General features: G+C 41.1%; 1 protein-coding gene across 2 annotated transcripts; it reads left to right on the top strand.

Annotated features, from left to right (window-relative positions):
- Positions 1-45,234: 45,234 nt before the first annotated feature.
- On the top strand, positions 45,235-116,685 carry LPIN2 (lipin 2). 2 transcript variants are annotated; one of them, XM_075213369.1, is made up of 20 exons: positions 45,235-45,424; positions 74,061-74,261; positions 75,303-75,398; positions 76,017-76,303; positions 83,131-83,238; positions 83,967-84,090; positions 84,840-85,152; positions 88,745-88,844; positions 90,802-90,992; positions 91,501-91,594; positions 95,490-95,559; positions 95,659-95,748; positions 95,969-96,045; positions 98,734-98,878; positions 107,576-107,724; positions 108,688-108,774; positions 109,846-109,998; positions 111,254-111,368; positions 112,885-112,988; positions 114,801-116,685. In XM_075213369.1, the coding sequence occupies exons 2-20, from the start codon at positions 74,070-74,072 to the stop codon at positions 114,943-114,945; spliced, it is 2,640 nt and encodes an 879-aa protein (XP_075069470.1). In that variant the 5' UTR covers positions 45,235-45,424; positions 74,061-74,069; the 3' UTR covers positions 114,946-116,685. The 2 variants fall into 2 exon arrangements, with proteins under 2 accessions (XP_075069470.1, XP_075069469.1); XM_075213368.1 differs by lacking the exon at positions 45,235-45,424 and adding an exon at positions 65,073-65,445.
- The last annotated feature ends 27,494 nt before the right edge of the window (positions 116,686-144,179 follow it).

A 144,179-nucleotide genomic window follows, 5' to 3' on the forward strand; every position in this document is an offset into this window, starting at 1 on the left:
GTACCGTCCTTTTTCTTTACAAAGAAGAACCCTGCACCAGCCAGGTAGGAGGATTTCCAAATAAAACCTCGTTTGAGGTTCTCCTTCACGTACTCAGACATTGCTTGAGACTCGGGTAAGGATAGGGAGTATACCTTGCCTCTGGGAATATTTTTACCCAGAATCAGATCTATAGGACAATTCCAAGGCCAGTGAAGGGGCAGGACCTCAGACGCAGCTTTACTGAAGACATCAAGGAATTTGGAATATGGCTCAGACAGGACCTTGTGAGAGGTTGTGGTAAGGTATGGAATAGCGGACCCAGGAGATCATATAGACTTCAGGCAGCATTCCTTGCAAGGTGGACCCCAGGAAATAACTTGTGTGTGAGCCCAATCAAATTGTTGTGAATGTGTGTGCATTCTCAACCAAGGGAGACCCAAAATGATTAGATTGATAGACTGCAGGAGCACTAGGAAACAAATCTATTCAGAGTGCAGAGCTCCTACCAACAGCCGAATGGGATAGGTAATACTGGCTATTGAGCCATTGGAGAATCGATATCCATCAACAGCAGTTAATTTCAAGGGCTTCGGCAAAGACTGAGTGGGCAAATGGAGCTCAGAGACCAAATTGGCGGATATGAAGTTCCTGGCGGATCCCAAGTCCACTAAGGCTTGTAATAATTGGGGTCCTTTATGGGAAAGAAGGATGATGGGCATCATCCAAGTTTGACCTCCCAAATATCACCTAGGAGGTGGCGTTTCCTGGCCTCTTAGAGTGGAGAGAAGATGCCCGGAATCCCCACAATATAACCACAGTCGATTCTTGATAAATCTATCCCCCTCTTCATCAATGGCTGCGATAGCAATCGGGGGATCCAGGGGAAGGGTAGGTAAGGAAAACTTCTCCACTATGTCAGCTCTTATGAAATTCCCCGCTGCTCCGGAATCAATGAGTGCTGGAAGAGAAAGCTGTTTGTCAAAGGATTGTAACAGAACCTGAATAGAAAAACTAGAATCAACAGGAGAGGAAATACATACACCTAACTTGGCCTCTCCACCGTCAGTTAGGTTCGGTTGTTTCCCGGACGCTTAAGACAATTGTTTAGCAAATGACCAGGTTCTCCGCAGTAAAGACATAAACGATTTTTGAATCGCCTTTCCCTCTCTTCTTGAGAGAGCCGAGCTCTTCCCAACTGCATGGGCTCTTCCTCAGGCATCACCGGACTCTGAAAACGTGGGACCAGACGAAAAGGAGAACAACGGGAACTTTCTTTCTCCTGAGAGCGCTCACGGAATCTAATGTCAATCTGGTTACATAAAGAGACCAAAGCATCCAGAGAAGTTGGAAGTTCACGACCTGCCAATTCGTCTTTAATGCGGTCGGTCAAACCCTGCCAGAAGGTTGCTACCAGGGCCTCATTATTCCAACGTAACTCAGCCTCTATAGTACGAAATTGGAGAGCATACTGGCCTATGGTCATAGAGCCTTGGCGCAGACGAAGGATGCCAGAAGCAGCGCTGGAAACTCTTCCTGGTTCAACAAAGAAATGTCTGAAAGCCTCCAGGAAGGTGGAGCAGTTATGTAGCGAAGGATCATTGTGTTCCCATAGGGGAGATGCCCAGGCAAGAGCTTGACCGGTAAGTAAAGAAATAATATATGCTACTTTAGCTTTTTCTGTAGAGAAGTTACCTGGCTGGAGTTCGAACTGGATATCACACTGATTTAAAAATCCACGGCAGGCCTTGGGATCCCCATCGAATTTCGGAGGATTAGGGATGCGAAGTTGGGAATTCACCGGGAGAGGAGCGGCACCACCCTCCTGGGCAGGAGCAGGTTGAGGGGGAATCGGTAGCGGATCAGGTACCGCTGCCTGGATTGCCTGAGCTGACACCGCACCCTGAAGTGTGTCCAGGCGAGCAGACATGCTCTGAAGAAACTGAAGTAACTGTGCCTGGTTCTTGTCCTGTTCCTCTACCCGGGTAGCTAAGTGTTCCAATAACTCCCTGGTTGAGGGGTTCCTGGATCCATCCATCAGATAGATATATGTGGTCAGAGCAAACTGTTAGGTTTCAAGGTTACCTTAGTCAGTATTTACGCCGGCCTTCCTAGGGCGCGGAATCTAACGGCCCTCCCGGTCTTCTCCAAGAACCGCCGCAAGGCAGGGTGGGTTTTGCTGCCGGAGAACCGCAGGTCGCGGCCCCCAGGTTAGCCTACTGACGTAAGGAAAGAATTCTATGAGATGGACATGTAAAGGCACGGACAGATCCATAGAAGGATAGATAACTGAAATCACTAACCGTATATTCAGAAGGTAGTAGTCTGGAGTAGAGACTGGTGGAATGCAGGAGTCAATCCGCTGTACAGCCCCAGGAGCAGAAGAGTAGTCCGGAATAGCCAGTTCGGTACACAGAGATCCGTCCGTTTATGCAGTACCAGGGATAAGGCAGAAGAGTAGTCTAGAGGATAGCTGGTTAGGTACACGGAGATCAGAAGTCACAAGGGAGAATACCAGGGAAGCCAAAGCACAGGAAGTGCAGCCAGATACAGGTAACACGTTGCTCTGACACCTACAGTGTGTCAGAGCAGGCCTGAAGTAGGAGTTTGAATTCCCCGCCCAGATCAGCTGACCTGCCGCCGGGAGCTACCCGGAAGTGCGGCAGTACGGAGCAAAGGAGCGGCGCTGACACAGGTAACCGCCGTGACATACTGTTCTGTATGTATTGTATGATATAGGGTGACAGTCTGAGGGATGCTAAAAAACCCATAAAATCCAGGAAAGGGTGGTGCATAGTAAAGGCTCCCATAGAATACATAGAACGAGGGGTTCAATAAAAATGTAATTTCCAGGAAAAGATTAAACCAGGATCTGATTTTACTATGTCATTGACATTATTATTTTTGATGTTAACAGATTTGGTAAAACCTCATGTGGAAGAGATTGTGGCAGTAGAAGAGACGCCTGGCCCCGATGAAATTCCTATTGTGGAAGAACCAGATGAAGACGGAGAACAACGTCTCGACCCGGCAAAGAGCGGATAACAGTTGTAGTGTTTCACTTGTGGATGTGACATTGCCGAGCACACATTTCCGTATACCGCTTATAAACATAGTATTAAGGGGCATATTCAATTTTAGGCGGAAACGCCGAAAATTTTGCGGTTCGCGCACGATTAACATTATTACGGTAATCGTGCGCGGAAAAATCATTAATACGGTAATTTACTCGCTGGATTTCAGCTCGCAGCTCCCAGCTATCTATTACCGTATTAACGGTAATAGTTTTTTCACGGCGCAAAAAAAAAAGAATTGAATATGCCCCTAAATGTGTAGTAAATGCAGAGTCATTATATAAATGGGGATTTAAGCACTTATTATTCCAAATAAACATTACATGCTTAAGATATGGGCCCTATTTTTCCGAGTACTCTGGCCAGGGTATAAATGAATTATTCAAAATGTTTTCTGTTCCTTTCACCAGTTTAGGGTCTCAGGGTTTAGAGTGTGTTTGGGGATCATAAAAGTCAGAAATCAAGATCTTGATCAAGTGCTAAAATCACATAGTTACTAGTGTTCTGAGTACTCAGTACCAATGTATAAAGTGACTCCCCAAAATAACATTTATATTTGGCATCTGTGCATGATCACTCCATGCAGTCTTGAAAAGAGAAGAGGGGAGCTCATTGTGGTTATCAAAAATACAGGATTACTTAGGTAACCTGAAACAGTGAACACATAAATGGTGACCTACTGAATATGAATTTTACCCTAGTAATATCACATGATCACCCTTTTATATTGTGCAGTGGAGAGTGGTGGATACTCTATGGTCACCATATGGGATTATCACATAACTTGTGTTCTCTGTGAGATATATTAATAGCTTGAAAACTCCCCATTACAAATTATTCAGAATTTAGGGCATCACTTTATACCATGGGACAGGGTACTTGGGACATGTTTGCCAAACTGTGGTTTGTCTGTAGGATATATTATAAGCTTCAATTCTCACTTCCACGAATGACTCCCAAAAACATAATATTCATATTCTAAATACTGAACAAAAAAGTTTTGGGGCAGAATCCTTGGAACAATAGTGTCCATATGTTCTCTGTAATATATGATCAGAGCTTGAATTCTCACTTGCACTACCATGAATGATTCCCCACAACAAATGACACATCTAAATTATGAGACAATAAACTAGTGAAAGGAATAGATTTGGGACATCACCAGGGCCGCCGAGAGGGGGGGGGAGCGGGTACTAATTACCTGGGCCCGGCATGTCAGGGGGCCCGGCCCGGGCCCTTGCGCTGCTGATTTTTTTTAATTTTCAAATATTTTTTTTCAAAACGTTTTTTTTTCCTTTTCTTTTTTTTTTTTTTTTTGGCAGGGGGGGGGGGGGGGGGGCTCGGTCGTTGGTGGGGGGAGCAGGCTAGTTTAAAAAAAAAACAAAACATACTCACCTGATCGCGGAGCCGTCATCCCTCCTCTCTGCTGCTCTGTGCTCTATTCAGACTGTCTGAATGCTGGGTGTGATGTCATCATGTCATGCCCAGCATTCAGTCAGTCTGGAGCAATGGAGCACAGAGCAGCAGAGAAGACCAAGAGAGGAGAAAAGGTAAGTGAAGGGAGGAAAACGAGGGGGGCACAAAGGGGTTAAAAAACGGGGGGGCAGCATGACAGAGGGGTTAAAAAATAAGGGGGAGCACAGAGGGGTTAAAAAACGGGAAAGCAGCATGTCAAAGGGGTTAAAAACGGGAAAGCAGCATGTCAAAGGGGTTAAAAACGGGGAAGCAGCATGTCAGAGGGGTTAAAAACGGGGAAGCAGCATGTCAGAGGGGTTAAAAAATTAGGGGGAGCACAGAGGGGTTAAAAAACGGGAAAGCAGCATGTCAAAGGGGTTAAAAACGGGGAAGCAGCATGTCAGAGGGGTTAAAAACGGGGAAGCAGCATGTCAGAGGGGTTAAAAAATTAGGGGGAGCACAGAGGGGTTAAAAAACGGGAAAGCAGCATGTCAAAGGGGTTAAAAACGGGGAAGCAGCATGTCAGAGGGGTTAAAAAATGAGGGGGAGCACAGAGGGGTTAAAAAACGGGGAAGCAGCATGTCAGAGGGGTTAAAAAATGAGGGGGAGCACAGAGGGGTTAAAAAACGGGGAAGCAGCATGTCAGAGGGGTTAAAAAATGAGTGGGGGCACAGAGGGGTTAAAAAATGGGAAAGCAGCATGTCAGAGGGGTTAAAAATTGAAGGGGAGCACAGAGGGGTTAAAAAATGGGAAAGCAGCATGTCAGAGGGGTTAAAAACGGGGGGGGGCAGCATGACAGAGGGGGTGAAAAAATGAGAGGGGCACAGATGGGTTAAAAAACGGGGCAGTATGGCACAGTGGGGTTAATAAACAGGGGTCAGCATGGCACAGTGGGGTTAAAAAATGGTGGGCAGCATGGCACAGTGGGGTTACAAAGGGGGGGGAGGCATGGCACAGTGGGATTGAAAAAGGGGGGGAGCAGCATAGTATAGTCTGATGAAGGGGAGCCAGATGAAGGGGGCAAAAACAGCATGGAGGGCACAGTGTGATCATAAGGCATGGCGATGATGAAGGGGCACATTATTGTAATATTGGAGCTGGAGGAAGGCCTAATTATTAATCGTGGATGGTATTGATTTAACGCCAGGGTTGTTTGGAATTATCTAAATGTAGCTATTTTTTTCCAAATAGGGCCCCCAGCATTCCAGGATCCAGACAAGCCGCAACTAAAGAAACATGCAGCCACAGGTGGAGAAAGTGAGAAGAACAGGTAGGAGAGAGCAGGACAGTATGTGAAATGTTGTGATTCTAGTAGGGACAATACCAATTTTTGGTGAATGTTGTGCCCAATGTAAGGTGTAGGCCAAGACTGAACTGTTTGTGTACACACTGCATTGTTTGTATACTACACTGTGGTGGTAGATGTCCTGAAAGTCAGGAGTGCTTGAACATATGTGACGCTCCGGCGAATTGAGAGCCTAGTGGTTTTTATGTTAGCCACGCCCCAATGGCACGTTTGCCACGCCCCAAAATGCATGACCACACCTCCCAAAATTTTTGCACCGCCGTTTGGCTAGCTACGCCCCTGAATGCATGACCATACACCTAAATTTTTTTGCGCCGCCGTAAGGCGGCGCAAAAAAATTTTGGGGCTTATTTGACTATGAGGGGGGGCCCCATGAATTTGTTGTACCCGGGCCCTGAATTCTTCTTGGCAGCCCTGGACATCACCCTATTCCTTGTGGAAGAGTATTCAAAAACCTAGTGGCTATGTGTTATTAGTAGAGTAATAAATGAACTTGAATATACACTTGCAGGAACTCCACACTACAAATTATTTGTTTTTCAAATGGTGAAATAGAAGCAAAAAAGCCCTATAGAAAAAATATATTTAGCTGAAAATTAAATTACATTTTGCTCTGACATTATGCTTTTCCACCATTCTGCGTTTTACCCAGTCCCCTGCCAGGCTTCTGTAGTGCTGCCTGAAGGCTTATCTTTAGGCCCTTAGTGTGCTATAATATTATATTCATTATGAGTAGCTATAAGTAGAACACAAATAAGGAAGGACGTTCCTCGAACAGATGTTTGCTTGAATGATCATAATCTATTTAATTTCATCAGTTTTTTTTGCCATCAGTTCTGTTATCCATAGATTAGAGCAAAACTGAAATAAAATAAGTGCCATATTATCATCATTTCTAAATGTTTATATATGAATGTTTATAGTGCCAATTATTTTTGTTTGCTTAGTAGTTCTACTGCATCGCTCCAAAAATTTAGTATGCAGGCAAAAAAACTAAAGGCAGTTAGATGAGACAAATTAGATAAGTAATGCTTACTTAAAATAAATTAACAATATCATTGTTTTGACAATGTGATGAGTGGATAATTTATTAATGTACACTGTTTATGTGCTTTTTTTTAACTTCCCTCCCTACCCATAGGTAAGGCAACGGCATCAGAAAACATAATTATATTGCAGTAAAACGCAGGGGGTTTTCAAAGGTGGGTGGCACCACAAACACTGCCTCAACTGCATAAGCTGAAGGAACACATATATTTATTCACAATAGAAATACCCAATAACAGGAAACTGCAGGCTTCCATATGAAGAAAGATGCTACAAAACAGTATTAGATAGATATGTAACACAAGGAAGAGATAATGAGGATGTTCAAAGGTCCGAGTGAAGTCTACTTGACCATGTAGGTCACCAAATTTTTCCTCAGGTGTCTAAAGTGATCAAAAGCAAATTCCCAAAAATACTTTTCACTGTTTTCAGGGTAAGAATAATCTGCTTTTATTATGTTTTGTCTTTTTAAACACTATTCAATAAACAACATTTTAAAGTGGTCTGATGTTTTGTTGTAATGCTCTGGAATTAGAAAGGGGATTTGCTAACTAAATTGTTCCTGTAATACCATTGTATCTACTTTCCATTTTGACTCAAAAATGCCACAAAATATAGCTCAGGTTAAAGTTATTTTCAAATAATGGGCATTATAGCTGTGGAGTATAAACACATACAAATAGATATTGAAAATATGAAGCTGTTCAGTCATTTTGTTTCTTCATTCCAAGTAAGGAAGCCTAATGGAGAAGATCTACCATCTGACTAAATGTAATCTAAAGTAAATATAGTCTTTGCCACAATACTAAAATAATACTTGTATACAGAGTCAAGTTAGGTACACGCTACAGAAAATTTCTCCCGATGTCACATCTTTAAAGATTTTACCAATGACTGAAAGTCCTGATCAGCAAGCCAATTCATGTGTACACACTTATACGATATTACACTATTTACCTTCGGATCTGTGCTCTTCATCTGTCATAACCGTCTGCTGAAAAGATTGTGACTCTGTAAACTCTACTCTGTTCTTCAGTGTGCTGCTCCTCTCTGCTCCGTTCCTTACTGGCAGTGTCGGGACGTGATGACGTCATGCCCGATTGTGATTGAGAAGGGAGCGGTAAGGAGGGTATCAGGCGCAGCCGCCAGCACCGAAGGAGTATTTACAGGGCTGGTGGACAAGTGTTCTGCCGGCCCTAGCTGCTTTCAAGGAAGTGGGGCAAAGAAGTGCTGGTATGTCAAACCAGCACATACCGCCCTGCTTCCAGCACTGGTAAAATATTGAATGATTATGTGCTTCATAGCATAGTATGACTAATCAGTAATTACTGTGTTCTGTGGCTATTTTGCTTCTGAGAACTGTAATGCCAAAGAAGAAAATAAGACTCATTTATGCTTAATGCATAGCTCATTTGTGCATAGCTGCCAACATTCACAACTGGAAAATATGGACACATGCCACGCCCGAGCTGCCCAAACTACTTTGGGTGAAGTCACACACATATTGTGTATGCTGAAAATCAGGGAACAAATATGGACTGTTGGTTGTCACCTAAACACAGTGTAGGCAGCCATGTTATAGAATGAACCAATAGTCAGTCTTTCAATCCACTAGGAGCTAATGACATCACTGAGGTACGAGGCACAAACTGCTTCATATCTCTATATGATCTCATTGATTGCTAGTGAAATGACAGACTGCATTCTACTGGTTCAGTCCACAAAATATCTGTGTGCTCTGGATGCGACAAGTGCACTTTATATCACTTGCCCATTATTATTTATAAGAGTGTTTTTCATTACATTAAAGGTCATTTACGAACTGCAGAATATGTGGTAGCGCAAAACATTTCATTTTGCGCAAGTGCTCCAGTTATCTGCCTAACACATAACAAAGAGCCAGCCCATATTCTGTTCTTTGTATCTGCCCTGATTGAGAAGTCAGTACTATGTCCATCCTACTACACTTCAGAACTTCAGCTTTATTATCTACATACTGGTTGGTTTTTCCTCATTTATGTTTTAAATAAATCATTAGAGTGAAGGGACACCAGGACTGTATTTAATACATGTGTTACAATCATATATTTGAATGTTCGTATTACATTGGTAGAAATGTACCTAGCAAAGTACTTTCCAGGATAAAGTGCCATTTTCCTCTTAAGAAAAAGCAAGTATTTTTAATGGGAACATTCCTAAAATGCTCTGCAAAGTCATCTGCAAACCAGGGAACACTCCGGTAGTTACGCCCTCACCACGTCCTGAATATCAAATATACCATTCCCCTTCTGCAGGTGTGTATAAAACTAGTTGCAGAGGTATACCTCGCCCACATTTTGTTATGAACCGCTCTTTAAACATAACTTTCCCATCTGAACATCATCATCATCATCATCAGTTATTTATATAGCGCCAACATATTCCGTAGCGCTTTACAATTGGGGACAAACGTAATAAACTAATAAACAAACTGGGTAAAACAGACAAAGAGGTGAGAAGGCCCTGCTCGCAAGCTTACAATCTATGGGACAATGGGAGATTGACACATGAGGTTAAGTATACATTTTGCATCTTGGCCCAGCCAGACTGCAAAGGTAGGGTGACTCATAAGCTAAATGATCCTGTCACACAATAATGTTGGTCCGGGGGTAGTTGTCTTGTGTGAAATTGTGTAACAGGCTAAAGGTAGTGAGGTTAAGATGGTGGTTGAGGAATATTATACGCTTGTCTGAATAGGTAGGTTTTCAGAGAACGCTTGAAAGTTTGTAGAACAGAGGAGAGTCTTATTGTGCGAGGGAGAGAGTTCCATAGAGTGGGTGCAGCCCGAAAAAAGTCCTGTAACCGGGAATGGGAGGATGTAATGAGGGTGGATGAGAGACGCAGATATTTTGCAGAACGGAGTTGCCGAGTTGGGAGATATTTTGAGACAAGAGAGGAGATGTATGTTGGTGCAGCTTTGTTGATGGCCTTGTAGGTTAGTAAAAGTATTTTATATTGGATTCGGTAGAAGACAGGCAGCCAGTGTAGAGACATACAGAGTGATTCAACAGAGGAATAGCTATTTGCAAGGAAAATCAGTCTTGCCGAAGCATGCAAAATAGATTTTAGGGGTTTGAGTCTGTTTTTGGGAAGACCAGTAAGGAGGGAATTGCAATAGTCAATGCGGGAGATGATTAGTGCATGAATTAAGGTTTTAGCAGTGTCTTGTGTGAGATATGTGCGGATTCTGGAAATGTTCTTTAGATGTATGTAACATGATTTAGATATAGAGTCAATGTGGGGAACAAAGGATAGGCGTGAATCAAGGATTACACCTAGGCAGCGAGCTTGTGGGGTGGGATTTATGGTCATGTTATCAACAGAGATAGAAATGTTAGGTATGCTCTTGTTGGCGGGTGGGAATATTATTAACTCTGTTTTAGAAAGATTAAGTTTGAGTTGACGAGAGGACATCCAAGATGAAATGGCAGAAAGACAGTCAGTTACACGGGACAACACAGATGTCGAGATATCAGGAGAGGATAGATAGATTTGGGTATCATCCGCATAGAGATGATACTGAAAGCCAAAGGAACTTATTAGATTTCCAAGAGAAGCGGTATAGATAGAGAACAGCAGAGGACCTAGCACCGAGCCTTGTGGTACTCCAACTGATAGGGGAAGCGGAGCAGATGTGGCTCCAGAGAAATTAACAGTGAAAGAGCGATTAGAGAGGTAAGATGAGAACCAGGATAGAACTGTGTCTTGAAGACCTAGGGATTGCAGCGTTTGTATGAGAAGAGAGTGGTCAACTGTGTCAAATGCAGCCGAGAGATCAAGGAGAATTAGGAGAGAGTAATGGCGTTCAGTCTTAGCAGTGATCAGATCATTAACAACCTTGGTCAGCGCAGTCTCTGTGGAGTGTTGAGAACGAAAGCCTGACTGAAGAGGATCCAACAGGTTGTTTGCGGAAAGAAAGCGTGTGAGGCGAGTGTAGGCAAGTCTCTCTAGAAGCTTGGAGGGGCAAGGGAGCTGAGAGATGGGACGGTAATTTGAGAGAGAGTTTGGGTCGGAGTTTTGTTTTTTTAGAATAGGAGTAATCACTGCATGCTTGTATAGTGATGGAAAGATGCCAGTAGAGAGTGAGAGATTACAGATTTGAGTTAGAGGTGAAATGAGCACAGAAGACAGGGATCTACCAATTTGCGAGGGAATAGGATCAAGAGGACAGGAGGTAGAGTAGGAAGATAAGAAGAGCGTAGAAATTTCCTCTTCATTTGTGGGGTCAAATGAAGAGAGGGTGTCAGAGGGTAGTGGGAAGGAAATGAGCTGATGGCTTGTTGAGGAAGAGGATACCATTTCTAGTCTGATCTTATCAATCTTGTCCTTGAAGTAGGTAGCAAGATCCTGAGCACTGATAGTAGATGGAGGGTTCGGGGTGGGAGGATTGAGAAGATGATTAAATGTATTGAAAAGGCGTTTGGGGTTAGAAGCCTGAGCATAGATAAGAGATTGAAAGTATGTTTGTTTTGCAGTGTCCAGAGCATTTCGATAGGAGTGGTAGACAGAAGTATATGTGAAGAAGTCATTAGAGCTTCGAGATTTACGCCAGTGATGTTCTGCTTTACGGGACAGTTTTTGAAGATTTCGTGTTGCTTTGGTGTGCCACGGTTGACATCGAAGTCGACGTGTAGTATGAAGTGTCGCTGGAGCCACTTGATCAAGGGCCGTTGCTAAGGTTAGGTGAAAATGAGGTACTGCCATCTCAGGGGATGAGAATGTAGAGATAGGGGAGAGAAGGTGTTGGAGAGAGGTGGAAAATTGTTGAAGATTAATAGAATTCAGATTTCTACGAGTATGAGGAGGCTTGGTTGAGTTAGACAGTAGAGAGGTTAGAGCAGTGGGGGTGAGAGTGTAGCTGATAAGGTGATGATCCGAGAGGGGGAAGGGTGTATTAATAAAGTTAGAAACTGAGCATAGTCTAGAGAAAACAAGATCAAGGCAGTGGCCATCCTTATGAGTAGATGATTCAATCCACTGGGAGAGGTCAAGTGAGGATGTTAGAGAGAGTAGTTTGGAAGCAGCTTTGGAAGGTGGGTTATCAATGGGGATGTTGAAGTCACCCATGATGATGGTGGGGATGTCTGAAGATAAGAAGTGAGGGAGCCATGCAGAGAAATCCTCAATAAATTGTTGGTGTGCTCCAGGGGGACGATAGATCACCGCAACACGTAGGGAGAATGGATTAAAAATGCGAATAGCATGTACTTCAAAAGATGTGAACGTGAGTGATGGGACATTTGGTAGAACTGTGTATGTGCACTGTGGGGAGAGAAGTAGTCCAACCCCACCTCCTTGTCTGCCTTCAGGTCTGGAGGTGTGGGTGAGATGGAGGCCACCATGTGAAAGTGCTGCAGGTGAGGCAGTGTCTGATTGCATGAGCCATGTTTCTGTTATTGCCAGAAGGTTGAGGTTTTTTGAGAGGAAGAGATCATGAACGGAGGTAAGTTTGTTACAAACAGATCGTGCATTCCAAAGGGCACATTTAAAGGACTTGGGAAGAGAGGGTAGACAGGTGATGTGTTTGAGGTTTGCTATAGAACGGTAGTGTTCTGATGTATGTGTGACAGTTGTACCCCTATATATGCTGCCATTCGTGAGAGGATAGTTACCTGATGTCATAAAACATCACTTGTGATGAAGGGTCAAAGTTTTGCTCTTTTGTAAAAGACCCTTATTGTGTATGTGAAATGTGAGTATAGTAATGTCATGTATGCAGCCTAGCTTATACAAGAAGAGGAACAAAGAGGTGTAAAGTTGCTTGAATATTTTGAAACAAAAAATAAAGGCTTCTAGGCTGGAAATTGTATTTTTTTAAGATGCCTTGTCCAGTTTTCAGAATAGTGGTTACGACTCATTTGATATTTAATAGTGCATCGAATATGAATATTTTTTACACGAGATTAATCAAAGACATTTAAACATAACCCTACCTCATGTTTTATCGTACCAAAGCACATCATAATATTTCATTTGATTTTATAAACTGACTAAAAATCACTATGAACGATGTAATGATGTCGGGCATATTCTGAAGTGTGTCTGCACTCACGAGCAGCAGTGTAGGCAGATCTCCATAGAGTTTACAGAGTATTGCAGGTAAGAGTAGACAGACACAGAGTTCTCCTAAAACCTATCTGAGGAATACAATGGATCTCTAAATGTGGAGAATCACTGAGGTCACCTTGCCACCTAAGTACCCTATTGCGTTTCAAGATTTTGTTTTTGGTACCCTTGATTGTCAATACATTCTATTGGGAACAACCACTTTGGTGCTACGAAGTTTGAGCGGGCCCCGATGCTGCAGCGCTCAATGGAGAAAGAGTGCACTTCATGAATATGCTGCCCAGTAAAGAGGTAGGTCTTGAAGTCAGCTGTCAGATTGATTGCAGCACCCTTTTTTGTGACATTTTGCAAACGACTGAGCGCATCTATTGTATAGTAGTGTAATTGCTAACACCGAGCTGACTCTATCCATAGATTGTAAGCTTGCGAGCAGGGCCCTTTTATCTCTCTGTCAGGATTACCCAGTATTGTTTCATTAATGTGTTTGTTACCAGTTGTAAAGTGCTACAGAATTTGCAGGCGCTATATAAATAAATGTTGATAATGATATATGTTATCTGGCATACAGTGAACTTTCCTGCAATGTTATACCCAGGCTGCTATTTAATGTGGAACCACATGTATGAGCATGTCATTGCAGACTTACAAAATATGCTGCCACAGTTGTCAATTTACAGGTTTCCTTATTCATGGCATGGTACTGTACAATAAAGATTTATGAATGAAATAGTGGGTCTCCCCTAATTTCTAGTTACACTGCTGGTGGAACTACAGGTCCAAGCATGCCAGGTCTGAGGCTGTTTTGGCATGCTGGGACATGTGAATCAAAGGTTATTGTGACATGAGTTTCTTCATGAGACCGTCTAGCTTTTCATATGCAGTGACAGTTAGCAAGTGTCTTCATGTTAACTGTTAACGAGACCCATAGCTGCCATCAGTAACAGAACCACTCACAGCACAAGTGTGCCCAAAGGGTTAAAGGGGACACATTTTTCCCCTGGCTCTCACTACAATTCTTTCCTACCCCAACTTTCTTGAAACCCACCTATGTCCTGAGAAATAACCAGCTATTCAGCAACTAAGGTAAGCACATTAAACACGACAAATGTATCTACTCAAAGAAGTCACAAATGACATAATTAGCAATAACTGGATACTGCTCACTGATTGGGCATTGTTGGGTATTTAATGTATCTGTAAAGTACTATTCTGGGCCATGGCTTGTATATAATGGACCTGAGTTACTAAAGCAAGGCAAAAAATTAGTACGTTTTCTCCTGGACAAAACCATGTTACAATGCAAGGGGTGCAAATTAGTTTATTCATTTGCACATAAGATTCAATACTGGCTGTGTTTTCATGTAGCTCACAAATACTTGATAGCTTTATTTTTACATCAAAATTTAAAGTTGATCTATGACATGCCCTACCCCAAATAAAAATCTGTCTTCACATTTCAAAATGTAGCTCCCCCCTCCAAGGTGCCAAGTTACTCATTTTTTTGCTTTACTTTCCTTAATAAATCAATGTGTTAGGAATTGCTCAGCATTTAATGTGCTTAGTATATAATATTCTGGGCATTGGTATATATTGTTTTGGTTCACTGTTTGTTATGTAATCTCTGGGCATTGATGGAAGCATGGTTTGTGTTATTAGTGGGCAACATACATTTTTCTATGGGGAACTATGTATAATTCATGCACTGAGGCAATATTTCTCCTATTTGTTTTACTACTTGCCCACTTGCTGGCTCCTGACACTTAGCCCTTGCTCCAAGCTTTTTGAAGAATTTAGACAACCAGACCTATTGTAAAGTTTTTGAAAAAAACCCACTCCCTAAGCACAGTTGTTAAGCAAATCACCATCGCTTACCCACACTTTCCAACATTTAGGAAAAGGAAAACGGGACACAATATGACACCCATTTTTTTAAGCTCCTCCCCTTTTGCAGCCCACTAATCGGGATGTCCTGACAAAATCTGGACAGTTGGAAGGTATGCTTACCAGTACATGCCTTTACATGGGCCCTAGCATTGGTTTCCCCAGTGACATGCTCCAGTTTGACACTGAAGTTAAGCACCACTAATATAGTATTTCCAATAAACAGTACTGACAATTTTACACACTACACCACTAATATATCTGTTCAGTTCCATGAATTCCTTTAGAAAGAATGTATGACGCTATAATAGATGTATTCCTATAATTAGATTGTAAAAGAGATCACATGTTCCAGACAGGTTTAACAGAGCTGAGTAAATGTCACATAGTGCCTATAACAGAACTGAGTCAAAGGACCAATAAAATAATATTTCAGATTGTTTATGAATAACATAGATTAGGTTTGGTTCACCACATAGACATCTGCTCTTTATTGATCTCTTTACACATGAAGCTGTATATGTACTAGAAGTAGTGGTGCTCTTAATATTGTATTGAATTTTATTATCTATTTCTACCTGTCATTTATTGCAGAATGAGGTGACAATTAGGAATTATTACTAGATAGAATAAATAAATCTGTTCAATGCACTGAAAGTGACAGGATTAAGGAAATGCTGATCAATGTAAGGTACAAATGATACTGTGCGCAGATCTTTGTTCTGGTGTGTACACACCCAAAACAGGCAACACCTGGTTTGGACCACTGCAACATTATAGGACTGCGGCCGATTTGGGACCAAGTGGGACGAGTGTCTCTCTAGTGCACAGTCACAAAGTTCTCTCTCTGTTTGTCATTTGTCTATCCACATATATTTGCTATTTTGTACAGTATTAATGTTGTTTTTACGTAATGTGCTCAATATGGTGATTATATTGTAACTGTTGGTCTTTTAATAATTAAGTGTTGTAGATATTTTAGGCAATCCATGTCAGAGCACATGTAAGAGCAGTTTTAGCTGCAGTAAGTAGTTATGATAGGGGCAATACTGTGAACAATTAATGATAAAGTATTATTGTATTTCACTGCAGTTATGGTGAGACTGGAGATATTAATAAACTTGTAAATTCTGACAGCATGGATGGGCTGCTACACTAGAGGATTTAATAACAGATGAGAAAGCTTAACTATAGCAAGCTGTAGTGAGACAGGTAACAACTGGGGACAGGGGAGAAAATTTCTATACTAATTTACATTACTTTGTTAAGAAAAAGCAGCATCTATTAAAGTGGCTGTCACCTATAACAATGAAAGCAGCAATTCTGAGGATTGTCTATTATTATTACTATTATTATTATTATTATTATTATTATTATTATTATTAATAAATTATAAGGCCCCAAAGATTCTGCAGCCCCGGATACAGATGCAAGTAACAAATATATGAAGTAATACCAGGGCTGTAACTAGGGCTGTGCGGCAGGGGCGACCGCCCAGGGCGCAACGCTGAAGGGGGGCGCAATTTAGGAATATTTTAGGTTAATTTGGTTAAAAATTGAGGGCTAAGGGGGCGGCATTTGTCTTTCTCGCCCAGGGCGCTAGAATTCTAAGTTACGGCTCTGAGTAATACAAATAAGTAGCGCAGATGTGTGTGAGTAATGCTATGGGCTCTCACACAAGGTGCAGCAAAAGACGTGACAGGACTAACAGGGGAGTCAGACAGTAGACAGGCATGGGACAATAGGTAGAGAGGATCCTGTCTGCCAGAGCTTATATTCTAGAGAGAGGGGTGGTGAGAGATAGTAGGACCAACTGAGAGAAAATGGAGATGGGGGACGAAGGAAGAGGAGGTGATATATAAGACGGTCCGAAGGTGATAGGATAGGTAAGCTTGAAAAGGTGAGTTTCGAGTAAGCATTTGAAGGACAGAAGGTTGGGGGAGAGTCGAGTGGGACGGGGTAGGGAGTTCCAAAGATTAGGGGCAGTACGGCAGAAGTCTTGGAGGCAAGCATGGGAGGAGGTAATAAGAGGTGAAGTGAGGCGAAGGTCAGAGATAGAGCAGAGGGGCCAGGTAGGTATGTACCTCGAGACAAGGTCAGAGATATAAGGGGAAGAGGCACTGGTAAGGACTTTGTAACTGAAAGTAAGCAGCTTAACTGAATTCTGATGCGGATAGGGAGCCAATGAAGGGATTTACACAGAGGAGAAGTGGAAGAGGTGTGGTGGGAGAGGAAGATGAGGCTAGCCGCAGCATTCTGTATGGATTTAAAGTAAAAAATGTGAGAGTCAGGAAGGCCAGTGAGAAGGAGGTTGTAATAGTCGAGACAAGAAATGATGAGTGAATGGACCAGGATTTTGGTTGCTTCCTGGGAGAGGAAGGGACACATTTTTGTGATGTTACAGAGGAGAAAGTGGCAGGATTTAGTGAGGGACTGGATATGAGGGGTAAAGCTGAGGGCTGAGTCAAGGGTGACACCAAGGCAGCGGGCTTGGGTGACAGGTGAAAGAGTGATGTTGTCAACCAATAAGGAGATATTGGGAGGGATAGCAACATTAGCAACAGGAAAGATGATGATCTTGGATTTGGAGATGTTGAGTTTCAGGAAGCGCTGTGATATCTAGATAGTTACAGCAGAAAGATAGCTAGACACTTGTGTTAGGAATGTGGGAGAGAGGTCAGGGGAGGAAAAGATAGAATTGCATGTAATCAGCAGAGAGGTGGTATTGGAGGCCAAGTGATTGAATGAGTTCACCAAGGAAGGTGGTGTAGAGAGAGAAGAGAAGAGGGCTAAGGACAGAGCCTTGTGGGACTCCAATAGAAAGGTGAAGAGGGGGGGAGGAAGAGTCAGAAGCAAACACGCTAAAAGAGAGCCAGAAAGGTAGGATGCAAACCAGGAGAGAGCTGTTTTGTGACGATCTAGGGAGTGAATAGTGGTGAGAAGAGAATGAGCAACGTTGTCAAAAGCAGCAGACAGGTTGAGGAGCACGAGAAGGGAGAAGTGACCTTTGGACTTAGATGAGAGTAAGTAATATGTTACGTTAGTGAGGGCAGGTTCAGTTGAGTGAAGGGGAAGGAAGTCAGACTAGAGACGGTCAAAAAGAGAATGGGAAGAGAGAAAGTGAGTCAGACGATTAAAGACAAGTCGTTCGAGAATTTTAGAAGCAAAGGGAAGTAGAGATATGGGGCGATAGTTGGAGAGAGGATGGGTCAAGGGAAGGTTTCTTAAGAATAGGGGAGATGAGAGCATGCTTGAAGGCCAAGGGGAAGATACCAGTGGAGAGAGAGAGAGGTTAAAGAGGTGAGCAAGGTGAAAACAGGCAATGGAAGAGAGGGAACGGAGGAACTTGGAGGGGACAAGTTCGATAGGACAGGTTGTAGAAGAGGAGGAGAGAAGAGGATCTCAGGCACAGTTACAGGAGGGTAGGTGCCAAGGGTGGTAGAGTGAGTGATAGAGAGGACAGGTGGGGGAGGCAAGTCTGACGAGAACAGGTATCATTGTGGAGAGAGTCAATTTTGTTTTTGAAGTAGGCGGCAAAATTCAAGAGCAGTGATGAATGAGGGAGTAGGAGGTGGAGGAGGACACAGTAGAGAATTAATGGTAGCAAAGAGGCGTTGAGTTTTATTGGACAGGGATGAGATGAGGAATGTGAAATAGGTTTGTTTGGCAAGAAAGAGCAGAATAGCAGGAAGAAAGGGTGAATTTAAAATGGATGAAGTCAGCAATGGCGTAGGATGGAGGAGAGGGGTAAGAGGGGAGTGCCACAGTTGGGGATTGGATTGGGGGTGACAAAGGGGGGTGGTTGGGGCTGAAATATCATGGGCAACAGAAAGTGTGATGTTGTAAAGAGAGACAGAAGCGTTGGAATATGATAGGGAAGAAATGGGAGCAAGTAAGTGTTCGAGGGAGGATGCAAAGATTATGGGGTCAATGCTATCGATGGGACGCAGTGTGCGAGCAATTTTGAGTGGGAGAGGGGGCAGGTGATAAAGAGAGGGGGAAGACCTAATTGGAGAAGTTGGAGATGTTACAGATATGGGAGAACACTAGGTCCTGGGAGTGACCATCACGGTGGGTGACAGAAGTTGTCCATTGGGAGAGGCCATAGGAGGAAAAGAGAGTTAGGAATTTAGAGGCAGCATTAGTAATTGGAGAGTCGATAGGGATGTTAAATTCTGGATTTACACAGCTAGTCTATATACATTGAAATTGATGGACTTTGGTCTTTTCAATTAACCTCGCTAACTATGTAAAGGCTGAGAAGCAAAACATACAAGTTTAAATGTTTATAAGATATACCCCTTATGTAGTCATACGTACCAACTTTTGATGTCTCTCCTTTTGGAGATCCCAGAGGGGAGGTCAGCTGGCAAAAGTGGGAGAGGGCATGGTGACCCTATAGTGTCACTGTAGCCCTGCCTGCACGGCGAGGATGAGGCTTACTGATGTAAATGAGATAATTATTTCCTAATACACGGTATATATTATAACAGAAAAGGGACACATATTTATAAGAACTCTAGTGTTTCATTTATTTTTTGCTGAACCGTCAAGTATACTATATATTTTTAATGTACAAACCTTGAAAGTACATTATAAAAGAAATTTAAAAAAAACCTTAAACAACATTTTGTAGAGTAGTCTGAAGGCACATGTGCCCAGAACAATCCACATTCAGATCACAGATGCTTGTCCTCAAAAGTAAACACACATGTATAAATAAGCATTGTCAAGTGAACTTTTGTCCTCCCAGTGTTTCAAACAAACAGCCATCAATCAGCTCATTCTGAAAAACGTATAGCAGTATAAATGTCTGATACTGCACAGAAAGACACACAGAGGCACTGAAATGAATAATAGGTGAACTACCATTAAAATATACATGCCATATACCAGTGGTTCCCAAACTTTTGCAGTTTGCGGCACCCTTAGAGTCTCCAAATTTTTTCAAGGCACCCCTCCAAAATAGTTATTGAGCAGTCCTGTTTTAGAAGTAGTTGGGTCAAAAAATTATAATAAGTATTTAGGTCAGGACAGAAATACTTATTTAGTTGTATGCAAAAATGCCCCCTCTGCATCCAGACACTCTACCCTCAGGCACTCTGCCCCCTCTGCATCCAGACACACTGACCCCTCTGCATCCAGAGACACTGCCCTCTCTCACACTGCCCCCCTCTGCCACGCTGTCCCCCCTCCTCTGCTCTGTCACGCTGTCTCCCCTCCTCTGCCCTCTCTCACAATGTCCCCCTCCTCTGCCCTCTCACACGCTGTCCCCTCCTCTGCCCTCTCACGCTGTGTCCCCCTCCACTGCCCCTCTCACGCTGTGTCCCCCTCCTCTGCCCCACTGTGCCCCTCCTCTGCTCTCTGTCCCCCTTCTCTGCCCCGCTGTCCCCATCCTCTGCTCTCTGTCCCCCTCCTCTGCCCTGCTGTCACCATCCTCTGCTCTCTGTCCCCCTGCTCTGTCCCGCTGTCACCATCCTCTGCTCTCCTCCTCTGTCCCGCTGTCCCCCTCCTCTGTCCCGCTGTCACCATCCTCTGTCGCCCTCCTCTGTCCCACTGTCACCATCCTCTGCTCTCCTCCTCTGTCCTGCTGTCACCATCCTCTGTCACCAACCTCTGTCCCGCTGTCACCATCCTCTGCTCTCCTCCTCTGCCCCGCTGTCACCATCCTCTGTCACCAACCTCTGTCCCGCTGTCACCATCCTCTGCCCCGTTGTCACCATCCTCTGTCACCAACCTCTGTCCTACTGTCACCATCCTCTGTCACCAACCTCTGTCCTACTGTCACCATCCTCTGTCCCGCTGTCACCATCCTCTGCTCTCCTCCTCTGTCCCACTGTCACCATCCTCTTTCACCAACCTCTGGTTCGCTGTCACCATCCTCTGTCCCGCTGTCACCATCATCTGCTCTCCTCCTCTGTCCCGCTGACACCATCCTCTTTTACCAACCTCTATTCCGCTGTCACCATCCTGTCACCAACCTCTGTTCTGCTGTCACCAAACTCTGTCACCAACCTCTGTCCCGCTGTCACCATCCTCTGCTCTTCTCCTCTGTCCCGCTGTCACCATCCTCTGTCCCGCTGTCACCAACCTCTGTCCCACTGTCACCAACCTCTGCTCTCCTCCTCTGTCCCGCTGTCACCAACCTCTGTCCCGCTGTCACCATCCTCTGCTCTCCTCCTCTGTCCCGCTGTCACCAACCTCTGTCCCGCTGTCACCATCCTTTGCTCTCCTCCTCTGTCGCGCTGTCACCAACCTCTGTCCCGCTGTCACCAACCTCTGCTCTCCTCCTCTGTCCCGCTGTCACCAACCTCTGTCCCGCTGTCACCATCCTCTGCTCTCCTCCTCTGTCCCGCTGTCACCAACCTCTGTCCCGCTGTCACCATCCTTTTCTCTCCTCCTCTGTCCCGCTGTCACCAACCTCTGTCCCGCTGTCACCAACCTCTGTCCCGCTGTCACCATCCTCTGCTCTCCTCCTCTGTCCCGCTGTCACCAACCTCTGTCCCGCTGTCACCAACCTCTGCTCTCCTCCTCTGTCCCGCTGTCACCAACCTCTGTCCCGCTGTCACCATTCTCTGCTCTCCTCCTCTGTCCCGCTGTCACCAACCTCTGTCCCGCTGTCACCAACCTCTGTCCCGCTGTCACCATCCTCTGTCCCCCTCCTCTGCCACGATCCCTCTCACTCTGCCCCGCACCAGGCGCCAGCCATAAAAAACAAACAAACACAGAAACTTACCAATCCGTAGGGCGCCGGGACCCAGCAGCCTCCTCTCTCCTGCAGCTTGTTACTGACCTCGATATTCAGTGACAGCTGCAGGAGAGAGGAGGCTGCTGGGTCCCGGCGCCCGACGGATTGGTAAGTTTCTGTGTTTTGTTTTTTTTATGTCTAGCCCGCGGAACCCCAGTGACAGCGCCGCGGTACCCCTGGGAGCCGCGGCGCACAGTTTGGGAACCGCCGCCATATACTATTAAAGATGCAAAATTCTTTAAAAACGAGGTGTATCTCTTTAACATAAATCACTCTGGTTACCAAGGCATATGGAGATGTTAATTTTTCCTTATAATTTTGATTCAGGCTGCTATTAGTGATTTATAGTTTGATCATGGCCATACTAATACCATGGTAACCACAGCCACATAACACATGATGTAGTGAGCAAAGAGGCTCTGCAACATTCATGTATAAAATCCTGCCTCCACCCCCCAGATACTTTTGAAACATTGGAGTATAAATTCTCTACCACATAAATGCATACACACACACTAGGGTTAATCTTGCCAGAAGCCAAATAACTTATCAGAATATTTTTGGGATGAAATTAACTCAGGTCCTTATAGTGAGGTATGTACCCCAAATTCTAGATGTCATCTAAATGATTTATGCAATGGTAATATGATGTTTCTTTACTGTCTGTTTCTGGAGTTGTCTGCTGATATTCAGCTTTCTGTCAACTACTATTCTAATGTCCTTTTCCATTTCAGTTTTCCACTGTATTCCATCTAATGCATAATTAGCATTGTTATTACCACGGCCTAGGTACACAACCATACATTGAGCTACATTAAATTTTATCTGTCATGTCACAGCACTTTTTGCCAATCTGTCTATATCATTTTGTATCAACACTACATAGCACCCCCATATCACTTATATGCCCCTCACTTGTTCCAAAATAGCCCCACATGCCATCAGACTTCCACTTGCCATAAAATGCCCCTCAGATCACACATTTACTCTGAAACACCACAATATGCCACTCAGACCTCCTCACACGCTTCGCATATCTCCCCACATGCCACTAAGACATCCCCAGGCCCGGGCATGCCAGGGGGCCCGGCCCGGGCCCTCAATCTCTAATGTTTTTTTTTCTTTTTATCTTTTTTTTTTGCACAGGCGAGGGGCTCCGGCGCCATGATTATTTAAGTATACAAATACTCACATGATCGCAGCGCCGGCGTCCCTCTTCCCTCCTCCGTTTGCACTGAATGTCGGCCGTGACGTCATCACGTAAGGACCGACAATCAGTGAGGAGTGGCGCACAGAAGACAGAAGAAAGAAAACAGAAGAGAGAAAATAAAATAAAATAAAGATGAAACAAGGCAATACAGAGGTAAGTAAAAGAGTGGAGGAACACAGAGAGGCAGAGGGTGATGAAGCAGTGGGGGGAGATACAAAGCACAGGGGAATGAAGAAAGGGGGGGAGAGATACAAGGCACAGGGGGATGAAGAAAGGGGGTGGGAGATACCAGGCACATGGGGATGAAGAAAGGGGGTGGGAGATAAAAGGCACAAGGGAATGAAGAAAGGGGAGGGGGATAAAAGGCACAGGCGGATGAAGAAAGGGCGGTAGAGATAAAAGGCAAATGGGGAATGAAGAAGGGTGGAGCAGCATGGCACAGGGTGATGAAGGGAGGAGCAGTATGGCAGAGTGTGAAGGGGCAAAAGCATCATGGACAGTGTGATGAAGGGAGGAAAAGCAGCATGGAGGGTGCAGTGCGATCATAAGGGGGCATAGCGTGGTTGTGATGGGCACAGTGTGATCATAAGGAGGCACAGCGTGGTGATGATGAAGGGGGACAGTAATGTGTGTGTGATGGCACAGGGAGCTTTTGGCAATGTAGTGTGTGAGGTAGATGGTGGCTGATTAATGGGTGCTATTTTGTTTGTGATGTAATGGTGGGGCAATGTAAAAGTGGGGACTATTAATTTAAGATGTGGTGGTTTGGGGGCTATTGAATGTGGGGGTGAGTTTGGGGAGAATGAGGTCTCTTTATTAAATGTGACTATGAATTATTTAATGGCAGTGATGGTTTCGAGAAATAGGTATATTTATGAAGTGTAAATACTATTAATTTATTGTTGGGGCTGTTTTGAGGGACGGAAATAGGTTTATTTATTAAATGGGAATACTATTATTTTAATGTTGTGGCTGGAGAAAAACCTAATTATTAATCGTGGGTGTTATTGATGTAACGCCGAGGCTGGTTGTAATTTTCTAAATGTCCCCTTTTTTTTTTTTTAAATGGGGCCCCCCAACATTCCAGGACCCAGGCAAGCCGGAACTAAAGAAACCTGCATTCACATGTGGTGAATGTGAGAAGAACAGGTAGGAGAGAGCAGGAGAGTCTGTGAAATGTTGTGATTCTAGTGGGACAATCCCAATTTTTGGTGAGTGTTTTGCCCAATGTAAGTTGCAGGCCAAGACTGTGAATTCTTTCTGTACACACTGCATTCTTTATAAACTACACTGTGGTGTTAGATGTCCTGAAAGTCAGGAGTGCTTGGACATATGTCACGCTCCGGCGAATTCAGGGCCTATCTCTTTTCCCGACCAACTACGCTCCAATGATGCATAGCCACGCCCCCAATTGTATGACCACAGAAACTCTTAATTTTGCACCGCTACTGCGCGGCGGCACAAATTTCTTTTGCTTGCTCACCTGTGAGTGGGGCCACATGAAGTTGTTGTACCAGGGCCCTGAATTCCTCTTGGCAGCCCTGCATAGAGCTGAAGGCTGCAGGTGAAGGCTTGCTGATCTGCTGGCGGAGCACCTGTTACCACAGCTGCTCTAGGCTTTCTACAAGGTTATTAGTAAAAATATTAGAAAGAGAACACTCATCTTATGTACCAGGCTGTTAGCTGGAACAGTATTAAATGCTTCCTCAAAATACAAACATGTAAGATCTATTTCACTACCAGGATTCAATTTTAAACTTCTTCAAAAAATGTACTCAAACTGTATTGTTACTGCCATCTTTTATCAAATTGATTATTTTCAACAATAAATTTAGAATCAAGATAAATGCAAAACCAGGTGCGCCAAGGAAACCATCTGTAGTAAATAAAGTAAAATAAAATAAAAGATGGAGGGCTTCGTCTAAATTGCAAATAGTATTTTATTATAACCAAATATAAATAAATAAATAATACATAAAACTTGAATAAACCACCAACAGTGGAATAGTATAAAAACTGCCTCTAAAAGAGGATATCTTAATGTATAGTATTATGCATGTCTGCCAATACAGAAATAACAATAAATTTAGATGATAAACATTTATAATAGAGTTTTCAATCTTGAGACTAACACACAGATGTAATAAACAAAGTGTGTGGCCAGTACACTTTGTAAACAAATAATCAAAAATCCTGAATATGCATGGATAGACCAAGGATAACAATAGCAGTGAAAATCAGTCAACAGATAACCGTAAATAGAGCAGTGTTACCCAGAAACAGCAGCACCTGTAATTAGTGCTAATAGCACCTTCAGATCCAGTTCTTCTATATAATGAATAGGGTGGCGTGTATAATCAATGCGCCCCTTATGTTCATGACCTTTCTGGTGCAGGTTGAGGGCGTCTAGGCTGTTAGGGAGAATCCTTCCCATAGACTTCCAGCAGCCGAGGGAGATGTTAATAGCCCCAATCTGTTGTGCTTCTGTTTGTACAGGTGAAGGAGGACTAATAAGCTTGTTTGAAAAAAGAATTGTTATCCGATAGTATAACTTATCCAGTTTGTGGCTTTAAAGAGATCTGCTATTTCAGGCATACAATAATCGTTGTCCAAACATTTGATACGTTTCGTCTGCTCAAAGGTTGACTATTTCAAAGATTATGTATTCAAACTGTATTGTTACTGACATCTGTTATCGAATTGATTACTTTCAACAATATATTTAGAATCCAATCCATCCAAATCCCTTCAAATAATTTACCTATAACAGAAGTTAGGCTCACAGGTGTAACATTTCCTGCTTCCAATTTTGTTCCCTTTTTAAAGACTGGCACAACATCTGCATTTCATCAATCTTGAGACACTGACCCGTTTATGAGTGAGTCCAAAACATAAGAAATAGTGGTCTATCAATTTCCGAGCATACTTACTATAACATTGGTGGGTTGATGCCATTCGGTCATGTGCTTTATTCATCTTAACTCTTGTTTATGCATAACTGTACCTATTAGGGTGTTACAAGTAACATTTAATGTTGTCTGTAGGCAAACCCATTGCCTGGAACAATAAGAAAGGTGGGCCAAAAGCTGGAAAGAATGTTCAGAAATATTACGGAAATCATCATATTTGTTCCTTGTTTGTGAATACAAATAAAAACTTAATTAAAAAATCATCTTTTGCTTTATGTTCTACAACTATTATTCCCACTGGTGTCATGGTGTCGATACATAGATGACATCTTTTTTGTGTGTGACGGAACTCAAATGGATTTATTGAAGTTTTTTGAATATTTGAACTCCAATGAGTCTCATATTGAATTGTTGTTCACTTGTAGCATTGATTCCATTATTTTTTTAAATATCACTGTTTATATCAAAGATCCCATTTTACATACTATGACATGTTTAAAACCTACAGATACAGCGAGTTATGTACATTTTAAGAGTAACCACCATGTTAGCTGGCTGAAAAATATTCCATTGTGTCAAATGAAACGATTAAAACGTAATTGTACAGAAAGTGAAGTCCTTAAAGATCAAATTAAAGACATGAGGGAGTCTTTTGAAATTAGAGAATATGATAAAGCCATATTGGATAAAGCTGGGGATACCCTTAGTCATTTAGTTAGATCAGATCTTATAGTAGCAAAGATACAATGTGATATGAGTCAGACAAATAACCATCAATGGGCCTTTTTGTCACAATACAATGTGGATCACAAACAAGTGGAAAAGATTTTTCATCATCATTGGAATATCTTGAAAAAGATACAATTCTTGGTAGTCTATTACCACATAAACCCACTTTTGTCTATAAAAAACCCCCTTGCATTAGGGACAAATTGGTTAGAAGTGTAACCTTTGATGTCCCTAGGCAATATGTAAATAGTGTTGGCTTTTATAGATGTGAATTGTGTACGATGTGTTGAAACACTACTTCTGAATCTAATAAATTAGACAGTTTCAATATTAATGGTACAACTTATCGCATCAATCAATTTATTACTTTCCACATGATTAATGTTATATATTTAATTGAATGCACTTGTAATAAATTTTATGTAGGAAGAACCACTCGACCCCTGAAAATTACAATGCGTGAGTAAATTTATAATATATATAATGGGTTCGAGAACCACACTCTTACTGATCATTCAATTAAAAACGCTAACCTCTCTAGGTTTAAATGCTGATTTGTGCATCAACTGCATGGGCCCGTCCTTAGTTTTACTTATATGAAGCTGTTAAGGTCAATAGTTACCCAGGCTGCTGTGAGTTCTGCATGTGCTTGGGCTGTCGTATGATCATCATTTATATAGCGCCAGCAAATTTCATAGCGCTTTACAATTGGGAGGAAACGCAGTAATAAAACATACTGGGTAATACAGACAGACAGAGATGTAAAAGGGCCATTCTCGCAAGCTTACAATCTATAGGACAATGGGAATCTGATATATGAGGTCAGGTTCCAAATATTGCATATTGGTCCAGCCAGAATACAAAGTTAAAGAGTGCCTAGTGGGCCATATCATCCAATCGCACAGCAATGTTGGCCAGGTGGTGAGGGAGTTGTAGTCTTGTGTGAACTGTGTAAAGGGTGGTAATAGGGTAACTAGGGAGGTTAAGAGGGTGCTTGGGGAATATTATAAGCTTGTCTGAAGAGGGTTTTCAGAGAAAGCTTGAAGGTTTGAAGACAATATGAAAGTCTTATTGTGTGAGAGAAGTTCCACACAGTGGGTGCAGCCCGAACAAGTCCTGTAATCAGGAATGGGAGCATGCAATGAGAGTGGATGAGAGACGTAGGTCATGTGCAGAATACAGGTGTCAAGTTGGCAGATATTTTGAGACAAGTGAGGAGATGTATATAGATGCAGTTCTGTTGATGGCTTTGTATGTTAGTAGAAATATTTTATATTGGATTCAAGAGAGACTGACAGAGTTGCTCAGCAGAGGAGGACTGATTTGCAAGGAAATCAATCTACCTGCTCTGTGCAAAATAGATTATAGCGATGAGAGTCTGATTCGGGACAGACCAGTAAGGGGGTAATTGCAATAGTCAATGTGGGAGATGATGAGTACATGACTTAACATTTTTGCAGTGTCTTGTGTGAGATATTCTGGATATGTGTTTTAGATGTATACAACATGATTTAAATATAGAGTCGATGTGGGGAACAAAAGATAGTTCTGAGTCTAGGATCACACCATGGCAGCAAGCTTGCGGGGTGGGATTTATGGTCATGTTGTCAACAGAAATAGAAATGTCAGGTAGGTAACTTCTGTTGGCTGGTGGGAATATTATTAACTCTGTGTTTGAATGACTGAGTTTGAGTTGGCGAGAGGACATCAAAGATGAAACAGCAGAAAGTCAGTCAGTGACACGGGATAACACAGCTGGCGAGAGATCCTGAAAGAATAGATAAGTCTGTGTATCATCCGCATGAGATTATATTGAAATCCAAAAGAGCTTACTATTTTTCCAAGAGAAGTGGAATTGACCAAGAACATCAGAGGGCCTAGTACTGAGCATTGTGGTACGCCTACTGATAAGGGAAGTGGAGCAGAGTTGGATTCAGAGATATCAACACTGAAAGAGCGATTAGATAAGTAGGATGAGAACCAGGATAATACAGTGTCTTGAAAACAAAGGGATTGTTGCATCCTGCCATGTCACGGACTATCCACCTTGTTCTTCCATGAGGCAGCAGCAGGCATTATTTATGACTCTGTCACAGCAACAACTAACCAGCTTCCCCCTACACGACTCAGAGCAGCAGTGAACAACACATACCTCCCAAATTTCCCATCCACAGGACAAAGCTGTTCCAATCAGAATGGTGGGAGAGTCCTCTGAATTTATACTGTCCCATTTAAACTGGAACGGTTGGGAGGTATGGTTTGTTACTGCTTGTCTTGTCTCCATTGTGGTTTTCCTGCCTAAACGTTTTACTTTTCTTTTACATTGATTTCTGGCTTGTCTGTTTTGTAACTCTTTATCTTTAGTTAATGGGTTTGAATAACAGAACTATGTCTGGGTTGTGGATTGTCTGCTGAGAATTTGCGTCACTGGGAATCTTTTTACTCACACTACTACTTTTCCATCTATTTATGCCTTGTTCGTGTTGGGCTTTAAATCTGTTTTGCAGCTTTAATCTTATAGTCTGTATTTTTACTGTATTTTTCTTTTGTTTCCATCTTCTTCATTTTATGCAGTTTTTCTTTACTGTGCCTTTATCATTGTGTTGTGGAATATTTTCTGCTTCTCTATTTGAAAAATAGAGAAGATTGCATCTAAGGGGAATTTTGACTTTCTTTTTTCACTGAATTTTTGCCTCATGGCATTTTTATCCAGCCAACAGTTTTGCTTCTTGTTTCCATGGTTTGTTGCTTTTACCTATTTTCATTCAATTGTACAAATGTGCTTTCTTGTTGTATAGGATTATTTGTTCCACGGTTTTCCTATTTGTCTATGCTTTTCACGTTTGTGCTTTCCACATGCTGGTTTTTGCCGGCCCCTTGTGACATTTTGCATTTCAAGCGTTAGCGTTTTTATACATATCTGGCTATCATGCACATGGTGTTAACTTGTTTTGCTGGGAGAGGTGTTATTTGTCCTTTGTGTTCCTTGTTTAATTTAATTGCATTTCATTTTGTTTAAAAAAAGTAAGTTACACTTCAATATGAAACAATATTGCCAAGAATAATTGATGAATAGCATAGGCTACTCATTATTAATATCTGCTTGGGTCAATGTGCTTGTTGCGGGACTTTCACCTATGCTATGATTCTTAAGCCATTTTATGCTTTGTTCAAAGTCTCTCCCCACTTCCCTAATCTCACAGCACCATTATCCAGCTTGCCTTCATTGTAACTCACAACTAGGGATGTGCACCGGCGACTTTTGAGGTCTCGTGTTTTGTGTTTTGGATCCGGATTTTCGTTATTTTTGAGGTTCGGATTTGTCTCGCAAAACACTTGACGAAAGGTCTCGGTTCGGATTTAAGGTATTGGATTCGGATTTTTTTTGAAAAAAACATAAAAAGTTTAAAAATCAAGTTTTTGGGCTTATTTTCACTCCTAGGCTATTATTAACCTCAATAACATTCAATAACAAGCATTTCCACTAATTTACAGTGTATTCTGAACACCTCACAATATAGTTATTAGTCCAAAACGTTGCAACAAGGTATCTTTCTGGACTGCGTAGAGGAGTGGGTCACCACAATATATATTAAAAACCCTGAACTTTTATGATTCGCACCAATAATTGTACCTGGACTGCGTAGAGGAGTGGGTCACCACAATATATTAAAAACCCTGAACTTTTATGAATCGCACCAATAAATGTACCTGGACTGCGTAGAGGAGTGGGTCACCACAATATATATAATAAGAAAACCATCAACTTGTTTGATTCGCACCAATAAATGTACCTGGACTGCGTAGAGGAGTGGGTCACCACAATATATTAAAAACCCTGAACTTTTATGAATCGCACCAATAAATGTACCTGGACTGCGTAGAGGAGTGGGTCACCACAATATATATAATAAGAAAACCATCAACTGGTTTGATTCGCACCAATAAATGTACCTGGACTGCGTAGAGGAGTGGGTCACCACAATATATTAAAAACCCTGAACTTTTATGAATCGCACCAATAAATGTACCTGGACTGCGTAGAGGAGTGGGTCACCACAATATATATAATAAGAAAACCATCAACTTGTTTGATTCGCACCAATAAATGTACCTGGACTGCGTAGAGGAGTGGGTCACCACAATATCTTAAAAACCCTGAACTTTTATGAATCGCACCAATAAATGTACCTGGACTGCGTAGAGGAGTGGGTCACCACAATATATATAATAAGAAAACCATCAACTTGTTTGATTCGCACCAATAAATGTACCTGGACTGCGTAGAGGAGTGGGTCACCACAATATATTAAAAACCCTGAACTTTTATGAATCGCACCAATAAATGTACCTGGACTGCGTAGAGGAGTGGGTCACCACAATATCTTAAAAACCCTGAACTTTTATGAATCGCACCAATAAATGTACCTGGACTGCGTAGAGGAGTGGGTCACCACAATATATATAATAAGAAAACCATCAACTTGTTTGATTCGCACCAATAAATGTACCTGGACTGCGTAGAGGAGTGGGTCACCACAATATATTAAAAACCCTGAACTTTTATGAATCGCACCAATAAATGTACCTGGACTGCGTAGAGGAGTGGGTCACCACAATATATATAATAAGAAAACCATCAACTGGTTTGATTCGCACCAATAAATGTACCTGGACTGCGTAGAGGAGTGGGTCACCACAATATATTAAAAACCCTGAACTTTTATGAATCGCACCAATAAATGTACCTGGACTGCGTAGAGGAGTGGGTCACCACAATATATATAATAAGAAAACCATCAACTTGTTTGATTCGCACCAATAAATGTACCTGGACTGCGTAGAGGAGTGGGTCACCACAATATCTTAAAAACCCTGAACTTTTATGAATCGCACCAATAAATGTACCTGGACTGCGTAGAGGAGTGGGTCACCACAATATATATAATAAGAAAACCATCAACTTGTTTGATTCGCACCAATAAATGTACCTGGACTGCGTAGAGGAGTGGGTCACCACAATATATTAAAAACCCTGAACTTTTATGAATCGCACCAATAAATGTACCTGGACTGCGTAGAGGAGTGGGTCACCACAATATCTTAAAAACCCTGAACTTTTATGAATCGCACCAATAAATGTACCTGGACTGCGTAGAGGAGTGGGTCACCACAATATATATAATAAGAAAACCATCAACTTGTTTGATTCGCACCAATAAATGTACCTGGACTGCGTAGAGGAGTGGGTCACCACAATATATATAATAAGAAAACCATCAACTTGTTTGATTCGCACCAATAAATGTACCTGGACTGCGTAGAGGAGTGGGCACTGGGCACCACAATAAAATATATAAAAAACCTTCAACAGGTCTGCATTACACTACACATACGGCTGCTCCTCCATCCTCTCCATCATATACATGTTGGAGTTTTAGCATGTGACAACCTCTTGTTTTTGATAATGTCAGTGCATTTTGAATATTTTTCAATTTGCCCCACACCACTGAATGTACTTTATCTATGATACGCATCTATCTATCTTGACTGCGTAGTGTGGTGGCCCCGGTACACAATTTGGTACCGGGGCCACAATAAAATAAATACACCCTCCACGTGTCAGAATTCCACCAAACAAGTATCTGGACTGCGTAGTGGGGTGGCCCCGGTACCCAACTTGATACCGGGGCCACAATAAAATAAATACACCCTCCACGTGTCAGAATTCCACCAAACAAGTATCTGGACTGCGTAGTGGGGTGGCCCCGGTACCCAACTTGATACCGGGGCCACAATAAAATAAATACACCCTCCACGTGTCAGAATTCCACCAAACAAGTATCTGGACTGCGTAGTGGGGTGGCCCCGGTACCCAACTTGATACCGGGGCCACAATAAAATAAATACACCCTCCACGTGTCAGAATTCCACCAAACAAGTATCTGGACTGCGTAGTGGGGTGGCCCCGGTACCCAACTTGATACCGGGGCCACAATAAAATAAATACACCCTCCACGTGTCAGAATTCCACCAAACAAGTATCTGGACTGCGTAGTGGGGTGGCCCCGGTACCCAACTTGATACCGGGGCCACAATAAAATAAATACACCCTCCACGTGTCAGAATTCCACCAAACAAGTATCTGGACTGCGTAGTGGGGTGGCCCCGGTACCCAACTTGATACCGGGGCCACAATACCTCCTCCAAACATGCTACAGACAATTCGTCATTGAGATCCCATTAAGTATGTTAAAGACAGACAGGGTCCAAGTGTTATTAGTTGACTTTGTAAAGAAAAAAACTGTCCCTGTTGCACATAGTCGTGCAATGAAGACTTACTTTTTCATTTAAAGGCACGATCTTTCAAGTGTAGTGTTTGTAAGTCTAAGTCATATTATACTTTTGGTAAAATTGGTTTTTTTGGTTCCTCTTTATGTTAATTAATTAGTAATAGAATTAAAGTAGGAAATAGAATTAAATAGAATTAAAGTAGGAAATAGAGTGGTATAGAGTTGTAGTGTGGTATAGATAGAGTGGTCCACACAATATAATAATAAAACCCTCAACTGGTCTGAATTCCACCAAACAAGTATCTTGACTGCGTAGTGTGGTGGCCCCGGTACACAATTTGGTACCGAGGCCACAATATAATTAAAAAACCCTCCACGTGTCGGAATTCCACCAAACAAGTATCTGGACTGCATAGTGGGGTGGCCCCGGTACCCAATTTGATACCGGGGCCACAATACCTCCTCAAAACATGCTCCAGACAATTCGTCATTGACAGACCCCAGACAGACAGGGTCGTAGTGTTACTGTTTGACTTTGTAAACCCAAAAAAATGTCCCTGTTGCACTTGCACATAGTCGTGCAATCAAGACTGACTTTTTCATTTAAAGGCACGATCTTTCAAGTGTCAGAAAGAGAGAGAAGACACAGGAGAGGAGAGTTGTAGCTGGGGACCTGGGGTGGAAGCTCCCAGGCTCCCCCAGCATTGCCTGGAAGTCTGAGCGTGGTGACTGAGCCAGGGCAAGGAATGTGTGCCCTGGATGAGGGGGAGAACTCCATGCCACTATAGTGAACCCAAGAGAGAGGGGGACACTGCACATGGAAGAGGCCCTGGAGTGAGGGCTGCTACAAGAGGCATGGTAGCTGTAGTGTCAGATCCTGAGGCTGAGAGTACACAGAGTGACGTGTCAGAGCACAGGAGACATTATCCCCGCAGAGGAGGGATGAGCTGCAGTTGAGAGGTCTGCTGTTGAAATAGGACATGCACACTTTAACAAACCAATCATTTCAGCGACAGGGCCTACCAAACAACTTTGACTGAAATGATTGGTTTGTTTGGGCCCCCACACCAAAAAAGCTATTCATCTCTCCCTGTACAGACTAAACAGGCTCTACTGAGGCAAGATGTCGTCCTCATCCTCAACCTCTGATTCCTCTCCCCCTACAGTGTCTACTTCCTCCTCATCACACATTATCAATTCGTCCCCGCTGGACTCCACAACCACAGGTCCCTCTGTAGTATCTGGAGGGCAGTGCTGTACTTCATTGAGGAATTGATTATTCATTTTTATAAACATCATTTTTTCAACGTTGTGAGGAAGCAACCTCCTTCGCCGCTCACTGACCAGGTTCCCCGCTGCACTAAAAACTCTTTCCGAGTACACACTGGAGGGGGGACAACTCAGGTAAAATAGAGCCAGTTTGTACAGGGGCTTCCAAACTGCCTTTTTTTCCTGCCAGTAACAATATGGACTGTCTGACATGTCTACTTGGATGGTGTCAGCAAAGTAATCATCCACAATTTTTTCTATTGTGACAGCATCCAATGCAGCGAGAGTAGACATGTCTGCAATGGTTGGCAGGTCCTTCAGTCCGGACCAGATGTTATCAGCATCCCCGCCAGTGCCTCTTTTGGGAAAACTGAGCTTTTTCCTCGCAGCCATAGATGTGGAAGAAAATGAGGGTGGAGCTGTTGGCATGTCACGGTCCTCTTCAGAGGACAATCTCCTGACCAGCAGGTCTTTGCACCGCTGTAGATTTGTGTCCGCCGGAAACAGAGACACAACATACGCTTTAAACCGAGGATCGAGCACGGTGGCCAGAATGTATTCCTCTGACTTTAAAAGAGTGACCACCCTCGGATCCTGGCAAAGCGTACGAAGGGCTACATCCACAAGAGCTACATGCTTGCTGTAATCGCAATGGCTTACCAGCTCCTCCCTCACTTTCTCCAGCTGCTTCTGCAACAGCCTGATCAGGGGAATGACCTGACTCAAGCTGGCAGTGTCGGAACTGACTTCTCGTGTGGCAAGTTCAAATGGCTGCAGAACCTTGCACAACACGGAAATCAGTCTCCACTGCGCTTGACTCAGGCGCATCCCCACTCCTTTGCCTATGTCGTAGGTGGCTGTGTAGGCCTGAATGGCCTTTTGCTGCTCCTCCATCCTCTGCAGCATATAGAGGGTGGAGTTCCAGCGCGTCACAACCTCTTGTTTGAGGTGATGGCAGGGCAGGTTCAAGCTTTTCTGATGTGCCTCTAGTCTGCGGTAGGCACTGGCTGAATGCCGAAAGTGTCCAGCAATTTTGCGGGCCACCGCAAGCATCTCCTGCACACCCCTGTCACTCTTGAGGTAATGCTGCACCACCAAATTAATGGTGTGGGCAAAACATGGGACGTGCTGGAAATTGCCCATATTTAATGCCCGCACAATGTTACTGGCATTGTCTGACACCACAAATCCCCATGAGAGTCTAAGTGGGGTAAGCCACTGGGAGATAATTTCCCTCATTTTCTCTAATATGTTGGCAGCGTTGTGCCTCTTATTAAAGCCTGTAATGCACAATGTTGCCTGCCTTTGCATGAGCAGCCATTTTGTAGATGCTGCTACTGATGCAGCTGTTGCTGTTGCTGCGGAAGGGGATGCATCTACCCAGTGGGCTGTCACAGTCATATAGTCCTTCGTTTGCCCAGAACCACTTGTCCACATGTCCGTGGTTAAGTGGACAGTGGGTACAACCGCATTTTTAAGAGCACTGAGGACACTTGATCGTACTTCTCTGTACATTTTTGGTATCGCCTGCCTAGTGAAGTGGAATCTCGAGGGGATTTGGTACCGGGGACACAATACCTCCATCAACCCTCTAAATCCCACTCCACTGATGGCGGACACCGGGCGCACGTCTAACACCAACATTGCAGTTACAGCCGCAGTTATACGCTTTGCAATAGGGTGACTACTATCGTATTTGGTGGTCATGGCAAACGACTGTTGGACGGTCAATTGTTTGGTGAAAGACTTAGCGGTCTTACGACTTCCCCTCTGGGAAGATGACCGACTAACAGCAGCAACAGCAGCAGTGGCAGTAGTAGGCGTACCGCTGCAGGATTCCTCGGATGAATCCCGTATTGAGGAGGACTCAGTCTGGCTGGTGACTTGGGCTGCAGGACTGAATCTGATGGAGATTGTGGAGGAAGTTGACGAGGAGGGTGTTGCTGGTGTGTATCCAACTGGACCACGGGATTTAGGTGTCCCTGTACCGATGAGGGTCCTAGCCCCAGTTCCTGAACTAACCACTGAACTATGAAGGTTATTCAGGTGACGTATAAGGGAGGATGTTCCTAGGTGGGCAAGATCCTTACCCCTGCTTATTTGAGCTTTACATAAGCTACATATTGCCATACATTGGTTGTCTGGATTTGGATAAAAATAACTCCAGACCGAAGAGGTGCATTTTTTGGTCTTCTGACCAGGCATGACGATGGGCTTTTTCATCCCATGGACATCAGCTGTTTCCCCCCCTGGTGCCTCATTTACAATAACCACATCACCATCCTCATCATCAAGTTCCTCCACAGCGCCAGCTACATCATCAATAGCCTCCTCCCGAGCCACCTCTTCCCGTACAGTGATGGGAAGGTCAGGCTTGACAACCACCAACACGCTTGGACTCGCCTTGGGGATTTGTGATAATTTCTCTTTAGAAGGCAGAGTTGTTTGCTGTTTTGTTGCTGACAGCATAACTCTCTTCAATTTTTTGTAGGGGGGGGGAGGAGGAGGAGGGCTAAGATCCGTGGGTGAAGCTGAACCACTAGTCATGAACACGGGCCAGGGCCTAAGCCGTTCCTTGCCACTCCGTGTCGTAAATGGCATATTGGCAACTTTACGTTTCTCCTCAGATGATTTTAAGTTTCTCTTTTTGCTACTTTTTCTTAACTTGGGCTTTTTGGATTTTACATGCCCGGTACTACGAGATTGGGCATCGGGCTTGGAAGACGACGTTGATGGCATTTCATCGTCTATGTCATGACTAGTGGCAGCAGCTTCAGCATTAGGAGGAAGTGGGTCTTGATCTTTCCCTACTTTATCCTCCAAATTTTTGGTCTCCATTATATGTAGCACAAGATACTGCAGAATGTGTGAACTTGGTAATATTGCAGTACCAATGGACTTATAATGCTGGATTGGTTTTGCAAATTTGGTTATAATTATTATATATATTTTTTTTTTTTTAAATTTTTTATTTTTTTTTACTTTTTTTTTATTTTTTACAAACTTGGGAATAATGGGGAAATAACTATGCCCTTAGAAGCACAGAGCACAGGACACAGCACCACTGGACTGAACAGGACACGGCACAGGACCCAGCAGCACTACGGAACTCAGCAGGACAGAGCACAGGACACAGCACCACTGGACTGATACTGCAGAATGTGTAAACTTTGTAATATTGCAGTACCACTGGACTTTTACTGCTGAATGTGTGAACTTGGTAATATTGCAGTACCAATGGACTTATAATGCTGGATTGGTTTTGCAAATTTGGTTATAATTATTATATATATTTTTTTTTTTTTTAATTTTTTATTTTTTTTTACTTTTTTTTTATTTTTTACAAACTTGGGAATAATGGGGAAATAACTATGCCCTTAGAAGCACAGAGCACAGGACACAGCACCACTGGACTGAACAGGACACGGCACAGGACCCAGCAGCACTACGGAACTCAGCAGGACAGAGCACAGGACACAGCACCACTGGACTGATACTGCAGAATGTGTAAACTTTGTAATATTGCAGTACCACTGGACTTTTACTGCTGAATGTGTGAACTTGGTAATATTGCAGTACCAATGGACTTATAATGCTGGATTGGTTTTGCAAATTTGGTTATAATTATTATATATTTTTTTTTTTTTTTAATTTTTTTATTTTTTTTTACTTTTTTTTTATTTTTTACAAACTTGGGAATAATGGGGAAATAACTATGCCCTTAGAAGCACAGAGCACAGGACACAGCACCACTGGACTGAACAGGACACGGCACAGGACCCAGCAGCACTACGGAACTCAGCAGGACAGAGCACAGGACACAGCACCACTGGACTGATACTGCAGAATGTGTAAACTTTGTAATATTGCAGTACCACTGGACTTTTACTGCTGAATGTGTGAACTTGGTAATATTGCAGTACCAATGGGCTTATACTGCAGGATTGGTTGTGAAAATTTTGTGGTAATTAAAAAATATTAAAGTAGTTTTTGGTATTTTATAAAAAAAACTTTTTTTTATTTTTTTAAACACAGGGGAATATTGGGGAAATAACTATGCCCTTAGAAGCACAGAGCACAGGACACAGCACCACTGGACTGAACAGGACACAGCACAGGACCCAGCAGCACCACTGACCTCAGAAGGACAGAGCACAGCACACAGCACCACTGGACTGATACTGCAGAACACAGCACAGCACAGCACAGCACAGCACTAAACAGCACAGCACTAAACAGCACAGAACTAAACAGCACAGAACTAAACAGCACAGAGGACCACCTAACACACCCTCCCTCTACCCTGATCAATGCCCGAGTGAAGATGGCGGCGACTAGCGGGGAATTTATAGGATCCGAGTATCGCGAGATCCGACAACGGGATTATGAGTCAGAGCCTCAGTTTCACTTTTGAATTTGGCGCCAATACCCGGATCTGTCTCGGATCCGACTCGGATCCGCAACGTTCGGGTGGGCTCGGATTTCAGAAATCCGAGCGCGCTCATCCCTACTCACAACCATATCAAAGCTGTTATTTGAAAATCAACTCACGTGTATTTTATTATTTTTTGTATGTGTCAATGCTGAACACGCAGAAAAGCTCTGTATTCTGCAATACAAACATATTTCCAATCTCTCATCTCTGCTCAGGCTTCTAACCCCAAATGCATCTTTAATGCATTTAAATTTCTCTTCAACTCTTCTAACCAAAACCCCCTGACAGCAATCACTGTAAATTTAAGGATAAGATTGACAAGATTCGACATGAGAGGGGATCTCCTTCCCTGGGCAAAAGTCTACTCAATTCCACTCTTGCACCCTGTGGCACCTTCTCATCATTTGATCCCACAAATGAAGATGAAGTATCTACTCTTTTCTTCACCTCCCACTCTGTCCACTTGGCCTTACCTCTTCATAAATTAGCTTTTTCTCCTGTGTTCATCCCAAACTTAACTAACATCTGTATATCTTTCTACTAGTATCTTTCCTTCATTATTCAAGCATAATTACTCCTATTCTGAAAAAAAAACAACTCTCATGGATGATCGTCCCACCTCTCAACTCCCATGACCCTCCATAACCTATTGGACCCTCTCCAGTAAGACTTTTGTTCCCAAAACTCCAAAGACTGTACAGACTAAGGTGGTCAATCATTTCAACACTGCTTAATCTGAAGGCCATTACTCGTTTTTAATTAATTAGGATCTCTAGGCTGCATTTGACTCTGTTGACCACTCTCCTCTAATATAAACACTACATTCTGTTAGTTGCCTAAGTTGGAATGGGTTTTGTTGCCAGGAACTTGCAGGTCACGGTCCTCGGAACTTCATTTTGGTGTGATGGAGAGAGGTAATCGTATAGAAGAACAAGATCCAGTCAACAATCTGGTGTCTTTTACACGAGTGGACTAGTGAAGTGCCAAATCAGAATCCAAGAGCATAGTGAAATAACAAGCCAAGATCAAATCAGGTGTTACAGTGAGAGAAGGCAGGTAAGGATTATCACAGGGAAAGACAGAAGCTGTGGTAGGGAAACTTGTTGTTCTGACACTGAATCAGTGTTCAGAGCCTATTTAATAGTTACCCTCTAGGACTTGTGATCAAAGTATTATATATATCGGAAGTGCTGTGCGCACACTGTTTACAGTGAGAGCTGTCACTGAGAGAGAAGCCGTCATAGAACCTAAAAAGCAATGGAGAAGCCACGGAGCTGGCACCCGAACGAGGCTGACCAGCGGGACCCACAGGTAAGTCCAGTGGCCGCATGACAAGCACTCTGCGGGGGTTGTATGTTACACTATATAATGTGTTGAAATACCAACGTAGGCGGGATTTGTATAAGGAAAGGTGTGCAAAATTGTGAGTATATAATGATACTATCTAACAGTTTACAGCAGTGAAAGGGAACCTGAAACATTTTGAGGGCCTCATAGTGCAGCCCTCTAACCTTCTAAAGGGCCGCATATTACTTTAATCTCAGTAACAAATTAAAACAATATATTTAATCAAAGAAACAGACTCCTATCTGTAATAATACATTTTAAACAAGTGTTACAAACTATGACAAAAATATCTGACAATAAAGCAGGAAGGAGCTGTAGGCCACAGGTGACGGCTCTGAGGGCCACCTGTTGCCCATCACTGGTGCACGGTGATAGCACACGCATAATAACACATTTAATACATGCTATTCTCCTTAAACATGATATCTGCTGTGATTTTACTAAAAATTAGATCAGACCCTTCCAATGTGGCCAGGCATCTGTACATATCGTGAATATTGGATAACATGCATCTCCATAGTTTTACATGTGTTGGTGTTCAAAGACTTAATAGGGGGTTTGTTGTATCACATTTATAATCATTACAAAAAAAGCTAAATTTATCTGTGCTAAAAATGTCTTGGGATTAACCTGGGTGCTCTATGGTCATGCAAGAACACAACGCAAGAAGGCATAATACTTCAGTTTTACGGGACTTATTATAGTCGTATCAATTCAAGTTCTATTATTCCTGAAAATACACAATGACTTCTTGTGGATGAGTAAAGGATTATATCATTTGTATTATTTACAGGACTGTATACACAGGTAAACAAAGAATATTATTAGACAGCACTGCTGTTCAGTGTTACTGGTTTCCCCAACCACGTAACCTTATTTGTAGATACAAGGTGATGTAGAACGTATTTAGGGTGCATAGGTGATTTTATGATAGGAGTAAACTCTGGTAAATTTCTATCATCAATTAAGTCATCAATTTCACATAAACAACAATAATAAGGAAGTTGCACCTACTAAGAGTTTTGCACACTGGTGCTCTAGTGTAGTCAGTGGGCTCCTTGGTGATTTCAAATATACCTATTTACACCATAGGGACATGTACCATTATGTAAATCCTGAAACAGTGATGTAGCCATTATCAGATTATATGACTGAATTATAGGATGCGCATTACAAAACTAGCTTGAAGGGTAGTTTATTAAATGGTCATCAAATTAAATGTTTTTTAATCTTGTTCACACATCCGTATAACACCTTGACAGAAAGGGCTGAATGGCTGGTTATACATTACAGTGGTCTTGTGAGGGGGCACTTGTCATAATTGCAAAACACTTGGAGGGGCCGAGTCTACTGTAAAGCACTTGGGTAAAGGGGAACCTTATTGTGGAAATATATGTAATATATCTGCCACCTTTTTGACACACTGTGCCTCCAAAGGGAGTTCCGCTCATTATTACACCTCGGCATATTGTAACCATTTTGGCTTCAGGTTATTAGACAATGGCTGCTCTGAGAAAAGTATAAAACATTTGGGGAGTTGGAAATCTTACAGTTATAAGCCTTATATTAGAAATTGTAAATGTGATAAAAATGTGGCGCTTCCTGTGTGAGCTGATCCAGGGTGAAAGCTGCTCGCCAATGTTGCTTGTGTTTTTTTTTTTAGGGTTTTTAACTTCTGGATCACATATTTCCTTCCTTCACTAACCCATGCTTTGCTTACTTTCATGGCATGTGGTTTGTGTGTGATATTAGCAGTATCTCAAATGGTTTATTATTATGGTAAGTGGTAGCAAGGGGGCTATCACGGAACACACAGAAATGGAAGGATTCTCACAATCTGTCTGGTTTAGCTCCACTCACCACAGAGTCTAATGTGGTGAAGGTTTTATCCAGGGACACCCGCTAGGAGGTTTGGTCTTCGCTTCTAACATTATGCAAGTTGCGGTTCCCAAGACGGCTACCAGGCGAGACTGACAGGAGAAAAGGATGTTCACTGGCAAAAAGAGACCAGGATATGGAAAACCAGGATACAAGCAAATGGTGTTGGAAACTAGGATCTGCAGGGGAGTAATGAATGCAGGATTAGCTGAGAAGCATATAGCACTTGGTACCAGTATCTGCAGAGTAGCAACGGATACAAGATGCCACAAGGAACACACAAGGAAACTAAGTACCAGATCCACAAGAAATACACAGGGAAACAGGGGCAATACAAGAATACAGCAGGACAACAAGATCTGGCACCATATTGGCAGAACAGGTGCTTTAAATAGTCAGCAGAATGAGGGGGAGAGGAAAGTAATTGTCAGATGCAGAAGAGGGGAAGATTAATAGACGGGGCCCCACAAACCAAGATGGCAGCCGTCATCGTCGCGGAGCAGCCTGATAGAGAAGACCAGCCCTGCGCACCCAATAAGGTGTAAGAAAACTGGAGAGTCCAGCACTTGACAGGGGCCCCAGTTTAGATGGAAGGGGCATTTTTTCACTCACTGTGCAGCTAAGATCACATTCCTTCATTAAGGGGGAATTCAATTGGCCTCGTTACTGGTAAAAGTAATGCGGCCTGCGCATTATTACGGTAATAATGCGCTTAATTACCGTTATTACGGTAGTTTCAATGCCGGTTTTCTGCTGGCAGCTCCGTGAGCAGAAAGCCAGGTTAAATTACCGTAATAACGGTAATACATTTAATGTTGCGCTAATTCAGGGGGGGGAATTAGTGGACATCTTGGGGCCAAAATGCAAAACAGAAAACAATATCTGTTGCTGGTATTTTAGAGGAGGGAAATTGAAAGGTTTCAAGAAAAGGTGAAGTATACAGCTAGGCTGTTTGGTGATAGGGTTAATTATAATTCACATGACCTGCAATTGATCTTAGGACGATAAATAAATGTATCTGGTCCAAACTATAAAAACAGACATTGCAGAGATTGAGAGGCAGATTAATAAATCAATAGGTTCTAATACAGTGCCCAGGAAAAAATGGCATAACCCAACAAGAGGGCTAGCAATAGATGAGTTATGCAGAAAATTAAAAGCAGCTATAGGAAGATTCATTGCTTCAAGAGGTGTCTGTATGGTCAGACACAAGCAAATATAATTTAATCACACTCAACTTTATACTATTGATGGAGGACATATGACACAGGGGCCTGTAGTGGCTTAATGAGCAATTGCTAAGAATGTTCACTAGTTTTAAAGGGGTCACAAATGTGGTGGTGACCAGTAGTTCTTAGGCAGCACAAAGTTTTGCCAAGTGGACAGTCCCCCTCTGCTGAATTACAAGATATTATCCTTGTAGAGTCCTGTTGAAGCCAGGGAAGGGCAAGTGGGACCCCAAGGTCAATGCATCTGTTCTTTGCCACCATTTTCAAAATTGTAGTCCAAATTTAATTAAAGCTGTGACCTTTGTTTGATACAAAGAAATCTCTATTTGTTTTCACTTCTGTTATTTTGTATATAAGTGGTTATAACTAAACAGTTGGTGGACGGCATCAAGTTAGGCAGTTTACAGGAACCACACACTTGAGATGTATTTTAATATGTTTACAGGACATGAGACAATTTTATTTAATGCGGCATCCCAGTTATGTCAGACAGGTAAAGCGCTACAGAATCTGCTGGCGCTATATAAATAAATGTTGTTGATGATGATGATGCTGAGGTCTGCATTTTGGACTCCCGAATATTTGTTTTTTTTTATATTTCAAAATGTAAACTTTACGTTTTCTTGTACATGAGGTAAGGAGCAGTGGAGTGAATAAAATACAGGAGAACAGGGCATAAGGCAGCACGGTGGCTAAGTGGTTAGCACTTCTGCCTCATAGCACTGGAGTCATGAGTTCTATTCCTGACCATAGCCTTATGTGTGTGGAGTTTGTATGTTCTTGCTGTACTTGCGTGGGTTTCCTCTGGGTACTTTGGTTTCCTCCCACATTCCAAAAACATACTAGTAGGTTAATTGGCTGCTATCAAAATTGACCTTAGTCTCTCTCTCTCTGTGTGTTAAGGAATTTAGACTGTAAGCTCCAATGGGACAGGGACTGATGTGAATAAGTTCTCTATACATTTGTTTTGTCCGTACGTTCCTGGGAGTAAAGATCCACCCCAAACAAATATTAAAATTGCTCCAAACTAATTTAAAATTTAGATGGCAACTGCACAAATTGAAATACCTAGGAATACATTTAACTAACCGTTATGACCAATTATTTGCTGCCAACTTCCAGTCCCTACTTGAAGCCCTTAAGAAAGATTTGCGCTCTAAAGCTGGGTACACACTACAGAAATTTCGACCAACTTTTTATGTCGAGCGATTTTAGATGTGATCGATGTTCCGATCGCTCGGTCCATGGACTGCATACACACTAGCCTTGTTTAGGACGATAAAGGGAAGAGCGGACGTCCCTTTAGCGACTTTTTACAGCCATGTTGTCGTGAGCAATGACTGTAATTTCGTACTCACTGTTGTGGATCGGTCGGAAGTTTATACACACTACACAGCGGAAACGAGATTGGAATGAAAATATTAAACGGTACGACCAACCAAATGAGGCGACAATCGTCCATTTGGGCAGACTTTCGACCATCGTGTCACTGCACACATTGACCTGACTTTTGAACGAGCGGTCGTATGTCGGCTGTTTGAGCCGATTATTGGACGAAAACTGTGTAGTGTGTACCCAGCTTTAGTCCTTGCTGTATATCTTCTGGATAGATGTTAAAAGATCACCCTCCACATCACATGCTCTCCTCCAGTCTTGGTTCCAGTCATCTCTCCCCTCACTTTATCACTAACATTCAGGGCCGTAACTAGGGCTGTGCGACGCCCAGGGCAAAACGCTGAAGGGGGCGCAATTTAGGAATGCATTAGGTTCATTTGGTTAAAATTGAGGGCTCGGGGAGCAGCATTTGTCTTTCTAAGTTACGGCTCTGCCAACAATCCTTCCCCAACCTCTCTAGTCTCTGTCTCTCAGATCGACTTCTCCACATTGTTATAATAGTTTTTATCCCACCAGATATTGAGTTATTTAGCATGTGCCATGGAAATTCCTGCTGTTAACTATTCTGGTGTTAATCCCTGACTTGTTCAGGAAGTGTATTAAACTGTTTAATTCTCCAGGTCAGAAGATTCCACCCATGTTTATACAGGTGTACCAGCTATACAACAGCCTCAAGAGACATAATTCAGTAACAAGGAGCAAGTTATGTAATTAGCACCTGAGTGTGCGGGTTTTTTTTTTTATCAACTATTTCTACACTCCCCTTATTACAGCTCCCCTAGAATAAAGTGCAACATTTTTCAACCCTCTCCAACACCTGCCAAGTGACAAAACCAAAACTTTACAGCACCCCAACCCCCGTCCTCTGTGCAACAATGCTGGTGCAGGAAAGGGGGGAGGCGGAACATTCATGTACAGTGCGACGGCTGGTGACATCACCCGGCCCGCCTCCTCCAGTCCTGGAACTCGCTTCTCTTGCCTGAGACACCGGGAGCTGTGGAAGAAGGAGAGAGAACCGATCCCCGGGCGGACGGACTGTGCCACGTTCCATTCATTCCCCGGCAAGTCGTGGAGCAGCTGCGGGCAGTGCAGACAGCCTCACTGCTGCTCTCCATCTACATCATCGCCTTACAAGGTGAGAGGTCACCGGCTTGTCTCTCTCCAGCATGTTATGGCTGTGCATCTTCATGTATTCTCCCTATGGCTGACATGCAGGTCCCATTGAAAGCAATGGATTGCGGTGAAAATGAGTTTATGGAGGTGGCGCCGCCGCCTATTTATAGCGTCATGTGTGTGTTTGCTGCCTCCAGGTTTGCCTTGGGTCTAACAGCCTTAATATTCACTATGTGATCACACATAGCAGTAACTATTCCTAATAGCAAGGGTCAGTCCCTAGTTTAAAACATTTGTTCCTGGCCATGACACTGTTATTTAATACCAATCAACTATACAGTTTAGATTGTCAGAAGTAATTTTTTTATAGTCACCTTTTTATTTTCAAATCTTAAGTCAGTATATCTTGAAATGGATCATTTTCAAAACATTTAAAATTACATTGTAAGTAGTCATGATGGATGAGGATTGTAGTGTCTGCCTAGACTACATGGCATATGACATAGTTGAATCCTTCCCAATAGCAAAGTGTCCCTGGAACTTGTATTAAATGTGAGCAACAGCGCCTGGTATGTAAAAAAACAGAGCAAAGTCCTTTTCTGTCCTCAGGATGTCTACAAACCACCCACCGCTAAAATATAGTATGTAAACTAACACATGGTAATTTTTGATTTGAATGTCACTCATCGACATGCTATTTTCATTGCACAATTTGGCTTTTCAGTCCGTTATTATACTTCCCATTTTCTGTTGTTCTATTACTCACTGTTTGGTAGCAGCCTATGCATGTGACTGTAACATAAGTCATTATGTAGTTCAGTGACTGCCAAATATTTGTGCTCGCTGTACTGGTTGTACAGTAGCAAATAATTGTTATAGATAATGTTGTACCTTTGACAGCAGTGAGTAGACAGAATAGTGTTGTGTGTGTCTGTCTTTATTTTCTCTACTATAAAACAGATTTAGTAAACAGAAATTGAAATTTGATGTGTTTATTTGTAAAATATGACCCATGTGCTGTGAACATAGTGCCAACTCTTACAGAGTGGTAGTAAATATCTTTAACACATAATGTCACCAGAGATTTTCTCTTCATAATACTCATGGCCGTTTGAGCTGTAACATGTGCCTCTTAAGGAGGTGGTACTAAAAAATCTTTAATATAATAATTGTGGTTAAATCCTTTTGCTTGCAAATAACTTTCCTCTGAACCTGAATAAGCACAGCCGTCTTATTCCTATATGTGTCCTCTACAGGATTTATGTAGGCTTCAGACACCATTTGTGATGGATAAGGTGAAACCACTATGAGTATAGCACAATACCAATTGTACGATCTATGAACGGCAGTGAATTGCCCATGGGTACTTGTGTGCAACAGTAATTTGGCAATGGCATAGACAGACAAACACTTTTTCGACTTGGAGGATATCTATCTTTAGTCCTTAGCGCTAGTACCCTTGTGAGTTTGTAAGTATCTACCCCAATAGGTGGTAGAACAATAACCAACATGATGGTATGGAAGGATATACAACTGTCAGCAGTTTGCTTCAAGTTAGTAATGTCAAGTCCAATGGCTATGATTTTATTCATGAGCTGTAGAAGAAATGCTTTGACTGTTCACAGCAAGTAGTATTATTGGGCGACTTGGATAAGAAAGAAACTAAGGGCTAGATTTACTAAGCTGCGGGTTTGAAAAAGTGGAGATGTTGCCTATAGCAACCAATCAGATTCTAGCTGTCATTTTGTAGAAAGTACTAAATAAATGAAAGCTAGAATCTGATTGGTTGCTATAGGCAACATCCCCACTTTTTAAAACCCGCAGCTTAGTAAATCTAGCCCTAAGTGTAGATAAATTAGTGGTGGGGGCGTACTGGTTATTCATATCGACCTTGCATTCCACTTTTGAGTACCATTTTTTTTTTCTGCATCGCAAACTGGAAGCAACAAACAAATAATGTTGCTCTCAACCTGTTACATGTAAAACTGTTGAGGAATAACAACCTCACATCTACAATTTACCCTCTTTATGAGAGATCAATCATAATTTTTATTGTTTTATATCCTTATTTACTGTGCAATTTATATATCAATCTTGTATGTCAAGTACATCTCCACTGCTGCATTACTCATGGCAAAACTATATCCTTATTTGCAAAATAACCATGGTACATATGCTGTCTTGCAGCATTGTGAAAAGTGAGAAAAGTTATATGGATACCCAATAGCATCTATACATTGTAGGTACATTTACTCCAGCAATGAAACTATTTTAATTATGGTTTTCTTTTTAAAAGAAAACTTGAGAAATTAGAAATACCTTTACAATGTTGAATAATTCCACATTGGTAGGAAACTGTTAGATCACAAGGATGCCAACTGTATCAGATGTGAAGTGTCATTGCACTCACAAACTGAACGGTTCTGTAAATGTATTTTAGTGTGTTTTGTATGTATGCATAAAATTTACATATATATATATATATTTATTGAACTGCGTTTGATTATATTTCACTGTGTTCTATATCAGTTCATCTTAATATATGATACGATAACATACTTCAATATGGTGTAAATCTACTTAACCTGGTATCTGTCCTCAGTTATCTGTACAACACGGTAGGCTGGGTACACACTACAGAATTTTCCGACCAATGTGTTAACTACAACAATTTTACTAACAACTGGGAAAAAAAAAGTCCCGATCAGCATGCCGATTCATGCGTACACACTATACATGTTTTAAAAGATTTACTCTCAGATCTGTGCTCTACAACTGTCATAACCGTCGGGTGAAAAGATCATGAGGGTATATTTACTGTACTGCGGGTTTGAAAAAGTGTAGTTGTTGCATATAGCAACAAATCAGATTCTAGCTGTTATTTTATAGAATGTACTAAATAAATGACAACTAGAATCTGGTTGCTATGGCAACATCTCCATATTTATTTATTTTTTCAAATCTGCAGTTTAGTAAATATACCCCCATGACCCTGTAAACTCTATGGAGATCCTGATCGTGATTGCATACACACGGCAGAATTGGAAGGATGTTGTTCCTTTTTATATATGTTCACAGTTTGTAATCAAAAGTAGGCAGCGACTCTCCTGTCTGTGTAATAAGTAGAGATGCTTAGGCTTGTTTCTCTGAAAACCGAACCTCGCCAAACTGAGTGCCGAGCCAGCTTAGTACTTTCCCGCTTCCTTGGATCTAAATCGAGGCAAAACATCATCATTGTGTTGTCGGATCTCGCAGGTTTTGGATTCCATAAGTACCTCCCTCCCCAGGAGATCCAGCGCCATTGCTCACACACAAACAGGGGTAGCAGTGTTCTTCTCACTCTCCAGTCTCCAGTGACATTGCTCAGTGCCATTGCTCACACAGAAACAGGAGGGGTAGCAGTGTTCTTGTCACTTGACAAAAATTCACTGGAAATGACTGGAAATTAATGTTATTGAAGTTAATAATAAAGTAGGAACAAAAAATTATGTGATTTTTAGCATTTTTTAGCAATTAAAAAAATAAAATACAGAACTAAAACATGTGAGGGCGGTTTTACCAAAACATTAAGTTAATACAGATCCAAAACCAAAACACGGGGGTAAGTGAACATCCCTAGTAACGAGTGGTATATTGGGGCTGATTCAGAGGAAATTGTTGCAGGAAAATATTTTATTTATGTGTTTCTGTATATAGCATTTGCTTTATCTACGATTTTGTTTTTTGCGCCCCTATTATACCATATTTTAAATACTGCAATATACACATTTGACTTTAAAGAGCCATGTGCATAAAAATAAAAAAATATGAGCAAGTGGGTTATCTAATTAGGTCATAGATTGTATTCTGGTGTTTGTTGTGCCCAGTCAGGAAGGGCTTTCATTAATAAGCAGAACATTGATTTAGGTGAATCAGAAATAGCACAGAGCAGTGACAAGTGATGGCCCTGAACCAACCAGAGTAAGCTTATTATACTGGGAGTTGGTTAGTATTACAATTAAATGCCCTAAACATTGGTACCTGCTGTGAGGTTGCTTAAATGGGAGCTTGTTAAGGTTGTGTTCATTTTACTAAAATACATAATTGTAGTTTTCATTTTATTTGTTTTCCTTTTAATTCTTTTGATGAATTCATTGCATTTTGATAATAAAAGTGGAGATGCAATTTGTTATTGAGGAGGTAGAATTAGCTTTGTTACCTATACTCCGTTGCAATAATCTAGAGATGAGCGAAATTATGGGGAAATGGTAACATGCGGTTTTACAAAGGGGTGAAGTTCCGGCGATACAATCTTTAAGTTCTGCTTTTTCTTCGTCAATCTGCACTGTGGGCCTCATTAAGGGGGGGAATTCAATTTTCGGGGTGTGCACCATTACCGTTAGTACGGTAATTTTAACACTGGTTTCGGCTCGGGAAGTTGCGAGCAAAAATCAGCGTTGAAATTACTGTACTAACTAATAATTTGAATCAATTACTATAGTAATGGTAATGATGCGCACCCCGTGTTGTTCTAAAGAACAACGCAGGGAGTTAAATTCCCCCCTTAGAGTTGGAAGCAAATCAGAAAAAATTGGTGGTAAAATTGCTCCTGGGCGAACCATCAGCAACATTTATTTATATAGCGCCAGCAAATTCCACAGTGCTTTACAATTGGTGACACACGCGGTAATTAACCATACTGAGTAAAACAGACAAAGAGGTAAGAGGGCCCTGCTCCCAAGCTTACAATTCATAGGTGTTGCAATGCAAGGGGTGCAAATGCATTTGTTTGTTTTGCATGCTGGGAAAATGCAGGCTGTTTATTACATCTAGCACACAAACATTGGGCAGCTTTATTTTTACACTACAGATTACAGTTGAGCTAGGACACGTCCCCTCCCAACTCTAAATCTGTCCACACATTATAGAATTGCTCCCCAACACCCCCCACATGCAACGGGTTTGCCAAGATGGACTTTTTCTTTTTTTGCTCCTAAATCTAACACACTGCAAAATGTAATGTCTATAAACAGAGATGGGACAATGGTCAATTCAGTCTGCTGTGTGGTGTTGAGACTGAAGGACACCGAAACACAAATTCCCCAGCTAAACATGCTAAATTTTGCAGTCATATGTGAAATGGGGCTAATACGTTGTGGATCAGTTTTGAATTGAATATTCAGCATGTAGCCTGCTATGTACAGCAAGTGATAGCAGCAGAGAGGTGTGCTCACGGGGAGCGGGGTTTGATAGGTAATTGCCTCTATACTTGGCACCGTATATTGCTCAGGTGGTTACTGTTGGCACCAGATTTGGCTCATTTCATTTGTAGTTGCCACCAGAGATGTTTCAGAGATGTGTTCTTGGTACCAGCTATGGCTTAATTTTCGATAGATTGCACATGATGATTTTTTCTCTAAGAACAACACAAAGCCAAAACAAATCTGAAAGGCATTGTTTGTTTGCTTTTATTTACTGTTTTTTTCTTATATTAAAAGATATGTTGCTTACATGATGCCCACCAGAATGGGCACAGCTTATATAATGGTCAGGTGAGGGGCGGTTGCATAAATGACCACTGCTCATATAGGAACTGCACAAAGTGTTTAAAAGTAGTATTTCTATGAACTCGTATCTCCTTTAGTTTGGGCATATTGTAGTTAAGGGGCCCTGGCTCCTAACGCTTGAATTTACCTGGGGTGGGTAATGGTCAGTAGAGAGGTGGGGCGGTTTTCCAGTATTCTGTGTGTACACTGCTTGTATTGTGGCCACGTAGCAGCAGCTGATAGATTTATTTCTGATTACCTGATCATTCAGGAGGGGTTGAGTATGGAATGCGGCCCTCCAGCTTGCAGTCACCTCCCATTGTTTATCTCACATAGGCCTATACTGGCTGTCCCTGGTGTAGGGTGTCACCAGTTGCTTTTTAAGGTCAGACCACACATGTTGCTTCCTTTATGGGCATACGCATGACTGGCATGTTCAATGTCACTTGCACTGGGCTGTTGTAGCTTGAAAGCATTTGAAGATAGTTTCCTGTTGTGCAGAAAATAAAATGACCTATGGCATTAAAAGATATATGTTGCCGCTATGATATGTACTTTGTGTGATTTAGATAAGTGCAATCAAGGCTACAAACCGTGTAGTTAACTTTACATTTTCTGTTTCTGTAAATTTGAGCTCTATGTGTGTCTGGCGTCTCATGAATTCTAACTTGTGGTCTGTGCTAGTTGTGAGAGTGAACCTTTTGCCAAGTGGGAAACCCCTTTTTCTGTAGTGTCTTTTTTTTTTTTTTTTCACAATGCTACAAAGAACTTCTTGTTCTGGTATGAATGACCAGTGTGTAGTTTCCAGTGTTCGACAGTAGTTGGAAATGTAAACTGAGAAATCCCACCATCCCAACCTAGTGTCTGGACAAAAAGACCTTTAAGTTTTTTTTTTTTTCCTTGCTAAATGCCACTACAGTTCTTAGTAAATGACTCAAACCAATCTGATTCCTAGGGAAACAAGCAGTGAGTTGGTGAAGGCTAGCTTGCGTTTTCTTATGTGGTGATAAAAAAAATGGGTATAGTATGTGTCAAAATAGATGTGGAGATCATTACAACTGATGCTCCAAATAGAGCTTAATTATAAAATAAAAAAATGAGTTTTACTACCAAACCTTCAAGTGAAGGGTTAATGGTATGTATTCTGACCTCTGACTCTGAGAGCCGCAAGCAGATTTGGATCAAAGAGTTATGGTGGTTAATATAAAAGATTCAGTCTTCCCTTTGCTTTATTCACAATTCTCTCTGATTGTAGGTGAACCGTGTTCCCCTGGGTATTTTCCCTCCCAGGCGCAAAGAGAAATTATATAGTAAACTACTACACCTGTTTTACTGTTGTGGTTTTCTGACTTGTGGGTATTTCCAGTTGCTGTAGGTCAGAAGATCAGCTGTAGATGTTAATATAACTTTTACTGTACTGTAAAAAACAGACTTATAGGGACTATATTGGTGGTGGAGTGGTGCAGTGATCGTCGCACTTGAGAAATGACAATGTTGTATAGTGCGCTGGCAGTGGCACATGGCTCGGGCATCACATGACCAGCACCATGACAGCCGGAAGTGACCACATGTACCTTCAGTAGCTGCGGATTGAATGCCGGCAGTGTGTTTGAATTCTTCCAGTACCAAAATGTTACAGTAGTAGCCATGGGGCCCCTTACTTGATGGCCTCATGTCTAACCCTATGGGTGACGCTGATTACTGCTACCTGTATACATGCTTTCTACTTTTCCCTGTTATGTTTTTTTTTAATGAATTTTAATAAATCTAAAATTTAGAAGTTAGCACCAATTGGTTGACGGTGATGATAATTGATCTTGTGAACTTTTAGGAAACCTGACTCTCCCATTTCTACTATATCATTAAAAGAAATTAAATAATAACTACTAACTTGAGTGTCTAACTTGAGTTATTTCTGTGATAATAGATGATTTCTTACTTGGATCATTTAAAAGATCCTGATGCATTCTAGATTTTACTGGGTGTCTCCTAAATTCAATGTTATTTTCTCCACCTCTGGGTCTACTTACCGGTTCAGCTTTAAGTAACGCCATCCGACCAATCAGGCGTATGCACTTTCTTTAAATGTGTTGTGAGTTTCAATGAAGTGTATGATTTACTGTCCTGCATGAGAACATGAAAGTGTGGAAGATTATAATGATTTCTCATACTCTGGAGTTTTGCATGGATCTCTTTGAATGTATAAAGCCAATTCCAATTACCGTACAGAAATGCAATTCTCTGAATTTATCTGGGTGTTTTCCCAGTAGACACATAGCATTATTGAAATCCTGCGGGTAACGTAGGACTTTTTTTTTTTTTTTTCTAATATATGCATCCTAATATCATACCTACTTAACAACAAACAGTCTAATTTTATTCTATAAGGGCCATTGCATTACAGATGAAGCCATGTTGGAAAGATCACTGTGCCTTCCACACAAGCATTAATATTTTCGTTGGTTGACCAAACAAAATGTAATCATTTTTGCTGGGCAAAATAATTAGGCCGCAGTGAGAATTGGTTGTTTGTTATAGTGTGCCATTGACTTCAGTTGGTACCGAATTCTGCATATTTTGAGCTGGGAGGATTGGGGGCGTTGGCCTCTCGATTCATTTTATGGAAAAAGAATTCCTTTTGCAGGGCAAGATATATACATGAGATTCTCTGGGTGGACCAGGGTCATTTATAGCCACTACCTTGGTATGTGGGCAGCCACTGGGCTTCCTCTACCCCCACCTATAATAAGGCACAGCTTGTTTCTGTTAGGGAATGAACAGAAAATTTACCAGTATCGTCATGTAGGGAAAGATGCAATTATAACTCTAGCTACCCCCTTTGGTAGCTGTTGTACTCAATACAAGTTTATGGTTCCTACAAAACATTAGATTGTAAGCTTGTGGATTTGATCATTTGTAAGTTGTGACACATTATGTCGCTTGTTTTTCAACTTGTCAGTGTATCAGTTATTATTAGAGATGGGCGGGTCCGGTTCTCCGAGAACCGAACCCACCCGAACTTTGGGTATCCGAGTACCGAGCTGAGCAGCTCGGTACTCTCCCGCCCATTCCGAATCCAAATCGAGGCCGAACGTCATTGTGACGTCGTCGGATCTCGGGACTCGGTTCTCGCGATACTTCAACTTTATAAATACACGCCTCCACAGCAATCCATCGCCATTTGACAGAGGGAGAGAGCAGGGTGTAGTCATAGGCTAATTAGAGCAGGGACAGAGAATACCATATTGTTCTTGCAATTGCTCTAACCAAAATCGCTAGTGCAGAGAGGAGGATAGAGGTTTATTATTTTTTCTTCATATTTGGCACTCCCCAGCGCTTTTGGGGTGTCCCCCATAATTGTGCATTAATATTTCTGGCTGTCAAAAGTCATATCTGTCAGCAGTATCTACTAAATAATTTGTAGCACACCTCAGTGTTTTTGGGGTGTCCTCCCTAATTGTGCATTAATATTTCTGGCTGTCAAAAGTCATATCTGTCAGCAGTATCTACTCAATAATTTGTAGCACACCTCAGTGTTTTTGGGGTGTCCTCCCTAATTGTGCATTAATATTTCTGGCTGTCAAAAGTCATATCTGTCAGCAGTATCTACTAAATAATTTGTAGCACACCTCAGTGTTTTTGGGGTGTCCTCCCTAATTGTGCATTAATATTTCTGGCTGTCAAAAGTCATATCTGTCAGCAGTATCTACTCAATAATTTTTAGCACTCCTCAGTGTTTTTGGGGTGTCCTCCCTAATTGTGCATTAATATTTCTGGCTGTCAAAAGTCATATCTGTCAGCAGTATCTACTCAATAATTTTTAGCACTCCTCAGTGTTTTTGGGGTGTCCTCCCTAATTGTGCATTAATATTTCTGGCTGTCAAAAGTCATATCTGTCAGCAGTATCTACTCAATAATTTGTAGCACACCTCAGTGTTTTTGGGGTGTCCTCCCTAATTGTGCATTAATATTTCTGGCTGTCAAAAGTCATATCTGTCAGCAGTATCTACTCAATAATTTGTAGCACACCTCAGTGTTTTTGGGGTGTCCTCCCTAATTGTGCATTAATATTTCTGGCTGTCAAAAGTCATATCTGTCAGCAGTATCTACTCAATAATTTTTAGCACTCCTCAGTGTTTTTGGGGTGTCCTCCCTAATTGTGCATTAATATTTCTGGCTGTCAAAAGTCATATCTGTCAGCAGTATCTACTCAATAATTTGTAGCACACCTCAGTGTTTTTGGGGTGTCCTCCCTAATTGTGCATTAATATTTCTGGCTGTCAAAAGTCATATCTGTCAGCAGTATCTACTAAATAATTTGTAGCACACCTCAGTGTTTTTGGGGTGTCCTCCCTAATTGTGCATTAATATTTCTGGCTGTCAAAAGTCATATCTGTCAGCAGTATCTACTCAATAATTTTTAGCACTCCTCAGTGTTTTTGGGGTGTCCTCCCTAATTGTGCATTAATATTTCTGGCTGTCAAAAGTCATATCTGTCAGCAGTATCTACTCAATAATTTGTAGCACACCTCAGTGTTTTTGGGGTGTCCTCCCTAATTGTGCATTAATATTTCTGGCTGTCAAAAGTCATATCTGTCAGCAGTATCTACTCAATAATTTTTAGCACTCCTCAGTGTTTTTGGGGTGTCCTCCCTAATTGTGCATTAATATTTCTGGCTGTCAAAAGTCATATCTGTCAGCAGTATCTACTCAATAATTTGTAGCACACCTCAGTGTTTTTGGGGTGTCCTCCCTAATTGTGCATTAATATTTCTGGCTGTCAAAAGTCATATCTGTCAGCAGTATCTACTAAATAATTTGTAGCACACCTCAGTGTTTTTGGGGTGTCCTCCCTAATTGTGCATTAATATTTCTGGCTGTCAAAAGTCATATCTGTCAGCAGTATCTACTCAATAATTTGTAGCACACCTCAGTGTTTTTGGGGTGTCCTCCCTAATTGTGCATTAATATTTCTGGCTGTCAAAAGTCATATCTGTCAGCAGTATCTACTCAATAATTTTTAGCACTCCTCAGTGTTTTTGGGGTGTCCTCCCTAATTGTGCATTAATATTTCTGGCTGTCAAAAGTCATATCTGTCAGCAGTATCTACTCAATAATTTGTAGCACACCTCAGTGTTTTTGGGGTGTCCTCCCTAATTGTGCATTAATATTTCTGGCTGTCAAAAGTCATATCTGTCAGCAGTATCTACTCAATAATTTTTAGCACTCCTCAGTGTTTTTGGGGTGTCCTCCCTAATTGTGCATTAATATTTCTGGCTGTCAAAAGTCATATCTGTCAGCAGTATCTACTCAATAATTTGTAGCACACCTCAGTGTTTTTGGGGTGTCCTCCCTAATTGTGCATTAATATTTCTGGCTGTCAAAAGTCATATCTGTCAGCAGTATCTACTAAATAATTTGTAGCACACCTCAGTGTTTTTGGGGTGTCCTCCCTAATTGTGCATTAATATTTCTGGCTGTCAAAAGTCATATCTGTCAGCAGTATCTACTCAATAATTTTTAGCACTCCTCAGTGTTTTTGGGGTGTCCTCCCTAATTGTGCATTAATATTTCTGGCTGTCAAAAGTCATAACTGTCAGCAGAATCTACTAAATAATTTTTAGCACTCCCCAGTGGTTTGCGCTCAGAATGGATTCAAAGCAGTCCACATATGATCTAAATGAGCAACCAGGTTCTGTCACCAGTCCTGATGTTAGTGTTCCCAGTACGTCATCTGGCCAAGGCGATGTCAAACAACAGAGTGTTTTCAAATTAGTGCAAAAAACAAAAACCCAAAAAAATTTTACTGTATTGAAGCGAAAAAGAAGTGTAACTGAGCAAAAGTTAAGTGACGATAAAAAAAAAATTGCAAGCATGCCATTCTACACACGCAGTGGCAAAGAGAGAATGAGGCCTTCACCTTTGGCTATTAGTGGCAGATCCCAAAAAGTTACCCAGCCTACAATTGGTGCACAACTACTGTTACGCGTCAAAGCCGAGCTGCAAGATAACAGTGAGGCATTACAGGAGAATATTTGCTCTGATTCACAAATGACAACAATCCCTGTGGAGAGTCCATCCAACAGTGGGATGTCTAATCGTGACCATTCTGTTAGTCTACCCATAAAGAAGGGCCCTTTCAGCAGTTCTGCTGATGTGTGCCTGAACAGCCCGAGTGTAGCCGGTGATACACCAAGTGAGGATGACACTTTGTCTTTAGAAGAGGATGTGGGGGAGATTTGGGTATCCGACGATGAGGATGCGGTTGATTGTGTAAGTCCTGCAGCAGTGTGGCACCAGTGGGAGCAGTTCTGGCATGTGAGGTTCTGGCACCAATATGCACTTTCCAAACACAAGCAGGGATGACGCAGGGGGCAGACCACAACAGTTTGACATCTGGGCTGGTTTGAAGGATTTGTCAAAAAAATGTGTGACCTTGACCATAATTCCAACCAATCCTACTATTAACATGCAAAGGATGGTGGAGGGCCTATCAGGGATTAAACTGTATTTTTCATAATTTTCACTAATAATGTTTGGGTGTAATATACACCCAAAGACGAGTGCTCAATTGCTAAGAGTCATTGATGGAGAGGAAGACAAGCAGGCTTGTCTGTAGAATTTGCAGGCAAATTGTGCTGCGTTATATAGGTAACACCCAAAGAGAAGAGCTCCATTGCTCCATTGCTAATTGTAATTGCTGAAATAGAAATAATAGGGCTGACAGTCTTGGTCTAAATCTGCAGTTACATTTTATTGTACCATAGCTCATTGCGAAACTGGAGAGGTGGCAGGGTTTAGTGATAATCTTCCTCCAACAATACTAATTCATCCCAATATCCCAATATCATAGAAGTCTGTGTAGTATGATGTAATTGCTGATAATGGCCTTCCAAAGGGAATGACTAGTTGATTTTAGGGCAGAGCTGTCACGGTTTTTGGGCAATTCTTTTACAGCACAGCAAATATCAAAATGTTTAGCGGACTCATCTGCATCACCACTGGGTGTCTTGGGAAAGCAATTTCTTTTATTACAAGCAGTTGCCAGAGAAACTGAAGGAGAAGACGTCCCAACAAGATGTTGATAAGTCTGGGATCCTTGCAAAGAAAATTAAGTATTTCATCTACAATTAAAATATAGTTAGCACATTTACTTTGTTTTATTGCACACTATAATTTTATGTAGCACCTTTTCAAAATCTATTATTAAGGCAATCACTTGACTCAAGCTAACTGTGTCTGCACTTTCTTCACAGGTAACTACTTCGCTGGACTAAAGTATATTCCCCTCAAATGCTAGTCTTCTTGCAGCTGCTGTATTCTCCTACATGCTGTTGCAGAAACCACAAATTGACCCTAAATGTTTATGGACACAAACAGCATCTCCTGCATGTCATTTTTCAAAAGTTCTGTAACACCAAGTTGATAGTGTGTGCAAAACAGGAAATGTGATGGAATTCAGCCCCGCTGTAATGCTGGACCAATATTGGGGTCGTAATCAGAAATGACATATCCTCAGGAGACTCCAAGCAGGATTAGCCATCTTTCAATGACATCCCTTAGTTTTTGGAACAGTTTGTCAGCTGTATGCCTCTTAGTGAAGCTGCTGATACACAGAGTAGCCTACTTCTCAAAAATGTGATGCACCTGGGTACATGCTGCTGCTGTCCATGCTGGGGAAGGCGAAAGACCAACCCAGTGGGCTTTCACAGTCATATAATCTTTTGTTTGCCCAGTTCCGCTTGTACACATATCTGTGGTTAAGTGTACAGTGGGTAGAATACCATTTTGTCACCCAATAATGACATTTTTAGGAACTTTCCGGTACAGGAGAGAATAAGCTTTTCTAGTAAAATGGTATAGTGATGACATTTGCTAACAGGGACATAACACCTCAATTAAATGTCTTAAACCAACTGTATTAATAGTGGACATTGGACACAGATCTAACGCTAGCATAGTACCCAGGGCGTCTGTGATCCGCTTTGCGACTGGGTGACAGGTTTCATTCTTGCTTCCTCTTGCAGAGGATTGTTTACTTGCCAATTGTTGGGGGGGAAGATTGCAGGTGCTGGGATGTAGATGAGAGAAGGGAGGTAGATTATGCTGGAATGCTTGTTGTTAATTTTTTTTTAACCAAAGTTTCTGATTTTCCCAACAGTTTGCCAATAACTCGCTGAAAAATGACGAAACATGGATGAGGATCCCAGATGGTTAAGGTCCCTACCTCTACTGAGTGTGGCTTTCAAAATGTTACAAATGGATAGACAACTCTTGCCAGGATTCGTGTAAAAATAATTCCACACTTAAGAGGTGGATTTTTGGTCTTATGCCCAGGCATGACAATGGCCTTTTTGTTATCACTGGCAAGAACTGCAGCAATTTTTCTTTTCAAGTGTATGAAAATCATATTGTGACATAGGAGGTGTTCAAAATTGAATAAAAAATGACTGGAAATTAGTGTTACTGAGGTTAATAATAATGTAGCTACAAAATAATACCTAAATTATGTTATTTTAGCACCAATAAATGTAATTTTTATAACAAATTGCAAAACAAAACCAAACAAAACCAAAACCAAAACACGCAATGGCGGTTTTGCAAAACCAAAACCAAAACCAAAACACGACGGTAATCCAGATCCAAAACCGAATCCAAAACCAAAACACGGGGGTCAGTGACCATCTCTAGTTATTATGCAGGATACACAATTAGACAGTATACACAGGAGCCAGGGAAAAACCAATACTAGCTAGACCTTGTACTTTATCCTCTCTCTAAAGAGCGTTCATTAATGCATCTCAGCCTGCTGGCCTGTTCTATGTTTTGAGCGTTCCCATGTAACGTAGTTGTATGTTACCTAGCGTCAATATATGTGAACACTGCAGGCAATTTTGAAATTGACACGAAGCAAAGTTGTTGCTTATCATAAAGTATGTATGTGTGCACATCTTTTTGCTTATTATTTTTGGCTGTCTGCGTCAAAGTGCACTTGCTAGGCTTTTCATAACCTATTTCAAAAGTGCTTGGTTATGTTAAGTGACTCATTATTATTATTTTTTTTCACTTCCTTTTTTTTCCCTTCCTTCCTTTTTTATTCTTAATATGCTTTCTGATATTTACAGATTTGTGGCATGTTGTGTTTACATGTATGCCTAACCTGAACTGGTAACTGCAGTTTGCTGAAACTTAATCACTTGTCCTGGTTTAATGCAACACTTGTATTTTTGTTTCCTTTGCTTGTGAGCGTGTTGTGAGTAATGTTACGCTTCAAGACAACAACATAATCCGAAACAGACCGCACCTTTGTTAATTTCTATACAAATACATATTTGAGTGATTTAGCAGTCTAATCTGGGCTATGGAGGGCTATTTTTGAGCAACACAAATCTGCAACTTTACTCTGGAGATGCATACATACATACATACATACATACATACATACATACATACATATATACATATAGACTGGCTCAAGTGGCAAATGCGGTGGACATAGGTCATGAAAAAAAAAGTTGGGATATTCATAAGATTAAGTTCCCAGTGCATCAGTCATAGTCTATAGTAGTTTAATAAATGGGTTGGTAACAGTGTGTCACATGACATCCTGTCTTATTTCAGTAATGGCTACCAGGCATTAGGCATACACTGATGTACAACAAAGTGTTCATGCGAATATCACAGCTAACAAAAATGACTTTGTTGTAGTAAAGTACGACAATGACGAATTTTATGGGTCTGTCGCTGATATAAATGAGAATGGAGAGTTCTGTGTGCGGGTGATGCATCCAGCCAGAGGTGGGTGGATGTGGCCAAAACAAGATGATGCGATATGGTGCCCATCGGAAAACAACATTGTTAGAAAGGTAAATGACCCTGTACCAGTTAATGCAAGGGGCCTTTTTTCAGTTCCTGATTAATGTATTTGATGGTTACGTGCGTTACACATACATTCCATTGTCGAGGGGATAAGAATGACTTTCCTGAAAATTGTACTAAAACAGTCTGTGTAGTTTATACTTTAGTGCAAAAAAAGTATGTAATAAATATCTGTTGTAGTTTCAGAGAAATCAGACATGAATTTTATTTCAGAAATTACCAAGTCCTATCCCGGGTAAATTCGTTCCATTTAAACAATGTATTATTATTTACAGCAGACAACAATGGTGAAGCTTGTTCACACTTCATATTTTTAGTCACCAGTGGTAGATACAATTGTGGTAAAATTTGCTTCTTTATGTGCATTTTAAATTTGAAGAAATCCAGATGTTTATCACAAACATTGTATCTGAGAGTTACATCCGTTACTTTGGAATTGCCCGTACATATAACTGCTTTTGTCAGAATGTGCTTCCAACATTGGTGTCTTCGCCACTATATTGTATTAAAAACTTGTGTGTCCCTTTTAGCAAAATGCATAGTCACCTTGAAGCCATGCCAAGGAGTATCGGCTCCCCTCCTCTCTAATAAAGTGCAGAACAAGAAACATAAACTAGCCCTGCCTCCCATCTCTACAGAAGGTGAGTGGTGGCTGGTTAGGATTACAGGGCTAGGTACTATGTCAGTGTTGGCTAACCTGTGACACTCCAGGTGTTGTGAAACTACAAGTCCCAGCATACCCTTCCAGCAATAAGCTGCTATATATTGGCAAAGCATGCTGGGACTTGTAGTTTCACAACACCTGGAGTGTCACAGGTTAGCCAACACTGTACTATGTTAATGCTCTGACTACACCACATAGCACCAGAGCTATCAATCTACATATTTTCATTTCTTGTATATTTACATATATGCACTTTTGTACTTACACAAATCTGGATTTTTTTTTCATTTAAAAAACCCCATATTGTTAAATTTGAAAAGAGGCGAAAGTTAATATGAATTTTTGAATTTTAGGTTGGTTATACAATTTTATTTCTTTCATTGGACCGAACAGTGTCACTATATTGTCCCTAGCAATGTTTATAAGCCATAAATAATGTTTGTTGTGCCCTGCTTGTGATGTTGCACATTTTACCATATTTCTAAGCTTCTTTTTTTTTTACCCTGAAATATATATTGCTGTCAATCTCATTCTTATCTGTAGAGGGATTTGATTCGCAAGAGATTGGGAACTGCTTAGATTCCTATATCTAAAGCTATTGAATTAAAGTATTGTATTTACCAGTTTGATGATGAGTAAACTCTATGGTATGTGTTTTAATTCCTGTCCTGTATGTACTGTGTTTGACACATCCCTTTTTATACAGTCTTATTTCCTTTTGGAGCTTATAATTATTTATAAAATTTGTTTGTGCTGTAGTCTAGCAATGAAAGTAGGTGACTCAAGTGTCATATATAAATGACCTTACATGACCCATAATTATCTATGCTATGAATCATCAGGAGTGCCCAAAGTCAGCTAGATAGATTCCAGGTAGTGTAATCTCTACTCTCTAAGACACATCTGTAGGCAACCCTTGAATGGATTTTGTCAGTTCTAAAATGCAATTGAATTTCAGCGATTGTTAAATTGGTTCAGATTCAAAAACAATTTACACTTTCTGAGAATTGGGCCAATCATAGTTCATGGAACATAAATAAGCCAATCAGCAATGCTCATGAATTGTCAAGTGTTTAGCCTTATAAATGAAGCTTACAGCACTCATTCTTCCTGGATTATTCTAAGGGAAAACGTCTGTGAATGCTCATATTTGTGATTGTGACGTGATGATTTCAAATACTTGCACAATACAGTGCTTGCTATATCAGTTGCTGTATGTTTTTACAACTTACTGGTACAATAAATACTTCTTTAGTGCTATTGTGATACACAATGAAAAGCCATGTGTCATTGTAATGTGATCGTTAAAGCTGTTTTCAAATCCTTTTTCCCCTTCCCACTTTCTAGCTCACCCTCCTTCTCTTCCTTCACTCCGGTATCTGCAGATGAAGTTCATACCCTTCTCTCTTCCTCACCCCCCTCCACTTGCCCACAGTACCCAACCCCCCCCCCACCTCCTCCGCTCCCTATCTTGAGGCCTGCTCCCACCTTGCCCATCTCCTCAACCTATCCCTCTCCTCTGGAATCTTCCCCTCGTCTTTTAAACATGCTCTTGTCTCCCCCATACTCAAGAAACCTTTCCTTTATTCCGCCTCTCTCTCTAATTACCATCCTATTTTGCTTCTTCCTTTTGCCTCCAAACTCCTTAAACGGGTTGTCTACAACCGTCTCACCTCCTTTCTCTCTTCTCACTCACTCCTTGACCTGCTCCAATCCGGTTTTCACCCCCTCCGCTACACCAACACTGCCCTCACTAAGGTCACTACTGACCTTCTCCTCGCTAAATCCAAAAGACTACTCCCTTCTTATCCTTCTTGAACTCTCTGCTGCCTTCGATACTGTTGACCACGCACTCCATTTGCAAACTCTGAAATCTATAGGCCTCTGTAACACCGTACTCTCCTGGTTTTCCTCTTACCTCACTGAGCGCTCCTTCTCAGTCTCTACACATGACTCTACATCCCCCTCTCTTCCCTTACCTGTTGGTGTTCCCCAAGGTTCCGTTCTTGGCCCCTTGCTTTTCTCCCTCTACACCTCCTCCCTTGCTGTACTCATCCACTTCTTTGGCCTCCAGTACCACCTCTATGCTGATAATACCCAAATTTATCTTTCATCCCCTGACCTCTCCCTTTCCCTTCTGTCTCGTGTCTCGTGTCTCCTGCTGTCTCTCGGCCATCTCATCTTGGATATCCCAATGCTTCCTTAAACTCAATATTTCCAAGACTGAACTTATCGTCCCCCCTTCCAGGACTCTTCCACACCCCCCTTCCCCTCTCTATTTCTGTTAATAACACTACCCTCGTTTCTGTCTCTCAAGTCCAATGCCTAGGGGTCATCCTTGATTCTTCCCTCTCCTTCACACCTCACATTCTGTCCCTCTCAAAATCCTGCTACTTCTATCTTTAGAATATATCCAAGGTACGCCCCTTTCTCACCACGGAAGCCACGAAAACCCTTGTTCACTTGCTTGTAATCTCTCACCTTGACTACTGTAACCGTCTTCTCTCTGGCCTACCTGATTCTCACCTTGAACCTCTTAAGTCTATCCTCAATGCTGCTTCCTGCCTCTTATTTTCTCTCCCGCTGCTCTATCTCTGCTGTCTCCCTCCAACAGTCACTACATTGGCTCCCCATGGCCTACAGAATTTAATTTGAACTCCTCACCTTTAAAGCTCTTAATCAATCCTCCCCTCCCTACATCTCCAATCTCCTCTCTACCTACACTCCTTGCCGCCACCTCCGCTCTACCTGTGTCCGCCGCCTCACTACTTCGCTGATCACCTCTTCCCACTCCAGGACTTTGCCCGGGCTGCCCCCCTGCTGTGGAACGTTCTTCCACGTTCCATCAGGTTAGCATCTACTCTCAAAGGCTTCAAGCATGCCCTTGAGACTCATTTCTTAATTCAAGTCTATCAGTCCTCCTCCTAACTCTCTTGTCCCGGCTCTCTCCCCCAGTTAGTGCCACCCTATTTGTGCCTCCCCCTTTTCCTTTAGGATGTAAGCTCTCAGGAGCAGGGCCCTCTTTCCTTGTGTGCTCCTTCTTCTATTCCATCACCCTCTGTACCTCTTGGCCTGCTTTCCTAGCCCTGTTTTCTTAAGTTTCGGCTTGCTTCTATTTCTACCATCACTTTCACTCGTTATCCCAGAAATAATTTGATTTGCATTACTATGCTACCTGTATGTGTGTGTGTGTATGTATGTATATATATATATATATATATATATATATATATATATATATATATATATATATATATATATATGTGTATATATGTATATATGTATATATATATAATCTCTCTATATCATTTTTGTTCTTCGGATTTTATGTATCATGTTGTGTCAAGGGTCACTGTTTTCTGTAAATGTCATGTACGGCTGCGGACCCTTTGTGGCGCCTTATAAAAGTTAAAGATAATAATAACCTGACAGCTGCTAGATAGTTCAATGACATTGTGTACTCTATCACTTCAATTTAATAATGGGAGACAAATAGTGCAAAGGAGTACAAAAGAATCATTAACTTAATCTCTGGCTTTTGAGAAGTGCAAGCACGCAGCATGTGACTGAGTACAAGGCCATGCCCTTAACCCAAGAGTGTGTTCAGGCTGTTGTCTCAACATATATGGAGGACGCTGTGTTTCAAACTGAAACTAATTTGTCACTAGGACCGAGATGATAGTTTACCTAAACACAAAAGTTTCCTTTTGTAAGAAAACCACAGTGAGAAACGGAGCTGTCACAGACTGAGGAAGAACGAGCACAGCAAGTTTATGATGGACTGAAGGGAGGGGCTCTGCTTATAGGTTACGTATATATGGTATTGTATGTTTCACTAAAATGTACAGTACTCCAGAGAGTGAAGTGGCAGAATGTGCAATGTTCCAGTTAGCTAGTGATGATGATGATGATAATGATGAATGCAGTGATGATGACCTGCTGCTTGGACAACGACGGACCTCCTTTTCTATGCTGGTAAGTTCTATTACCTTATAACTTACATGATCACGGATACCTTCTATCTTCCAGCACTTTAAAGTACATGTCGTATTCTGGTTTACATTTGCAGTTCATGAACATATGTAAAGGGTGATAAACAATTTCTTATCTGTAATTGCATGCTTATTAAAGTGGGTTATTATGCAGTGGAAAGTCTATTAACGTACATGGGGACAGACCCAGGAGGCAGCAAGTGCACCTAAACAATTTACTGATGGTTCCTATTTTTTGGTAGACATTTCAATTCATGTGAACATCTTAACCTAACACCTTAAGTATCCTCCTGGCTCCTGAATTCTAAATTATTTTGTCACCCTTATGTTAGAGATCATGTCTAATATGTGAATATGAACACATTTGTTCAAGGCTTCTGATTATGCTGGTCATTCTTAATTAACAGAATATGAATTATTTCTCAGCTGTATATACTTATATTCTTGGATGCATATTGTGATTTTATAACAATTTAGTTGAAACCCAGAAGTCTGACTCTTTCCCTAAGTGTCTTTGGTAAAAACTGTTAGGATTCTTAAGCATATAGGTAGTGGACATAAAAATGGAAACAGCTGGATATATGAAGGGCACCATGAACGTTGAAAACAATTGCTGCCACGCAAGTATATCTCTTGCATTAGTTAAGCAAATACCATTGCAGCATGGTCAGGTTACTGTATAAAAATTCTGGACTGCCCTGGTTGCCTTTAAATATTGTCTGCATGGCTGCAACGGGAAACCCCATTGTTTTGGAAGAGGTGTGGGGCATGTTTAGCAGAAGTGTCAATGACCAAGACCGATTCTAACTTGCTAATGCTTCACGGGCAACATAAAGTAATGTCTGCATGGAAATCTGAGGAAAAGCATAATCTGAAAAGGAAAACAGCAGACGGAACATATGCGTGCATTGATTAAAGTTGCTAGGCAAAAAAGCCAAGCAACTGGAGACGAATTGTCTGAAAATTTCAAACTGGAGTGAGCAGCCAGTATGGCTAAAGGTGGCTCAATGAGGGCCATATTCTAGCCAATCGTAATTGGTTTGTAATGGAGTCCTGGACAGTGGAGGAAGCTGAATGTGGTCTGATGACTCCTCCTTCACCAAGTTATCAAAAAATGTGCCCAACTAAAGAACCCTCCAGCCCCAAGTGCTTGTTTATGACCATTAAGGATTCTTGCGTTTCTGTAATATGGTGGAGACCATTTTCCTATCATGGTTTGGTGCAAGGACCATGCTAGCTGCTACTTAAAGGTACTAAGTGATCATCTTCCACCCTTGTTGCAGCACTTTTTTTTACCTGATGGGGGATGACAATGCTCCATCCACAGAACACGTGGTCCTATAAAGGTTTGAGCAGGACAACAATTGTATTTCTGTGTCATGGCCTTTTCAGTGACCAGATCTGAACCCAGTTGATCATTTGTGACATATTCTGGAATGATGCCTGAGGGAGCATTTTATACCACAATCAACCAGACTTTCTTGTGGACACTTCGTCCCTCCTGCACAATTCCAGACATGGGTAAACTCCATGGCATGCCCAGTACTTCATTAAGAGTCTTTATATTGGTGTTTCCATTTTTTTTGTTTCTTTGTTCACTACCTATACTGTTTTTGTTTTTGTTTTTTTTTCACTAGTATAAAAAAGTGTTTTACTTTTCTTTCTACAGTTGCTGATTACACCAACTTATATTGAGTAAACTGATGAACTTTAAAATGATGAAGTGAATAATAACTGATTCTATAGCCCAAACATTTATTAACACACATATGTCCTGTACCTACTGGTTCTATGCAGTTTTCTTTGCTATTTATGTTAATTGGAGCAGGCATTAATCCATTTATTTTTATCTTGTGAATATTTTATGTTGGGTCACGTAGATCTGGCTAGCTTGTGTTCATTCTGAAACTAAAATAGGTTCTAGCTTTTACTTTCACATTAAGAGCTGCAGTTTTATGTAACCACAGACAACTTGGGTTTGAAGAAGGTGTTAAAACGGCAGGAATGTGGTTCTGCTGTTTCCACCACATGGGCACAGATGTGTGTTAGAGTTCGCTTCAGACATTAAAAATTGGTCTTTAAATAATAAAATGAGATAATCAGTAATTGGAAAGTAGTTTTTTACTAAACCAATATTTAATAATAATGCTCACAATGTGCACTGTCTTTAAGGAATCAGGAGGATGGGGACAGAGTAAGTTGGTTCATGCCTATTCTCTAGGCACTAGGCAATCGCTCACAGGCTGGGTCCATCAATGGCGTTGGATGGAAGGAATCACATTGCTGCTATTACCGCTTCCCAGATAATTTTTACCTAAAAATCCTTTAAATAATTCTGAGAATCTTAAAAGTGAAATTAAATGAGGTTTCTCAGTATGGTGTGTGTACATACTCTTTGGGGGGAAATCCATCCCCCGCGTTGTAACGTGGGCCGCACACTATTACCGCTACTACGGTAATTTGTATTATTACTGTTAGTACAGTTATTTCATCAACGCAAATTTTTAATCGCGGCTCACAGACCATACACATTTCCTTCCTTGTAGCTTAAGTGCCTACAACAGGTGTTGGGCCTTCATGGCTGAAGGCTCCATACTGCTTCCTGGGAATTGGCATTGAGTGCTGCCAACAGATGAGTCACCCTGATGGCATGAAATAGAAGAGAGAAGTTACCTTTTACTAGATAGATGTTCTAATTTGGAATTGGGCAAAATATTTTTCCAAGTGTTAACTTTTATCTTCCAGGCTATGTTCTGAACTGTGCAACATCGTAAATATTTCGTCCTTGCCCCCAAACCGTTTGTCATTGCAAATTGATCATCGGTTCATCTGTACGAATCTGTATTCCCACAGTACATGGGAGTTTTTCCCCCCCAAGTGTTTTTTTTAATGTTTTAATGTTATATAAGAACTTTATGTTCAGAATAGTTTTAATTTCCTCCAGCTATTTTCTTTCTGCCAGTGTGTGAAATATATGCTCAGATCTCACAAATTAAAATTGATGCATGAAAAGTCACAAGCATCTGCCCTGAATAGTTATGGAATAATTCATGTTTAAATAACTTCCCCACAAAATAAACAAGATGCTGCAAAGCAGACATCCAGACGTACCATGCCAAATACAAACTTGCAAGTGAGGAATGTAGTACCGTGATGTTTGTTCAAAATTGCTAGCAAAACAAATGACACGCTTTTGTTGTGAAATTCAGGGTGTCTCACATGCCAGATATTGGGACATACCATGTAGTGCGGATTAGCAAGTCACTACGAGTATTTATGTTCACACAAGTGTTTTCTATTGTTGTAATAAAAATGTAATGATCACTAATTGAACTTCCTGCATAGTTCCACATGTGTTCTGTAATTGTTGTTGAAATTCTTCAGCGGAACCATTGGAACAGAAGCAAAAATGTATTTGCGGTGTGAAGATATCTCTCTTGTTATATCTGGTACCTACTTCTTAATCTAGATTACGGTAATGCATTGAAATCTATATAGAACATCACCCGTGCTCTGAATTAGTTACTTTTGTGTGCATGCTTCTTAGTTACAGAAACACTGGGAAAGTGGCAAATGACAGGTATACATGTCCCAAGCTGTCTATCTTCTATGCTTTTAAACCCCATGGAGATTGGTTTGTGTGGGCAGCACTCTTCCCTAAGAGTGTTCAGTTTTAGGAATAAAGCTCCATTTATAAGGCCCAGTCCGGGTCTTCTGTTCTACCTGTCTGACAGCAGACTGGTTAATGATTGCGTCTCTAAGAGGTGTTTAAAAAGTTGTCAGATCAGTCTCGGGGCTAGATTTACTAAGCTGCGGGTTTGAAAAAGTGGGGATGTTGCCTATAGCAACCAATCAGATTCTAGCTATCATTTTGTAGAAGGTACTAAGTAAATGAAAACTAGAATCTGATTGGTTGCTATAGGCAACATCCCCACTTTTTCAAACCCGCAGCTTAGTAAATCTAGCCCTCAGTCTCTCTCGGATCTGGGGAGGAGGTTGGATGCCTCCTGAGAGGCACTACAAATGGTGACCATTAAATTGTATGTTTTGTATGTGTGTGGGACACAAGGTCCTTCACAGTACAGAGGGTGTTCCTTTGTGTTTAGTTAGTGCCGAACAGGCAAACCCCTTTATTTATGTTTTGTTTGTTTTGAATATGGTGAACAAAAACTAGCTGTTGCTAGTCAAACCAAAACAATTGACTGGTGTGATATCCTAGTCTGGTCTGTCTGAAGTGCAACCATTTATCTCAGAAAATGGTAACTCCATTATGATCTTATGAAATAAGTTAAAGGGTTTTTATATGCTGAAGAGGGACCAGATCCTTTTGTATTTTATACTGAAAAAATTGCACATTTGGTAGCCAACAGTTATGTATAAAATGAATCTGTTATAGCTACCTCATGTTTCTGTATGTAATGCTAGTTTAGATTATTAATGCATTAGAATGCAGTTCCAGTGCTACATTTACTTGCGAGTAGAACCTTTATACACTTACCATATTCTGATTTGAGTTTCACTTTGACAATTTCTGGCTCCAGCTATTGTAGAAGGTAGTGTATTTTATCTTAGCTCTGTATGAAGGCAACCCATAATTTAGAATTGTAATAGTGTATGTTCACTGGTGAGTGGTGAGTGATGATTGGTTGCTATTCAGTTCCCGCATATATTGTACTAGGGGAACAATATGTTACAGTTGCCTAGAACATAAAACAGACTATTATATGTAACTGATTACATAGCTTTATCTTATTTTACTAACTTTCTAGTGTTGTCCTGCTTTAGATTTGGTGTTTCAGAAATGCATACACTGGTGTATTTTCAGTGTGTATGGGATTATAAAAGTTCTACTATTTTGGTATTATATGTGCTCACAATATACATATCCTGTGCTGGCATTTGAGACAGAAAGCAATATAATTATTTAATTATATACAACTTTCTCCCAGTAGGATTCCAAACACTTTACATTGTTGCAAAGGGGGAAACAGCCACCTCGGACTATTAGATTGAATCAATCACTTCCCCATTGGAGCGCTAAATTCCCTACAACACATACACTAGGGGCCATGTTTGTCAGAAGCCAATGAACTTGCCAGTATTTTTTTGGACTCTGTTAGAAAACCAGAGCACCCAGCGAAAACCCACGCAAAGATCAATCAAACTATACACAGAGAGGGCCATGATAGGAACATGACCCCAGCGTTGTGAGATAGCAATGCTGACCACTGTGCTGCAGGTTATGTATTATTGATATTGATACAATATTTTTTTTATTTTATAAGGAATTATTACCGAGGGTAACTAAGAAAGAATTCAAGTGCTTAATATTGTTTTGTACAGCGAACATTTCATTTGGAAAACCACATAACCTTTGTGTTTATTGAATGACGTATATTGGGAGGTGGTACTGATATGCACAATAGTTGAGCCATTGTCAGAGTTGTGTAACTTTTATAGATTATGACACACTTGTCTTTCATGACCTGTTGATGTAGTCATTTCATGTCCTTACACAGATCTCACTAATAAGGATGTAACCTGTCAGTTTCAGGGACGTAATGATGTAGCAATACATATATCTTAAAAACATGTTATTTTGCTGAATAGAATAAGAGTAATTTCATTTCAGAGTATTGATCTTTCCCTTTAAAGTCTGTGGCTTGTGTTATAATTGTATTCTGGCAGGACGGCTCATGTTAAAACCTTAAGCAAGCTTTAAAACTAGGCTCTTGGTGTAGAATAATTTGTAATGATTTAGTCGATTTATAAAAAAACATGAATAAAGTGAAAAGGAACCTCCTTATTAATGTGGTGTTTTATTCCCTTAAACCCTGACAGCTGACACTTTTTCATATGCTTTACCCTAACAGATCATATTTTCAGTACTTGCTTTTCTTAAGTTTTCAACATGTTGTTTTTCTTGCCTATTGGGCCTCAGAATATGCTTTATACAGCATTGACATGGGGGATGTTTCTTAATGAACTACAAGGCAGTGTTGTGCTGTTTGGAGCACGTCAATACTGTGTTTTCTTAAATTGGTAAGTCTGCTGTTCTGCTTGCTGTTTAATTAGAGGGGGTCTAGTTCTACAGAAATGTATAATTATGTGCTCAGGGATGGCTGTTTGCGTCACATTACAGTTGTATGCAGAAAAGACTGCAGTTCTCTTCTCTGTGTGACATTACTTTTGCCTAGTTATTATCAACCAGTGTTTTTCTTTGCTGGAGAAGTACTGTATTTTCTTGGACTTTGAAACATCCCTGCCTTTGTTTTGCTGTGTATTAGCAAAGTTACATAACATAAAGGATTATACATATTTACTGGACCCTTGAAAATATCTGATGCAGATAATACATTATTACTTCAGCAAGAAATTGCTGTTTTTTATTGATTAAAACGTGGGAAATTCTGGGTTGTGTTGGTCATGTGTTTTTTTTGTTTAGCACATTATCTCTTTTTGTGTATAATAATAATGAGTGCTATTCACTGAATGTTTAATGGATCACATCTCGGATAAAGGCTGAAATCCCGATGGTTGCAAGTACTTATGGCATAGACCAGGTATTTTTAGTGAGTAGGGTTTAGTTGGAGATTAGTTTTCTATATTTTAGCTGTATACAGGTGAGGGATCTATTATTCAGAAACCTGTTATTCAGAAACTGAAAATGGCAAATAATTGCTGTTGCTCAATGATTGTCACAAACAAGATTATAAAGTGTCCCCTCATATTCACGGTGAGAATCTATACCTATAAACAACTTAGTAAGAAGGAGGGGGAGGGAGAGGGGTGGGTGCCTAGGAAAATACTGGGGTTACTTTTAAATATCGCTTAGTATGTTTTAGCCCTGGCACTCTTAAATTATAAGTCTTTCCTGATAATTTCATAAATATATATAAACAAAAGTTCTTTTGTACACATAATTTTAGTGGGACCTGCCATAATATGACCTTAATGAAAATATTACTCAGAGGACCAATGTAACGACAATACATAGTAGAATGTTTGTTTAACGATCAATATATTTTATACCAGGAATATCTTATTCCACATGGAGGAGTGTTACAGTGCATTTACTATATTTTGTGTCAGTACAAAGTGAGACCGTGTAGTGCAGACTGTACGGCCCCCCTCATTAATCTTAGATGTGCTCTTACTGGCGTTGTGTGACCACCCTGTGTTGTGCGAAGGAGGAGGTCATGTGATGTGGTTGTTGGCTGCTCTGGGCAAATCATAAGATCATGTACCGTCTTATTCTGTAAGATATGGCACAATGAGTTACACGTGTCTGGGCGTAAAGCAGAGGGTAAGAGCTGGGTCCGACACGGCGTAAAGCAGAGGGTAAGATCTGGGTCCGACACGGCGTAAAGCAGAGGGTAAGAACTGGGTCCGACACGGCGTAAAGCAGAGGGTAAGAGCTGGGTCCGACACGGCGTAAAGCAGAGGGTAAGAGCTGGGTCCGACACGGCGTAAAGCAGAGGGTAAGATCTGGGTCCGACACGGCATAAAGCAGAGAAAAGAACCAATGACACATCAGGAAGAAGTTGGGGGCTGCAGGTGAGGCTTGAAGGGCCACGTGGCCGGAGTGCCACCTATAGCCCTCCGGTTTGACCGTTTGCACTTTGTTAGTAACTATTATGACCATTATTATGTTTACACTCTGGCATGGTAAACATGACTACTATCGAAAAAGAAACCCCGCTTTTATATGATATTAAAGTTAAACTGGATCCTGCTGATGCTCTGTGATGGTGGAAAGGAGGGGTGTTGTGTTCATTGTAAGTTGATGGTGCTGTCCTGCACTGTTTTGAACTTGTTCTGAATTCACAGATAAACAACTGAAATTATAAGAGTCCGTTCACTGAAAGCACAGGAAATGTCTGATAGCCGGTTGACTGAGAAGCCGGTCTGAGTTAGCAGTTTGTGACACTTATCTAAAAATCCAGAAAGGGACAGGATGTGAATAGCAGCAATAGGAGAATGTCCACACAACGTTTCTGTGACTTGGAATTTTTTTGTTTTTTTAAAGCCGCATTACACATTTTGATAGCATTTAAATGATATTTGTGTACAGTCGTCAACAAAAATAGTAACTTAAACCTGTAATACCTGCATGTGACATTAACTTTGCATGCACTGGTTGTCAGCTGAGTGACGGGGGGTTATCTTCTGTATCCCCCCAGATGGGGGTCTCCCTGCTGTAATAGGTTATGTGCACACAGGGATAGATTTAGCATAGCTCATAAAAAGGAAAAATGGAGGTGTTGGTCATAGCAACAAGTCGGCTTTAGCTATCATATCTAGAATGTAAGTGAGCATGAGTAGACGGTCACTGCCTCCTGTAAGATCAGCACACATCTCCTGAAATAAGTGGTGTTCCTTCCGTGAGCATTCTGATGATCTGATTGGCTACAGATTGTTCTAGTCGCACCTACTTAAACATTGCAGACATTACGGATAAGTAAAGAGTGGATTCAGGGCCAGTAACCGAACACCACAGAGGGACAGTGGTACAATGTTAGCCATAGTCATTCACTGTGACCACATTAGTTTTATATCCTAGTTAACTTTATTTAATGCATCCCTCTTTCTTTCTAGTCTCAAACTATGAACTACGTAGGACAACTTGCCGGGCAGGTCCTGGTTACTGTGAAGGAGCTGTACAAAGGTATCAACCAGGCTACGCTATCGGGCTGCATTGACGTCATTGTTGTTTGTCAGCAAGATGGCACTTACATGTGCTCGCCTTTCCACGTCCGCTTTGGGAAGTTGGGAGTCCTTCGTTCCAAGGAAAAAGTGGTATGTACATGTATCTGTGTCCCCAAATACAGACCTGGCCAATTATGTTTGACACATAGGAACCACGTGCAAAAGATATATAGATATATCTATATTAAATTAGATCGGCAGTAGCCAACATTTTTGAGGTGTTTGAAAAAAAACAAAAACTTATTTTGTCCCTAAATCTTACCCGAGATATGGGTTATGTTGGTTTTAACTTGGGGTAAATCGAGCCTCTTCCACTCCCTCCAAAACAGTTTACCGTTACTGAGCCATCTTTATGTCAGTGTCAGTGTTCTAGAGCAGTGTTGGCTAACCTGTGACACTCCAGGTGTTGTGAAACTATAAGTCCCAGCATGCTTTGCCAATATATAGTAGCTTATTGCTGGAAGGGAATGCTGGGACTTGTAGTTTCACAACACCTGGAGTGTCACAGGTTAGCCAACACTGTTCTAGAGATTGGATACAGATGATTGTTGTAGTGAGATATTGTTTTGTTTGTTTGTTCCCACCCAACACTCCCAAAACAAAAATCAAATATGATCCCTGAAGCCTTCAGGGCTGACAATGTAAGTGTGGAGGCGCTCTAGCAGTCCTGTAATCATCTGAACACAGTCAGGTGTTTGCCGTCTCTTCCCTCCATTGGCACCTTGTACTAAAGTAAACTGCAGTATAATATCTAAGTTGTCACAGTTACCATTGTAGACAAGAGTAAGTTCCAGTTACTGGTTTTCCAGGATAGATTGTGGCTAAAAGACTACCTATCACAGATAGTCATTGTACTGTATGTAAGTGAATTATATTGGTCTCTCTGTCTTCCTCCTGCACATCGCCTGCTATCATCATGATGGACTTCTGTAAACGGCTAGAACTTCCTTCCAGGTTATTTGGATATTTCATAAATTGAGTGAAAAGTGGTCTTTCTTTAAACATAAAATGAAATTAGCAACCTGCACCAATGTGCTGTGTTTTATAGTCTGTTCTGTATTACATGCATGTTAAGATAACATTGCCTGTTTATGCAAGCTATTTACTGTGCTGATTTCCTTTGTGCTACAGATTGATATTGAAATCAATGGTGAGCCAGTGGATTTGCATATGAAACTCGGTGACAACGGTGAAGCATTTTTTGTAGAAGAAACTGAAGAAGAAAATGTAAGTGCTGTATTCTAGGGTATCACAGTCTCAGTGAGGAATGCTGTGCCGTACAAGCAGCTCTGTGATGTCAGCAGCTTGGCAGTAAGGGTGGTATAGTGGAGGGGGAGGGGGTTAAGCCAAATCAGCAGATGTTGGGAAAATATTGAATGGTATAGATGCAGTCTTGTCTACTGCCTGTGATGTCATATAGGAGGTAGATCTACATGACATCACAGGTGCTGTAAGATTAACAGTGCTGGCTGACTGCAGCATTCTCCCTTGTTGTAGTGTGCGTTAGTAGAGGTCCCTCCAACACGGTGCATACTGCTGTGCTTCCTATGTAGAAAGCACAGTGTGTATATATAATGAAGCATTTTGAAGACACCCTTGGAAGAAAAGAGAATAGAGGATAAGGCATGAAGAAAACGCTCAGCATTCAAATAATCCAATATTGCTAGAATGACAAATTAAAACACTAAATAAATATACTTAAATAAAGTATATCTCCCTGTAAGGAATGCAAGAAGTAGATTGGCTCACAGGCCACAGGCCATATGCCCACCATGTTGTCATGGCCATTGGCTTGTTGGCTGGTGAGGTCACTCCTTTCATGTGTATTTTGTCTTGTGATTTTAGGAACAAGTCCCCGCATACTTGGCTACCTCACCAATACCCACAGAGGGTCATTTTTTCAAGAACGTCCATAGCCACTTGCCAAACTCGGGGGAAGAGGAAAAGACTTCTCCATTTTCTCACACAGCGGAGCCTGAGAATGTTATCATAGGGTCTGTAAAGAAGAAAAAGAGGAAGCGGAGGAGAGTGAAACATGAGAAAAAGGAAGATGTCCCTTCTCCTTCGGGAGTGGAAGAAATCTTTGAAATTGAAATGAACTCTGATGAAGAAAGTCCAATTCAGCCTTCAAGGTAACACCGTGAACTGACACTGCTGAAACTGAATGTGATATAATAGAATATAACACCACATTATAACCTATTTGCATGCAAGTTTTAGCAAACTGAAGCTAATGTGTCCATGGCCCCAGATGCAGAGCCAATTTTGGTTTAAATTAACCCCTTCAGTATGAGCGCTTAAGAATATATTATATTTTATAACGCTCCTGTTTCTATGGGTATCACTGCTGGTATAAGGGGGGAAGGGGTGCAGGGTTGACCACTTTCAGTAAATTTATTGACCATATGAAAAATGTCACATTAACACCCATCAGTAAGAAGATTAGAGATCCCTGACTTACACTACAGTGATTCACATGAAGGCAGCACAGCAATACATTTTAGACTGTGGTGGACACCTTTAACTTACAGCAAAAAAAGATATTTTAATCTATTTATACATAACATTATCAGCACTATTTGTTTTGGAAGTAAAAACTTTTTTTTTTTTTTTGTAACCCTGATGGCAGGATGAGTTTGTATGCACTGATCATTCATTCACTCTCTTCCTGTTGTCTTTCTTTTATTTGTTTTTGTCATAAAAGGATTACAGGTTTCTAAACAGAATTACCTGCTTTTCATGTCTAACATACAGTCCCCACACATAGAGTGTAGTGAGCTTTTAGTTTCACAGCATTCCACAGTAGAATCTTATACACTTCGGAAGCCTCAAGGGCAGCCCTCTAACCTCAAAAAGTGCTGCTCACTGCCATTTAGCTCAACCAAGTCTGACAATGCTATAGGTGGAGGGTCATAGGGTCACAACCAGCTCAAGGACACATGTTGCCTCATCACTGTACAACTGAACATGTTTAAAAATAGTTTTCTTGTGTCAAAATGTCTTTACAAACATTGAGACTCTGTACATCCCTATATATAACACATTTTATTTTATTTTTACTTTAATAAAATTAATATCATTCTTCTTCTATACCACTGCATTTTCTGCCAAAGAAAATAACACTGGGTGCACCGTTCTGAGCATCGATAAACTAGATTTCATTGTATTTTAAATTGGTTAAAGCAATACTATGGGTTTTGTCAGTGTAGTAATCTCTCCACATGAGGGCGCCATCAGCACACTTCTGCAGCTAGTCACAGTAACACAGAAATTTTATGGCAACTACCGGTAAGTTTTACATTTTCTTCTAGCTTTAATTATTATTCCAGTCTCCTAGCAGAGGATTAATTCCAGTAGTGTGGGTGTATGGGGATAAACTCATTCACTGTTGTAGGAGAAGGGATATTTGAATGATATGAATAAATATAATCAGCTCAAGGCTATACCAGTTATTTTTACATAGAGGAAGCATACATATCAAGAGTGTGATTTATTCTTTATGCCACCTCCATAGTCAATAACCTGTTGTGAGTAATAGAACTGAAAGCAACTCTCAATCTGACTAATCCTTGCTACAGAGTGTGTCACAACAGGGATTTATATCAACTGGTTCAAATTGTAATAACTACCTTTTACCTTTTTATATTTAAAAAAACGGCTTAGGTTGGAGATGAATTGTTTATACAGATAAGTTCACACAAGCAATGTAGCCCCTACCACATGTTCTGTTATTTGTGTCCACTAGTGCCTTAATCATGTTTTTGTGCAGCTCCACAACTTAGTTCTGACTCTTACCGTTACAACCTGACATTGATGAAGTGCTGATTCTACACAGATGTTGCCATTATTTACCCTCTTGCTGCACATGATAAGTCAGGTTTGGAGTACATAAATGTACAGTAAGTCTTACTCTTAGGGGTATATCTACTAAACTGTGGGTTTGAAAAAGTGGAGAAGTTGCCTATAGCAACCAATCAGATTCTAGCTGTCATTTTGTAGAGTACACTACAAAATGACAACTAGAATCTGATTGGTTGCTATAGGCAACATCTCCACTTTTTCAAACTCGCAGTTTAGTAAATATACCCCTTTATGTTTGTCGGAGAGACCGAAGGATTGATAAACTTCACTGCATGTGAGAGCTTGTGTGGCCTACCGCTTTGTGGCTGAGCTGTTGTTGCTCTTAGACGTTTCAACTTCACGATAACAGCACTTACAGTGGATCTGGAAGCTCTTGGAAAGGTGGCATCCTGTAACAATGTCACATTGAAAGTCACTGAGCTCAGTGTGACCCATTCCACGGCTAGTGTTTGACTATGGAGATTGCATGGCTGTATGTTTGATTTTATGTACCTGTTAGCAATATGTGGCGCTGAAATAGCTAAACACTAATTAGAAGGGTTTTCCATATACTTTTATCCATTGTGTGTGTGTGTGTGTGTGTGTGTGTGTGTGTGTGTTGCATCCAAACAAGATAAGTAATACAACCAAAATAGTTCAATTTACAGTTGAATGTTTCAGTACACAAAGTAGATTTATAAGAAGGCATCTTGATAAAGGTGCTTTGTGTAGGAAATGTTCATTTTTAAACAAAAATATGTTGGTACTTTTTCTGCTCATTAAGTCCTGAGAGTGCTGTTGTATTACTTGTTTTTTTTGCATATAACTTTATGTTTAATAAATTCATCACATGCATTAGCAGCAAGCATTTTGCTACATTTCTGCACTTCTATCTATAAAATACAAGCCTTAAATTTGACTGTGACAAATAATGTAGAAAATGCTTTTGTAGCGCCTTCAAACAATCATATGGTAACCTCTACAGCACTGAACTCCCCGCTTTCCAAAACTCTCCCTCCAATCCCTGACAAAAGTAGGGATCAGAATTCATAGAGTAGGTGGGCATAGAAGCCCTTTTAACCTTTGCAAATCTCTGCTCCTCTTGTCTCTATATTATGTTTTATTGGATTCTAGGGTGCTTCACACGCACTGAAAAATTTGATTGAAGGAAACTCAGAGGTGAGGGATGAAATTTTTTTTTCATAGAGTTGTAATTTACTGCTTCTAACAGCAGATGTCGTCATAAGCCCAATAGCACCATTTTAATACCAACCATGCTCTCTACAACTATGTTCCCAACAGCAAAGCTCATTTATAGTGTTCACATTCACATTTCTCTCACAGTGTTCTCTGGGTTATAATACCCAATGTTTCACTGTTTTAATGCTTTATCTGCCTGCCTTGTTCTATCCCTCCCTCTGTTATAACACTCTCCACTTTGTGCTCTCTTGCTCAATCCTCTGCTTTCTGCTTGTACTGCAGTCATCACGTTCTGCATTTCCACTTCAAGAAACTGTAGTTTGGAGCCTACAACCGCAGACATGTGTGGTCCTTCAGTTTGTGTAGTTGTTTGTTTGTTTGTTTTAATTGAACACATCTCTGCACAAAGTGCAATTGAAGACCTTCCCCTCTCTAGTCACAAATGATAACCAGCGCATGCGTACCTAACCCACAGTTCGTAGTCAGCTGGCCATACTATGACATACCAGAGTATTTGTTTTGTTTGCAGTAGCCCCTACAGACATCCATCACTGCCACCAATGATTGCAGCATAATGACAGTATGGTGCTATGCTTATGGAGTCAGCTAATGTACTGTATGGGCCTTATGTTGTGGTGGATGCATTTGCGTACACAGCACAGGTTTAAAATCTGTTCATCCCCCCACCCCCCTCAAAAAAACAACAACAATTTGTATCTAAAAATACGTGCGACTCAGATTGATTAAAGCTCATTGTACACATTAAGCTTATGATGCAGTAGAAACGCCAATGATCATCCTCAACTGATGACTGAATTTATTTCTGTAAAGATACATTTGTTGATACTTTACAATGATACATTATAAATCGGGTTCATTGGTACTTTTTATCAAGGGACCTCAATGAGGCAGCATGAATGACATTACATTGTAGCTACATCCCAAGTGGGGTATAACTGCAAGTAACCAATTAGAGCTGCTTTCTCACACTTTAACTAAATATTAGGCCCCCTGGCTCGTCGGTCATGTTGGGGCTCCACAAGGAGCAGGAGAGCGTTGTCCATTTGGTTATAGTTTTTTCTTTTCGTCCCTTCGGATTAAAAGCTGCAAGACAGAAATGGATCCCTGTGAATTTAGGTGCATGATAATATTTGTGAACAAGGGATGGTGGGGGTCTTCACTTAAACACGCGTGTGTATGTGTATAAATATATATATGTCGGTACAGGTCCTGGATACCCACAATTTTGTGTGCATGCGCAGTACAGAAAACCTTATTGGACGTAGGTACAACTCCACTTCAGGCCTCTGTGTGTTTTGTAAGTTACTATAACTATATAACGCAGGAGACTGGAATCAGCGAGTTGCCTAAGATGTGTAGCTGCAGTGTGAAAATCCGCTTCTAATTTTTGCTCCTTAATAAGAACAGTGGGCCTGATTCAGAGTGGAATATAAACTTGAGATTGACTATGGCGTACATACGTACATTCACAATTTTTTCTGAGTTGAAGATGCGCCCAGGTCTGAATGAGCAGCAGATGCGTCCACTTCACAACAGACACATCCCGCAGACACTTATGTCCAACTTGTGAACATGTACAAAAACCTTTTATTTCATAAGTTACGAACAAAATTGCTACGAAGCACCATAAAAATGTGAATGCATACAAAAAAAGCAAAGGTTATTTTTTTTATTTATTTTTTTATCTTTGCTAGAACACGTTCAGAAAAATGTTAACCTATGGTTGGCTGTACCTAGTGGTTGGCTTCACTGAACAACGTACATGCGCTGTATGATATTTAAAATCTGCTAATTAATTTAATAAAATGAGGAATAGATGCAGAAAGTGCTGTTAGTTGTAAACTGTTATGGAAAATCCTCTTTACTAAGCAGGAACAACACATGGGTGGGAGTACTTTTACGTAAATAAGTAGGGAAGGATCTATAATGCATACACTGGTTCAGAATCATTAAGCGTATCTGTGTACTGGCTCTTTCCCATAGGTGGACGTGCATTTGTGTCAGAACAGCTCAGTTTCTGGGAACTTGCCCTTTCCACAGTACAGTACTAACTTTGTCATTCAAGACAAAATATACAAAGCTGAATAATGTTCTGTGTCTGAAAAAATAAACATCCCTAGTGTGTTCGCATACATAGGAATGCTATATATGAGTATACATATAAATACACAGTATGTGAATTGTATTGTATTTTACTAGTACAAGACTAACCTTTATTCTTTTTGAATTTCTCCACCTGTTTTATTTGTACTCCGTATAGTTTTGAACCTGGTACTGAGTTTCCAGAGCACTGGTGTTTGTGATTTTAATGTAGATTTCTGACAGTTTTTTTGTTTTCTACAATGCCCCTTATCTAATAGAATTGTGCCACAATGTTTCCAAGTATGAGGGTACTTGGGAACCTGCTCTTCAGTACTTGCAGATACTCCATACTCGCCAAGGTTGTGAACCCACAACTTGTGACACTGTTTATCTTAAAGGAGACTCCCAGTTTTAGTTCAAACTTTCCTGCAGGGGGATAATAATATAATTGTTCACCTACGGAACCCCATTGTTGCAGAAAGTTGAAAGTAATATTGTGTACATTTCAGTCTTGCTGATAGCACTGAGACAAATAAAATATTCCACCACACTCTGAACATGATCTGGAGTCATTGCAAGAAAAGAAGAAGCAAACAACCATAGCACATTTTATAAGTCTCATATGTAGATACAAAATGCAGGGGCGCACGGAGGATTGCTGGCGCCGTTTCGCCAGCGCTGTTCTATACAGCAGCCGTGGCGCTGTCTAAGAAGCGTCCGCGGCGGTGCTGTATACAATACAGCACCGCCGCGGACGCTTCTTTGACAGCGCCGGGGCTGCTGTATAGGACAGTGGCCACTTAGTTAGCGCAGGGGGGGGTTTCTAGAGACTCGGAACCCCCCCTGCGTGCGCCACTGAAATGATTAATCATTGGCCCGTGAAGGTAGCAGCCTGTGGACAAGATGTGACAATCTGTGGCTGTTCTCAGGTGACTGGGAACCTCTAGAAGTTCATTTTCCAAAACTATTTTTATACATAGAACCCAAGTAAACAAATAATAGTGGATAAATATAACTTACACCAACTTGCTGTGGTCATGAGCAGAAGGGCCACATTAAAACAACTGTTGCTGCTACTTCAGTACCAGAGTCAGGGTATGTATGAGCCTAGTTGTATGCCTGAGTAGCATGAACATTATATTAGCATTTCTATTGCAATGTACTGGACTGTGTAATAAGTTGGCACACACTGTGGACTCCTCAGAGGAAAATACCATCTCTGAAAACAATACGCAGAATCCAGTGTCCTGGTGCCATCCAGTCCTGACGTTAGATTGAAGAGTCCATGAATAAAGTAGGCTGACTGGCAGAACATTGCAAAATCAGACAGTAAAATGGTTTATTGTATACATCAATCCCCTGGTGACTCTAAAATATTTAGCTAGCTGTGTTGGTCTGTTGTATATTAGCAGATGATTGGATTTTGAAATCATGCAAACCACACTGGCATGAGTACTCAGGGGGGAGCAGATGACGGAGTCTGCACCAGAGGGATTACAAGGAATTATAATTGTTTTCTTATTTGTTTTTCTTTCTATTTCATGTTGTTGCTGTTTTATACGTTTTGTATGTTTAAGTTGTTTTCTTTTTACCAGTGCCTTGCAGGATTGTTAAGTGAGATGTTCTTGTTATGACAAAAGATTTAATTTCTTAGGTCAACATTAAAGTTCTTTCAAAGAAAGCTGCAGATAAGTTTGTATTTATTTGCACTTTACACAGAGCAGAGAGTACTGGCCTAGGCCTGCCCTGGTGTTAGAAACAATATCAGCTAGAGTTACATGTAATACTGTATGTGGCTTTTTCTTTATTTCTACAGATCATCTTCAAGCTCTGCATTAAAGGAGGAAGACTACAGAGAGTCTTTTATCTGCCATTCATCGGATCACTATGCTTTATCTGATGGAGACTGGTCTCCACAGGACAGGTATTTCATGAGATCTTCACCTATACCTTTTGTATAACATGTTCGGCCTTTACTTTTTTTTTTTAAAGATTATTCATAAGCAATATTCAATCTTTCATATAAATCTAAAGCAATTCTGGTTTCTTAAACACCTTGCTTGACTGTAAACACAATGGAGCGACTCATGGTTTTAGATTCAGTAGCGAATTATGAGCAAGGGGAATATATTAATGTAATATTCACAGGGTTCTCTCTAGTATTTTGTCTGAATGTAGGTGCTTAAAACGTAGTTGCATCATTTGTATGTGTAAGTTGCACACCCAGAAACATTGTGCATTTTATATAAAATAACTATTAATTAAAAATATATATGTGAAAGCTTCAAGAGCTTGTGAGAATAGAAGATTCTGATTGTGAGGGGAAATATCTATCCTTCCTTAGTCTGCTTTAGCCAACAACAGTGGCAGACTCGCATCATTATTGGTTGTTGCTTCAGAGCAAAGGTGAATACTTGTTTAAATACTTTGCTTTGTCAGGGTATGAAGACAGTTACCTATATATTCATCAAACGTATTAGTAGCCAGTTTTTATGGTACTTTAACTTGCAACACAAGTAAACCTGAGATGGTGATGGGGGTGTATTTCTGTCTGAGGAGACAGCACAGTGAATCAGAATTTAGCTAATGTAATCCTATGAGAGAGTACTTGCTGTAATAAAGTTCAGAACCATTTCTTTCCTTACCCCTCAGTGGCTTTTCCCAATCCATGGGCCCAAAGAGTGATTCAGAGTTGGAAGTGAAGCCCACAGAAACCTTGCTGCGAGCTGAGCCGCAGATGGAGTGGACGTGGGGAGGTTTCCCAGAATCGGCCAAGGTCTATATACCATTTTCTTCACCCCAAGCTTTGCAATTTGATATAGGGCCACTTTTATCTCTTTCCTCTTGTAACAACTTACTGTGTGACTAAATCTCCCTATGTACAGCGTGATCTAGTTTAAATATTACACGTCTTTCTATTGAACATTGTTCGTCTTGTGGATTATTTTAAATATAGTATGGTCCTTTACACACACTTATGTTCTTCATACAACTTCAATTGTGCGGCATAATCATAAACAGCTGTAAGGTTCTTTCCTTAGTTTGTTTAAAATACACAAATTAAGTGGTTACAATAAATAGTCCCTATCTTCATCACCCCCAATCTCTGCCTGTTACGTGTAGTACCCAGGCGGAGTTGTGCGTCTGTCATTGAAACAACTGATGATACAGGTAACCACAGTTCTTGTAACTTGTGGGTGAGAATCCTATGGTGCCTGAAATATCTCCTAAAGGCCTGAAGTCACAGCCAAGCACCTTTTAAAGGCATCAGAGGTTGACGTGAAAGCACTTACGTGTAAAACTAGACGTGATATGCACAGTGAACTTTTAGATTTAGTAGGCATTTTGTGTGTACCATTGTGGCAAAGAGTAAGGGTTAAAGACAGCTTTGTCGTTTTATGTGCATTTAACTCCTTGGAAACATTTCATATGATAACCATGTTTTATTTAAACAATTCTGAAATAATTATCGGTACTTTTGTAAAAACTTAAAAATGCCAATAAGAAAATTGTTGTCTCTTCAAGGTTTACAAGAAGCAAAGAACAGACCACCCACGAACAGTCACAATTACACCCTCTGAGAACACCCACTTTCGGGTGATCAGTTCTGAGGCATTGTCAGGGACAGCTGATGAAGTATCCCTAGAGGACTCTGTTTGTACTGTGCTGAAGCCAGAACCACGGCCTCATTCCATCAGTGTTCAGGTAGATGCAGAGCAGCCGCCAGCAGCTGACACCACCCCTTCCTCCCCAGAGGAGATCCTGCCCCAGGAGGCTGTTGATGCAGTGACCGATCTGAAGACTTCATTAAAAACAGACTCTCCATCCAAGAAGAAAGGTACAGTTCTGCCTCCTGCTAATCATAAATCAGTTACATGGGACATTAGATCCCTATGGCTGAAGAAGTACATGATAACATGCTGTAGGATCAGATAAACACCACATGTTGCATGGGGCACTTGGGTTTACTTCTAGGAAATTGTTTCTACTTTATGGCAGAGCTTCCTACGGTATAACATAGGATTTTATTACAATTACCCACTGGTTTTGTGTTTGCGTTTATAATACACACAAAAACCATATACATGCTATGCAATTCACGTGCCATATACCTGCAGTTGACATACGCTGGGCACACTCAGATGTGTTTGTTTATTGTGTCCAGAATCTTTCTCCTTTCTTTCAGTAGCCTGTTGTTTTTCCAGTTCCCAGCAAGTGTTCTGTAGCAGTTCTGATGGAAATGAATGGCAGAAGCTCAATATATTAAATTTAAAAAAAATATCAACCAACCCTAGCACTCCCTAGCACTAGACAACCTGGGCTGGTCAGGGAGGGAAATAGGTGCGGGGTTCACAGCTAGAGTCAATCAGTCTCAAGCTACAAACCTGCAGAGGGGGGGTCCCTTTGTCAGCCCAGTCCATTCCTAAATGACTAGGAGCTTCTCATGGCACCCCTGGGCTATGGGTGCAGGGATGAGCTATTTGTACCACCTCCGTGATCCTTTTTTTTTTTTTTTTCCAAAATAATGCCTAAACCCACATTCACCAATTTATTATCGTAAATTAATTCTAAAAGAAAAAATGTATTCCAAGGGATAATCTGATGAAATGTCCTTTGCTTATAATCCAAAGGCTCTTCTTATAATCTATGAAACAAATTCTTTCTGAAATTACCCACTGCATAACGACTGAACAGAATTGACAGCAACTCCCCTTAGTCCTTCAGCCAATCACTGATCACACATATATTGAGATTAATTGAATCTGTATTGATGAGGGTAAAGCACATTAGCAATGCTGGGTAGCATCATTCGTGTCAATGACCCATTCTTTTTAATGGCCTATTCATTTCAATTGAGCTTCTACACACTGCTCCCATAGAATGGAATTTTAAATCGTGGTGACATGCTTTGAAAGCACTGAAAAGGAACAAGCTGCATCCAAAAATATCCTTGCTACAATGCAAAACTGCGTGAAACCACATGATGATTTACACACAGAATGGGTTTTATTTTTACGTGCAGCTTTGCATTATTTGCACTTGCGTTAAAAGGAGGAACAGAGCTTAAACACCAGGGGGTAAGGGCCTTTAATGCACAGTGAGCGAGATTAGAACTCGTGTATTTTGACATATTTAAACAAAAAAACATAGTCTGAGAATTTTAACATATTCACACACTGATGAAAGTAAAAGCAGCCCCTGAAATATTAGGACATGTAGATCTGGTCCTTATTCCACTGCAATCAATAATAATAATAATAATCATCTAAGAAAACACACTACCTCACTTTGCAGTATACATAAATTGAAATTCAATTATAATATTTTGGGACAGAAAAGATAAATGCACTTTGGCTTTAATAGCAGATGATGTCTCCTTTGGCAGAAATAACTTCTTGTAAACATTTATTTTAAGTATCAGTCTCTCGACCCACTCCACCACACAGAGCTGCTTCAGTGGTGTAATAATGTTTGAGGACTTTATACCACCTACGTCCCGCTTTAAGTTCTCCCACAACATTTCAATGTAATGTTAGATCTTGGCTTTGACGCCGCAATTCCAAAACACTCCTCTTCATCTCTGGAAGCCTTCTGTTGTGCGCTTACTCATAAAGTCATTTGAATCTTGGTCCGGTTACAAGATCCATTTACAGTCCAGCATCAGCTTTTTGACAGATGTCCTGAAGTGCTTCCTGGTACATTGTGAGATTCATGGTTGACTCAGTGATGGCATTCTGCCCGGCCCTGACGCATCAAAGAATCTCAAACCATTGTGCACTGGCTACCAGCCTTTACGTTAGGTATGAAGTCTTGTTCAAAGGCAGTTTTTGGTTTGCTCCAGACATGACATCCAGCATTGTGGCCAAGTAACCACTTCTTCTGTCCAGCGCACATCGTTTCACAAATTTTTATATCCAACCAGATGTTCTCTAGCAAACTGAAGTTGTTGTTTAGGCTTCTTTTTTGTGAGTTTTCATGTATCAAGTTCATTCAATCTTTCTAACTCTTGACTCATGCACATTGGCATTGGTTGTGGAAAGAGATGCATGTAGATCCTTTAATGTTAACCTGCAGTTCTTGGATGATACTTAACATCTTTTAGTCAGCACTTGTGCGGAACTTGCTGGGATGGATGGCTTGTTCTTGGTAGGTTGCCAGTGATCTGGAATATTTCCATTTGTTAATATCCTGTCACACTGAGAGATGATTTGACATTGCTTTGTAACCCCTCTCAAGTATATGGGCATTGACATTGCTTCTTCTGACCAGCATTGTATAATGTGCTTTCACACAGCTGTTAGGTTGAGGCAAAGTTCTTCATCTTTATGTAAATCTTGTCCCTTCAAGTAACTCTTAATGACCTGCTAATAGTTTCACTTGTTTTGATGCCGCAGACTGTTTCAATCAGCAAATGATGAAGCTATAGGTACATATGTTAAATTTAATTATGTATGTATTTACAATATGCCCTTTTTTCAGTGTGACTTATTACTGTAGGCACCATTTTAGAGGATTAATTTCATTGAAATGCAGGTCACTATTTGTCATAAAACACATGTAGTTAGTATGTTTAAGAGACCTGGCTATTGCATGTTACCACGCCGTGCATTTTGTCTCCAACTCGCTCCATCAGTATGTTAAAGTCAAAACCTTTTCTCATCAACTGTATTTGCTTTCTATATCAGAATAAGAATAAAGACTACGAATTGTCTGTAGCAGTGATGGGTAACCTGATACAATTCAGGACTGCGTGGGAGGCCCTCTAACCTTCAAAGGGGTCGCACATTACCCTTCATCTCAGTAATAAGTTAAAAGAATACCTTTAATAATAGAAACCTTTGTGTAATAACATAGGCATTTTAAACAAGTGTTATCATATACAACAAACATCTGACAGTCAAGCAGAAAGGAGCCGAGGGCCACAGGTGAAGGCCGTCGTTTGCCCATCACTGGTCTATAGTATATGGATCCTGTGCATCTAGCCTGTGGTAAATAGAGGAGACGTTGCCCATAGCAACCAATCCCATTCTAGCGTGCACTAGATAAATTATAGCTAGAATATTATTGTTTGCTAGGGCAACATCTCCACTTTTCCTTTTTTGGAAATCTTAATAAATCCACCCCCAGGAATCAATCCTCAGAAACTAGAACTATTCCTGAAAATGGGGAACCAAGGCTACGATGCCCTGTTGTATTTCACCATGTAAACGGTGTTCTTGTTATTGACTGCATACAAATAAATATGTTCCAAGTACATTTTCCTCATTACTCTTCTCATGGTTAATATTTTATGTTCTGTTTTATTAGAATGGGATCATACAGTACAGATGAGTTGATATTACAGATTTGATGAAAGCTTTCAGAGCAGGGTTTGAATACTTTGAAATATAAATGTTGTTCCCTTTATATTTCTTTGTGAATCCACATAGGTGTGCGTAAGAGAAGCCAGCATCAGGGCCCAGGTGATATTTATCTGGATGACTTAAATGTATTGGAACCTGAAGTGGCAGCACTTTATTTCCCCAAAAGGTATGTTTTCTTTGTGTGCAGTATGTCTGCATGTATGGTGTGTCTATATCTATATGCCACTCGGGCATCTCAACAATGTCAAGAGTGTTTACATATGGTATGCTCTATGCCAGGACTGGCCAACCTGGGGCTCTCCAGATGCTACAAGTCCCAGCACACCTTGCCAGCTATTGTCTGACTATATGCTGGCAGAGCATGCTGGGGCTTGTAGTTTCACAACACTTGGAGAGCCACAGGTTGGCCAGGAATACTCTACTCTTAAGCATTAATCGCATCCATTTGTAGATACAGGAACCTAATTATGAAACAATAATGTGGTAAAGTGACAGTTGCGATGTGATGTTATTATGTTAGTGCAAATATCATTTTTCGCAGATGTTGGTGACTTAAATCATTTACTTATTTTTCATGAACATTTCATTGCTACTTTCATCATTTATTAATCTTTGAGGTTCTTGATAATATTCTTTTCTATGAATAGATAGAACAGTTACTGCCTATAGGAAAGTTATATCAATGAGCACAGATAGTAGTATGCGTTGTCTTGTGCTTTTCAGCCAATGAGTGTCTCTGTGAAAGTATGGTTTTACTAGCATGCAGCTAGTTTTTAATTTTTTGGGGGGGTTAAATGGCAAAATCATATGATATAGAAAAACAAACCCTATGCCTGTCTGGCTCTATTTAAGCTGCAGGCATCCAATCTCTATTATGGAAGGCCTAACACTCAGCACACACAAAATGAAAATGTGTGTTCCTCAACATTATTGGAGCAGGTTCTCCTTTCCTGATCTCCCCAGACATAGAGAATGTGGGTATCCAGTCCCACCTTGTAAAAAGGCAGCATATTGAGGCCGTTACCTTAAAGTGTAGTCAGAAGCCCCAGCCTGGCCCTGAGGAATGGTGTTCTTGTAACGTTCATTTCATTGCTCTAAGGATCCTGAACACAGCAGGTTTTACCCAAAGTTGCTTCATGTGGGAAGATACTTTTCCACTGCTAAAAAATAATTCTCTGGAGCTTAAGACATGCAGAAGACAAAAACTTTGCACAGGCGTAAACACCCTACACACCCTGTAACATTAGATATTGGTGTTCATTTTTGAGTGGAACTAATGGTCTGTATTTATGAGTTGCTACATAACTTCAGAACAGTGGGTGATTATTTTTCCCCTTTAATTATTTATTTTGCTGTTGTAAGCCACCCTTATTGCTTTAACTATTTCTCTATTTGTTAAGTTGAAGCCATTTTGAGATGTTTTAAACCAAAATCTGTTTGTCGAAGGGATTGGTCCATTCCTCTGCTGCTGTTGGCAGGAGAATGTTGGATTTCAGGGGAACTGACCCATGGTTGACGGTAGAGGTTTGGGTGGTTACAGTAGCTGTCTACTCAGTTGGTGTCAACAGACTCTGTGTGTCAAAATTCTCCTGTCTGCATTCTCCAGAGAGTAAATATAGAGCACTGACTATCTAGCCTAGTCACAGAATATGCTACAGCATGAGCTATACTTCTGTGTTCCCTACCGACCAAGTGCATAAGGTGCTATGTAAAAAACACATTGGTTCTCTAATGGTCTATGTAAAGATTGACATAATTTACTTGAGGTTCAGTTGATTACCTTGAGTTATAGGTGTAACTTATTTCAGTAGTCTGCACATATAAAAAAAAAAAAAAACAATCCACAGCCCTAAGGCATTTTGGTATACACCACTACACAAGATGAGTTTATATTTTTGCTGTCTATGCAATACTAGATTTTTAAATGCTGAAAAAGAGGTGTACTGGTTTTCTTGATTTTGCTTGGCTGAAGTCTACATGGCTTATATACTACCTGGCACCCACATTGATGGAATGAAGTGATGTGCAATTCTTCTTGAACTATCTTGATATAGATATAATATTTTATTAACAATAACTACAAACAATATATTAACTGTGAGGGTGGGACTCTTATGTTGCAGTGACTCGGATCCCGGCTCCAGACAGTGGCTTGAATCAGAAATGTTGTCGGGCTCTCAGTCTCCGCAGTCTATGGAGTCTGTGTCTGCCACAGACAGTGGTACAGAGTGCCTCTCTGATTCTCCCATGGATCTGCCAGATGTCACACTGTCTCTCTGCGGAGGTCTGAGCGAGAATGGAGAGATCTCCAAAGGTGAGTTCTATGTTCAAGAAACAGCCTCTAGGTGGTGCTTGTCCTTAACGGCAGAAAGACTGAGGTGCAGGTCATTTCAGCAGCATGTTTGAGTAGCACATAAACTTGTCTTTTATTAGTATCCTGAAAATTGTTTTCCTGCGTGCAGTGTTAGTGATTAAAAGACACATGCTAAGTATCAGTGTACTGGGCACCAAATTACAAAAAGGTGTTTGGCAACAGCAGCCGAGCGCATCTATTTTGTAATTATTACATATCATTATTACAAAATATATAATATGTCTACAGTGCCTAGAAATCAGGACTAAGCGATAAACTCCACATTCCCTGCTTCCTTTATTAGTTGCTCACATTTGACTCCTGTAGAGTTCCTAAGTAAACGTGGTACATTGAATTCCTATTGTCACTTTTTGATTTAAGAGCTGCGTGCCGTTACATTTTCTTTCTGTATTGGACTTCTATATAACGTTTAATTTTTTTTGCCTCTCGATTTGTACCTTTACTACAGAGAAATTCATGGAGCACATAATTACGTATCAACAGTTTGCAGAAAACCCAGGAATTATTGACAATCACAATCTTGTTGTGAGGATCCATAACAGGTATGTCAGAATACAGTGTGTAATGTTTTGAAACCGCCTGTTTTGGTGTCAAAATGAGCTGATTAATTAGAGTAAACGGATGCTTATCATTAATATTTATCACATCTGTCCTGGAATGAAAACCGTTATTTATTATAAGAATAATGTTTCTTGAATTCAATATAACAAGATTGGTTATTTATAAATTTTACTGTACATGTACACACATGATGTGATCTTTGTTCTAATTATCTTAACCTGTAGAATTTTCAGCACTTGAAAATGTGCTGATTGTACTTTACAAAAGTAACAACTTAACCAAGTTTCCCAAAATGAATCTCCAGCCTCAGGTCTTGCTTGCTCCAGGCAGCTGTTGGTTAAGTAATAACCTTTCTGTAGACTACTTCCTTTGGCTCAAGGACCGTTAAGGCTGGAGCGTGGTGCTTAAGTCACATTAGAGCTCAATGTCCTGTATAACAGTACTGTACATGCAGCCTAAGCAATTTTTTACAACCGTGAGTCATGAAACTTGCTTGTCACCGTCTCTTCACTTGTGCACAGCTCGCTTGGAAGAGATGGGCGGACATCCACAACTTCAAATGTACCGGTGCTTCTGTCAGCGTGTATCTGAGTTTAGAAAGTCGTCTCTTCTAGTACCTATATCTTTAAAAATAAAATAGATACAGGTTATTGTTAACCAATCAATGACTTTGTTTAACTGCATACAACGTAACAGCATGATAAGTCTGGTAGCAAACTAGACCCAAAGAAAGAAAATTGCCTTCAGTAGAGATGGTATTCTTTTATATGCATTGATCTCCTGGTCCATGGCAAGTTGCAAATTGCTGTTTTGGGGGATGGTGTTTGCCACTGTACAGTGATCTCCAACATTATGCAGTACTACTTGTTTATCTATTGTTTTGCTATTTATCGTATCCCATAAACTTGGGGTAACGTGATCTAACGTGTTGTCTTTCAGGTTTATTATTTAGCAGTGTGACTACATGTTTTCCTGGTTTAGTTGAGGTGAAGGGGTATATAGTAAATTTGTGAAGCGTTTCAGTAAGGATCTCCAGGAAAGTATCTCTTTAGCAAGCAACAACAGCCCCTTTGATTTCTAACCTGGTCATGTTATCACTCTGATCCTACTAAAGCTCTAAAAGCCTCTCGTCCACATCTGTGCTAAACATGTGTACTGTTCCTATTTGCGAACATCTCCAAGAGTAGTTTTGCAGCTTCTCCTCCTCATCTGTTGAACAGTATGATTTGAGCGATGAGTTACACTCAGCATCTCCAGAAGAGGTTGGGTTTTCTTACAAATTTTTGTTTAGACCTCAGAATTCTTGAGAAACTTTTGCAGTGTCACAATGTCTTCTATCAGAGGGATCAAATCCACTTTGTTCTACTTTGCTTGATGCACTGTAGTAAGGACATGGCTAAACATTGTGTGTCAAGAAATGTGAGAATTTTTAGCCTGGTCTTGTGTTTTATGGTGGTTTTTCATGAGATTTTCCCCCGACCACTATTTCTACAACTTGAAGTTACACTGGTCCCTCTTGAGAGGACAAAAACATGCTTGAAATGCATATGTGAATACACACTGTTGTGTTTTTGTTTTGTTTTTTTAAAATGGTCGCAGATGTGTTATAATGATGCTGCAATACGATTTAAAGAGAAGTCCAGTTCTCGTATGTATACTCCAGTGACACTCTAGAGCAGGAACTGTCCACACTGGTAACTGATCTCACTGTGCTAAAGAGGACCACCCTGTTATTACTACAGCTATTAGAAGCAAAACCTTGCGTGGACTCTGTTTTTCAGTCTCCATTTAACAAGCAGCCCTCACGTTAAGGGTGTGTAATCGTACTACGGTCTGCATAAGATTTTGCTCAGTGCTGCTTTTTGTTTTGTGCCCTCAATGAAAATCTGACATACTCCATATATATGCTCTTGACTGTGGCCAGCTGTAATGTCCTTATAATACATATTAGACATGATTATTTTACTACCTACCCCTACTAAGTGCAGTCAGATTTAAAACATATCTATTAAATGGGATTTATCAATTTCTATTAAACATCTTCTTCAGTAAGTTCATGCTGCTCGGGCCCATATCGTGACCCCCTCATGCAGACAGCTATTTCATCCACCGTTATTAGATAACATCTGACAGGTATTGCTGGATTAGGAGCTCGGGTGCATGTTTGTTGGGGAAGGGTCATATTCTGGAGATGTTGCACAAGTGAGGACGTCATGACTTGGAGATTCTCTGTGAATTTGAACGATAAAACTGAGAGCAGTGACAAAGGTGACAGACCATGAAGTTTAACCCTGAATTATATATGAGATGATCCGTGGGTGGCGTGTCAGATGCTAGGGGAGTATAACGTTGGCTGCAGGGGGATTGTTGTCCGAATTAGCGATTGTATATATTAATACATGGAAAATTAGAAATGAGTTCCAGCAGTGTAGCTATGTTTTATTCTTATAAAAAGCTAAAATAAGTTACCATTTAAAAATGTTACATTTTTAGTTGTAATATCATCTACTTTGCTGATCTACCTCCACTTGCCTGCTGGGTTCCCATTCACATTCTATTGGTTAACTGGTCCCCCTTTAATTTTAACTAAAGTGCCGGGGTGCACAGAATAGCAAAGTTTCAAATTCACGTTTGGACATGAAACTACTATTAAATAGCTGGATGAGGATTGGCTGATCAATGTAGCTTATAAAATGAAAAACTTACTATTTGAAGCAAGATTGTCCAACTGGCAACACACACATCAGATGTCATGCTCCGAGCCTTTCCTGTCATTTATAGCCTTTACCATACAATACAATACGTTTTGTTTTAAACAATCCACCTCTCTTGAAAACTTGTGAGCTCCTTTTTGGATTTCAGTATCGCCTCTGTGTGGATGACACCCAAATGTATCTGCCCTCTCCAAATCTCTCACTTCTGTGTTGTCTTTCTGCCATTTCATCTTGGATGTCCTCTCGCTACCTCTAAGGGAATATTTTAATTAAAAACTAAGCTAATAATCTTCTGACAAGTAACAGCAGCCAGCTACTAGACACACCTTATTCTGTTGACAATAACCCAAACCTCACAAGCTTGCTGCTTAGAATTTTTCTTTGTTCCACACATCCAGCTTGTTTCCTGCGCTCTGTCCAAGATCTGTCCCTCTCATACGTATAACGTGCCCCCATTTCTGGTTGCAGCACTTTTTCCAGTCTGCATCCCTTTAGAATTCCCTCCCTTGTACAACAGGACTTTCCCCTACCCTCTGAACCTACAAGCCTAGCATGAAAATTCTCCTCATTAGGCAGGCTTGTCAAATTCCCGAACCACCCTCTCAACCTTTTTAGTTTTTCTACCCGATTACCACCCTTCTTTTATAGTTCACTCAGAATTTACATTTATTCTCATTGTATTCTCAAACACCTCTACTCAAAACCAGCATTGCTGTGTAAGAGGATCACACAGCCCCACTAAGCACTTTTTCCCAATATAATCTGACTGGACCATGTATGTGGCACTTCTCACTTGTTAAACTCCTACTTTCCTATAGATTGTAAATCAGCAAACAAGGGCCTTCCTACCTCTTACTGTCTGGCAGGACTTGATCTTGGTTTGTTACTGTTTCTCCCCAATTGGAAAGCGCTGCAGAGTCTGCTGGCGATATATTAAAAATGTTAATAAATAAGCTCTGCTAAGAGATCACAAAGCCTTGATCTTGAACTTTGCAAAAATGTATTCTACTTTGAGAAGCTTTGCAAACATAGATGAATACAGTATGCTGAAAGATATAGATATAAACCTTTAATTCTCTTTTAGCAGCTTTATGGCGCTGTTTGTATATTGTATGTTTTGGCTGTGTTTGTTTAATATATTCACTGAGCGTTTGTCTTCTAGGTACTATAACTGGGTGCTGGCAGCTCCTATGATCCTGAGTCTACAAGTGTTTCACAAGAGCTTGCCTAAGGTTAATGTCACGCATATCTCTATTCTCTATACATGAATCTGACACGCTAATGTGTTCAGTATGTTTTCAGCATTCTCTGCATGAATTGTTGTTTTACAGAATACCATTGAGTCTTGGGTAAAGGAAAAGATGCCAAAGCAGTCTAGGAGATGGTGGTTCTGGCGAAAGAAAGAAAGTATGGTGAAACAGGTAACACGCATGCCAAATTGTGATCTAGTTTATACAGACTTAATTCTGTAGTATATCAGCCTTGTTTAATCACATAATGCTCCAATATCTCAGCCACACGCTGAGAATACATTGCTGGAAACAGAATTGGCCAAGATTACCAGTAAGGAAGCTTGTAGATAATGATTCTGTTATTTTGAAAGGTCACTATTTTCCCCTTTTTTTATTTGTCTTTTTATAGCCAGATGCAAATGAGAAGAAACTGGATACAGAAGTGACCAGCGAGCAAATAGAAATAAAGGAGACTCCAAAAATCTGGTATATTTCCTACTCTTTCAGTTCAATACATCTCAAATACAAGTGAATTCTACAAGAAATGAAAAGACATACCGTATATACTCGTGTATAATCTGACTTTTTCAGCACATTTTTTATGCTGAAAAAGCCCCCCTCGGCTTATACTCGAGTGAGTCCCTGTTCTACGGTCCCTCAGCTCTTAACTTCCGCAGAGGAACGCATGTGCGTTCCACTGCGGAAGTTAACTGCTGAAGAAAATCCCTCCCTCCCTCAAAAGCATTAGGTCACCAATTAACCAACCAAGGAAGGTAAATAAGACGTTTTTTTTTTTTTGGTTTTTTTTTTTATTCCTCTGGCTGTGTACTTTCGTGGACAGTGGGCTGATGTGGGTATTTAATGATTTTTGGTACATTTGGAGACATTTTGGGAGCCTGAGTTTATTAAAAGAAGCAAGTTATTTTTGGACTGTACTTTCAGGGAATCTGTGCTTATCAATACGCACAGTTATGGTACTAGCCGTATATGCATTTATCTAATGCATAGAAGCCACCCCCCAATATTTTTATTTTTGAAATTTATCAGTAGCTGCTGCATTTCCCACCCTAGGCGTATACGCGAGTCAATAAGTTTTCCCAGTTTTTTGTCGTAAAATTGGGTGCCTCAGGTTATATTCGGGTCGGCTTATCCTCGAGTATATACGGTACTTTAAGACACACTGATCTCCTTAAATTCCTCTATAATTTCCCCACTGTCGCTCTGTGTGTGTATGTGTGTGTGTCTTTCTATTGTGTATATACTGTTATTTTTAGGCTCCCCATAGGATATCTGAGAGGAAATTTGTGTATAGGGAGAAACACTCCCAACTATCACAGCATTGCAATGTAAATCTAACTGTTCCACCTTGTTTGGGGTTGCTGCATATATATTAGGAAGTGTGTGTATATGTCAAATATATATATATATATATTTATATTCTATCTATATATTGAAGTTGATAATGATAGAATCATGTACTCCAGACTCTAGTTTATTATTTCCTCCTCTTGATTTATTAATGCGTTAAAGCCGTGTGAATAGGACTTTTTATTAGGCATAATTTCAGAGTCGTCATGATTTATTAACTAGACCTTTAGTTATGACAAATAAAGCAAACAAAGTCCGGATACAGCTATTCTTCATTGCCCTGTTTGGAGTGTTGTGGTTAGAGTTTAATTGGATACTATGATGCACTGGCTCACTTATAACCTCATGCCTGGCTGTCTTCCATGCACCTGAGAAGATGTTCGTTACAGTAAACGAGCATTAGCACTTTCTGTATACACCTGCTTTGTGTTACTGCTTGGCATATTGCTTGTTTAGTGCCATATAGGGTAAGTGCATGTTTCTCTGTGGGCTAATGACCATACATGACTTATACTGAAAAATGGGTGTGAAGATAGAGGGAAAAGTCTCCGTCACAATGTTTCTTTTATCTTAAAGCGGAACTAGCCGGTCGCCCTAGCTCTGTGCTCACGCAAGTTATCGGTTCTGTTTTTGGTCAGGCCATTTGTTTAGTTGAGGTGCAGGTGCTAGACAAAATAAAAGGTGCCCTTGTTTATCATTTTCTATATAGCAAACTAATTTAGTGTTTTGCTTTACATGCATTGGTATTGTCCAAGTGTATGTATTTTCCCATACAAAGGTTTGTAGATGTAATATACTGTGAGGTTGGATGTTTGGTTGTCAGAGACACAACACAATAAAGTATCCTGGACTGTGGTATGAACCTTGTTGTTGTTTTATGCCAAACGACCCTGATGTTCACCTGCTCACCGCACCAGGGACCGCTGCTATGCTCTGCTAGAATACACTTAATGGAGGACTCCTACAAATATTGGTGTAAGTCTTGGCACATCAGGGATGGTCATAGAGGGGCAGGTGAAAGCTCAATTTTAGCAGAGCCTTCATAATATATCTAGGATTTTCCAATAAGCATTTGTGGTTCCTTAAAAGGGAACATTTCATAGCCTAATCTTACAAGGAGTAACCAGCATAGGACCATTATGATTAGGGTAAAAAATAAATGTATGCTTCTGAGTAAGATACTGGGGAAGAAGAGCAAGGACCTAGACACTTACTCTGGAGGTCTATTACAATGGACAGAATTGTTGAGGCCTAGTGCAAAATCTTCAAACATACAAAAATGCCACATATAATAAAGACTATTCCGTTGTCCCATTAATTTAAAGTGTAAATGAGGCTAAACCAAGCATTGTTTTATGGGGGAAAATGACAAGTATTAAGTGAATGAAGTGGTAAGAGGCATCACCAAAGACTAAACCGTTGTCTTACCATGAAATGTGCAGGAGGACTAGTGCAAATCAAAGCCATTTGTGGTGTGTATTTTGTACTTGTAAACATCCTCCTTTCTGTGCGTCTGTCTTGTTGTTCTGTAACTGTCTCTCTTGCTATTTCTCTCCACATTTGCTGTTACTTATCCAGAAATGCCTAATGGTCCACATGGGAATAGCTGCGTTGTTACACTCAGTTTACACTACATGTTGCATGAAATAGAGCTCTCAAGACAGGTCATTATTTGGTCCCTATTCCAACACTGGGTAATTAATCTAAGGCTAATGCCTGTGCCTTGACTGGATGACAGTTGGGATAGAGCTGTGACAGTACAAGTTTGCTCCTGAATAATAGTTGTTACACTGTGTGTTTCATTAGGCCGTCTACAGAGGACAATACTTCAAGTGATGAGGAATCCTTGGAACTGAAACAGATCAAAATTGAGGCTGCTCCTGTGGAGCATCAGAGCCATAGTGGTACCACGTCTTACCGGAAGACCCTGCGCCTGTCATCAGAACAAATAGTATGTAGTATTTACTCACAGCTTACTAGAGATTGTAATTTAACACATTACTGACATGGTGTTTCCTGTCTAATTTTCTCCTGAGCTCCTAGCATTTTCCTCTGCTATAATATTGACCTTATTTTGCACCACTGCCTATATAATAAACAACACACTTCCTAAATTTGGATAAAGTTTTTCAACAGGCAATAAAGATTGCAGAGAATTACAGCAGAGTTATTTAAAGAAGCAACTTTGGTTCACATTGTATAGTCCTTATAGTAGCCAGAGCAGGGACAGAATTACAAGAATTACATTGATCCCCTGCAGTTGGATGACTAGCCGCATTTACTGGCCCCTCTAACCAGTATCAGCCCAGTCCAGTGTGGACTTTGTTAATAATAAATTATTCCAGAGAATAGATAAATGTGCTAATGCAACAGACCTTCCCTGTTTCCTTACTGGTACAGGAAACATCATTTTTATTTAAACATACATTGATATTTTTTCTGCATCAGCCAAGCATACTTACAGACTGATTGAGGTCAGAGGGGGGAGGTAATAGCATCCCACCATTCAGGCACACAGGTACAACAGTGAACGCTGACCCTAAGCCTATGCCTCTGATTGGTTGAATCTTCCAGTCAATCAGCAGCAAGGGAAAAGTTGTTGATTTTTCAATCTGAACATGTTTATCATCCCTTTATGTCAGTTCCTGACTCCGTAGTAAGATATGAAACTTAAGTGCAGCATCTACACATGGTAATGATATGAGGCCCCTGTGAAGCGGGTGTGGGATGATTGTGGTATTAGAAGCACATTTATATGAAAAGTTCATAAATGCAATGAATGGCTGTCACATATATATTTTCCTATTACATAAGCTAGCTGTGTTATTTTAATGTACTTCAGAGAGAGCAATGAGATATTTGGATGGCAGGAAAAGTTTAAAGCATTCATAAATTAATCCTCCATTTATAATATATTAAGTACATGGCAAGCAGATGCTATATAACACGTGAATTGTGTTCATTTCTGAGTACTGAGAACAGGCCATGTATCATTGCATTGATGTCTATAGCGGATTAACTATTCTCTTATAACTTTCTGTAGATATGTATGGCCTATTGTAGGGGCTAATTTTAGATTTTTATATATTTTTTTAATATGTTTTGTTGTTTGCACATATAACGGGTTAGGGGATACTAAATGCCATTGTGCAGAAATGGTGGTAAATTTTTTTTGCTTTAGTGATTTACAGGTCGATTTGCTAATCATCAAATTACACTGGAGTTCAACAATTTCTCAAACCTTCAAAAACCTGCCAGTCATCCCAATATCAATGAACGCACCAATTTCTCAGTGTTGGGTATTGAACAGTGGAACACTGAAATATTGGTTTAATAAATCGCCAGCAATGATTTCAATGATTTCAGACACTTGAGGTTGTTTCCAGACCTGTGAGATAAAATTAACAAGCAAGCTGGTGCTTATAAAGTAATGGACAGTGTACCACTCCCAATAAGCCCTCACCTTGCCCGAGTACATGTCGGCCTGGGCTGGCTTTCACTATAACAGGGAGCCTGAGTGCAGAGTGGTTCCTTTCTAGGGAGAGAAGGGCAGGGGATCTGGGAAAGTGTGCCCCATCTCCCATATGCTACCAACCATGCACTATGCTTTTTGCAGCATTCCTACTTCCTCCCCTGGCCCTGCACTGACCAGCCTGGGGCACAATGATCATGGTCACCTAGTTAGAATGGAAACCAGCCAAAGCCGACTAGTACTCCGTCTGGTTCAGTATTATTGTAGGGGGAGAGGGCAGACAGCCCACTTATTTACTACTTTCCGCAGCACTTTCCCATTCATTTCAGTGTGCTCAGTGATTGAAGTGGGGTTTCTATATGTGGAAACACAATTGAAATAAATGTGTATTTGGAATAAAAGCACTGTTGTTGAAATCACTGTTGTTAAATCTACTGAACATTCTAATAATTACATGAATTTGAAAGAAAATAATGGTTTATTAGCTTTTACACAATTTGAAAGTGAGATAATCAACCTTTAAAAAGGGGGGATTCAATTCTCCACACATTACCGAAATGTTCAGCTGCGCTCATTTCCTGGTACTACGGTACCTGAACATGGCAGACTTTCCTGCACTCCTTTTTTCCCCCCTTAGTATTAATTCCACCCCATAGTGTGTTTATGTTCTCACATAAGTGCGGTGGTGCAGCTGAATGCTTACATTCGGCGGGTCACTGCCTCGTAAACTCTTACTCTCTCCTCCGCTTGTGGCTTAAGAGCATGGCTGGGTGTCAGAATCCATCTAAGCAGAATTGCACCTAGTGTGGAGAGTACCGTTGTTGTGTTGGATAAGGGTTGTAAAGTATGGAAACACTAATCATCTGGTTTTACTTCCATTTAGCTGCATTTGCACCCGAGAGTCTTTGCTGTTTAAAACTGAGGTAGTGAGACAGCAAAGAAATGTCTGATAACCCTACCAGCTGTTCCAGGGTCTTTATTATATGAAAGCTGATTTAGTCATCAGCTGGGGATAGTGGTATATATGACTGTCTTGTAAACCATAAACAGCTGTTCTGATTCCAAATTACCCAGGTGTGTTTGTGCGCATTGGGAAGAACAGAGGCTGATGAGCCCAGAGTATAGTTTAGAGAAGGCTGTTAGTGGAAAAAGAAATGAATAAGAGGTCAGTGTAGTCAGATCTCAGAATTAGTCACAATTCTGTGGTCACAAAAATCTCTGAGAGGAACCGTTGCATGACTCAAAGTGCATTTTAGGTGGTTTATCTGTGTGATCATTTAATTCATGTCTCAGAGGTGCTTTAATAGTTCCTACTCGTACTCTCTCCCAGTGCATGGATCTTATGTTGGGGACTTCAGTCCGTAGTTAATATATTGGGGCATAGTTTTGGTAAGAGATACTTGTAGCTGATTAATACTAATTCTAGCTATGCAAAACTATTTTGTAAGTCAAAACGCAGTACTGCTATGGGGTCTATTATATTAAAACCAGTTATCCAGGAAATTCCAAAAGCCATAAAAAAAAATATAATGTTTGTTTTGTTATTTTGTGAGCTACATAGTAAATAGATATTATGAAGATATGTAGTAAGTGTATTCTTCATTAACCCTTAAACTAAAGGTTAAGAACACCTTCATATAAACATATGTACATACTTACTTTAATTGGAACATTGCCATTTGTATGTTGCTTACAGCCATACGTTATTCTCCATTTTTTTTTCTTTTTTAAGTTTAAATCAGGTTTTTTTTTTTTTTTTTTTTACCTTTTTGCTAAACAGAAACCACACATAAGCTGTTTACCTGACTGACTGACTAACCTATAAGGTTTCTATTTTCCATAGCGCTGTAGAGCGGCATGGCACTATGCAGTACAGTAAACAATTAACTAGCAGCAAAGAGAGGGGTTTATGTATTATTAATTCCTTGTTGACACAAAATCAGAGCAGTTTGGAACAGAGTAACTATTTCTGTATTTGTGAAATGCAGAGCTACCATTGCGTACATGTTGTATCCGATGCCCCAACAGACTGTTAAATGTACCGGACAGTGCTCTCTGGGGGCCCGAGAGAGGATGAAAGGGAAAAAGAAAATAAGAGTACTGGGCACTACAAGTCGGGAGACGAGCACACTTCCCTCCACCAGAACCTATTCTATACCTGAAGTTATACCAAGGGGACCATATCTGATGATACTTATGCTTGGCGTTTCTCCTTGTGTACATGTTGGCGTTCATGGCCCATAGTATCCGTACCGAGAACTTGCCACTTCTGTTTGGCGGGTGGGCCAGCGGCAATCAAGGAACGGACAGTAATGACTTTCGCTTTGACACAAGGGTAAAAATATATTTAGAAAGTGCTTTCGTCTGGTTGTCTTCTAATGAGGTGCCAAACAGACCAAAGGATTAATGAGATGGGCACCAGGTAAAGTGTCACTCTCACATTTCCACACCTCTCACCAAAATTGCTGAACCACTGGACAGTCCCCTAAACAGATGACAAAATGCACTGTCACTGGAGCCACATTTCTGACAGGCTGTGTCCCATCTACCCCCTATTCTAAACAGAGAAACTGCCATGTGGTATACTCTGAGGTGGATATATAGCACTATTTGCTGGAATCTAATGCAGGACGTGGCCATTATTATCCTTATTTAGTTAAGCCAACCCCACACACCACAGTCCTACTGATTGGGCAGAGAGCCAAGCAGTAGGGTCGCCGTCCACTTAGGCCAGGAGTGGATCAGTGAGCAAGCAGCACCAGATGCCTTTCATGTAGCCCCAGACTCTCTCTATTGAGTGTGTACTGTTGCCTCCTGAGAGACTGCAGAAACGGCAGCAGGATCCTCCAGGATTTAGAGGCCAGTCTCCTGGAGCCAATTTTGGCTTCAATGTGCATTGAACCCTTAGCAGAAGTCCTGGTAGTTAGTTTAAGCAGGGGGATTTAAAGTCATTGAAACCCCATAAACTGGTAGTCCTCTAATTGGATATTGTGAGAGGGTGCACTTACTTTTTCACACAATCTGAGTGTATTTTTAATATATTTACTCTTCTGTCAGTATAAACTTGCTTATTTTTAATTCTTTTTAAAAGGCTAATGCATTGTTTACACAGACCTTATTAAGCATGTAACATCGATGCGATAGTCCAAAGATAATGTAAGTCAATGGACCTGAATGAGCTTTCTGGTAAGGGTTTGCTTTGTGTCAGTTTGAACATTTTCTGCAGCATTCAGAAGCTCTAACGCTGTAAAATATATTGGCTTCTCTGGGAATGCTCTTTTATGGACGTAGTACATTATGCTGCAGGGAAGCTTTAAGATGTACAGGAATTTGACTATGCTTTAACTAGCGTTGTATTTCAACATCAACACCTGTTTGTATGAGCCCTATGGTATAAGTATGTCTAAGTTACCCTATAGGTAGGTATATCACATTTACTACATCTTAATGAACAGTATTTTTCTAGCCTTAGGAAATGTACTGTAAAAGCAAATGATAATATAAATGTACGTTTAATAAGGAACGGTCAATTTTTACACTATTAAAAAGCAAGATAAAGTAGTATAATTGTAAATATAATGGCAGAGTATAATATTTGCCACATTTGATAAATGCATGTATAAAGAATAAGTGGAAATTATAACAAAATATCTAAACAAAACAAAAATACAAATGTTCTTTTGGATATATGTTAATTTTTAGTCTTCATTCTAGTTGTGGTTTTATTTTTTATTTTATTTTTCTTTGCTTTAGTTGTATAATAAACCGGTGTGTTAGCAGCAGTGTATACATTAGTGAACAGTATGCAGAGCTTTTCATTAACTGAAAATGTTCTTTGGTCTCATCATATGTGCATCACCGTATCTCCCACATCGAGCACAGCATGGCAGCTCTGCCATTATAGCTTATTATTGTACAACTGATGGAAGTCTGTATATTTTACACAGTTGACATTTTTAAGGACATATTAGTTGGCCAAGTTCTAATTTGTGTTGCTATTTGGCACTTGTTAAACCAGAAAGATACATTGTTTTAAATATAATGGTTGTTTTGGTATTTTGAGGGCTGATTGGTTGGTCTTTGTCAGCTTGGTCCACAAATTCTAGCCCACCAAAGCAGTACTTTTTTTTATTTATTTTTTTAGCTCTGCATGGCATAAAAATACCGCTAATGCTGTCTATAGCCAATTGCAGACAATTTTGAGCGGTTGTCTCATTTTTGCTGCAGATGTGGCCTAAAAACACAGTGATAATAATAATAATTGAAATCAATTAGATCATTATCGGCAGTATTATTATTATTATTATTCTTAATTTGTTAGGCGCCACAAGATTTCCGCAGCGCCGTACACCATACAAACAGTACACTATACAAGGTGAAACAGTACAAAACAATAAACAAAAAATACCAGTACTTCAGAAACTCCAGGCAGGTTAAAGCAATAAACACGGAGCAGAAGAACAGGTAGCGAGACAGGAGGGAAGAGGGCCCTGCTCATGTGAGCTTACATCCTAAGGGAGGGGAAACAGAACAGGCACAAGGGGAGCCAGATGAGGCACGGGAGAGAGCAAGTGGAGGAGATGAAGGGGATATGCGGATGGTTGGTAGGCTTTAAGGAAGGGGTGGCTTTTCGGTGCACGTTTCAAGGAGCACAGAGTAGGAGAGAGGCGGATGGAACGAGGGAGGTCATTCCAGTGAAGGGGGGCTGCACGGGAAGAGTCTGGAGTGGGAAGAGGTGATAAGAGTGGAGGAGAGGCGGCAATCATTGGCTGAGCGCAGGGAGCGGGCAGGAGTGTGAATGGAGAGGAGGTTAGAGATATAGGGTGCAGTAGAGTGGGAGAGAGCCTTGTAAGCGGTGGTGAGGAGTTTAAAAAGGATTCTGTAGGGGAAGGGAAGCCAGTGTAGGGCGAGGCAGAGGAGAAGCGGCGTGAGAGGGAGATGAGTCTAGCGGCCGCATTGAGTACAGAGCGGAGGGGGGAGAGATGGGAGTGGGGGAGGCCGGTGAGGAGGAGGTTGCAGTAATCCAGGCAGGAGATGATGAGTGCGTGTATGATGGTCTTGGTGGCATCCTGAGAGAGAAAGGGACCGATGTGGGCGATGTTGCGTAGTTGGAAGCGACAGGCTAGGGCAAGGGAATGAATGTGGAGGGCAAAAGAGAGAGTAGTCGAGGGTGACCCCCAGGCAGCGGAGTTGGGTGACAGAGGAGATGGTGGTGTTGTTGACGACAATAGAGAGGTCCTGGTGGGATGGGAGTCTGGACGGAGGAAAGACAATGAGTTCCGTTTTAGAAATATTGATTTTGAGAAAACGCGCGGACACCCAGGAGCAGATGGCGGAGAGGCAGTCAGACACGCGAGAGAGAACGGCGGAAGAAAGGTAAGGAGAAGAGATGTAGAGTTGAATGTCGTCAGCATACAAGTGATACGGAAGACCGAAGGAGGAGATGAGAGCACCAAGGGAGGAAGTATAGAGCGAAAAGAGTAGAGGGCCAAGAACAGCTCTGCGGGACACCAACAGGGAGAGGGCAGGGGTAGGGTAGTATTGGTAAAAGCGGTCAGAAGGTCACGGACTTCCTTAGCAGACCCCAGTCATGCCGGAATGATGATCTGGTTACACCTATATAGGAGTTACTAATGATGTTCACAGATATATGTAAAATTCCCTATGCCTTAACAGAAGTGGAGATATCTGACCCTGTATGCGCTTTTGCTATGTAGCAAAGTGTAATCTATTTTGTCCTGTTATCAGCCAATTCATTCTGGCTGCAGTGTCCTTCGGTCAGATTACTGATGGGATGTCTGCTATTCAGATAAGAAATGTCTAACCCCATGATCACAGCTTTGTCTTAAATATCCTCTGCTCTGTTAAGCTCCTGAGACTTTTACACACATATATATTTTTTATATAAAGCAACATGTGTTTTAGGTTTAGTTATCCTTAATGTACTTTCATCATGACAGTGCTTTTTTTTGTTTATTTTCCCATTGTACCTTGGATGCTCCTTTACATTGTATTTAGTTTTCTGCTTTTTTTCCAACTTTTTATTTCCCCAAACAACTGAGGTTTCTTGAGCAAAACTAAGTCTAATCATGTCCAATTGGCGCAGAGTTCGCTTTAGTACATATATACTGTTCCAGCTGAGACTACTCTAGGGGTAACTGAGAAAACATGTTTCTTATTTCCCTCTAAGATGATTTGCTATCATACTCGGAGGAAACTGTGCTAGCACTGATAGGAGTGCTTCTTAAGCATTGAGAAATAACGTTTGTGACTCTGCCAGCTGGGAAAGCCGGAGTATGTAACTTGCGTGTTGGAATGAGTGCCTTTAAATGAGTTCACTAGGGAAATTCCTTCTTTCTCTGCTGAAAAAGGTTTTGTTCTTGGTACGTGACTTTTATCCCTAGAATTGCAGCAGTAAGACACTGAGCTTCACATGTCCATTTGATATGTTCTGCACACCGATTTGTCACAGTTCATTAGGGCCATCGCCTCTACTCAAGAGATAAGTGTTTTATTTATCAACCTTAATGTCAGTGTGTGCAGACAAAATCCCACATTTTCCACTAGTTCAAACCCTAACAAGCATGTATATAAGATACAGCTTAGTAACATGGTGGAGTAATACATAACAGGAATGGTCAAAGTGTGTTGTATCTCCCAGTAATACTTCTAGAGCGTTTGAGAGGTAATGGTGTAAAATATAGGAAATGGTTCCGAATGGCCTGAGAGTGAGGATGAGAACATGGGCATTTTGGATGGGGACACAGGACAAGACTTTACAGAGTGGTATTTACACTTGTATTACTGACTGGACAAATCAGTTTATTATATCATCCTTCCAATCTGGGTGTAAATGTATCAATGTCCGGATTCTTCAACTCCGGCGAGATCGGCGTCTTCAGTGCTTAAATTTAAAGCGGCGCTGCCTTGTAAAGGGAAGTTTCCCTTTACAAGGCAGCGCCGCTTTAAATTTAAGCGCTGAAGACGCCGATCTCGCGGGAGTTGAAGAATCCGGACATTGATACATTTACCCCCTGATCTTTGTGAAGCCTTTGTAATCGGTCCCTGCATTTGTTAGCAGTCTATAAACAGTAACTAATTTTCTTATAATATTTGAAAAGATTACTGCACATAAGGAAAATACATTCAGCTATATGTTTTTATTCTTAATTTCAGGAAAAGTTGAAGCTCAGAAATGGTCCGAATAACATTGTATTTAGCATAACAACCCAGTATCAAGGCACGTGCCGATGTGAAGCCACCATCTATCTGTGGAACTGGAATGACAAAATCATTATCTCTGATATTGATGGGACAATTACCAAGTAAGTTTAGTTTCATTTGCATTCAAAGCCTGACTTGAAAGAAACATATTCTCCTATCTGTTTTCTTGGCCTCGCCCTTTACTATGTTGTCACTGCTGCATATTGCTTGGGAATGTATGTGTAAATGTGGACTTTCTAATACTTCCTGTTGTGTCCACTCACAATTTCCCGCACCCACAATATTCTCTGCGGTAACATTTTCTAATGCTTACACTTAAATGAAATCATGTGGTTTGGGCCAGATACAGCAGTTAGTCTTCTATTCCTGTACATTCATTCTGTCCATTAGACTCATAAGTAAATCCGTCTGCAGTTAGTTTCATATTCAACTTTCTTAACCTTTGAGAATCCTGTTGAAATCTGGGAATCTGCTTTGGGAAGCAGATTTGTTTTCAATTAATAAAGTATTTCCTGTGTAATAATATATTGAATTACTGTGCTGTGGGATACAATATAAGTGTATTTTTTATTTTTTTTATAAACCGCTTGCAGTCAGAAAGGTACTGATAGAAAAAAATGTTCAATTAGTTTTGACGTTGCTGGTACACCTAAGGATTGTGTGGAGCCATTGCAACTTTCACTTATAGTTATATAGATGAAACCGTTCTATAGATTAAAGTGAATGTTGCTTTTGAGAATCTGTAACTTTATCTTCAAAGCTATACCAGAGAAGTATGTTTTGTCTTTCCTTTTCGCTTGATGCTGGTGGGCAGTTTTGGGTAGTGCCTATTTTAAGAATGGTATTTGAATGAATACCTGATATGTTAAGCAAGTGTTTGACCATTCTAGTTATACTATTAATAGACTGCACTCTTTGGAAAGAGAACTATATTACATTTGTCCACTAGTTTCAAAACTCCAACATGCTCAAACTATTCTGACCTTGATTTATTTTATATATTGTGATGTAATTGTAGAGGTTTGTTTTTTTTTAATGACATTTTGATGTAATTTCACTTTAAGGTCAGACGCCTTAGGCCAGATTCTTCCTCAGCTTGGGAAAGATTGGACACATCAAGGCATTGCCAAACTCTACCATTCTATACACGAGTATGTATCTGAATCCCAGCAAAATGTATGTGAAATGTATGTGTCTTTCATGTGTATAGTGGACATCAAGGAGTACTTGAAGACTCCCATGGATGGAAACTGAGCCCTTGTGAGTCATGAATGATTATTTCGGTGAACATAAGAGTGCTGATGGGATAAGAGAGAATATAAAGTGTATGATATCATCGTATATCAGCTGTGCCTTCAGGTTATATTATTCATCAGATGTCTGAAACAACTCTGAGCTGACTCCTCATAATATCAGATGGTCGAGTGATATGAGCTCATACCACTGCTCAGTCTCTCAAGCGCTCAGGCTGTATGAAAGGAGTCCATTGAGAGAACACAGTAATTGTATTGCAGTTTCTGGGCAATATCAGTACTGCTATAGCACACAAGTATATAGCCCCATCATTCAAACCTAGCACATTATTTTGTATTTCTAAGATGAAGGCACTTGTTCCACTTACTTTGTTCTTTCCCCCGATCAGATTATGTATCCTAGGCCACGCCTTTTTCTTTAAACTTACTCTAGTGCAATACCAAAACTTTCCTTTTTATAGCTTTTCACACATATAATACTGCTGCCCAAAGTAACGACTGAACTACACATCTCTAAAGTGCCCTGTTATCGGTCATTTGTGCACGCGCGGCACTATTGCTACCTTCTCTTTATTTATTGTCTATAACAGCTCTGTTTTTCACAGCAATGGAAATAAATATGTATGTATACATGTGTGTGTATGTGTATATATATATATATATATATATATATATATATATATATATATATATATATATATATATATATATATATATATATATATATATATATATATATATATATATACATATACAATATGTGTGTGTGGTTAACAGAAAAGGCCCAAGTAAAAATTATACATATACACACTTGGTAAGAGGCCCATTGACAGCTGTGCCTCACTGTGGGGGTTTACTGTAACACACATTTAATAAATTGCTACCATTGAATCTTAAAAGTTGCCTCAAAATTAATTTTTTAGATGTTTTTTTTATTTATTTTATTAGCATTTTGTCCTTTTTTTTTAGGAATGGGTATAAATTTCTGTATTGCTCAGCCCGTGCTATTGGCATGGCAGATATGACTAGAGGCTACTTACACTGGGTGAATGACAGAGGCACGATCCTTCCTAGAGGGCCATTGATGCTGTCTCCAAGCAGCCTATTCTCTGCGTTCCACAGGTATTTATATTGCCACTGAATTAGCATTATTATTAGTATTAATATTTATATAGTGCCAGCATATTCTCTAGCACTCTTATCATTTACAATTTTACATCTCTCTAACTATAGGACAACACAATAAATCCACTATATAAAAATGTCAATGAAACCATTCAACCGCTAGTTTATTTACCATTACATTTTGTAATGATTTACTTAAATGAATTTGGGTGAATCACTGTAAACCATGACTTCTGATGTACAGGAAGGTACATGATCCTGAGTGTGCAGCTTCAGGCAAACCTTACACGAGGCAACTAGCTCCATCTGTAATCTAGTACAGTGGTTCCCAAATTTTTGCAGCTCGCGGCACCCTTAGAGTCTCCATAATTTTTTCAAGGCACCCCTCCAAAATAATTACCGAGCAGTCCCGTTTTATAAGTAGTTGGGTCAAAAAAACATAATAGGTATTTAGGTCAGGACAGAAATACTAATATTTAGTTATATGCAAAAATAATACACATAAATCCAAAGGAAAAGAATATTTTTATATATTTTTTTTCAATTATATTTCTGTCGAAGAAAAATTTACAGCTAACTCACACTGTGCCCTCCTTCATCTCCACACGCTCTGTGTCCTCCTTCATTTCCACACTCTCCCTCTGCATCCACTCACTCTGCCCCCCTCTGCATCCCGGGGTCCAGGGAGAAAGAAAAAAAAACAAAAACCACTTACCAATCCGGTGGCACTCAGGACCCTGCATCCTCCTCTCTCCTGCTGCTTGTCACTGAATGGCGGGCACGATGACGTCACGCCCGACATTCAGTAAAAAGTGACGAGGGAGGATGCTGGGTCCCGGGCGCTGCTGGATTGGTAAGTGTTTTGGGTTTTTTTTGTCTTCCTGGCCGCGGCACCCATGGGAGCCGCGGCGCACACTTTGGGAGCCGCTGATCTAGTATATAGCAAGGCTCACCCGAGTCTCTTCGATAATGAAGTAGGATTACAGATTGCTACAAAGTGAAACATAGTCTATACTTTTCCCCCTAATAACTCTAGTTCATTTAGGGTTATTCTGAGATGTAAACTGTATACTTACAGCAGTGTTATATTGTCCCACTGTTACCACATCCTGTGAATATTTACAAGTACTGAGCTCAGGTCCTCTGCCTCATATCTACATATAACTGTCCAAGATCTTGTTTAACAAATCTGGAATGTTAATACTTTTGTCTTTGTTATTTATATCTTAATGTTACACTTTGACAATTTTAGGGAGGTCATAGAAAAGAAACCTGAGAAATTCAAGATACAGTGCCTCAATGATATAAAAAACCTGTTTGGACCACATTATCAACCATTTTATGCTGCTTTTGGAAACAGAACTAATGTAAGTACATGTTTTGCCCATTCAAAAAGGTCCAGCACAGACTTCTAATCAAATGGAGATTCAACTAAATTTGTTTTTACATAACTGTAGGTATGAAATTGCCATGTTTTGTGTTCCGTAAGGACCCATGGAAGTTCTACCTAGTGTACCTACATTCAAATATCTCCGGAGCATGACTCCCATAGATACCAATGTAACTGCATCTCACTCGTCTGTGTGAGCCAAAAAGAGCTTTGCTTCATCAATAAGTATAGCCGGATCTGTATATTTAATGGTGAAATTAAATTTTATTATTGGTAAAATCACTTGTACTAGAACAAACGTCTGTCTCGCTGCCGTTTCTGTGCGACAAGACATCCACTGGGAACTAGGTGGCGTTAGTGTTTGTAGAATGTAAGAGAAATAGAAATGTGCCATATATAGAAATAATTTCACGAATCTTTGAAGAAAAGACCCTGGTTTGTTTACACTACAAATTACTTCAGTGATGTTACATTTGGAGTAGTCAATAATATTAGCAGACAATTGATGCTTATGTACTAAAGAGTTTAATTTCTACTGCATACAGGTACTTGGGAAGGGAAAGCTAGTGTGTAAAGAAAGAGCGAAGAGAGATTGCTGTGTTTAGTGAGGGGGCACGGACTTCATTATCTATGGTTATGGCATTATATGTTAAATGTTGTACATAAAGTGATAAAAACTTAGTAGCAATACTAGCCTTGCATAGGGAATGTAGTTGGAAATAAAATGAAATTAAGTAGATATGATTATAAAAAATAAGAAAGGATGGCAATATAATGATTAGAGAAACTCAATATTGATAATGCCAAGAAAGGACAGTAGGAATTTGTTATGTGGCAAGGATAGCCCACTAAGGCCACTGGATGTACTACTGCTCCCAGCAGGTAGGTGTGCAGTTGTACTGCTGGCAGTAGTTTAGAAATGATGTTTATGCAGTTTCAATGCTAGCAGTGTGAACAAACTGCTGTGGGCTACCGTGATGTACCTCATCATGATAACCCACAAACAGCAAACAAAAAAAATGTTTAATTGAACTGCTGGATAACAGTATAAAATACCCATGTATTACTTTATATAAAGTTGTGCCTCTTACATGAAGTGTAAACTCCGTCTTAAATTGTGGCAGTTGGCTCCACTTAGCGCTACTTGTTTAGTGTTTTTTTGTTTTCTTTTGACTGTCCTATCTTGAACAAAAGTGGAACCATGCCAAAGGTTATCAAACAAAGGGATCCCCCTGGAAGTTTGTTGTCTTCTAGCATATTCGGACTGGGCACATTTCCCTATGACTCAGTGTTTCCTGAGGCCCACAGCAGCTAAACTTTCTGGCATGTTGTTCAGCTTCTGTGTTGAAATGTTTAGATTTGGATGCTCTTTAAAATTCTTTCCTTCATCACTGACTTTTTGATTAACTATTTCTCTGCTGCTTATTTACTGACATTGGTGGGTAGGATGTGGTGTTTCTCTTGTGTTAATTACATCTGAATTTATTTTGTAGGATGTGTTTGCTTATGTGAAAGTTGGATTACAAGACTGCCGAATCTTTACTGTCAATCCCAAAGGTGAATTAATACAGGAGAGAACAAAAGGAAACAAGACTTCGTAAGTCGTCTTATTTGCATGTGTGTCGTGTCGCATGTAATGTGTCTATATATAGTTTTAAACGTTACCTAATTTGTTTTCATTACTCCAGATATACCATATTCTTGTTACCACACCTTTCTGGATGACTGTTTTATACTATGGGTATATGCTTTATACTATATATAATGATTTGGTCAGTTGTGTATATAGGCATAGTAGTGTGATCACTATCATTCTGTGTACACCTTTGTAATTAAAGCTAAGATAGAGCAAGCTTCTAGTAGGTGCACACATCAGCATTCACCCACATGAGAGCGTCCACTGTAAAAGGCAATTTGGAACAATGCTGTCTGCAATGGTATCGTCACAATGGATGCAACGCATGTGGCGGTTATAGGCAAGCTGATATACTTCATGGGCCACGTGGTGAAGCCCTCTGATCTTCAATATGGTGCACATTACCCTTAATCTCAGCCATTTAACCAAGGAAAGAGACCTATATCTGTAATAACATACTAGCAGGCATTTTAAGCAAGTGTTACAAACTATATCAAACAAATCTGACAATAAAGCAGAAAGAAGCTGCAGATGAAGGCTTGTAGGACCGTCCGTTGACCATCACTAGTCTATGGGGCATGGAAGTGGGCTGGGGACGGAGATACAGGTCCAAATGCTGTTCCACCTTCTGCTTTATTCCGCTGAAATGTTCAGTAATACAACCAAAATACATTTATGTAGCTAAATATAACATATTAGATATATAAATAGATATAGAATATAATATAAAAAATTTTTTTACAAACACAAACTCATCTAGACATGAGGAACAGTCTGCTTCTAACCATCAGTGTCTGAATAGTTAGCCATTTTCTGCCCTTCCTCTGTCTGACCTCACCTCAATCCCCTTTCTTAGTCTTCTTCACTTACAATCTTACACCACACTCTCTGTCTTCTTCCCTTCCTTATTTCACCAGCCCTTATTATGCCCTTCCTTCAGATCTCTAGTCCCCATCACTGCTCTAAAATTTAACAACTCCATTTAGTTTTCTATTCCCCTCACCCCAACTCCCCCTGGTGTTTCCTGTTAGTCTGCCCCTTCCCTAGATTGTTAGCTCCCGTGAGCAGGTCCCTCTATTCCAGGGGTGGGCAAACCAGTCCTCAAGGGCCATAAACAGTTCATATTTTTAGGATTTCTTTAATCATGCACAGCTGAGTTAATCTATTTGGCTGAGTCAGTAATTATCCCAGCTGTTTCTACAGACAGAAATCCTAAAAACATGAACTGTTTATGGCCCTTGAGGACTGGTTTGCCCACCCCTGCTCTATTCCTTGTGTCCTCCTCCTGTCGCCTTCCTGTTGTTCCCGGCACTACAGCTTCATTCCTCCACCTTGATTCTGGGTTCCTGACTCGGTCTCCTCTCCCTTCCCCCCTCCATTACCTGCTCTGGTCCTGCTAGTTGCACCCACCCTGCTGTAGTTTACTCCCCACCACTCTTCCTTTATCCTACAGGCTCACAGTGTTCTTTATTCACTCGTATACCTCTACCCGGTCTACCTGTCCTTGATCGTGTTGTCCATTCTAGTTGTCTATTTTATATTTCACTTTATTTTGTTTTTCTTGTACTTCCCTGTATGCTGTATTTTGTTTTCTTCTACGTACTATGTACGGCACTGCGGACCTTTTGTGGCACCATATAAATAAAAGGCGATGATAATAATTCTGTTCTATAATTTATTGACTGGATGTTTGTGGGGGAATTTTTGGGTTTTTCTTTTTCTTTTCTTTTTTTAATTTAATTATGTTTTTTTGTTTGTTTTTTTTCTCCTCAGGTATAGCAGGCTTAGTGAGCTGGTTGAACACGTGTTTCCTCTGATTGATAAAGAACAGAATTGTGCATTCAGCTGTCCAGAGTTCAGCTCATTTTGCTATTGGAGAGATCCTCTGCCAGAACTAAACATGGCAGACTTGACGTAAATGACACCATTAGCCTGTTGGGGACTGTTAGTTGACCTGTAATCATTTCGGTCAGCGATTGCTTACCTGGAGTATTACTGCTGTGGAAAGCCTGCATTTTTGTCTGTTGTTTCCAATGCCTTTATCCCACTTCGTCTTACAGTCAGTTTGTAATTTGTTGCCAGTAAAGATATTGTATACTTTTGATTATATTCAGGGACAATGTAAAAGAAACTTAATTTTATTTTACTACAATATCTGAATTCACTGTACATTTAGCTGTGTTTTTGTTTTTTTGTGAAAGATTTAGAACACATTTTATCTTATGTTCAGCATACCTTGATTCAAACTGACAAGTGTAAAAAAAAATGTTCTCTATCATGTTGTGCCTCTTGAAATTTACCTCTTCAGAGCCATTGGGGTACAGTGTCTATTGCAGGGCAATACGCTGCAGGGCCCACAAGCAATGAAGACTTTTTAAGTACATAGTGGAAATAGAGCAATGTTTAAGTCTTATTTCCTTTAAAAATGTGGTTTATTTCAGCATCTGTGAAAATTGCTTAATCCAAATATGTATTTACCAGTGCAATTATTTATTTTACATGCAGTTGTGGATTTCAAGCCACTAAAACATGCTTTGTTTAAGGTATGTTTGTGCAGTTTTGTTTTAGGTTTTGTTTTGTTTGTTTATTTAAGGCTAAGAATTGTTTTGACTTTTATGCCATCCATTTTTTTTAAAACTTGAGAATGTTAAAGCTATGCTTTAAATTATCATTTCAATTTCACAGTGGCGGCAAAAAAAATATCTACCCAGTTTTACTAAAGACAGCAGATTAAATTATCTTTACTAGTAAGTCATTTTGTCCATAAGCCATTTTATTAACGTTATTGGTAAATGCTTTATCAGGCAGAAGATGTAATTGCAGTCTCCTCTCCAGACCTTTCTGTCCTTTGATTTTAATAGCTAAACACAGAGATGAATGATGACTTTCAAATACTGCTCAGATGTACAATAACCCAAAGGCAACCAATCAGATATTCGCTTTTATCTGTCTAGTGTAGGTTTGACAATGAAAGCCATTGCCTGATTGATTGCCTTAGCTTAGTGCAGATTTGCACCTTTGAAGAATGTTGGTGATTGTCCATCCTTGTCTTGGCTGTTGATTTAAATGGATTTATCATACACATCCTGTGATCACAAATACTGAAGCATGGTTTAATACCTGTTCTATTCGGCCTATAAGAGTACTCACATTTTCTAAACCACTTTATATCCTACAAAAATCAATACCATTTAGTATTTTAAAGTGGACTTATTGGCACAGGGGAAATATTCTGCAAATATGACAGGGCCATCATAGTACAGCCCTTTAGTATTACAAGCTGGAATAGGCCTCTATACTGTGGTACCATTACATCAGAATGCCAAATACTGGGTTTGATAGAATAGCCAGTTTCAAAGACTGCATTTCATAGTTACAGAGTTATAAGCCAAAATCACCTAAGTAACCTCCTCCCTGTGTGGTGCTGGATTTGGTTAGCTGCGAACAATGTGCAGCTGCCATTCCATGCACATCCAGTAAGAAGTCATTGTGCATTTTTGATTTCTAAATAGAAGTCTTACCTTGTACCATAGCACTTGTTTATGAAAGGTATGAGTCTCCTTTTTAATATGAAAGTTATAGAGAAGAGGGACACATTTAATTGTGGTAGATATGATGTTCAACTCTATTCAAATAAAGAATTCAAATATTTATATAATTTGAAAGTCGTTAATGTGCTTAATTATCGTATGATGCAGATGAATGCCAATCTGTGTTGTGTGAATCTGTGTAGTTCACAGAGACTATTGTGAAAATGTCAGTTATTAATTCTTAGCAGGTAATGGCAATTTATATATCTGTGTGTATATATGCGTGCATGTATATATGCATGTGTGTGTGTGTATGTATATATATTTTGTATGTGTATATTTACTCACCTTCTATGTAACGCAACATTAGTTTATAAGAGGGGTGAAGAGTTAATATAAAGGGTTGCAACAAATATATATTAACAAGAACCTGTGGGAAGGCAGTTGGATAGCCATCAACTAATATGCTGGCTGATAATACTTTGTGCTGAAGGTAAGTAGATAAGGACTTAGAGAAGGATGTACCTTTGTATCACGTAGAGGCAGCAAATGGTTTGTAGCACTGGCTGCCTTATTTCACTTCCAAACAGCAAAATTTATTGGAATACATTTTTTGTAAATTAACACAATAAAATAAAAACTAGGTGACATTGCTAAAAATGCTACCAAACACTTTGTTCCATTGCACATATAAATAATGGATTAAACATGAGTGCTTATGGTACCATTGTAAAGAATGGATAAAGAGAAAAAGGTGACAACAAAAATCTTTGAACAGTAAAAACGATCAGTCCTTTAATTATAAGATTTTGTTTTTATATTCCATTTGTTTTTTTTTGTTTGTTTTTTTTCCACCTGGATTGCCCCTTGATTTATTAAATAATTACATAGTAGTGTTCTGTAACTAAGAATGCAAATTGTTTTATTGCATTATAACCAAGGACCACTATGTGTCAATTTTCATAATTCGCATATCCAAGGCTAGGACTACAGTGACAACAATTCTGCTGCATTGAGGAAGCCAGAAGCAATTCTCCTCCTGTGGCATTTATAGAAAATATTACATAGCTTCTGTGTACTGCTTCACATTTTCCTGAGTACATAAACTTCCTGCACCTTTTCTCTGCAAAGTTATTAGTGTTAATTTTACGCTTCAAAATACATAAACATTTGTAGACTTGACCTGAGAATTCCAAACGCAATCTAGTGACACGAAAAAAGTCCTCTACAAAAGGAGATTATTTTATTATTATTATTATTTATTTAAAGGGCGCCACTAGGTATCCGTAGCGCCGTACAGGGACAGACAGAAATACAGTACAGGGTGTGAGACATCACGGAACAGTTAACAAAAAGCACAGTAACTCGGAAGCTCAAAGTACAGCTAGATGACAGGCGAGAGCCCCAGCGGGGTAGCTAGAGTGGTAGAAGGGCCTCACGGAAGAGACAAGGAGCTGGAGAGCAGAGTTAAGGTGGTGGAGAACAGGAGGAGAGGAGGCCCTGCTCGAAGGAGCATACAATCTAAGGGGAGGGTAGGACGGACAGAGACGCAAGGGTAGGAGGAGGAAAGGGGGAGAGCGGAGGGGAGGGGGGGAGAGGAGAGCGACGAGGAGGGAGGTAGGTGGGAGACAGGAAGGAGGGCAGTTAAGTGGGGGACTGGAAGGCTATAAGGAAGAGGTGGGTTTTTAAGGCCCGTTTGAAGACGGACAAGTTGGGTGAAGTTCTGATGGAGCGGGGGAGCTGGTTCCAGTGGAGGGGGGCAGCACAGGAGAAGTCTTGGATGCGAGCGTGGGAGGAGGTGACCAGGGGGGAAGAGAGGCGACGGTCATTGGCCGAACGCAGAAGGCGGGATGGAGCATGGATGGAGATGTAGGGAGCGGTGGAGTTGGAGAGGGCCTTGAAGGTAAGTGTAAGGAGCTTGAACACGATTCTGTAGGGGAAGGGGAGCCAGTGAAGGGATTGGTAGAGGGGGGAGACAGAGGAGGAGCGGCGAGAAAGGAAAATCAGCCGAGCGGCAGCATTGAGAACGGAGCGAAGGGGGGCGAGATGAGAGCGGGGGATGCCAGTAAGGAGGAGATTGCAGTAGTCTAAGTGGGCGATGATAAGAGAGTGGACAAGAGCTTTAGTGGCATCTTGGGAGAGGAAGGGCCGAATGCGCGCGATGTTGCGCAGCTGGAAGCGGCAAGATTTTGCAAGTGAGAGAATGTGAGGGGCAAAGGAGAGAGAGGAGTCGAGGATGACACCGAGGCAGCGAAGTTGAGGAACAGGGGAAAGAGAGGAGTTGAGTACAGTGATAGAGAGGTCGGAAGGGCAGGGGGAATGAGCGGGAGGAAAGACAATTAGTTCGGTTTTCGCAAGATTAAGTTTGAGAAATTTAGAGGACATCCAGGAGGAGATGGCAGAGAGGCAGTCGGACACCCTGGAGAGGAGGGAGGGAGGGAGAGAGATCAGGAGAGGAAAGGTAGAGTTGGGTGTCATCCGCATAAAGGTGGTACTTGAGACCAAAGGAGCTGATGAGTTTGCCCAGGGAAGAGGTGTAAAGAGAGAACAGTAGGGGTCCGAGAACAGAGCCTTGGGGGACCCCTACTGGAAGGGAGGAGGGGGGGGAAGAGAGATCCAGAGGTGGTGACAGAAGGAACGGTCAGCAAGGTAAGAGGTGAACCAGGACAGGACGGAGCCAGAGGCCAAAGGATTGAAGGGTGTGAAGCAGGAGTGGGTGGTCAACGGTGTCAAAGGCAGCTGAGAGATCCAAGAGAATGAGAAGGGAGAAGTGGCCCCTGGCCTTAGCAGATAGGAGATAATTGGAGACTGTGGCCAGGGCAGTTTCGGTGGAGTGGAGAGGGCGGAAGCCAGATTGGAGAGGGTCAAGGAGGGAGTGCTCAGAGAGGAAGGTGGAGAGGCGGCTGCAGACGAGTCTCAAGTATTTTGGAGGCAAAGGGGAGAAGAGAGATGGGGCGATAGTTGGAGAGAGAGGTGGGGTCAAGATTAGGTTTCTTGAGAATGGGGGAAACAAGAGCGTGTTTGAAGGAGGAGGGGAAGATACCGGTGGAGAGGGACAGATTAAAGAGGTGGGAGCAGGTGGTGGGGGAGAGGGAGCGGAGGGGATGGGGTCAAGGGGACAGGTAGACGGGGGGAGGATGAAATAAGAGAGTGGACTTCGCCCGTAGTGGGGCGGAAGGAGAAGAGGGATTGGTGGCTGGGGGAGAGGAAGAACGAGTGGGGGGGGCAGGCGGGGGAGGGGGAGAATTCAAGTCGGATGGCCTCGATTTTAGAGGAGAAGAAGGAGGCAAAGTCAGCGGCGGTAAGAGAGGAGGGGGAGGGGGGGACAGGAGGGTGTTGAAGGTGGCGAAGAGGCGGCGGGGGTTGGAGGACTGGGAGGAGATGAGGGATTTAAAGAAAGATTGTTTGGCGAGAGAGAGGGCGGAGCTGTAGGAAGATAGGATGAACTTAAAATGGAGAAAATCAGCCAGGGAGCGGGATTTTCTCCAGTGTTGTTCGGGAGCATTTTTGGAGCAAGCGGGTGAATTTGGAGTGCCAGGGTTGGGGTCTGGAGCAACGGGGGTTGACAGAATGGGCCGGGGGAGGCAGTGTCAGAGTCGGAGAGCCAGGTTTCAGTAATGGCAAGAAGGTTAAAAGAGTTGGACAAGAAGAGGTCATGGATAGCGGTGAGTTTGTTGCGGACTTCAGTTTTGTATAACCAAGCCAGAAAGAGAAGAAGCCATTTAGAAAGCAACACCAAAGATAGCACTACTTTCATAGCAAGGGAGGGCGCGCAGTGTCCTCCAGTGTAGTAAGAGAAACTGATTTTACGGTGAGTAAAAATCCTCTTTTCTCTGTCCTACCACTGGGGGGACACTGCATTACCTTGGGGAGCTACCAAAGCTGTGTCCAAGGGCGGGAATGCTCTAGAACAGCTGTGCGCAATATTTTGTGGCCAAAACCCTGCATTTGTGAATGCAAAGGCATGCAACAAAGAAAACATGCAGCAGAAACAGACTCTGCCACTCTGTACAACTGCGCCATTGAATGACGCTGTTGTGTCGTACAAAAAGCTGCAACCCTCCTGGAGAGTGCACTGTAAAAGTCACTGGATCCTGCAGAAGGGTACAGACAGAATGTTGGTCGTGATGCAATGGCAAGAGACCACCTAGACCCTGCCCCGCCCCCTACGCTCTTTAGCGCTAGAGAGGCTAAAGGGCATAAAATTCCTAAACAGGAACTGTGTGAACAAGAGCACAAACTATCTCCCGTTGGAGAAACGTTGCACACAAAGAGGCACAAGAATGATATACCGCAATCCCTGTGTAAGTGGTGTGCAGGCACTAAACGTCAGAACCAATAATGCCTTGTACAACGCGCCACTAATTTTTTGGGAAATAAAATGAGGAAGAGCCATACACCCTCTCGCCCCGGATCACCTACGAGATGTGATATCCAAGGGAGCAGCCTGCATTGAGTTAACAACTCAATCCACTCAGTGATATCCAAAAGATCACCATATACACTGATTCAACAGCTTAAGCCAATCAGCGATATCTAAGGAAGCACTGATACAGTGCTTAAACTATTCAGAGATATACCAGGGAGTACTCATACAATGAGCTAAACGGCTTAACAAACTCAGCGATAACTGAGGAAGCACTCCTATAGAGAACTGACAACGTAAGTCCGTCATATATACAAGAGAGCACTCATATCATGAGTTAACAGCTTAAAAAATTCAGAGAGTCACCGGAGGCCGAAGCAAGGCCCCTGATGACGAGAATTAGACTCACTGGAAATATGCGACCAACCAAAGGTGGGCTAAGCCTGAAGAAACCCCTTAAGCAAGACAACCTTCCGGTGAGCTAATCGGAGAGCCACGGAAACTGCCCTGTAAGGGCTCTCAGGCCATAAATGTTGGGTGTCCGACGCCACAGCGTCAAACTAGATGATGGAAATCAAAAAGGGGCGAACTGCAAAATGAGGCCGATCTGGGACCGGAAAAAAGAGGGATGTCGACGCTAGTCCCCTAAACCAGGAGAACACTGCTTTGCGAGACACACGGCGGACCACCAGACTAGCTGGAATGCGCCCCCTCCTAGAAACTCTTGAACACCCACGAGGAAATGGGACCTGTAAATAACATGTACAAACCCCTAAGTTCTAGGGAGACCCGACTTGGCTATGGACAAATCCACTTGAGGGTCATTAGATTGAGAACCAACAGACAAAACAGGTTAACATGTCAAAAGAACCTGGGCTCACTCTCGGAGAGCCCTATGACCCAATCAGGAAAGCACAAAGGTATTAATCCTGGAGTGACCCACTTTATCTGGTAAATGACTGATTACTAAGGCATTCGGCACTTAATAATAATACGTTGGACTCACTTGGGCCATAGTATGTCACAAAGCACACCCCTTCGACCATACACAGGTCGACCCCTATCCTGCAATTAGGATATGGGTATTCCAGAAGTGCTACAAATATACAACAGCCCTGCATTATGAGACCGAATCTCTACAGGTTTCCTGACCCCCTGCACAAGAAGGACAACTGACCCACTCAAAAATCAGTGTGGCTAAGCACCACCCGAAAGGTAAACCAGTGGATCAGGGCAGAGGGATGCTATGCACGTCCAAATCAAGGAAAACAGCTTCCCTTGATGAGAATCTCCCTGTTGAGACATGGGAGATGTTCCGATGAGGAGAGCCAATGATTCACTAGAACCTTGGTATCCTATTTTATAAAACATAAACTCATGTTACTGAAAGGAAATTCTGCCAGGAACATTTTGGCACTGTGTAGAAGAGAGATGAGCGTGTTCTTCAGTGCGAGGATACGGAATGTTCCATTCTAGAAGATGAGGTAGAAGCCAACACTTCTGGTGTGGTAGAATAAGCGAAGACCTGGGAAGGTCTAAAGTGACCACCTGCGAACTCAATAATGCAGCCCTGCTGCTTGCTGAGAGGCTGCAAGTATAATATTCTGGCTGAAAACGTCTGGCTATAAGCTAAGCGTTGGTTGTAATAAAGAACTTCCATCTACGGGGGATGCCCCCCCAGACCTATGGATGTTTACCTGACAGCCACTGTACATAAACTATAAAGTACCCCTGTAAGGCTAGGCCTGACCCGGAATGTGGTATCCGGACCTTAGATCAACAGAGAGGATGAATGGATTGAACACGTAAACATCATGGCCTGGTGTCAGACATAAAAATAAAAGAAAGCACACCCACCGCCAGAAGCCTTTGAATACTCGTTTGTAATAGTGCCAATTGAGAGTTCCGATATTGGAACGTAGTCATGTAAGCCTGTGACAAACTAGTGTTATCATAGCTGGATGGCTATATTACTACCAGCTATGACTCTACTGGGTGAATACAAACCACCCCAGTAACCCTTAAAGGGTAGAGAACTTCTTCATTCAGAGAACCCCTAGATAAAACCCTGTACCAGCTCCTGCTCTGTGTAGGAAGAACCTCTTTAATCAGCTCCCGTTGTAGGGATAGCAGAATAAGAGAACTGAAAAACCACAGGGTTCTCGCCAGCCAGGATTACTTCCCTCTGACAGAAAAGGGAGGAAAGCTGAAAATCTGGCCAGTCTATTACCATTTACCTGGTTTTTGTCAAAAGGCAGACACCAAGTGAAATATATGAGGAAAAACATTTTCTCAATAGGGTGCCACTAAGGCTTAGGTTGCAATGAAATAAAGACTGGTGTTTTGCCTAAAACTGTGTAAAGTTTAAGCTGGAATAATCCACCTCGTGTGTCTAACCAGAGGGAATAATGTGCTTGTTAGTAAAACCAAGATCGAAATAGACATCCTCTGGTGAGGAATGACCTACATCCTGATTCTGACTGTGACAAACAGTGAGAAATAAAAAGCTGCCCATCTGTGGAAGATAGTAAACAACAGCGTCTCTGTTCAGATGGTCTTTCACCTGAATAGCGGAATGCCGCTTCTGTTTTAGCGGACAGATATAAGCTGTGTAGGGGCTTAACCAACACAGTTTAACATGTGTAGAAGTATGAAAAAGGGTATACTCACGCACCATTTTGGACTTTAAAATCACTTTAATGAGCTCGACCATCTGAGGCGACAGTGATTTAGGCCAGACCTGTTTCTGCAAAACTGCTGACACCGAAATGGGAACACCCTGTTTGTAGACCCTAGGCCATTGCTGCTGCCATAGATTTAGCCCACCTTGACATCCGCGGAACTGCAGCCACCGAAGTGGATGCACCTTGTTCGCCAAGCTAAGTCTCATAAGCTCCACAGAGAGCATCCGGGCTAAGCTGTAGAAAAGGTGATATTAAAATATATATTTTGTACAGACATAATGCAACTCAGGTGTACCAACATGGAACTCTGACACCTAAGACAATGGTAAGCAAAGGGTCAGGAATATAAATGAATCTCGTCATTTGTACATAAATATTGTCAGTACAGACGGAAATCTCCTATTGGGGGAGTTTGTCCAGCCAAAACGCAATGGAATTATAGGCGAGACCAAATACATCTGTATGATATGTCTTGGGCACCTTAATTATATACACATTGCAACATGCAAATGCTGATTCTTACCTCGGTAAAGCATACAGCATAAATATATATCCTTTTAAATAAATACATTGTGTGATACATATACCTACACACCCACCCACACACACACCCCCCCCCCTCCCAGTTCAGGTTTCTTCAGATATTACCAAAAATATTTCCAGTGAACATTTGTGTTGGGAATTTAAGTCTTGGATTTGTTTACAGAGAGAATTTTAGATAGTGTTTTTTTTGTTTTTTTAGCTCTTGAAGGTATGCTAATTAAAAGTCCTCTAAATTACCTTATGGGCTTCCTACAGCATTGTAGGTGATGTACTAATGAGAGCATCTAAGGTTATTAAGTTAGGATTGGTGATCATGTTATGTAATAGATTTCAAAATGGATGTGTAACACAGATTTGTTATTTCTCCATATTGAAAATTGGGTGTGAGAATCTAGGGTTAGCCCAGTTTATTGGGTATTAACTTTAAGGTTAAATAGTGGCTGAGCAGGATCATACCAAGGTATAATATAAGAGATGAAATTTAAAAGTGCTTTAGATTTGTGTAAATTGGATCGGCCATAGGAGCCACAGGGGACAATCTGGAAGATATAGGGGAGCATGGTGTAAAGGTTATAAACATTTGGGTTGAAGGATTATCTTGATTAAATTAACCCTACTTGACATGGACAGAGGTAGGTTTTTCCAAGTTGAAACTTTGGCCTAGAAGTAATTGATAACTGTGTCAATGTTAAGAGGTATATAATCTTCAATGGCATTCGTAACCCACATTCCCAAATATTTAAACGTAAGCATCCACTGTAGAGGGTGGTGCGTGTCACAAACATGAGGTAGCCCCCTACAGAAAGGAAATAAACTTGACTTGGACCAATTAATCCGGGGACCAGAGAACTTTCCAAAATCATCAAGATGTAACAAATTATTTTGGGAGATATCCGAATCTCTAAAAAAAATAAAAATAAAAAGCATGTGATCTGCATAAAGTGCAATCTTGTCTACACTGTCCACAGACTGTAAACCACGAATACTAGGATGCGCTCTAATCAGATGCCAGAGGTTCAATACCGACCGAACAAGGCTGGGGGAGAGGGCAGCTCTGTCGTGTACCTCTGCCCAAGTCGAAAGGAGCAGTAACATGGCTATTGATACTAATTTGAGCTGCAGGCATGGAGAACAGCAGCTGTACCTAGTCTGTAAACTAGGGGCCAATTCCAAATCTCAGATTTCCATAGAAAGCTCCACTCCATTGATTCAAAGACCTTGGCCACATTTAAAGGTACAACTACTGCCTCCTCCCCAGGAGCTAGCAGCATCTGAAGGTGGGTAAACCAGTGCCTTAGGTTAATTGCCTTAGGTTAATTGAGGTGGACTTCCCTAGCATAAAAACAGTCTTGGCTGGGAGGATTATCTGAGATAAAACTATATTTTAAGGCATATAGAAAGAGGTCCTTGCCTGATTTCAGTATGACAATGATCAGATCTTCTGACATGGAGGGCGGTAGAGAAACCACTTCCATTATGATGTTAAAAGTGGCAAGAAGGATTGGGGAAAAAAAATTCAACATTTTTTGGAAAACTCCATGGGCAATCCATCCACATCCGGGACCTTGCTGCAGGTTAAAGACTAAATCACTGCGACCAATTCCTCCACAGTAATGGGAGCCTCAAGTCACAGAAGGGAGTCTAGGATAAGACATGGAAAGCACACCCGATGCAAAGAATTATTCAACTGTAGGGGTGAATATCATGCCCTGAAACCATACAAATCACTAGTAATTACGAAAATCTTCTGCAATCTGCTCACTATGGAAATAAGTGGTATCCTGACAGTCTGAGATGGCAGAGATGGTTTTGTTTTGTAATTCTGTCTTAGCCAAGTAAGCCATAAGACTACTGCTCTTGTACCCCTGTGCATACATAGCATGCCTGGAGAAAAGGATTTGGCAGTTCAATTTATCTAGTATTTATTATTATTATTATTATTAATTTTTATTTATAGGGCGCCACTAGGTATCCGTAGCGCCGTACAGGGACAAACAAAATTACAATACAAAGGTGAGACAGCTCAATACAGTAAACAAAATGCACAGTAACTCAGTGAGCTCAAAGCACAGCTAGAGGGGCGGGGGAGGGGAGAGGGGAAGGTTCCGCATACGGCGGAGCCCAAGAGGGCACGGATGGCAGGGAAACCCCCAGAGCGGAGAGGAGGGAGCAAGAGGGAATGGGGAGAAGAAGGTCCTAGAGGAGGAGGGCAAGGTAGCTGGAGAGCAGAGTTAACAGTGGTGAAGACAGGAGGAGAGATGACCCTGCTCAAAGGAGCGTACAATCTAAGGGGTCTTTTTGAGCATGCAGCCAGTCAGAGGGTAAATGAGTGGAAAAGTAGGTCTTTTCAAGATGAAGGCATTCCAGAGGACTCAAACTTGTCTACGTTCGAAGCAAAGTATCCCTCCCAATCCACCACCAAATCACTCCCCATACCCATGAGGGTGAGCCAGAATTCGTTAAGTTTCCAGAGTTAGTCCTGGATAATGACGCAAGGACAACTGACAAGTAGGTTGGGTGAGTGATCAGAAATACACCTACACAGATAATTTACCTTCCCAACCAATGGAGTTACATTATGGGAAATTAGGGAAAGATTAATATGGGAGAAACTGTGGTAAGACGTAGAATGACAAGAGAAATGCTGAACATGGGAAAACTGAAGTCTCCAGACATCCGGCAGCCCTTTGACCACCACCAGTCTAGCAAAAGGAAAAGCCCCCCTTTAACACCTGAAGGTACCTCCTATCAGACCAGCATCCATAACATTGTTGAAATCGCCCATACACACTACTGGGGTGTGCAAGAAGAGAGCTGGCTTTTTGACACCTTGGAATTGAAAGGCGGAGGAATGTAAATGGCAAAAAGTGTGATGGGAAAGGTATCCACCAAAGCGAGTGTCAGGGTTCCCAAGGCAAGACCACGGAGAGAAAGTAGGTGAACCAAGTGGTTTATTAGAAACACAGGTAATACAGGTTTAGGATTCAATAACTGGTAAGGCAGAAATATAGCCACAGTTCTTAACAGTGGAATAGGCAATACTGTAAAGCGATGGAGAGACGAGTAGCTTGCGGGTTGCATGGTTGGATAACTCTGAAGGAGGTGGTGAGATGAGTAGCCTGCGGGTTGCAGGGTCAGATACCTCTGGAAAGGTGGTGAGACTCAGAAGCCAGGTAATTCTGAAACACTTGAGAGCAGACAGCAGGTAACAGTGGAAGTAAGCTGAACAGGTTACACTGAGACGCAATGAGTTGTAGAGAGCAGAAGCACAGAGATCCACACAAGTGTATAACTCATGAACCAGATAGATGATGAGCTGTGTCTGCAGTAGTGGAATGAACAGCAGAACCACAAGGTCAGGTTCACAGGTTAGAATAACCAGGAACAGGCATTAAAAGATTGCTTCCTATCAGGTTGAGTGACCTGATGATCTGGTCCAGACTGCTAGGCAAGACTGTCTTATAAGGACTAGAGGCAGGTGTGAATCATCCTGAGAAAACGAGCTTAGCTCAGCAGGAAGGGAAACAGTTCAAGCACCACAGTGGCCCCTTTGGTGGCATGGTGGTACTGCAGGCTAAATGTATCCAGAAGACCAACATAGCTCCTGGCAAACAGGAGCTGCAGGAGGCAGATTGTGACAGCGAGAAGAAACACATTGCAACCATATGGTTCGATCTGAACCTTCTCCAGCACAAAACGCAAGATTTTTTTAACCAACACTGCTGACCATGAGAGTTAGGGGAGTGCATAGCATGATAAGCCCAACCCACCGAGGGCTTCCTAAAAGCTAGAATGTGTCTGCCTATAAGATGAGTTATATCAAAGTTATACTTTTTAACTTGGGTTAGAATTAAAGACCTTTTAACTTTATCATTCAGGGCTCTCATGTTCCAGGAGAGCACACAGAACCCCCCAGCATCACCTCTATCCACAAACTTTATACAGGGAATAAAACTGGGTCCTATGCATAACACCAGGCACCCAGCCTTACCAATAAAGGGAAACAAACAGTAAAAATAGAGAAATACAGATGGAGGAGGACTGTCCCCACCTTTCATGGGATTGGTAACATCCTCAAGTGAGGAGATGCAGTGTTCAGCCTCTCCCAACTCTCTCATCTTTTACAGATCTTGGTAGATAAGATATATGTCTGATTGTACCTTTTCAATTTTGTCTGTAACTCTCTTCACAGAGGAGGTGATAGCAAGAACAACTTGCTGGAAGGAAGGGGGGTCCTCTGCAACTATAGTTGATGAACCAGATGACACTGCAGAAGGTTGTGTAGAGCCTTAAGAATCATTGAATCATGTGTAAAGGGGAGGAGTTGGCAAATTTTTCTAGCTTCGCAGGTGATGCAACTGATTTGGATTTACTCATAGTGAGAGAAGAGAGATGGAGCAAATGGGGGAGCAGTATACTCAGAGGCAGTGTAATAAGAGCAAAATAGCACCAGGATGAGAAGGCAGTGAACTACACCATTTGAAACTTAGATGTGTACAGAAAAGTCACTGCCAGTTAATTTTGACTGAATTAATCAGATGCAATGCTTCTCAATTTCACCAGGTGGCAGCACTGACACCAATCCAAGCCAGGAATATACAAATGGAGATACAAAATAGGCAGGATTTCATGTCTAAAAGTTTGTGAGAGGTGCAACAGTGTGTGATTAAATATATATTTGCCAGCTGTAACTGAGGCTTGATATATTAAAATTAAACCTGCACTTGGACTGTTAGGCAATGAGGCCATGGGCATCATACAGGATTGTTAGAGGCAGGAAAAAACTTTCAGGGTAATGGATGCAGGGAAGCACTGGGAAAACTTGCACCAAAATGAAGATACCAAGAAAAGGAGGGTGGGGGTTACACAAGCCCCCATTGAAATGATAGTCGGCAGTCAGTAGGGGATGCCCTGTGTCAAATAGGAGGCTCTGGTCCCAGGTCAGGATGAGAAATCGGAGCAATTGCCCCACTTACCTGAGCCCAAGCAGAAGCCGCTGTCTAGGAAGGCACACAGGCAGACCACACCGTGCCAGGCACCTGTTTCACAGACCCATGGGACGTCACTCCAAGTGCTGTGGTTAGTAAAAATTGAGGCTCCCTGGGGAGTGAATGAGTCGGCTTCTTCATTTTCAATTGGAGATCCTTGGCTGAGAGACCAGAAGAGTTCAGATCCAGGTAGGTGCGGGAGGACATGGAGGATAGTCTGACCATCCAGAGTGGTGACTGATGTGCAGAAATCAGATATTTTTACCAGGATTTGTGGAGAACAGTAGGAGCAGTACAAACTACTCCATGCCCATTCAAACCACAACCCAGCTGTAGAGCAACATTTATCGATTGAGGTGGGTCTTGACATCTGGGTCTCAATGTTCTGTGAGTACGCTGCAGTAAGAGATGGACATTTTGGTGTGGTATTTCCTCGTGTCTATATATTAAAAGGTACCTAGAGGAGTGTGCAGGTTGAATATATATTGTGGAAATGGTTACTAGGCCAAAGACTTGGCCTTAATTTCAGGGTTCCTGTCAGGAGTTCTGATTTGGGTATTTCCTTTTTTTTCTTTTCCCTTTAAGGTAGGGGTCTCTATGTACCATGTCTTTATACTGAACAATCTGAAGTATTGACATCAGAAGAAGTTGGGCCCAGCTGTTACTCTGCAAGTCGAAGCTGTACGCCGGAGCGCCATAACTGCCAGTAATATCGGCACTGTGTAGGTGATCCAGTTGTCAGCTGCTATTTGAGGAGTTCTCAGTATTTTTACCTAGCAACTGCCAGGAATTTAAGCAGCTTCTTCTGTCGCTGGGGATTTTTCTGACTCCTCACAATGTTCCGGAACAAAGATGGCTCCCGGTCATCTGCTTGTTATCTGGAAGTTTGAGATCTCCAATTGTGGTATTCTGGTAATTTCACTTTTAATTATCTTTTTGGGTCAAATAATGCTCCAGGGGGGATAGGAGATCCAGATAAATAAGTATATGTCAGTCTATGGTGGGTTGATGTGGGAATAATTTGTTTCTTCCCAATGTTAGGGTTAGAGCACCTGCACTACACAACTGCTCTCCTCTGCAGCCAGGCCACGACCCTCTGGGTGTATTGCTTTAATCATTACCCTATTAGTAAAGCGGTAAAACCTCAAATCCTGCTCTTCCTCAATTAATATGACTATGGAGCTTTACAGCTGTGGGAGATCCTGAGGGGGGAATTGTGATGGGGGCAATCGCCTGCTTACCCCCTCAAGCAGCTCACTACATACCTTGGCATGCCGACCATGAGCTCTGATCAAGCAAAGAAGGAGGTGGGCCAACAAATCAGACTGAAGGATGGGGCGTCACTATGCAAAATACCCCCCCCCCTCCCCAAAAAAAAGTCTAGGTGTGCCCCTGCCTTACAGGTACATGAAAGTCTGTAGTAAGTTATTGCGGGGTGCAGAGCCAGTGTACAAGGCAGTTGAGTGCAGCTTCTGGGGTACAACACAACATACTTACCAACTTTTTGGAGTTGGTGTCTGGGAGCCTCCCTGGGGCAGGTGGGCGTGCGGGCGGCGGGGCTCAGAAATCGCATCATTTTGGCCCTGCCCCCGTGACGTAATGACTCGAAATGCGTCATTTTACAGTGGTGCCAAATGCTGCGATTCACGGAAAATCACAGCATCTTGGCCCAAATTCTGGCAGATTCGGGAGATTGCCACACTCTCCCAGACATTCCTGGAGAGTTGGCAAGTATGGGGTACAAGTTCCACATCGCATTATACCTCAATAACGGGTTCCAACATCTGGACTTCACTGACCTTTTATATAGTTACATTTTCAGAAGAGAATTATTGAAAAAAACATCTTGCATCCTCAAATGTAATGTACATAATTCTGTGTTTAGTCACACTATCCAACTTCTTAAATTCCCCAAATCTGTATTGGTCAATGCAAGCTTAATAAGTATTCATTTCAATCTGTGTTATAAAATAGGGTAAAACTTCTAGCTTACTCAAAATCTTACAGGAAATTGGTCATATGTTATCACTGAAATATTTTCCTATCTCCTTCCACCTCATTATCACAAACCTTTTTTTTTAACATTAATAAACCCAAACTGTCATTTTTCTTCAGGTCTTTTTCCTTTTGAAATGTGTTATTGTCATATAGTGTCACTCTCTGGTGAGAGAAGGCTTGTGTATCTGCGCTATGCTATTGTACAATCTTTTTATACTTCTGTTCTACTTCCTGATATTTATAACAGAAAGGAAAATGTGTAACACAATGCTATGGAACTCACCACAAACTCTTGGTAGTCTTCCAGCAAATGGCTCCTTCCAGCCTGGCTGCTGGAATGTTTAATGAGTGATAACCTTAGAGGAACTCCTGTAACCACATTGAATTCATAGGGTGAGTGTTTTTATAAAGTATTAGTATGTACAAAAGAACATTTTACATCTCTAACTACTAGCTGCAACCAAGTATTACAAATATTTGTAAGCATATTGATTAGATTTGAATGGTCATAACTAGACTATGATATTATGTGCTTTTTAAAAAAATTCAAGCAAGAATATCGGAAAACAAACCACACAGCAAAAAAAAAAAATATAGACAATTTAAGCTTTCACTCTATGGGGCATACTCAGATAGGATTCACGCGGCTGCACGTATAAAGTGTCATTACGGTACCGCAACATCGCGTGGTGCACTCGGAAATCAGCAACGTTGCTGTACCGGGACCCATGCAGCTGCGCGTAATCGCAGGCGCGAATCCTAATTGAATATGCCCCTATATGTCATCCAGCTAATACATCAGCATGGATACCAGTGGCAAACGCAGGATTTATAAAGAGGGGTTTCCAAATACTTGCATGGGGATGCCTTTTTTACAAGTATTGCAGAAGTACTTATACCACCGCCATAGCTGTTCTATACCACCATCTCAGGATAGCGGTAACACATTAATATGATTTGATCATTAAAAAAGTGCTTTTTTTCTTTTACTAAAGCATTTTTTGTAATGCAAAAATGTTTTTAACTATATTTTAAAAAATGTCTGCACCTGCGCATTTTCTGGTAATCAGGAGGGGGTAATTTGGGCAAAGGGGGGTTCTGGGCAACTGGAAGCGTGCGCATGGGGCAAAAATGGGATGAGAGGGGAAAAAGGGCATAAACACAAGGGGGTATAAACAAAGGGGCAAGCGCACACAATAAGGGGGGGCAGAAGCATACATGGGGAGATAGAGGGTGAGAGCTACACATACAAAACTACCCCTTGGAAGGAGTACACAAGAGCCCCTCATAAGTCATCGGCTTTCTACTTCTGAAGTCTAAATCCACAGTCTCTGACAATATTTAGATCAGTTTAGTTCACCCCCATTATTGCAGAAATACAGTATTTAACATGTTACATAAAAGAACAGACAGGCCACAGAAACCATCAAACACATGGGACAGACTGATGACTGATAACTGAATATGATGTCACCAGACAGAAAAGTTGAAAATGAACGTTATATATGAAATTCAGTGAGTAAACTAATTGCTAATGGTTTATTGGGGGTAAAGAAAAGTACTAAGTTTGAAATATATGAAGTTTAATAGTGCTACTATATGTCCAAGTTTTTATTCTGCTATGGACAACTAAAGTCACTTTGTTATCAAAATAGTAATACACACACATAGACTCTGAGACACATACAAACACACACAATAAATAAAACTACCTCTATTGGTAGGAGGTGAAGGGTTCAAGTGCAAGTCACCCGAGGAGAGGTGGTGCGGGGTCCGCACTCTGCTTAGTGGGCACATGCTGCCTTCTCAATTTAATGGGCAGCATGTGGCCAATGGTCTGTAAGAGGGTACCGACGTGACCTGATAGAAGGTGGGGACATGAACTGCAGTAATAGACCACTAAGCAGACCCCGCACTACCTCTCCACGGGTGACTATAGTGGCAGAAGGGGAGGGATTAAAGGGGCAGGCGACCTTTGTTTTTTTTTGTTAACCAAAAATATCCTCCTACTGGCAGTCAGCATTAGGAGCTGGCAATTTGAGCACAGGGGAGTTTCTGTACAACTGGAAACCACCCTAAGTGCGCCCCTGGATACTGTGTAAAAGATAGACCTTAAACCTACGTGAATGCGCTACCTGATAGCTTCTGTGTGTTGGTATATATGCACTGTTTTTAAAATATTTTGTACATCTATCACCTGATGATCCACCCTGGTTAACTTTGTCCTATTCCAATGGGGCCACTGCTGTCTGGCCCCATTGTTTGCCCTTGTTCATAACAGCCTGGTGGCAGCCAAGTATCATGAAAAGGGTTAGCAGACCCACAAGTTTGTCTCAGCCCACAAGATTTTTAATCATCATGTTCATTTATTGGGATTTATTTGTTTTAAGGAAGGAGGCCAAGTTATTCCATATTTTATCTATATATATTTGAGTTACAACAAATAGGAAGTTTCTTCTTCCTCCAAAAAAATATTTCTCATTAATTTGAACACTAGTTATAGGGATGTATAAAAAAAAATACAATTTTACTCCAATGTAAAAATGGTGCAAAATTGTACCATAAAAAAACAAAGTAAAACACTTCCACTCTAAAACTGGTAAGGTAACCACTTCAGAAATACATTTTTCTGTGGTTAATATTTAATGTGTAAAAGAGAAACAATGATTCCAATGTGACCGGTATCCATTTACTGCTGTACTAGTGGGTGCAAGCAGAGTCGCCCAACCAAGCTTCCTCCCTTGGTCCCTCTTCTTGCCTATCTTGGCCTGACCTAGGCCATAAGCAATCTGTGCAAATCGTAATGTTAACTAAAGCAGCAGCAAAATGTTTCCAAGTGAGTAGTGTACACTGAAATGGCAAATTGCGGCTAGGTATTGAGGAGTTGAATACCTGTATAATGATTATGTTTTTCCATATTCTTTTGTTCAAAATTCACAAGAATACTGAGATCATCATCATCATCACCATTTATTTATATAGCGCCACTGATTCCGCAGCGCTGTATAGAGAACTCATTCACATCAGTCCCTGCCCCATTGGAGCTTACAGTCTAAATTCCCTAACATACACCAACAGACAGAGGGAGACTGCAGTCAATTTTAATAGCAGCCAATTAACCTACTAGTATGTTTTTGGAGTGTGGGAGGAAACCGGAGCACCCGGAGGAAACCCACGCAAACACAGTGAGAACATACAAACTCCTCACAGATAAGGCCATGGTCGGGAATTGAACTGCTCAAAAACCTTATAATAACATGAATACAAGAGTGACACAACTTCAGATGAATTGACTGCACAGTTTCATCATCAACAGCTGGTGGTGGAGAAAAATTCCAAATATCTGTGTTAGCCCTTACCACGCATATCCCTGATGTCTGTTACCCAAGTGATTTAATTTCTTATGTGATTTGTAAATGACAGACATGTTTTATGCGATTTTATATGCCTGATATGAGCCAGGTGTGTAAGTATTTGTCTTGCAGTTGCTGTGGAGCGCTGGGTGGAGTGATTCTGCATCGTGATTGGCTGGTGTGATTTTTTTAATTTTTTTTTTATATTGTTGCCAGTCTGATTGATTGCCTCGAGCAATGTAGTGAGGCATACGCTGTGGGTATATGAATGGAATAATACAACGATGTTAAACGATTAGCATTGATTGATTCAAGGTGAAAATATAATAAAGTACAAACTTCATAAATAGAATAAAATATAATAAATGAGTAGAATCCTGGATGGAGTAAAACTAGCTGTAAGGAGTGATTGGGCTGTTGATGTATTTGTTGCAAGTGAAGAATATAAGCCTGATTTGAGTTAGGAGCAAAGCAAAGAAATGGAGCAACTGTGCACCTGGATAAACCATGTTACAGTTTAAAGGATACAAACTGATTTATTTTTTTGCATGCAATGAAAATATTGGCTGTTTTTCATGTAGCACACAAATATTTGATAGATTTATTTTTACACTGAAAATAAAGTTGATCTATGACATGCCGTATCCCAACTATAAATCTGTACATACATTTTAAAGTTACCTCCCCCTCTAATGCAACGTGGTTTTGCCAAGGTGCACATTTGCTCCTTTTTGTTGCTTTGCTCCTAATTCAAAATCAGGGTTTATGTGTGTATTGTGAGATAATGAGGGTATGAATGGTCTAAAGGAATGACTGATCGTGTCACGTGGAGGTGGAAGAAGGGAGTGTCTGGAGGGTGTGAGTGTATCAGATAGTGGAAAGGATGTTGATAACAATTAGTAAGGACACAATAGAAAAATAAATATTTCCTCTAACAGAGCTCATTGAGGAGACAGCATGTGGCGAAATGTGTTTAAACTTATATGCAACACCACAAGCTGTATAACTACTAACTCCAATTGTATGTATATATATTTATATATATATATATGTATAATAACACTGTATTATCTATTGCTAAATTACTTTATCATTATCGGAGCTGGCACAACACGTTAGTTGTGGTTTTAACACCTGGAGAGCAATAGGTTGGCCAGGCCTGGTCTAAGGGGTCTGTTGTTCCAAATAAACCAAGTGATGGCTTTCTGGCATTAATTTAGTAGAGTGATATATACTGCTACTGGGAATATTTGAAAGAGGTACAGACACCTGGGAATGATATTAATTTTCACGGCTATGATCCTGTACAGCCATGAGAATTTCAGGCCTTTCCAAGAATCCAGGTCTGCTTGCCGTTTGGATAAAAGTTGGGGGTAGTTTTCTTGAAAATGTAGGTGTTAATGTGACATTAAAAGACCCTCAGATTTGTGTTGTTTTTGCCATTTAAAGTTTGATTGATTTGTTTGATTGCATTTTGGTGTCCTGTAGCTTTTCATAACTTTGTAGAGATTGGGCAAATTCTTGGCTGTGTTAATGATAGTAAGATGACAAATGTAAGGTACAACATCTTGGAGCTCATGTCCCCAACCTGCACGCCTGTATGTTGAGGTCAGACCTAATGTGCAATGTGAGTGGTTCAATCACCATGCTGAATAGTGTGATTTGTGGGACTGTGGGCATCCTTTGTGGATAGACACCACATCAGATGTAGTGCCATTAATTAGGACTTTAGCTGAGGGATTTGCTTAGAGGGCAAAGATGCCTTTTAGGAAGTCCCCAGCTATTAAATGCTTTCTCAGAATTGAGTGAGCGAATCATTTTCTAGAATTTATGATCTGTATAAGGTCTATTGTCTGTCTTGTGTTGTCCCTTGCTTGACGCCCAGGTATAAATTAGGGATGTGCACCGGCGACTTTTGAGGTCTCGTGTTTTGTGTTTTGGATCCGGATTTTCGTTATTTTTGGGGTTCGGATTTGTCTCGCAAAACACTTGACGAAAGGTCTCGGTTCGGATTTAAGGTTTTGGATTCGGATTTTTTTGGAAAAAAACATAAAAAGTTTAAAAATCAAGTTTTTGGGCTTATTTTCACTCCTAGGCTATTATTAACCTCAATAACATTCAATAACAAGCATTTCCACTAATTTACAGTGTATTCTGAACACCTCACAATATAGTTATTAGTCCAAAACGTTGCAACAAGGTATCTTTCTGGACTGCGTAGAGGAGTGGGTCACCACAAGATATATTAAAAACCCTGAACTTTTATGATTCGCACCAATAAATGTACCTGGACTGCGTAGAGGAGTGGGTCACCACAATATCTATTAAAAACCCTGAACTTTTATGAATCGCACCAATAAATGTACCTGGACTGCGTATAGGAGTGGGTCACCACAAGATATATTAAAAACCCTGAACTTTTATGATTCGCACCAATAAATGTACCTGGACTGCGTAGAGGAGTGGGTCACCACAATATCTATTAAAAACCCTGAACTTTTATGAATCGCACCAATAAATGTACCTGGACTGCGTATAGGAGTGGGTCACCACAAGATATATTAAAAACCCTGAACTTTTATGATTCGCACCAATAAATGTACCTGGACTGCGTAGAGGAGTGGGTCACCACAAGATATATTAAAAACCCTGAACTTTTATGAATCGCACCAATAAATGTACCTGGACTGCGTAGAGGAGTGGGTCACCACAATATATCTTAAAAACCCTGAACTTTTATGAATCGCACCAATAAATGTACCTGGACTGCGTAGAGGAGTGGGTCACCACAATATATTAAAAACCCTGAACTTTTATGAATCGCACCAATAAATGTACCTCGACTGCGTAGAGGAGTGGGTCACCACAATATCTATTAAAAACCCTGAACTTTTATGAATCGCACCAATAAATGTACCTGGACTGCGTATAGGAGTGGGTCACCACAAGATATATTAAAAACCCTGAACTTTTATGATTCGCACCAATAAATGTACCTGGACTGCGTAGAGGAGTGGGTCACCACAATATCTATTAAAAACCCTGAACTTTTATGAATCGCACCAATAAATGTACCTGGACTGCGTAGAGGAGTGGGTCACCACAATATATCTTAAAAACCCTGAACTTTTATGAATCGCACCAATAAATGTACCTGGACTGCGTAGAGGAGTGGGTCACCACAATATATTAAAAACCCTGAACTTTTATGAATCGCACCAATAAATGTACCTGGACTGCGTAGAGGAGTGGGTCACCACAATATCTATTAAAAACCCTGAACTTTTATGATTCGCACCAATAAATGTACCTGGACTGCGTAGAGGAGTGGGTCACCACAATATCTATTAAAAACCCTGAACTTTTATGAAGCGCACCAATAAATGTACCTGGACTGCGTATAGGAGTGGGTCACCACAAGATATATTAAAAACCCTGAACTTTTATGATTCGCACCAATAAATGTACCTGGACTGCGTAGAGGAGTGGGTCACCACAATATCTATTAAAAACCCTGAACTTTTATGAATCGCACCAATAAATGTACCTGGACTGCGTATAGGAGTGGGTCACCACAAGATATATTAAAAACCCTGAACTTTTATGATTTGCACCAATAAATGTACCTGGACTGCGTAGAGGAGTGGGTCACCACAAGATATATTAAAAACCCTGAACTTTTATGAATCGCACCAATAAATGTACCTGGACTGCGTAGAGGAGTGGGTCAACACAATATATCTTAAAAACCCTGAACTTTTATGAATCGCACCAATAAATGTACCTGGACTGCGTAGAGGAGTGGGTCACCACAATATATTAAAAACCCTGAACTTTTATGAATCGCACCAATAAATGTACCTGGACTGCGTAGAGGAGTGGGTCACCACAATATCTATTAAAAACCCTGAACTTTTATGAATCGCACCAATAAATGTACCTGGACTGCGTATAGGAGTGGGTCACCACAAGATATATTAAAAACCCTGAACTTTTATGATTCGCACCAATAAATGTACCTGGACTGCGTAGAGGAGTGGGTCACCACAAGATATATTAAAAACCCTGAACTTTTATGAATCGCACCAATAAATGTACCTGGACTGCGTAGAGGAGTGGGTCACCACAATATATCTTAAAAACCCTGAACTTTTATGAATCGCACCAATAAATGTACCTGGACTGCGTAGAGGAGTGGGTCACCACAATATCTATTAAAAACCCTGAACTTTTATGAATCGCACCAATAAATGTACCTGGACTGCGTATAGGAGTGGGTCACCACAAGATATATTAAAAACCCTGAACTTTTATGATTCGCACCAATAAATATACCTGGACTGCATAGAGGAGTGGGTCACCACAATATCTATTAAAAACCCTGAACTTTTATGAATCGCACCAATAAATGTACCTGGACTGCGTATAGGAGTGGGTCACCACAAGATATATTAAAAACCCTGAACTTTTATGATTCGCACCAATAAATGTACCTGGACTGCCTAGAGGAGTGGGCACTGGGCACCACAATAAAATATATAAAAAACCTTCAACAGGTCTGCATTACACTACACATACGGCTGCTCCTCCATCCTCTCCATCATATACATGTTGGAGTTTTAGCGTGTGACAACCTCTTGTTTTTGATAATGTCAGTGCATTTTGAATATTTTTCAATTTGCCCCACACCACTGAATGAACTTTATCTATGATACGCATCTATCTATCTTGACTGCGTAGTGTGGTGGCCCCGGTACACAATTTGGTACCGAGGCCACAATATAATTAAAAAACCCTCCACGTGTCAGAATTCCACCAAAAAAGGGTATGGACTGCGTAGTGTGGTGGCCCCGGTACACAATTTGGTACCGAGGCCACAATATAATTAAAAAATTGGGCATCAACAGTCAACGTTGTTTAATATCTGATACACCTCTATCTGGACTGCATAGTGGAGTGGCCCCGGTACCCAATTTGGTACCGGGGCCACAATACCTCCTCCAAACATGGTACAGACAATTCGTCATTGAGATCCCATCAAGTATGTTAAAGACAGACAGGGTCGAAGTGTTATTCGTTGACTTTGTAAACCCAAAAAACTGTCCCTGTTGCACATAGTCGTGCAATGAAGACTGACTTTTTCATTTAAAGGCACGATCTTTCAAGTGTAGTGTTTGTAAGTCTAAGTCATATTATACTTTTGGTAAAATTGGTTTATTTTGTTCCTCTTTATGGTAATTAGTCATAGAATTAAAGTATGAAATAGAATTAAAGTATGAAATAGAATTAAAGTATGAAATAGAATTAAAGTATGAAATAGAATTAAAGTATGAAATAGAGTGGTATAGAGTTGTAGTGTGGTATAGATAGAGTGGTCCACACAATATAATAATAAAACCCTCAACTGGTCTGAATTCCACCAAACAAGTATCTGGACTGCGTAGTGTGGTGGCCCCGGCCACAATATAATTAAAAAATTGGGCATCAACTGTCACCGCTGTTTAATATCTGATACACCTAAATATGGACTGCACAGTGGAGTGGCCCCGGTAGTAAATTTGGTGCCGGGGCCACAATACCTCCTCCAACTTCCGAGTGTAGTGTTTATAAAGACAGACAGCGTCGAAGTGTTATTAGTTGACTTTCTTAACCCTAAAATTGTCCCTGTTGCAAATATTCGTGCAATGGACAGTTACTTTTTTATTGAAAGACTCAAGCTTTCAAGTGTAGTGTTTATAAAATATAAACAACAATACAGTAGTTTTAGAGCACGTCAATACCTCTTGTTTTAAATTATGACACGGCATTTTACTTTTGGTTTAATTTCTTGTATTTTTTTAAATTTGGTTTTACTTTTTGAACATGGCAAACGACTGTTGATTGGTCATATAATGCAAAAAAAAAAGGTCCAAGATGGAATTGTCCTTGGGCCCTCACACCCACCCTTATGTTGTTTAAATAGGACATGCACACTTTAACAAACCAATCATTTCAGCGACAGGGCCTACCAAACAACTTTGGCTGAAATGATTGGTTTGTTTGGGCCCCCACACCAAAAAAGCTATTCATCTCTCCCTGTACAGACTAAACAGGCTCTACTGAGGCAAGATGTCGTCCTCATCCTCAACCTCTGATTCCTCTCCCCCTACAGTGTGTACTTCCTCCTCATCACACATTATCAATTCGTCCCCGCTGGACTCCACAACCACAGGTCCCTCTGTAGTATCTGGAGGGCAGTGCTGTACTTCATTGAGGAATTGATTATTCATTTTTATAAACATCATTTTTTCAACGTTGTGAGGAAGCAACCTCCTTCGCCGCTCACTGACCAGGTTCCCCGCTGCACTAAAAACTCTTTCCGAGTACACACTGGAGGGGGGACAACTCAGGTAAAATAGAGCCAGTTTGTACAGGGGCTTCCAAACTGCCTTTTTTTCCTGCCAGTAACAATATGGACTGTCTGACATGTCTACTTGGATGGTGTCAGCAAAGTAATCATCCACAATTTTTTCTATTGTGACAGCATCCAATGCAGCAAGAGTAGACATGTCTGCAATGGTTGGCAGGTCCTTCAGTCCGGACCAGATGTTATCAGCATCCCCGCCAGTGCCTCTTTTGGGAAAACTGAGCTTTTTCCTCGCAGCCATAGATGTGGAAGAAAATGAGGGTGGAGCTGTTGGCATGTCACGGTCCTCTTCAGAGGACAATCTCCTGACCAGCAGGTCTTTGCACCGCTGTAGACTTGTGTCCGCCGGAAACAGAGACACAACATACGCTTTAAACCGAGGATCGAGCACGGTGGCCAGAATGTATTCCTCTGACTTTAAAAGAGTGACCACCCTCGGATCCTGGCAAAGCGTACGAAGGGCTACATCCACAAGAGCTACATGCTTGGTGTAATCGCAATGGCTTACCAGCTCCTCCCTCACTTTCTCCAGCTGCTTCTGCAACAGCCTGATCAGGGGAATGACCTGACTCAAGCTGGCAGTGTCGGAACTGACTTCTCGTGTGGCAAGTTCAAATGGCTGCAGAACCTTGCACAACACGGAAATCAGTCTCCACTGCGCTTGACTGAGGCGCATCCCCACTCCTTTGCCTATGTCGTAGGTGGCTGTGTAGGCCTGAATGGCCTTTTGCTGCTCCTCCATCCTCTGCAGCATATAGAGGGTGGAGTTCCAGCGCGTCACAACCTCTTGTTTGAGGTGATGGCAAGGCAGGTTCATGCTTTTTTGATGTGCCTCTAGTCTGCGGTAGGCACTGGCTGAATGCCGAAAGTGTCCAGCAATTTTGCGCGCCACCGCAAGCATCTCCTGCACACCCCTGTCACTCTTGAGGTAATGCTGCACCACCAAATTAATGGTGTGGGCAAAACATGGGACGTGCTGGAAATTGCCCATATTTAATGCCCGCACAATGTTACTGGCATTGTCTGACACCACAAATCCCCATGAGAGTCTAAGTGGGGTAAGCCACTGGGAGATAATTTCCCTCATTTTCTCTAATATGTTGTCAGCGTTGTGCCTCTTATTAAAGCCTGTAATACACAATGTTGCCTGCCTTTGCATGAGCAGCCATTTTGTAGATGCTGCTACTGATGCAGCTGTTGCTGTTGCTGCGGAAGGGGATGCATCTACCCAGTGGGCTGTCACAGTCATATAGTCCTTCGTTTGCCCAGAACCACTTGTCCACATGTCTGTGGTTAAGTGGACAGTGGGTACAACCGCATTTTTAAGAGCACTGAGGACACTTGATCGTACTTCTCTGTACATTTTTGGTATCGCCTGCCTAGTGAAGTGGAATCTCGAGGGGATTTGGTACCGGGGACACAATACCTCCATCAACCCTCTAAATCCCACTCCACTGATGGCGGACACCGGGCGCACGTCTAACACCAACATTGCAGTTACAGCCGCAGTTATACGCTTTGCAATAGGGTGACTACTATCGTATTTTGTGGTCATGGCAAACGACTGTTGGACGGTCAATTGTTTTGTGAAAGACTTAGCGGTCTTACGACTTCCCCTCTGGGAAGATGACCGACTAACAGCAGCAACAGCAGCAGTGGCAGTAGTAGGCGTACCGCTGCAGGATTCCTCGGATGAATCCCGTATTGAGGAGGACTCAGTCTGGCTGCTGACTTGGGCTGCAGGACTGAATCTGATGGAGATTGTGGAGGAAGTTGACGAGGAGGGTGTTGCTGGTGTGTATCCAACTGGACCACGGGATTTAGGTGTCCCTGTACCGATGAGGGTCCTAGCCCCAGTTCCTGAACTAACCACTGAACTATGAAGGTTATTCAGGTGACGTATAAGGGAGGATGTTCCTAGGTGGGCAAGATCCTTACCCCTGCTTATTTGAGCTTTACATAAGCTACATATGGCCATACATTGGTTGTCTGGATTTGGATAAAAATAACTCCAGACCGAAGAGGTGCATTTTTTGGTCTTCTGACCAGGCATGACGATGGGCTTTTTCATCCCATGGACATCAGCTGTTTCCCCCCCTGGTGCCTCATTTACAATAACCACATCACCATCCTCATCATCAAGTTCCTCCACAGCGCCAGCTACATCATCAATAGCCTCCTCCCGAGCCACCTCTTCCCGTACAGTAATGGGAAGGTCAGGCTTGACAACCACCCACATCCTTGGACTCGCCTTGTGGATTTGTGATAATTTCTCTTTAGAAGGCAGAGTTGTTTGCTGTTTTGTTGCTGACAGCATAACTCTCTTCAATTTTTTGTAGGGGGGGGGAGGAGGAGGAGGGCTAAGATCCGTGGGTGAAGCTGAACCACTAGTCATGAACACGGACCAGGGCCTAAGCCGTTCCTTGCCACTCCGTGTCGTAAATGGCATATTGGCAACTTTACGTTTCTCCTCAGATGATTTTAAGTTTCTCTTTTTGCTACTTTTTCTTAACTTGGGCTTTTTGGATTTTACATGCCCGGTACTACGAGATTGGGCATCGGGCTTGGAAGACGACGTTGATGGCATTTCATCGTCTATGTCATGACTAGTGGCAGCAGCTTCAGCATTAGGAGGAAGTGGGTCTTGATCTTTCCCTACTTTATCCTCCAAATTTTTGGTCTCCATTATATGTAGCACAAGATACTGCAGAATGTGTGAACTTGGTAATATTGCAGTACCAATGGACTTATACTGCTGGATTGGTTTTGCAAATTTGGTTATAATTATTATATATTTTTTTTTTTTTAAATTTTTTATTTTTTTTTACTTTTTTTTTATTTTTAAAAAACTTGGGAATAGTGGGGAAATAACTATGCCCTTAGAAGCACAGAGCACAGGACACAGCACCACTGGACTGAACAGGACACGGCACTGGACCCAGCAGCACTACGGAACTCAGCAGGACAGAGCACAGGACACAGCACCACTGGACTGATACTGCAGAATGTGTGAACTTGGTAATATTGCAGTACCAATGGACTTATACTGCTGGATTGGTTTTGCAAATTTGGTTATAATTATTATATATTTTTTTTTTTTTTTTAAATTTTTATTTTTTTTTACTTTTTTTTTATTTTTTAAAAACTTGGGAATAATGGGGAAATAACTATGCCCTTAGAAGCACAGAGCACAGGACACAGCACCACTGGACTGAACAGGACACGGCACAGGACCCAGCAGCACTACGGAACTCAGCAGGACAGAGCACAGGACACAGCACCAC

Source organism: Mixophyes fleayi, chromosome 5 (genome assembly GCF_038048845.1).
Source record: "Mixophyes fleayi isolate aMixFle1 chromosome 5, aMixFle1.hap1, whole genome shotgun sequence".
Taxonomy (NCBI): domain Eukaryota; kingdom Metazoa; phylum Chordata; class Amphibia; order Anura; family Limnodynastidae; genus Mixophyes; species Mixophyes fleayi.

What these genes read in the sequence shown, in the direction of transcription:
- LPIN2 (XM_075213368.1), top strand. Translation starts at nt 65,311, where the DNA reads ATGTACAGTACTCCAGAGAGTGAAGTGGCAGAATGTGCAATGTTCCAG. An exon ending in GAATGGAGAGATCTCCAAAG is followed by an intron (nt 90,993 to 91,500) that starts GTGAGTTCTATG and finishes CCTTTACTACAG; the next exon opens with AGAAATTCATGGAGCACATA. An exon ending in ACAAAAGGAAACAAGACTTC is followed by an intron (nt 112,989 to 114,800) that starts GTAAGTCGTCTT and finishes TTTTCTCCTCAG; the next exon opens with GTATAGCAGGCTTAGTGAGC.